This window comes from Glandiceps talaboti, chromosome 18, assembly GCF_964340395.1.
Source record: "Glandiceps talaboti chromosome 18, keGlaTala1.1, whole genome shotgun sequence".
Taxonomy (NCBI): Eukaryota; Metazoa; Hemichordata; class Enteropneusta; family Spengelidae; genus Glandiceps; species Glandiceps talaboti.
This window is the reverse complement of record NC_135566.1, coordinates 21,106,294-21,211,583: the sequence shown is the minus strand read 5'-3', so window position 1 is coordinate 21,211,583 and position 105,290 is coordinate 21,106,294. Positions and strand designations below refer to the sequence as shown.

The 105,290-nt window shown below is 35.8% G+C and overlaps 3 protein-coding genes across 3 annotated transcripts; 2 read left to right on the top strand and 1 right to left on the bottom strand.

Moving 5' to 3' along the window:
• Nucleotides 1-28,991: 28,991 nt before the first annotated feature.
• On the top strand, nucleotides 28,992-95,192 carry LOC144448938 (ABC transporter G family member 20-like). The gene is made up of 19 exons (XM_078139320.1): nucleotides 28,992-29,125; nucleotides 33,880-34,006; nucleotides 35,916-36,075; nucleotides 37,277-37,431; nucleotides 43,098-43,205; nucleotides 45,950-46,118; nucleotides 47,625-47,693; nucleotides 55,041-55,212; nucleotides 57,580-57,679; nucleotides 61,759-61,924; nucleotides 65,260-65,363; nucleotides 67,078-67,151; nucleotides 68,823-68,938; nucleotides 70,533-70,603; nucleotides 74,704-74,792; nucleotides 74,935-75,038; nucleotides 83,879-84,038; nucleotides 91,683-91,787; nucleotides 93,346-95,192. Exons 2-19 carry the CDS (start codon nucleotides 33,882-33,884, stop codon nucleotides 93,450-93,452), a joined length of 2,154 nt encoding a protein of 717 aa, XP_077995446.1. The 5' UTR covers nucleotides 28,992-29,125; nucleotides 33,880-33,881; the 3' UTR covers nucleotides 93,453-95,192.
• A 3,645-nt stretch (nucleotides 95,193-98,837) lies between these two features.
• LOC144449826 (uncharacterized) lies at nucleotides 98,838-100,016 on the bottom strand. The gene has a single exon (XM_078140400.1). The coding sequence runs from the start codon at nucleotides 100,014-100,016 to the stop codon at nucleotides 98,838-98,840; it is 1,179 nt and encodes a 392-aa protein (XP_077996526.1).
• A 3,432-nt stretch (nucleotides 100,017-103,448) lies between these two features.
• On the top strand, nucleotides 103,449-104,390 carry LOC144449825 (sulfotransferase 2A8-like). Its single transcript, XM_078140399.1, has one exon. The coding sequence runs from the start codon at nucleotides 103,449-103,451 to the stop codon at nucleotides 104,388-104,390; it is 942 nt and encodes a 313-aa protein (XP_077996525.1).
• The last annotated feature ends 900 nt before the right edge of the window (nucleotides 104,391-105,290 follow it).

Sequence of the window (105,290 nt, the reverse complement as noted above, 5' to 3'; positions counted from 1 at the left end):
TCTACCACATTCACCCAAAACTGCATTACTGGAGGTATTTGTTCTAACACCAATAAGTTTACGACAATATTTTAACTGCACCCTCTCAATACTCAAGTACTCTTTGTAACCCCAGATTTCTGAAGCATAAATTAAAATTAGTTTCACCATAGAATCAAAAAGTTTAAAGTTTAAAGCTAGGGAAAAGTTTCTAAGTTTCATGCTAAATTTTCGTAGAATTAACATATTTTTATTTGCTTGTTGGGCGAGAGTGGTGACTGCCTTTCCCCAACAACCCCTACATGAAAATAACATTCCAAGGTATTTATAGTAACTTACACATGCAATCTTTTAACAGCATAAAACCATTTTTCTTTTTGGGCTAGGGTACCTCCTCCCTTGAATACAACTATTTTTTGTCTAGATTGACTTTAAGTTTCCATTTCAAACAATAACATTGTAAAGTGTTGATAAGTCTTTGTAAGCCATAGACAGTATTCGAAAACAATACTATGTCATCAGCAAACATTAGTAGAAAAAGATCACACAGTTCATCAATTTGGATTCCTGAGTATTCTAACGTTGTGATGCATTTTTGTAGTTCACTAATAAATAACACAAATAACAGTGGACTGAGCATACATCCTTGTCTTACTCCAACGTTGCAACTAAAAAAGTCTGTCATTTGGTCTTCCACTCTGACACATGATTTAACGTCAGCATAGATACTCTTGATAATAGTGAACATTTTACCCCCTACCTCACTAAAACTTAGTTTATAAAATAATCTTTTATGGTCTACACTGTCAAATGCTTTTTGAAAGTCAACAAATAAACAATAAAATGGTAATCTCTTTCTAGTTAAATGTTTTTGTATTAATGCACTTGAAACAAAAATGTTATCTATAGTACTATATTTCTTACGAAAACCTGCCTGCTCTTCTGGAATATTACTAGTATGCTCAGCCCATCTGTAAAGCCTTTTGTTCAAAATTCCAGTAAAGAACTTGCTGAAAATACTGAGCAGAGTGATTCCCCTATAGTTTCCTGAGTTATCTGGGTCCCCTTTTTTATATATTGGTATAATAATCCCCTTTGCCCACCCTTTTGGGAAAATTCCTGAGTCAAAAATGTTATAGAAAACTTTGTTCATCAGTGGCAACAATACTCCTTCTGTGGTTTTAAAGAACTCCCCCACCAGCTGGTGTGGGCCAGCTGATTTATTATTCTTTAAATGTTTAATACTTTGCATAATTTCATCATTTGTAATTGGCTCATTCAAAATATTAGTTTCATCATCATGTGAATGGTCATCTTGGGAATCACTCTGCTCAGTAGAAAACAATTCAGTTGTTCTTTTTTGTTCATAGGTCACTGGGTGAAAGAGTGTCTAATTGGTAAACAACTTAAGTTCCAACTGCTTTCTTATACTGTCTTTACTGGAGAACACTTTTCATTTCCCTCCGAATTGAAAGGTATGGCCAGGGACAGAGTCGTTGAACAGTGTCCTTTATCTTGTTCATTTCTACCAGCTGCAGTAAGAAGCTCTCGTTTATATTAGTTTATTCATAGACACTCCACAGGGTCTATGGTTTATCAAATCTAGGTTTTGTTAGATGGTATCATTTACACAAAGTTTAAATTTCTGTGAAGGTGTTAATCGTCTTTTGTCACTAATATTCTCCAGTGTCCAGTACTTAAAGTGGCACAAGCACAGTTCATAAAATTTTTATTCAAGTGAAAATACTTACATAAAACCGTTTTAAACTATTCTAGTATAATGTTAATGTCTGGCATTGCTAGAACACTTGATTGCATAGTAGCGATTTCCTCGACATTTTTATATCTATAATAAATGACGTCATCGGATTGATTATAAGCTTTGATTTCAAGTGATGGTTGAGTATGCTTTGAACAGTGAATAGAGGACTGTGACTATATGAGGTACTCGGTCCAAGACTTATAATCACAGCTTGTGCCACCCCTTTAATTACTTTATTCGCATAATAATCTTTATTTGGCATACGTCTGGCGAAACTCCAAGTGGTTTTGAACCCGTTTGTTGGTATTGGCACAGATAACAGTATTCATAAAGTAAGAAAATGCAACCATTATTATATTATTCTATTGTCAAAACTTTGTTTTTAATTCATTCTTTCAAATTTAATCATTTTTGATAAGAATATCATTCCATCAAGTTCAGTTCTTTCACACTATATTATCTAATACACAGTTTAAGGCCCACTAGTTGAACGGGTTAAACTGACTCAGCACTCGATTATATCATCTAAAACTATGGCAACTCATACTTCAAGTGAATACCTGCTTCATCCAATCTGCCAACGATTTCCTCGTAAAAACATTTCGTTCTGAGCCACTAGGAAATGGTTCTTCCAATCACCAACAATACCCTTCCTAACAAATTGCTTGGCATCGCCGTCAAAGATGGCCTTGTCCAGTATGATACACTTGTGGATGGATTCTCTCATACCTTCAACAGAGCATGCCATCTCAATTCGCTGGATATCTTGATCAGACAAACGGCAGGGAGCGTCGGTCAACGTCAACGAATGGTTATCTCTGTGTGGTCGATGTGTGTGTGGCACAGTACAAGGATATTCGAGTACCGGGACGGTTATGTACATTATGAAAGCCAGTAAGGGACATTTTGTAAAATAAAAAATAAAACATAATTTCATGAGCACGACATACTATCTTGTGAGCACGAGATACTATCTTGTGAGCAAAATGTCCCTTACTGGGGTTTATATACTTTCATAGTACATGATATCAGTACATATGAAATAACTCGTTTAGCTTCAATTTTAGTAATGCGAAGCTCCGAGGACTGAGAGAGTCTAAGACACCATGTGTATGGCGTAGAATGCCTGCCAATATTCGAAAATACAATACTGCAATGACTGTATGCAATACTGCAATGACTATATGCAATACTGCAATGACTATATGCAATACTACAATGACTATATGCAATACTGCAATGACTATATGCGATATGACTATATGAGATGACTATATGCGATATGACTACATGGTGACTACATGCGATATGACTACATGCGATATGACTACATGAGATGACTACATGCGATATGACTACATGAGATGACTACATGCGATATGACTACATGCTCATGAGGTGACTACATGCGATGTGACTACATGAGATGACTACATGCGATATGACTACATGCGATATGACTACATGAGATGACTACATGCGACATGACTACATGAGATGACTATATGCAATACTGCGATGATGACATGATATGCGGCGATTTTGTAATGACGTTATGCCATTCGTAGATCATTCAATACGCATAATACGAGTATTAATATGAAACAGGCTAGGGAGTACTCCTCAGCATGTTGCACGTGGTAAGAGGTGGACCATTTGATATTCTGGGGGGGGGGGAGGGCTTGGAAGATTTTTGGGGAAAAAAGATGCCAAATGGATTTGCTTGAAAAAAAAATTCGGATATGAGAGGGTTATGGAAAAAAAAGATGGACCACTGCTGCTAGAAAAAAAATGTCTTGGCAGGGAAATGATGCACAGGTTCGAGTATACTGTTCAAATTGCTCGTACCTCTCCAACCAGGACACTTGTCAAATCATGACAAACAGTTTCAAACACATGTCAGGGACCAGTCAGTTTCGTTAGCCTGTGGTACATATAATATTTGTTCTTGTCTCTGTTTCTTTCATAAATGGTTTAAATATTACTTCATGTAAGGGTTCAAACATAACTATACATAAAAAATATACATATAATACATGTATTACCTAGCTACAACACTAGTTACAGAACATGCCATGTAAGTGTTTGGCTGTTTCACAATCAGTGCTTCACTTATCTTACACTTTGGGGCAAAAGTGAACTTGAAGGTTTTGTAATGGTAACCTTCATACTATTGGATAGTTTATAAAAGAACTTAATCTAAATTGTTCTAGTCTCTTCAATATGAATTTGTCAAAAGGGATGCTATACTTCCTATTTCAGACACTACATGTATCGACACCACAACTCAAATTCAAGTTTATATTGTACACTAGGTATGACCTCCTAAAGTGCTCTAACACATCAGTAACTTTACTATAAATGCAATATCAATGACCCTATACCAATGTTACAGGCCCACTTTTATAACATGGAAAACTTATGTAAAAAGTTATATTTACTTTAGCTTTTCGATGTTTGGCAATATATATCTCAGAGGCTATGAATAACCTAAAAATCGCCTAAATAGAAACAAAAAACTGCAGATCTGGCGGGGGGGGGGCCTTGGACTCCATCACCCCAGAGGCCACTCATTCGTTAAACCAACAATAAGATTCACCAAAATTGGTAAAAAAAAAACTTAAAAAGCTTCTAGGGGAGATCCCCTAGGACCCCCCCCATAAGAGGTAGACATGTCCAAGCCTCAAATCAAAGTTCTTCCCTCCACCTCTTACTGTCAAGATGCTATGAAATTTTATTTCAAAAATGTTTCAACCATGTGTAGTTGCTTTTTACATGTTAGAGCTGTCTTGTAAAGCTTGCAAATTATTGTCTGAAAGTGTCTGTGAATAGCCTAAACATTGCTTGAGAAGTAAAAAACCTCGAGGGCTTCTAGGGGGACTCCCGAGAACCCCCCGTAAGAGGTAGACATGTTCCAGTCTCAAATCAAAGTTCTTTCCTCCAACTCTTACTGTCAAGATGCTATGAAACTTTATTTCAAAAATGTTTCAACCTCACAGAGTTGCTTTTTACATGTTAGAGCTGTCTTGTAAAATTTGTAAATTATTGTCTGAAAGTGTCTGTGAATAGCCTAAACATTGCCTTTAGAAGTAAAAATCATCCAGGCCGTTTTCATGGGGGAGACCGGCTAGAACCCCCCCCCCCCATTCACAGACACTCGCACAAGAGGTGGACATACCCCAGTCTCAAAGCTCTTCCCTCTACAACTTACTGTCAGATGCTATGAAACTTTATTCAAGGGGGGGGGGGGGGGTCAGTGACTTTTTGTCGGCCCAATGGAAAAAAAACACTGACACCCCCCCCCCCCCATCCACCAATCTGGAGAAACTGACCGGTCTATCTGAATGTTTGGGCTCACCAATCAAGTTTCCGATTTGTATTTTCAGTGTGTCACCATACCATGGCATGCTTATTTAATTGAAAATCAAACATGTATGAAATATGTAGTTTTTTAAATATAATATGTGTGTGATAGAACAGCATCTTTTTACTCTCTCTATTACCGTGTGCCAAAACCAAACAGAAAATTGTGGCAACAAATGTAGGTGTTCAACATTGACGTAAAAAAAATCCGGATATCTCAAAGAAGCAAAGAAAAAAAAAGTTGCCAGCATAGGAAAAGGAGAAAAAAATAATTCTCAGGCAAGCAGGTGGGAAAAAAATAATGACTCTCCACCAATCTTCCAAGCCCCCCAGGATATCGAATGGTCTACCCCTTATGCATATTGAATAATCTACGAATGGCATAACGTCATTACAAAATCGCCGCATATCATGTCATCATCTCGCATCGCAGTATTGCATGTAGTCATCTAATGTAGTCATCTCATGTAGTCACATCGCATGTAGTCATCTCATGTAGTCACATCGCATGTAGTCACCTCATGTAGTCATATCGCATGTAGTCACATCGCATGTAGTCATGTGTGTCATTTAGATTTATTGTCATGTGTGCATCATTCGCCTTGTGTGTGCGTCATTTATAGTATCGAGCACAGGACACGTATTATTGCTTAGATTGCCGCCCTGGATCGCCGTTTTCTTTGGAAAATATCGTACGAATCCTGCTGCTACAAATGTGTCAATCTCTAAAGTAGCGGAAATGTTTTTTCCTTACTTTCAGGTAGGAATATATAGTCAAAAGGTTGTTATATCTAGTCTGTAGACCAGGAAAACAACAATCTAAGAAATATTACACGCCCCTGTGGTCATACGTGCATTACTTGCCTTATGTGTGTCATTTATTTCCATACGCTAGTCATTTGCCATAAGATGTGTGTCATTTGCTCTTACGCATACATAATTAATTTTGTGTGTCACTTACGTTCGACTGTAAGATACGTCCTGACGTTCCGCCCTCACCGGCGTGAGAGGGGTTGGCTGAAGTGTGAGGGCGCCCCATCACGGCGTACCTTACAGACTACACTTACGTTCATCATCACACATCATGATCAAATGTAGACGAATAATAAAAAGTAAGTACCCTAGAGAAGACACTTAACACTCTAAGCCGTCAGATGTAGGTGATGTACACTTGATATCTTGTAGATGTAATAGAAATTGCCTTGAATGACAGCCACAAAAGCCAGACGATAGTACTTTCAGTTGGTCATTATATGTATAGACTATTTATAGAACTTATGGTATATTTTATTTCATTTATTTCATTCATCTAGATTAACTGGTATATACCGAGTACCGTTATGATATGGCAAGTCGGGCAAAAAAGTCCCCTGAACGTTAGATCCTTGATATTTTTATTGTCCATTCCTAATCCCAATGATATGATGTACAGGGTTGGTAGAACTTCACTGAGCTCTGTTGAAATGTGGCGCATGAAATATTGAATCTAACGTACATATTATCTAGTCAATGCTAGGGGTATCATTGCTGCCAAGCAATTCTTTGTCGCTTCCTTTGAGTTGCCATACATACCCATTTATATACAATAGGCCACAGTTTTTCCTTTATTTTTATTTATTACTTTTATTTATTTATTTATTTATTTATTTTTTTTTTGGGGGGGGGCAAGTTTAATACACACACTCACAATGCTTGACAGCCAATAGTGAAGAGTTATGAGGGTATGGTGCCATTATACCTCTCAAACATGAAAACCTATAGTTTGTGTTGGTGTTGGTGTAAAAATAACTTAAATATGACACAGGGCGAACATGACGAATGCAGGTGGAGACGCGGGAAGGATGGCGAATGCAGATGAAGACGCAGCGAAGATGATGAATGCAAACGGAGACGTGGTGAAATTGGTGACAGTGGTGGAAGTGCGAAATTTGTGTCTGTGGATGTTAAGTATGAGAGAAAGTCCATAGCCAGGCAAGTGAAAGTAATCCAAACTACCGACCCTCTGACCTAACCTAACCTGAGGACAACCCAAAATGAGAAGAAAAAGAAAAAAGATGAACCGTTTGTGTATATGTAATATGTGGTCATGCGTAGTGATGGCAAAAAAGGACCGAGGCGTGAGGTAGTTGATGGCGATGATGATGAAAATACGGGTAGTATTTGAAATGTGTAGGTTGGAGAGGGGGTTATAAGAACAACAGTCACTCATTCATTCATTCATACTTAGAAAAGTAAAAGCATTTTAATTTCACAAGATTTTGATAATCATTTTCTTTGGCCTTTGTAACCATCTATTGTTTTGTTATAGTTCCATGCTAATGTTATAAAAAAATAGTATAAAAAATAAAATTACTGAAAATGTAACATGTAAAATTAACTATATATGCAGTGTGCGTGAACAAAAAGAGTGTTTCCTGTCAACAGATGGGCAGGACATTGTGTTTTTATATTTGTCAGGGGGGGGGGATTGTTTTGTGGATGAATTGCAGGGGGGGTTCACTATTTTTAAGTACAACATGAACGGTTGCTAGTATTCAATTCCCACATTTCTTGCAATAGTGCTATTTAATACCGGGTGCTAGTATTCAATTCCCACATTTCTTGCAATAGTGCTATTTAATACCGGTTGCTAGTATTCAATTCCCACATTTCTTGCAATAGTGCTATTTAATACCGGGTGCTAGTATTCAATTCCCACATTTCTTGCAATAGTGCTATTTAATACCGGGTGCTAGTATTCAATTCCCACATTTCTTGCAATAGTGCTATTTAATACCGGTTGCTATTATTCAATTCCCACATTTCTTGCAATAGTGCTATTTAATACCGGGTGCTAGTATTCAATTCCCACATTTCTTGCAATAGTGCTATTTAATACCGGGTGCTAGTATTCAATTCCCACATTTCTTGCAATAGTGCTATTTAATACCGGTTGCTAGTATTCAATTCCCACATTTCTTGCAATAGTGCTATTTAATACCGGGTGCTAGTATTCAATTCCCACATTTCTTGCAATAGTGCTATTTAATACCGGGTGCTAGTATTCAATTCCCACATTTCTTGCAATAGTGCTATTTAATACCGGTTGCTATTATTCAATTCCCACATGTCTTGCAATAGTGCTATTTAATAATGGATGCTAGTATTCAATTCCCACATTTCTTGCAATAGTGCTATTTAATACCGAGTGCTATTATTGAAGTGTGTTTGAGTGTTATATTATCCATATCCATATTATTGATAATGGTCTTTCTGAGACCTCGACCTTTGACCTCGACCTGTATCTTCAAGGTCAAATAGCCAAACATTAATCATAGTGCACAGTATACAGCAGAGATGCATAGACCAATTTCAACCAAGCCTGGCACAAATGTCAAACTTCACATTTTGTGCACAAGCTCAGTCTGGTAGCTTAATACATAGAAACCTAAATTAAATGACTTAATACCCATTTTATTTATAATGAGCTTTGAGACCTCGTCATTGCTTTGTTTTGTGACCTTTGCAATGATGACAAAATATTGGCCATATTTGTCATAAAAAATTCTGAATTTGACTTGGCTAGTAAAAGTTGAAATATTGAAGACTGTCTTTGATGAAGACTTGATGAAAATTTATCAGTTTATGAACAACTTTCAGATGAATATTTGAGGCTACATCACTTTTCATCTGTGTTCATGACAGCACAGATCAATTGTAGATGAACAGCAAAGATAAGTAAAGAACTTCTAGATGACGCTTACCATTCATAGCTTTTAGGTGTAAGTGATGTATACTTGATATTCTGTAGACGTACCATATAATAGATATTGCCTTGAAATACACAGCCATGGATACACTAAAGACGACAGTACCTTAAATTCACTCAGTCATTAGTAGCATTTTTATGCCAACAATTATTTAGACTGAGAATGCGAATGTAGTCATACTCGTATGGTAATTCTGGCTATATGGTCCCCTGGATTTGAGAGTTTAATTTGAATGTTTGTAGTGAAATTGACCAACCCACCCCCCTGATAAAAAGAGGATTAAATGTTTGATAGCTCTACTGAGCTCTGTATGCAGTTGAATTTAGGCCGCATTGGAAATTGATTACTCTAAAATCCATATTATCTAGTCAATGCTAGGGGTGTCATCGCTGCCAAGCAATTCTTTGTTGCCAATTTGAATCACCATACAAGGACACATACTTTTTGTTTTGTTTTTTTTTGGGGGGAGAGGGTTGACTGCGAATATGAAGAGTTGTAATGGAATGTGCCATTATAACTCTAAACCATACAAACATACATACAGAAAGTTAAAATGAATGGGGGACTTTATTGTATTGTTGTAATGAATATGACGCACAACGGTGATGGCAAATAAAGATGGCGACACGGCAGTAATAGAGATGGCGGCGACACGGCGGAGGTTTGTGAGGTTTATGTGTGTTGGTATGAGAGATTAAGGCCATAGACAGCAAGTGAAAAATATGTAAAACCTACAAAGGACTAACCAACGAACCATTGCCAACCAACCAACCAACCGACCAACCGACCAACCAACCAACCAACGCCAACCAACCAAACAACAAAGTAATCAACCCTAGAGACCCACCTAGTCAGAGAAAACCAAAATCCACAAGAAACCAGACGTACGGAAAGGGATAACAAAAATCGAGGAGTGCTGTTTGTGTATGTCAATATGTAATATATGATCATGTGCAGCGAAGACTGCGGACCGAAACGCGAGGTAGATGATGGCGCAGATATGACAATTGGTGCCGGAGACGCAAAAATGATAGTGTATTTGATGTACGTATGTTGGAAGGGGTGAGGTGGGATAGTTAAAAGAGCAATCATTCATGCAGCCATACAAACTAAAAAAAACTTACTTGGTTCTGATGTCTGAAACTGTTTTTCTGTTCTTCTAAACTCCTCCAAAAGTTCTACTAATAAAATAACTTAAAAATACATTTCAATACATAAATTACATTTTAATAGATATACATAAATGCAAAATACACATCAGTATCGTAATAATCAAATACATCGATCAGTCTTGGGTCTTCTTATCACCACAGGCTAAAAGAAAGAAATTTAAGAAATAGTATAAGAATTGAAGTATTCACTCACAATGCAATTATATTATTTTCTAAATTTATTTTGTATTGCAGACATGACAATCAAATAGAAATAAAGTTTCTAAATCTAACTTTCAATGTATAAACATATTAAATATTAAAAAGACAGTTTTTTGACTCACATTTTCCATCATTTGTCCATCTTTGTCGAGCCTGGCTTCCTGAAAATAAACTTGCATGGAAATTGTATTAATACAGTTTGGTTAATATATTGTGTTTTATTTAATAAAATAATGAAAAAATACATTCAATATAAATTACATTTACCAAAGTGCTCCCATATGGTTGATATTAAATTTTCAAGGTTATAATTTGTAGACAATATTTTTTTATGAAATGGGGTGAAAGGAAGAAATCAAATCTTGACGAAGGTAAACTTGCCCAGGTTTGGGAAACCACTATAAAGAAAGAACTGTGTGTATAAATTTGCAAATACAGTATAATTAATTGATTTTTTATTGTTCTACTGTTTCTCCCTGAAAAATCGACCCCAATGGTTAGAAAAGCCAATGAGAATAAGTCAAGCAAAAACATTTTTATACTATTAAATTGATTATGAAATAATAACTGACTAAAGTTGCATAAAGTGGGTAGAATTTGTATGTGTTATCAAAATGTGTATTTTTGTCCTATCTCAGAGAATTAAATTTTTTTTGCAGAAGTAATATGGGAGGGGGGGGGGGGTGCACAACTCCCATAGGTGGGAAAGGTCTGCTGGAAAGCAGTGTTTTTTTGTATACTTTTCTGGGCTGGAAAACTTTGGAAAACCCTGCTCAGCTGGACTGATAGATTTTGCTTCAGTTGCAGCTTAGAATAAATCTATAAATTTCAAAACATTATTACAATTCTTAAAAGTGAGATTTCATTTTCCAAAAGACAATTAATTTGGTCAGTTTTTAGCTATTTCATCGTACAAACTGCCGCCTGTATCTATCATAGATCTGTAGAGTATCTATTTTGTGCTATAAAGTTGGTATTAGAAAGTGTCTCCATTTTTGGGTATGTAGTATGACAACAGTAAGGGCTTGGTAATCTTAGCAAAGCCTCCTAGTATCATTTCACACAGAGTTGTCCTGTCATATGAACATGTTTAATGAGAGTAATCCATAATGCCAATACTATTTCAACTTTAAGTGCAATTAATTATGAAAGGAGAATTAGAAATTAACAGTCATTGGTGCCTAATTATGTGCTTATTTACTATATATTAGTATTTATTATATATTAGTATTTATCATACATTAGTATTTATTATATTAGTACTTATTACTTATTAGTGATTATTTATTATATGTTATTATTATTACCCTAAAGTTATTATTATTATTATTAACATTATTGTTATTAAGATAGAATTTAATAGTAGGGCCGGCAAAGAAAATTTATCTAAAGTGTGCTTCTTTGAACTAGTATTGGCAAAATAAACCACTTTCATTAATTTTGTTCACATGACCATATATCCCAGGATGAGGTGGGCAACTCTTTGTGAAATGACATAGGGAGGCTATGTTGAAACCCCCAAAAACCAAACTGTTGTCATACTACACACCCTAAAAATGGTCTGACTCTTTCTTATACCAACTGTATCACTCAAAATACATACTATACAGGTCTATAATACATGCAGACGGTAGTTCATATGATGTAATACCTAAAAACTGATCAAAAATAATTAATTTTTTGAGAAATGAAATCTTACTTTTAGCAATTGTAAGAATTATTTTGAAAAATATATCAATATTTTGAACTACAATTAAAATAAAATCAACCAGTCTAGATGGGCAGGGTTATCCAAAATCTTCTCGCCTAGAAAAGTATATACCCTATATCATACATGTACATGTACCTTATGACATATGCATACAGACTTTACAGCAGACCTTCCCCGTATAGTCCATGGGAGCTCAAGGCCAGGTTTCAAAATAAAGCTTGTTTTATGATTAATTATGCAGAAAATATTGATTTTTGATGACAAATATGGCATATTTTCCGAATGACATGTCACCTTTGTGCCAGTTTTGAAAGAAATCAGATATTGGAAGTCTGAGCCCATTGTAATAGTCACTCACTTTGGGGGACTAAAAGTGCTTTTGCTGGATGAATTCTATTCCCTTTTCTAAACATTGTGATCTCTGATTGAGAGAGAAACACAAGTGTGGTAAACCATAATATTTTTGTTCAAAATTTCAATTGATAAATATTGAATCAAACTTTTATGATTCAGTTTTAATTTAGCAAAACCAATTGCAACCTACAGGAGCATTTTGGTTTACACCAGTTATATTTTTACAGCTTTTATTTTATTTATTTTTTACAGAGGTTAATGAGGGAGACGGTAGTTCTCTTATAAAAACTTTTTTTTAAAACTCCTCCCATGTAACAAAAACTACTCTAATGGTGAAAAACTAATGGACCTTGCTCAGTGCTCGGGGATCATCATGTTATAGACTTTTTGTAATTACAGATGTTTAGTTGTAGTCTTTTTAGCCCTAATTTGCATATCACTGATGAAATTATCATATCAAGAATACATCTTAATCTAATTATAGACAACCAAAAAGACATTTTTAGATCATAATTTACATATCACTGATTGGATCGTGTTATAGACCTTTTGTAAATATAGACTTAGTTTTAGTCTTTATAGCCCTAATTTGCATATCACTGATGAGATAAACACATCAAGAATACATCTTAAACTAATGATAGATTTTTTACCATAAAGACACATTTTTAGGCACTAATTTGCATATTACTGATTGGATCATCTTATTATAGACTTTTTTAAATAAAGACCTTTAGTTTTAGGCTTTTTAGCCCTAATTTGCATATCATCGATGAGATCAGAGTATTAAGAATACATCTTAAACTAATGATAGACTTTTGACCAAAAAGCCACATTATTAGCCCCTAATTTGCATATCACTGAAGAGATCATCTTGTTATAGACGTTTTGTAAATATAGACTTTTAGTTTGAGGCTTTTTAGCCCTAATTTGCATATCACCGATGAGATCATGGTATTAAGAATACATCTAAATCTAATGATAGACTTTTGACCAAAAAGACACGTTATTAGGCACTAATTTGCATATTACTGATTGGATCATCTTGTTATAGACTTTATAAATATAGACTTTTAGTTTTAGTCTTTTTAGCCCTAATTTGCATATCACTAATGAGATAAACACATCAAAATTACATCTTAATCTAATGATAGAATTTTGACCAAAAAGACATATTATTAGGCACTAATTTGCATATTACTGATTGGATCATCTTGTTATAGACTTTCTTTTAGTTTGAGTCTTTTTAGCCCTAATTTGCATATCACTGATGAGATAAACACATCAAGAGTACATCTTAATCTAATGATAGACTTTTGACCAAAAAGACACATTATTAGACACTAATTTGCATATTACTGATTGGATCATCTTGTTATAGACTTTCTTTTAGTTTGAGTCTTTTTAGCCCTAATTTGCATATCAGTGATGAGATAAACACATCAAGAATACATCTTAATCTAATGATAGACTTTTGACCAAAAAGACACGTTATTAGGCACTAATTTGCATATTACTGATTGGATCATCTTGTTATAGACTTTGTAAATATAGACTTAGTTTTAGTCTTTTTAGCCCTAATTTGCATATCACTAATGAGATAAACACATCAAGAATACATCTTAATCTAATGATAGAATTTTGACCAAAAAGACATATTATTAGGCACTAATTTGCATATTACTGATTGGATCATCTTGTTATAGACTTTCTTTTAGTTTGAGTCTTTTTAGCCCTAATTTGCATATCACTGATGAGATAAACACATCAAGAGTACATCTTAATCTAATGATAGACTTTTGACCAAAAAGACACATTATTAGGCACTAATTTGCATATTACTGATTGGATCATCTTGTTATAGACTATTTTATTTTTAGTCTTTTTAGCCCTAATTTGCATATCAGTGATGAGATAAACACATCAAGAATACATCTTAATCTAATGATAGACTTTTGACCAAAAAGACACATTATTAGGCACTAATTTGCATATTACTGATTGGATCATCTTGTTATAGACTATTTTATTTTTAGTCTTTTTAGCCCTAATTTGCATATCACTGATGAGATAAACACATCAAGAATACATCTTAATTTAATGATAGATTTTTGATCAAAAAGACTCATTATTAGGCACTAATTTGCATATTACTGATTGGATCATCTTGTTATAGACTATTTTATTGTTAGTCTTTTTAGCCCTAATTTGCATATCACTGATGAGATAAACACATCAAGAATACATCTTAATCTAATGATAGACTTTTGATCAAAAAGACTCATTATTAGGCACTAATTTGCATATTACTGATTGGATCATCTTGTTATAGACTTTTTGTAAATATAGACTTTTAGTTTTAGTCTTTTTAGCCCTAATTTGCATATAAGTGATGAGATAAACACATCAAGAATACATCTGAATCTAATGATAGAATTTTGACCAAAAAGACATATTATTAGGCACTAATTTGCATATTACTGATTGGATCATCTTGTTATAGACTTTCTTTTATTTTTAGCCTTCTTAGCCCTAATTTGCATATCACTGATGAGATAAACACATCCAGAATACATCTTAATCTAATGATAGATTTTTGATCAAAAAGACACATTATTAGGCACTAATTTGCATATTACTGATTAGATCATCTTGTTATAGACTTTTTGTAAATATAGACTTAGTTTTAGTCTTTGTAGCCCTAATTTGCATATCACTAATGAGATAAACACATCAAAATTACATCTTAATCTAATGATAGATCTTTGACCAAAAAGATGAGATCATAAGCCTTAATTTGGTTTTGAGACACATATATTTGATCACTATACCATGGGTATAACTGAAGCGGTGACATTATTTTGTATTGTAATTTATGAATGTTCTGACCATCACAAAACGAAAAATAAATTTGGTTCACATTGTTGGTTGTTATGTGGTTATTAGCTATATTTGTAATATTGTAAACAAACTTATCTTTTTCATCATCTTCAAAGAAGAATGTCTTTACGGAAATAACTCTTAAATTTGTAACATGAATGAAAAAAATATGCGCTGCAGAGCAAAATACACGGGTTTTAATTTTGTATGATTAGCATTTTAATGAAAGAAATATTTCGATTCAACTTTGTATTTCTTGAAAAAAAACTAACTAACTAGATTTTGCGAAAACTTTAACCCTAATTAGAAGTGGCACAGTCAGTATTTCTAGAAACAATCTATTTTAAGTTTACATTTAGTTAACTAGTTTTTGTGAAAGTTGTTAATTTTAGAATGGGAACCCTAATTAGAAGTGGCACAGTCTGTATTTCTAGGAACAACCTATTTTAAGTTTACATTTGGTTTACTAGTTTTGGGGTAACTTTAGTATGGGACCCTAAATAGAAGTGGTTTTCTGTGGTTATAGGCAATTATGGTTTTCAAGTTTGTGTTTCGTAAATAGTCTAATATAAACATCAATGATTTTTCATTTGAACATGGCAAAATACAATTGTTTCGGTTGTGAAAGAAATGTGTATACCGGAGGTGGCTGAATTTATAGGAATCTGGGTACCCGAGAACAACTTTGTGTACATGACTATGTATGACGTATCTATTCAAATTTGTTTGTCGATAAATTTTGATTTGTATTTTTTATTCGTAGATAAATTTTGATATGTATTTTGCGTTCTTAATGTTTTCGAAAATGGGGAATATTACAGTCTGTGCCACTTGAACAACCAATGACAAACTTTCCTCCTGACAAAACCGTCTAAATCCTAACCTGTCAACCCGGGCCGCCACCTTCCCGCCAAAAAAGGTACCGCGCCGAAATTGCCACCATGGCCCCCATTCCCATACAACGGGCCCAAATGCAGCAGAAAGAACAAACATAGCAAACCGACTTATCTCATATACCATCCTTCGACGTTCTCGCAGGGACCAAACCATGATAAATTGACGAACCAATACGCAAACCATTGACTTCCATTCTCGAACAGTCTCTATTGTACAGCGAACAAACATCTGAAGCAAACACAGCATCCATACGGTGATACACATTGCAATTTTTCCTTCCAACTTCCTCTTTTCGACCAGTGAGCGAAGTAGACAGCATACAGCATCCAGGACCCATACCAAACATCGGAATATTCTTCTATCATCCACTCTCAGCAGTACAAGGCTTCGGACATATACTATGACGACATAGACCAGGGTGAGCAGCACAATACCAGTATCCATCTTTGTTTATCGTTTGCTGGAGTCGCAAAGACAGTTTGAAAATGTATCACGCGTCATTTATATACCCAACCCAAGATGTTAGATTCCTGTCGAGAACCATGAACCAATCAGACCTAGAGGATCAAAATTTTCCTCTACCCCTCCAGGTGCACTTTAAAGGTGGTGGCAGGGAAAACTATTGTGTTTGTAAGACTAGTTAGGTGTTGTTTGTTTCAAATTGGTCAATCACTTGACAGGGAGTACACGTGTTACATTTGACAAACAACCAATCAAAAGTCCGGAGTTGATTTCTCCACATTCTTTTATTTTACAGGAATACAAACTTATGTAACGTGCACAGGGGTGAACACTGTGTAATGAAGGTATAGACTAGCGTTCCTCGCTAAATGCGTGCAATGACGGATAAGCACCGGTATTGTTGATGAATTATGAATGTATGTGTCGACCCCCGTTTGAATGAAAGTGTAATGTATAAAATTATGTGAAAACCAGGACGTGGTGACGGGGGCTATTGTCTTGGAATAATAAGGTGTTGTATTTTGTTACCAATTACTCAACTCGTTGACATACAGTTTATTTATTTATTTCACGGAAGGCCGGCAAGTCCCATTTACAGGCTCCTAAAAATGAAAAATTCAAGAATACAAAACACACAAGCATATCAAACAAACAAAACTAACTTAATGCACATTAAAAACACATCTTTCGATTACTAATTCTCTAAGTATGTCAGTCATTTCATGATGAACGAAGAAGTCATAGTCAAATACAGCTGTAAGTCTTGCACCGTCAACCAGTTCAATTCTGATAGAAATCTTTTAAACAGTTCATGTTCTTTCCTACATTGCAATGTCAGATCCCTTACAAAAAACTTTGATAGCTTTGTTAACTTTCTAAGCATGTTAGATCAAAATTTTCTTTTTATAGCTCTAACGGAAACATGGTTACATCCCGATTCAAATTGCTGTCTTTATGATTTGCCTTCCTATACTTTCGTTACTTGTAATCGTGAAGCCTCACAAGGTGGTGGAGTCGCTCTGTATTTTCACAACTCGTTGTCCTTCTCTCGCATTAACACATGTAAAATTAATCACTGCGAATCCATCTTTGGGGAAACTATGATCAACAACAAAAAGATTGTTATAGGCGTTATCTACAGAAGACCCAACACACCTTTTAATGAATTCATTGACAGTTTAGAAGCATGCCTTGATCAGGTGTCAGTGAACGGGCGTGATTGTATTCTCCTTGGCGATATGAATATTGACACATCTTTAGATAGCCCACCCGTTACTCATTACAATACTCTCCTGAATACATACAATATGACACAATTAATTAACACCCCTACCAGAGTTACTAACACCTCATAAATATTACTAACCACTTTATTGAGTCCGGTACAATTGAAACAGACATTTCAGACCACTATCCAATTTTCGGCATTATTAAAAGTCTGCATCACGTTTTTGAAAACAGTACCAAAACACACACCTACGATTTCTGGAATTACAACAAAGAGGCCTTCTTAGCTGACCTAAGCAATGTATCCTGGCAACCAGTCCACATGTGCGAAGATCCGTCTGAAGCATACAATATTTTTAATGATTTATTTCATACTGTTATCAGAAGACATCTTCGAATAAAAACATTTACAAGAACACAAAAGTCAATTAAAAGACCCTGGATCACAAAGGGCTTATTTACATCCATACATACAAAACATAAACTTTTCTCGAAAATGAAAAATCACCCAAGGAATAACCAAATTAAAAATATGTATACTAGGTACAGGAATACATTGACGAAGCTCCTTAGGTTGGCTAAGAAAAACTACTACACCAATAAAAATTCAAATGCCTCTGGCAACACCAACAAAACTTGGCTTACTATTAAAGAGATGTTGAACACACCAATAAAAATTCAAATGCCTCTGGCAACACCAACAAAACTTGGCTTACTATTAAAGAGATGTTGAACAAAACACATACCAAATGTTCTCCCGATAAATTAACTACAAACAACCCTGGAAACACATGCTTAACAGATACGAGAGATATTACTCAAGAATTCAATAATTATTTCACTGGTATTGGGCCCAATCTTGCTCAAAAGATTACAAGCAACAAAGACTTTAGACAATACCTGGATGGGAACTACCTCAACTCCTTTTTCTTTCACCCCGTGTCTGAAGAAGACGTCCTTGGAGAAATATTCAAGCTTGATCCCCGCAAAGCTACCGGTCAGGACACAATTAATCCCCTCTTAGTTATACACGCTGCTCACATTATTGCATGCCCTCTCACACATATAATTAACTGTTCTCTCAACAATGGTATTTTTCCAAGTCTACTTAAGATTGCCAAGGTAATACCTATTTATAAAAAAGGTTCGCCATGCGATGTTGGCAATTATCGCCCCATTTCAATTTTGCCCGTAATCAGTAAAGTGTTTGAATCTATTGTCAATCATCAACTTGTTATATATTTTGAAAAATACAACATCCTCATCAAAACTCAGTTTGGTTTCAGGAAAAAACACAGTACTAAGCTTGCCCTGGTTGACCTGATCACTGGTATTGCTAATAAGCTGGACAATGGATATCTGACATGTGGTATATTCATTGATTTGCGGAAAGCCTTTGACACAATAGACCATAGTATTCTTCTACAGTGTCAGAGGCTTGCCTTTACTTTGGTTTAAAAGTTATCTCTCCCAGCGTAAGCAGTGTGTCTGTATAAATAATGTTACCTCGCCATATAGCGAGTACCACAAGGCTCAATTTTAGGCCCCCTTCTCTTTCTGATTTACATCAATGATATTGTGAACGCTACTGATGCATTTGAATTTCGATTATTTGCCGACGACACAAACTTGTTTCAATTTATCAACAATCCCTCAAATATAATTCAGCTTGATCAACTCCATTTCGACTTCAGGAAAGTCTGTGACTGGTGCGACGCCAATAGGCTCACTATCAATGTAGAAAAAACGAATTTCATGATTATTAAGACTTCGCAAAGATTGGTGAAAACGGAGGGAAGTCTGGGCATCAATCGCTCACAAATTTCACAAGTAACGTCAACCAATTATCTTGGCGTGTGTTTAGATCAAAATATGCTTTGGACATCACACATTGAAAAAGTTAGGAAAGCAATTTCTCCAATTAATGGCATAATTTCCAAAATTCGCTATTACGTACCTAAATCTACTCTTCTTCTGCTGTATAACTCTATGATCTTGCCCCATATCTCATATTGTATAGAGATATGGGGCAATACATGCAATACATTTCTCAAGCCTATCTTAAACCTTCAAAAGAAAGTTATTCGCTTTATAACTTTTTCAAATATTGGTGCTCCCTCCTCCCCTCTTTTTCAGCAACTAGGAATTCTAAGTGTCCACCAGCAATGCAAATTTAATACTTCTTTATTTATTTTTGATTTGAGGGCCGGTCACTTCCCGCAAACAGTTAACGACTATTTCAACACACCACCAAATACGTATCACACTCGGAATACAACGAGAGATAACTTTTACATTCCAAAAGTAAATCTTACTTTGACGCAACACAATTTTCAGTATGCAGCTGCAAAACATTGGAACTCCTTACCTGAAGAATTGAAAAAAATACAATCCAGGACTACTTTTAAATCTCAGTTAAAACAGTATTTGTTACAAAATTAATTCAGCTTTTTCTACCTTACATTGCATTGAATGCCAGTTGTTATATATATTTTTTTTGATGAGAACGCGTTTTGTTTTGTTTGTTTTTTGTTTGTTTTTGTTTTAATTTCAAATTTGTTTTTGTTTTTGCTTTGATTATTTTATTTGTTTAATCAATTGTAGTATGGGCCACAAACTTGACTAGTTTGTTTCAAACTATTTCTGTGGTCCAGCCATAAACTCTGTATTCATCCATCAGTTTAATTGTAATATTTATTCCACTGTCTTTTGTACTTTCTCTCTTGTTATGTTGATATGATTTTGAGTTTGTGGCAAATAAAATACTATATCTAAAATACATTATGAGGCAAATATATAAAATCAATATTGTCAGGTGGACAATCTGGAAAATTAAATTTGATAAATTAAAGTCAATATTCAAAATACTACAACAAAGACCACTATACGTTGTTATACATGTACATCTGTGAACGGCACAGTGTTTAAAAACATTAAATTTACTGGCATCAGGTTTGTAAACTTTCTAGTTCTCCGATCCGGCATCTGTGGAACTTTAAAATGTAACTTGAAAAGCATATATGGACTATCATAAACATTACTTACACACTTGTAAAAAATACCATGTCTAAAAACATCCTCCGTTGCGCTGAGAGGGGATTGGCAAATCGAAAAACTTGCATAATGTGCATATTGTGTCGGTTAAAAATTATTCCGTTTAATGAATTTTCCAGAACCCTTTCAATGCTAGCCTGTGGTTTATTTTGGCAAGGTTACCAAATGATTGAGCCCTATTCCAGAATACTCCCCATGGGTGATCAAGGGATGCTGTTCCTGCGCCAAACCACAATTGAATGGGGTTGGCTAAGTATCTCCAAATATAGATTACGATCCAACCTCTCCTTGCAAATCCCACACTTATAAAGAAATCTCTTATTATGTATGAACACTGAAGTCGATTACCACTGTTATTTTATACTAGTGTATCATACATTTGCACATCTCCAGAATACGGGAAGTATGCCATATAACTGCACAAATGAAAATCAGCGACAACGTTTTTTTGTGAGCTTGAAGGGAAGAGGGAACTGGGAAACAATTTGTACAAAATATTTTCTCATCAGCCCCACCCCTTCCCTAAGTGCTGTTCGTTCCCTCGGTTTGCATTTGCGCGGAAATGTAATTCAGGCCAGATATACTCTCTGTCTAAAATAGGTGGAACAACATTATCCACATATTAGGGCAAGAAATGGCAAGACAACTAGTTTATTAACTGTGGAAAGCTTCATAAGACAGTTGATTTCTCGGGATTCAATTACGATATGAGCAGTCAAATTTTTGGTCGCTTCTTTCTTTATGTGAGGAGGATTTAATTTAGAAGTGTTTAAGACGATTTTTATGAAGATAGCACACTCGAGTAAACATATAACTATCAATCCAACAATATATACCAATGACAACTGTCAATCAAACGTGTCACGTGAACTGATTGCTTTGGTAAATGAAAATATAATTTCATTGAGACACTGACCCGCCCCTGTGCTACATCCAAGTGGGACACACAGAAGTATCTTTATACGCATATAAAGTCCAGATACGTCCTGATAAAGGAAGTCAAAAGTACAAACCATGTTTGGCAGTGTCATTTTATTTTGGTACATGCAAATGTATAATTGTTTTTTCTTCTGAGCTAACATAAAATGGAATATTAATGCTAGTACCTTTAGAATTCAAACTGTTCTTACTACATTTATCAAGTAAACAAATATACCTCACGTCTGAATAAAGACTTGAATATGTGCTGAACAAGAAAAAATGAATCGATTAACTAGAGATTCTTACATTATTAATACTTTGGTGACTTCTGCACAAATGTTGAAGACATTCATTGACATCACTGTACCAGTCATTCTGTAACGTACACGTACTATAGCGTAGAATGCCTGCCAATATTCGAAAATACAATACTTCAATGACTATATGCAATACTGCAATGACTATATGCGATATGACTACATGAGGTGACTACATGCGATATGACTACATGCGATGTGACTACATGAGATGACTACATGCGATATGACTACATGAGATGACTACATGCGATATCACTACATGAGGTGACTACATGCGATATGACTACATGAGATGACTACATGCGATATGACTACATGAGGTGACTACATGCGATATGACTACATGCGATATGACTACATGAGATGACTACATGCGATATGACTACATGAGATGACTACATGTGTCATGACTACATGAGATGACTATATGCAATACTGCGATGCGAGATGATGACATGATATGCGGCGATTTTGTAATGACGTTATGCCATTCGTAGATTATTCAATACGCATAATACGAGTATTGATATGAAACAGGCTAGGGAGTACTCCTCAGCATGTTGCACCGTTGCACGTGGTAAGAGGTGGACCATTTGATATCCGGGGGGGGGGGGGCTTGGAAGATTTCGGGGAAAAAAAGATGCCAAATGGATTTGCTTGAAAAAAAAAATCCGGATATGAGAGGGTGATGGAAAAAAAAGACGGACCACTACTGCTAGAAAAAAAAATGTCTTGGCAGGGAAATGATGCACAGGTTCGAGTATACTGTTCAACTTGCTCGTACCTCTCCAACCAGGACACTTGTCAAATCATGACAAACAGTTTCAAACACATGTCAGGTACCAGTCAGTTTCGTTAGCATGTGGTACATATATATATATTTGTTCTTTTCTCTGTTTCTTTCGTAAATGGTTTAAATATTACTTCATGTAAGGGTTCATAAATAACTATACATAACATTATACATATAATACATGTATTACCTAGCTACCACACTAGTTACAGAACATGCCATGTAAGTGTTTGGCTGTTTCACAATCAGTGCTTCACTTATCTTACACTTTGGGGCAAAAGTGAACTTGAAGGTTTTGTAATGGTAACCTTCATACTATTGGATAGTTTATAAAAGAACTTAATCTAAATTGTTCTAGTCTCTTCAGTATGAATTTGTCAAAAGGGATGCTATACTTCCTATTTCAGACACTACATGTATCGACACCACAACTCAAATTCAAGTTTCTATTGTACACTAGGTATGACCTCCTAAAGTGCTCTAACACATCAGTAACTTTACTATACATGCAATATCAATGCCCCTATACCAATGTTACAGGCCCACTTTTATAACATGGACAATTTAGGTAAAAAGTTATATTTACTTTAGCTTTTCGATGCTTGGCAATATATATCTCAGAGGCTATGCATAACCTAAAAATTGCCTAAATAGAAACAAAAAACTGCAGATCTGGCGGGGGGACCCCTTGCACTCCATCACCCCAGAGGCCACTCATTCGTTAAACCAACAATAAGATTCACCAAAATCAAATCAAAGTTCTTCCCTCCACCTCTTACTGTCAAGATGCTATGGAACTTTATTTCAAACATGTTTCAACCTTATGTAGTTGCTTTTTACATGTTAGAGCTGCCTTGTAAAGCTTGTAAATTATTGTCTGAAAGTGTCTGTGAATAGCCTAAACATTGCCTTTAGAAGTAAAAATCCTCCAGGCCGTTTTGTAGAACCCTAGAAACCCCCCCCCCCCATTCACACACACAATAACACACAAGAGGTGGACATATCCCAGTCTCAAAGCTCTTCCCTCTACAACTTACTGTCAGATGCTATGAAACTTTATTCAAGAGGGTCAGTGACTTTTTGTCGGCCCAATGGAAAAAAAACACTGACACCCCCATCCCCCAAGCTTGAGAAACTGACTGGTCTATCTGAATGTTTGAGCTCACCAATCAAGTTTCCGATTTGTATTTTCAGTGTGTCACCATACCATGGCATAAAAACTGTCAACGATGTTTATTTAATTGAAAATCAAACATGTATGAAATATGTAGTTTTCTAAATATAATATGTGTGTCATAGAACATCTTTTTACTCTCTCTATTACCGTGTGCCAAAACCAAACAGAAAATTGTGGCAACAAATGTAGGTGTTCAACATTGACGTAAAAAAAATACGGATATCTCAGAAAAGCAAAGAAAAAAAAAGTTGCCAGCATAGGCGAAGGAGAAAAAAATAATTCTCAGGCAAGCAGGTGGGAAAAAAAATAATGACTCTCCACCAATCTTCAAAGCCCCCCCCCCAGGATATCGAATGGTCTACCCCTTATGCATATTGAATAATCTACGAATGGCATAACGTCATTACAAAATCGCCGCATATCATGTCATCATCTCGCATCGCAGTATAGCATGTAGTCATCTCATGTAGTCATATCGCATGTAGTCATCTCATGTAGTCACATCGCATGTAGTCACCTCATGTAGTCATATCGCATGTAGTCATCTCATATAGTCATATCGCATGTAGTCATCTCATGTAGTCATCTAATGTAGTCGCATCGCATGTAGTCACCTCATGTAGTCATATCGCATGTAGTCATCTCATGTAGTCACATCGCATGTAGTCATATCGCATGTAATCATCTCATGTAGTCATATCGCATATAGTCATTGCAGTATTGCATATAGTCATTGCAGTATTGCATATAGTCATTGCAGTATTGAATTTTCGAATATTGGCAGGCATTCAACGCCATACCATGTGTGTAAGAGTGTAAATCCAACGAGCGAGTCAGCTACTTATTTTAGGGACCGTTCAGTTTTTACGACATCTGAACATTATTCAAGGAAAACCATACTATACGAAAGAGTGACTTTTCCCTTAGTTGATAAACGTGAATTATCAATCAAAGCGTTAAATTGTGCACTCAGTCGCGAAATAAATAGTGACATTATCATTATTGTATTATAACGTATAACTCTTTTAAACGGTCATTATCTGCGTTTTTAGATCTTTCCTCAGTATATTACAATGTAAATGGTACTTACAGTAGAATATATACCAAGGAAACTTAACCATCTCTTGGTATTCATAACGCAAACCCAATATTTGATGTATAAACAGCATTACCTGTAATAGAATTTTGAAGAACCCCTGTATGAATTATCTTAAATTATGTAGAACGCCCTCAAATGTGTGCACTGAAACTAACATAATATATACAATAGTTTATTGTATATTTTGTAAATCATTCTGGGATTAAAAGAAAACATAGAATATAGACTATAACTGATTTTAAACTGGAGGAAAATAATGCAATTGCTGAAATACTACTAACATGTTTTCTTGTTTCCCGGATTGTAAAAACTGCGACGTTAACATAGAGATATGGAAAATCACAGTTACGTTTATGTCTGAACTATTTATGGAACACATTTTTACATTACATTCTGGGATTATTAGGGATCGGTCAGTTTTTCCAGCCTGGCGGGGGGGGGGGGGCGGACCGTAGATCGGACCGACAAAAAGTCACTGACCCCCCTATCTATAAAACCAAAAACAGGTTGACCCCCCCTATCACCTAATTCTAAACCATGATGACCCCCATATAATATTCACATGACAGATATTTTTTGATCGTGACTCAGTGTGGACTGCTTGACTGTCTTGCATCTACTTTATAATATCCCAGGTTAGCGCTATTGTAATTATAATTATTGACTTCACAAGGTAAATGTATTCCAAAAGGAGTTTAATAGCATCTTGACAGTGAAAGTTAGGGGAGAGCTTGAGAAGGGAATATGTATATCTCTTATGGGGGAGGGGGGTCTCCCCCTAGAAGCCCTGGAGGTGTTTTACTCTGAAAAGTCAATTTTGAGACTACTCAGACCCCTTTCAGACAATAATTTCCAACATGTAAAAAGCAACTACAAAGGGTTGAAATATTTTTGAAATATACTTTGATAGCATCTTGATAGAAAGAGGGGAAGAGCTTGAGACTGGGATATGTCCACCTCAGATGGACTTCCGAGGGGCCTTCCTCTAGAAGCCCTGGAGGATTTTAACTCTTAAAGCCAATTTTTAGGCTATTCAGACCCTTTCAAGCAATAACTTAATCCATGCTTTTCAAGACAGCACCATCAAGTATCAGAAACTGTGCTTTATAACTTACATAGAGTTGAAATATGTTCTTAAAAAGTTAAATGGCATCATTATTTACATATAGTAAAGGTCAGCACATCTACTGGTAGTATCATTGGTAGGGGAGATTTGGAGTTTAAGGCAAATTTAGACTACCTTCACATCTTTAAAAGACAATATCACCTCAAATTAGAATTGGGTGAAAATATTTAAGAAAAGTTTAATACCATTATGACAGAAAAAAGGTTGTTGGTGCATCTGATTATTGGTTGAATGCATGTGTGACCTCTGGGGGTGAGGGAGTCTTTGGGGTTTCCCCCTGGCAGATCTGCAGTTTTTTGCTTCGACTAAGGCAATGTTTAGGTTATTCATAGCCTTTGAGGTAATATTTCCAAGCTTCGAATAGCTAACGTAAATGTAAGTTTTAAATGAGTTTCCCATGTCGGGCATTAATATTGCATGTATAGTAAAGTCACCTGCATGTTAGAGAACTTTAGGTGGTCATACCTAGTGTATAATAGAAACTGGAATCTGATGAGATGTGGTGATCTGTAGTGTCAATAACACGTAGTGTCCAAAATAGAAAGTGTATTAATCCCTTCTGACAAGTTCATAGTGACCAGTAGAACATTTTAGATTAACTTCTTTTATAAACTATCTATGAAGATTACCATTACGAAACCTTCAAGTTCACTTTTGTCCCAAAGTGCAATATTTAAGTGAAGCATTGATTGTGAAACAGCCAAGCATTTACATGACATGTTCTGTAACTAGTGTGGTAGCAAGGTAATACATGTATATGTATAGTTATGTTTGAACTAATAAGTAATATTAAAGAATTCATGTAAGAAACAAGGAGAAGAACAAATATTTACGTGTACCACATTTCAGACAACTTCAAAAGGCTATATGCCATTGTAGAAAAGGATTTTTTTCTTCCATCACAATCCAAAACACAATGACCCCCTTATCCATTATTGTCAAAACAGCATGACCCCCTACTGCCAATTTCAAAAACAGGGTGACCCCCTTACAAATCCGCCCCCCCCGGCCGAAGAAACTGACCGGTCCTTTACTTGCGTCAGCTTTTTTGAACTGTGTCGCCAATAAATGTACGTTCGATGCTGCAGGTACCGGTGAAATCGTACTGATCTTGTTTACATTTGTTGGGCAATGACATATTATACTAAGGAATGTAATTCAAACGGGGGAAACACATCCTGAGCACTTTCACAAACGTACATTGCCCAATTACAGTATTAGCATTTCGCGATGAACAATTTATCAATGTAGTGTGAACCCCCGTGTATGTTATGCAAGGATGTTTTTGAAATACTTGTAAATTCAAAGAAAAGAAAACAATTTGTGCTGTGCACTCTGATTGGCTGTTTCTCAATACAACATGTGCAATACCTTCGCGTCACTATTAGTGGATATCATAGACAATGGTTTCTCGCCAAAATGTCAATTCAAAGCTGGTGGTTTGGGACGCCCTTTATTGTGATTGGTTCTCATCGACAATTGGAATTAACACCTGGAGTTGTGTATATATAGAGCTTATCCCGTTGTGAAAGCCGTCTTTGACCGCAGCTTACGCGGCCAGTTTGTGTACCACTATTGGCTTTGATTTTAAAGTTAGCAATTTTGAGTTTAAATACCTGATACTAATATTTGTAAAATATGGTGAATCTTTAATGAGCAATTTTCATCTCCGCCACACAAATTGGATGAAATTTATCTAGATATTTAGAAAACAGATATGGAGATTTTGCCTAAATATCTATATTCTATTTGAGATTTTCAATCGGTATATCACTTGGCCACTTAATGTCACGGATTCCCAACCGCCTAATCAATCAATCAGTCAATCAATCAATCAATCAATCAATCAATCAATCAGTCAGTCAATCAATCAATCGATCGATCGATCGATCGATCGATCGATCGATCGATCGACCGACCGACCGACCGACCGACCGACCGACCGACCGACCAACCAACCAACCAACCAACCAACCAACCAACCAACCAACCAACCAACCAACCAACCAACCAACCAACCAACCAACCAATCAATCAATCAATCAATCAATCAATCAATCAATCAATCAATCAATCAATCAATTCAATCACTTACATGCTCGCTGTACCCTGTGTTGCTGGTAGAACCACAGGGTGCTCAGGCTCAGTTAGTTTTGTTTACAAATACATACAAACAAACAAGTAAACAAAAAAAACAAGTAAACAAACAAACAAACAAATAAATAAACAAACACAAACAAACAAACTACCCGACACATGAGTAGATACATACATGAATAAACGACAACAAACCAACGAACAAACACTGCCCCCCCCCCCCCGATTTGGTCACAAATGCAAATAACTCGCAAAAAACAAAACTAACTGAGCCTGAGCACCCCTGTGGAAGAACTAAAGCAAGTACCTTTCCTATTGTTAGGGTACATGTAATAAATGAATGCATAATTACCAGATGGTCAACTATAATTTATATCATGACTAAAGCACGCTATCCTTATAGAAGAGATTGAGAATGGTGACTGTAATTTGAAATAAGTTCGAAAAATTAAGTAAAGTCTAGAAGGGGTTGTACTAGTAGAAACTATCGGGTACGCTAGAAACTAGGTGCTAGTGCCCGGGCAGGTACTAAATCCTAAAATCCTAGATCGTAGTTCTTATTGCCCCCCCCCCCCCCCACTTAAGTAGGGAGGACAGAGGTCACACTTGTTAGAGCGCCCTCAGAGGCTCGTACCATCCAACCATACAGTTTACTAGACTGACAGTGACACTTCGTAGTACTACTACATCGTACATGGTTCATCATTTAACAGGTGTATATGGATAGGACTGTGTGATACTAGTCAGGATCATACGTAGTTGTCATAGGAACAAAACTCAGGTCAGTTCTGCCATGGAGGTATTGGTTATACCATGTCACGGGTTTATAATTGATAAGAATTGATCCATTGGATGTATGGGATTGGATGGGATGCAAGTATTCTAATATTTAATAGTATGGATGTATTAGTATCTCCCCAAATACATCAATGGTTGCATATTCAATTTCTAGTCATGTCAATGGCCATTTGTATCTACTCTTGATATGCGCTCGGGGTCTAGAGAACTCCGACACAACTCTGTTCTGGTGGACGATTGAATTTGAAGATGCTATATCATGTCTCGAAGTTCGCGGAGCAATATATAGTAGACGTAGAGATATTATATATATATAGTATTTATTTTTGTATTAAACGGTCTATAAGATTGTGTAAATAGCGTCCAGTCTCGACTGATTTTGCGTTAGTCCTGCTGGCAGACGGTGCTCGCGTTTCACACAACACAGGAGACGGATCTGGGAAGGGACGACTTACTCCGTATGCAAGCAGGACAAACAGACTAAATAATAGATTTATTGCTAATATTTGACCACTGGGCGATTTTATTCATAGTTACCGGCATTTTTAGTAAGTCCGTATTTCACGGCTGGCTCTTCGCAGGACGGAGGGGGAGGGACAATTGTCAGAATCGAGTCCCGAATAACTCCGTATGCAGGACTAGACTAGATCTAGACCGGGGAGGACTACCACATGTACTTTTGCGTAATGTGTGCCCGGAAAAGTGTATTGACCCGAATGGCAATATATAGCAATTCCATGCCACGGTTGTACGTACGTACGTACATAGTCTGTGTGATTGGACGTACGGACCTGGTCAAAGGTTAGCAGATGCAGTCGATTAGTCTAGTCTTGTGACTGTGATCATGAGTACACTACACGTGTTGATGTGTTGTCGAAGGAGCAAAGCGTTGAGGGATGAGGGTGGGGAGGGGGAACACCCAGTCACTCGCCCCAAAGCCAATTCTTACCAAATCAGTTCGTCTCAGTGCCAACTCATCCCACTTCTAACTCATCTCAAAATATATTTTTTTTAAAACATGCACCATGTGCACCTGAACCTTGAAATGATCGTAGCACACAATTGGCAAACAATATTTCAGTAAAGTTTGTCTATTACATATTAGATTGTAGTATTAAATGATGCCAGGATTCAATTCAAAATGTAATTTATGATGACAGCATTTTAAAGTTACCAAAACAGGAATGAACTGCCCAGTTTATGGTTTCATTGCGTTGTTAATCCAGTTGTCTGGGAATGTTAGCTGCTTTCATTGCTTTTTAGCCCAACTGAACTGAGGTTCAGTAGTGCTATAGGGATCGCCCGGCGTCTGTCTGTCTGTCTGTCTGTCTGTCTGTCTGTCTGTCTGTCTGTCTGTCTGTCTTTGTGTGTGTGTGTGTGTGTAAACAACTTAAAGTCAAACACCGCTGAACTGATTGCCATGATATTTTATGGGTGTATTACCTTTGGTGTCTAGTTGGGAAATTGTTCAAATCAAAATGATCGCATCACAGGTGTGTGATTTGGGTCAAAAATGTGATTTTTGGTCAAAAACTGGGCAGATTGGTGCGAAATTTGGTGGGAACATTCTTAAGGGGGTGTAATGTAAGATTTGTTCATGACATGATGATTCCATCAGTAATATGCAAATTAGGGCTAAAAATGTGTCTTTTTGGTTAAAAATCTACAATTCCAAAACTACTGAGCAGATTGTACTGAAATTTAATGGGAATGCATCTAGGGATATATGGACAGAGAAATATTAAGCATACAATGATTCCATGAGTGATATGCAAATTAGGTGTAAAAATGTTCATTTTTGGTCAAAAACTTATATCTCAAAAAGTGCTGTCACCAATTCTGAAACTTGGTGAAATGTTTCTGAAAGTGTTATTCTGCAGATTTTCTTTAAAACATTTTGACAAAATTGGCCCCAGCAACCATGACCATGCCCTTAGCAACAACCAAATGGCAGTATATTTTGGTCAAATAACAAAATCATCTGGTAGGCAAATGAGTAAATATTCAAAAAATGTATGCAAATACCCTAGCAACCATGACCACGCCCATAGCAACAGCCAAACGATCATGTATTTCGCAAAGATAACAGGGATTAATAGACAATTGAATAAACATTCAAAAAATGTATGTAAATTTGCCTAGCAACAAGACCACGCCCATAGCAACAGCCAAATAATCACGTATATTGCAAAGATAACAGGAATAGAAAGACAAATGAATAAACATTCAAAAAATGCAGCAAATGTGCCTAGCAACAAGACCACGCCTATAGCAACAGCCAAATGATCATGTATATTGCAAAGATAATATCAGGAATTCATACACAAGTGAACAAAAACATTCAAAAATGTATGCAAATATATCTAACAACATGACCACGCCCATAGCAACAGCCAAACGATCGTGTATTTCACAAAGATAACAGGGATTAATAGACAATTGAATAAACATTCAAAAAATGTATGTAAATTTGCCTAATAGATAACAGAGTTGCATTCTAGAGTTGCACGAAATACATTCTACTTCTCGCCGATGGTCCGGGTAGCTTGCATTTAATACATTTAATACATTTAATGCATTTAATACATTTAATGCATTTAATACATTCTAGAGTTGCACGAAATACATTCTATTTGTCGGCGATGGTCCGGGTAGCTTGCATTTAATACATTTAATACATTTAATGCCATCGCCGACAAATAGAATGTATTTCGTGCAACTCTAGAATGTATTAAATGCATTAAATGCATTAAATGTATTAAATGCAAGCTACCCGGACCATCGTCGAGGAATAGAATGTATTTCGTGCAAGTCTAGAATGTATTAAATGCATTAAATGTATTAAATGTATTAAATGCAAGCTACCCGGACCATCGCCAAGAAATAGAATGTATTTCGTGCAACTCTAGAATGTATTATATGTAATGAATGCATTAAATGTATTAAATGTATTGAATATATTAAATGCAAGCTACCCGGACCATCGTCGAGGAATAGAATGCATTTCATGCAACTCTAGAATGTATTAAATGCATTAAATGCATTAAATGCATTAAATGCATTAAATGTATTAAATGTATTAAATGCAAGCTATCCGGACCATCGCCGACAAAAAGCTACGGTCCGGGACCATCGCCGATAGATAGAATGTATTTCGTGCAACTCTAGAATGTATTAAATGTATTAAATGCATTAAATGTATTAAATGTATTAAATGCAAGCTACCCGGACCATCGTCGACAAATAGAATGTATTTCGTGCAACTCTAGAATGTATTAAATGTATTAAATGCATTAAATGTATTAAATACAAGCTACCCAGACCATTGTCGACAAATAGAATGTATTTCGTGCAACTCTAGAATGTATTAAATGTATTAAATGCATTAAATGTATTAAATGTATTAAATGCAAGCTACCCGGACCATCGTCGACAAATAGAATTTATTTCGTGCAACTCTAGAATGTATTAAATGTATTAAATGCATTAAATGTATTAAATGTATTAAATGTATTAACTGCAAGCTACCCGGACCATCACCGATAAATAGAATGTATTTCGTGCAACTCCAGAATGTATTAAATGCATTAAATGTATTAAATGTATTAAATGCAAGCTACATACATTCTAGTATCGGGAGACGGTACGGGACCTTGCATTTAATACATTTAATACATTCTAGAGTTGCACGAAATACATTCTACTTCTCGCCGATGGTCCGGGTAGCTTGCATTTAATACATTTAATACATTTAATGCATTTAATACATTCTAGAGTTGCACGAAATACATTCTATTTTCGGCGATGGTCCGGGTAGCTTGCATTTAATACATTTAATACATTTAATGCCATCGCCGACAAATAGAATGTATTTCGTGCAACTCTAGAATGTATTAAATGCATTAAATGCATTAAATGTATTAAATGCAAGCTACCCGGACCATCGCCGAGAAATAGAATGTATTTCGTGCAAGTCTAGAATGTATTAAATGCATTAAATGTATTAAATGTATTAAATGCAAGCTACCCGGACCATCGCCAAGGAATAGAATGTATTTCGTGCAAGTCTAGAATGTATTAAATGCATTAAATGTATTAAATGTATTAAATGCAAGCTACCCGGACCATCGCCAAGAAATAGAATGTATTTCGTGCAACTCTAGAATGTATTATATGTATTGAATGCATTAAATGTATTAAATGTATTAAATGTATTAAATGCAAGCTATCCGGACCATCGCCGACAAAAAGCTACGGTCCGGGACCATCGCCGATAAATAGAATGTATTTCGTGCAACTCTAGAATGTATTAAATGTATTAAATGTATTAAATGTATTAAATGCAAGCTACCAGGACCATCGCCGAGGAATAGAATGTATTTCGTGCAACTCTAGAATGTATTAAATGTATTAAATGCATTAAATGTATTTAATGTATTAAATGCAAGCTACCCGGACCATCGCCGACAAATATAATGTATTTCGTGCAACTCTAGAATGTATTAAATGTATTAAATGTATTAAATGTATTAAATGTATTAAATGCAAGCTACCCGGACCATCGCCGAGAAATAGAATGTATTTCGTACAACTCTAGAATGTATTAAATGTATTAAATGTATTAAATGCAAGCTACCCGGACCATCGCCGAGAAATAGAATGTATTTCGTGCAACTCTAGAATGTATTAATAATAATGTTTTGATTTGAGATTTTGATATTATCTGTAATCCTGCAGTAATGGCGTCCTTTCATGGTGATAACAATGCAGTGATCTGTCGTGATGTGCATAAAACCTATGGACAGGTTGGTAAAGGTTTGCATGCCTTGCAAGGAGTCAACCTCACTTTACCACAAGGTATAATGTAAGTACATGTTGTAACTATGTGTATGGATATTCTATCACCTGTTTCTCTGCTCTTCATACGATTTGTAAAAAAATTACTGTGTGGTGGTGTCTGTAGAACATACCATTTTGCATATCTAGAATACACATTTGTGGGATATCATTGGAGTATACCATTTTGTATTGGAAGGCTGTCCATGATACCATTATACGATGAGGTTCAGTAGTGCTATGGGGATCGCCCGGTGTGTGTGTGTGTGTGTGTGTGTGTGTGTGTGTGTGTGTGTGTGTGTGTGTGTGTGTGTGTGTGTGTGTGTGTGTGTGTGTGTGTGTGTGTGTGTGTGTGTGTGTGTGTGTGTGTGTGTGTGTGTGTGTGTGTGTGTGTGTGTGTGTGTGTGTGTGTGTAAATGACTTAAAGTCAAAAACTACTGGACCAATTGCCATGATATTTTGTTGGTGTATTACCTTGGGTGTCTAGTTGGGAAACTGTTCAAATCAAATCAGATCTTATCACTGGTGTGTGATTTGGGTCAAACAATTTGATTTTTGGTCAAAAAGCTTGAACTGGGCAGATTGGGCTGAAATTTGGGTGAAACATTCTCCAGGGTGTTTATACTAAGAATTGTTCATGATATGGTGGTGCCATCAGTGATATGCAAATTAGGGCTAAAAATGTGTCTTTTTGGTCAAAAATTTATAATTTCAAAACTACTGAACAGATTGGGCTGAAATGTAATGGGAATGCATCTAGGGATGTATAGATGAATAAATATTAAGGATACAATATCCTGCAAATATCCCTAGCAACCATAGCCATGCCCATGGCAACAGCCAAACCATCGTGTATTTCACAAAGAGAAACAACTGAATAAATATTCAAAAAATATATGTAAATTTGCCTACCAACAAGACCACGCCCATGGCAACAGCCAAATGATCACATATATTATGAAGATAATGGGGATTAATAGACAATTGACCAAACACTCAAAAAATGTATGTAAACTTGCCTAGCAACAAGACCACGCCATAGCAACAGCCAAATAGTCACATGTATTGCAAAGATAACAGGAATTGGAAGACAAATGAATGTACATTCCAAAAATGTATGCAAATGTACCTAGCAACAAGACCACACCATAGCAACAGCCAAATGATCACATATATTGTGAAGATAACAATGGGGATTAATAGACAATTGAATAAACATTCAAAAAATGTATGTAAATTTGCCTAGCAACAAGATCATGCCCATAGCAACATCCAAATAATCACGTATATTGCAAAGATAACAACAGGAATTGAAAGACAAATGAATAAACATTCCAAAAATGTATGCACATGTACCTAGCAACAAGACCATGCCCATAACAACAGCCAAATGATAACACATATTGCAAAGATGATATCAGAAATTCATACACAAGTGAACAAAAACATTCAAAAATGTATGCAAATATATCTAGCAACATGACTACACCCATAGCAACAGCCAAATGATCATGTATATCACTGTATTTAATACTGCATAACTAAATATTAACTTCAATCATAGACTCTATCCATAAACCATCAAAATTAAGCTATTACTTACATATTGCAGACACTTTGTAGCAATTATGTGTGGCTAATGTCTTTTAGGTCATGTCTATAGATAATACAGAACCAGATAAACATACACAATGCATTACTTTTTACTCAATATCAACCATATTGATTTTGATTTTGTTGTTAACAATCATGATTTATATTACAAATTAACTCAAAAACGCTAATACATGGAGACTACATTAAAGTGTCAATAGCAGGGGGGGGGGGGGGTAGGGCTATGTCTACCATTGTTAAAACATGCTCTGAATCCATAACGTCAACAACGTCAAAATGATAGTTGGTTAGTTTGACTCTAATTTTTCTGTATCTATGTATAGTTATGGACTATTAGGACCAAGTGGATGTGGTAAAACAACTCTTCTGAGATGTATGCTGGGAAGGCTAACAAAAGACCAAGGTGAAATCACAGTCAATGGTAAAGCACCTGGTACAGCTGGGCATGGGGTACCAGGGAGGATGGTGGGATATATGCCACAGGTAGGGTATATGGTATGGCACTTTGTACAGCTGGGCATGGAGTACCAGGGAGGATGGTGGGATATATGTCACAGGTAGGGTATATGGTATGGCGCCTTGTACAGCTGGGCATGGGGTACCAGGGAGGATGCTGGGATATATGCCACAGGTAGGGTATATGGTATGGTGCCTTGTACAGCTGGGCATGGGGTACCAGGGAGGATGCTGGGATATATGTCACAGGTAGGGTATATGGTATGGCGCCTTGTACAGCTGGGCATGGAGTACCAGGGAGGATGGTGGGATATATGGTATGGCGTCTTGTACAGCTGGGCATGGGGTACCAGGGAGGATGATGGGATATATGCCACAGGTAAGGTATATGGTATGGCACCTGGTACTGCTCATACGTGTGTACTGATACAGTTATAGATAAAGAAGTAAGTTAAACTCTTTTAAGTCTAGCCGTTTTGATTTATTTTGCCATAATATGGGGAGATCATATTTTAGCATTTATACCCACAGACACTGCCAATTAGTGAGAAAGTGTGAGTAAATATCGGTAAATGTTGGTTAATAAGACATGTAGAGTGTAGTTTTTGTTTACTGATGTCTATTACAACCACCAGCAATGTATTTTTTCACAATGCTGTTGAGTTTTGTTCACCTGTTGACTACGCTCGTCATAGTCTTAGTGCTAACGTGTACCCCTTATGACGTCATAAAATCCCGTGGTCTAGGCGGGACCGGAAATACCCGAAAACTCTCAAAGTAAATCCGAAGGGAACTGACTGAAAAAAGGTCATTTTAAGGTGTTTGCAGACGCTTTTTAAAAGTTTTAAAACCAGAATGCATTTCACAAACATGTCGTCTAGCAAATTAGCGATAGTGAATCTGAGCATTTTGAATCACCTTTAAGTAGTAAATTACTATATTATGTTTTGACAGATGGCTGGAAAGTAGGTAAACAACTTGATTGAATTTGCATATGCTGTGAAGGACACCTGGTGGCAATTAGGATCATCCAATTGTATGTGGCAACACAGTTGTTTTGACACTAGTATGAAAGGGACCATTTAAGATAACACTTATAAGGGTGGGCTAAAATAATTTTTTTTTAAATTTTGATGTTGGAGTTGAAACTTTTGTCAAAATGTGTTAACAGGTTCTTTGACAGTAATAAATATTCCTATTGGTTTATCATGTATTTGTATGATTGCAGGAGACAGCACTGTATAGTGAATTCACTATAGGCGAGACACTGACATTCTTTGGCAGACTTCATAAAATGAAGGAAAACAATATTAAGGATAGAATTCAGTTCCTGTTAGAATTCCTAGATCTACCTCCAAGGACAAGGATTATAGGACAACTCAGGTAAACAATGTCAGGACCAACTATAAATATAATATAATTAGATTTCTAGCTTTCTCTTTACCATATATAGCCTTTGTACCATAAATGGCATTCTCTGTACCATATATGGCCTCTGTACCATATATGGCATTCTCTGTACCATATATGTCATTATCTGTTCCATACATGGCATTCCCTGTACTATATATATTATTGAATTGATGACAAATAACATATAAACTTCTGCATCGAATCTTACTAAGTCTGTTCACAATCAGAAACCATGGTTCAACAGAGATGTTCGTGTAAAACTAAAAGCCAAGTCTGAAGACTAAATAAAACAATAAAATCTGTTAAACAACAGTATTGTGGTAAACTTGAAGACCAGTTCAAAGAAATGACTTGTGACATTTATGATAGGGATTGGAAGCACTTACATCCTACAAAAGTAAATCAAATACAATAGTTGACATCAATGTTAACCTTCCTGATTGTCTAAATGATTTCTATGCTCGTTTTGACAAGAAGAATTTAGACCCCCCTTACGCCTAGATACTGATCACAAAGAATAGCCTTTTACTATCATTGAGTCTGATGTACGTATAAGTGTTTTGTGAGTGTACACTCATATAAAGTGGCAGGTCCAGACAATATTCCGTTTTGAACCCTTCGTCATTGAGCTGATCAACTGTCAAGTGTATTTATGGACATATTCAATACCTCTCGTTCTCAGTGTATTGTGCCCACCGTGTTTCAATTAAGATATCCAAGAATCTCCAGTCAAGTGTCTGAATGACTATAGACCGGTTGCACTTACGTCTGTAATCATGAAATGCTTCAAATGTCTAATCTTGTATTATAATGTCTGTACTGCCAAAAACTATTGATTCATATCAGTTTGTGCACCATTTCAACCGCTCTGTCGAAGACACTGTTACAGTATGTCTTGCACTTCACAGTATAAATTCATCTAGACAAACTCAACTCTTATGTATGAAATCAATGCTCGTTGTCGATTTTATCTCTGCATATACAATTATATCTTCAAAGCTATGAATTAGTTCTTCTATGTGTAAGTGGATTTTCAGTTTTTTGTATGATAGACCACAACAGTTACAGTCTCATCTTCAGTTTTAAATACAGGTCAGTCTGGTGCTATTCAAAGTTATTGTATTCCCTTTTTACCTACCGTTGTACTTTTTTGTATCAACATAATATTGTTAAGTTTGCCAATGATACCACTGCCATAGGCTTAATCACTGACAACAGCGAGTCTGCATATGATATAGAAATTAAATTGTAAATTTAAGTGGTCCTTGACTTCAGTGTTAGAATTGGGGTATTTTCTGTGTTTCCATAGCTGTAACAGTTGAATTATTTTTTATTTTTAGTTGTTAGTTTATTGTACAATGTGCTGAGACGTAGTGTAGCACATTTCTTTAAGAATTAAAATAAACAATTATATTATAAACAAACCCAAAGAAGTTGTTGTCAATTTTCGAAAAGCTGGCATGACTCATACCCCAATCGATATTCATAGTAGAGAAATTGAAATTGTCACTATTTTCAAATTTCTGGGTATTCAACTTTCACATCACCTGTCTTGGCAAACAAATACTGAACATCTTGTAAAGAAAGCACAATAGCATCTTTATTTTCTGAGACGTGCAAAGAAATTTTGAATGAGTCATTGTATTTTAGTCAATATTTACTGCACTGTCATAGAGAGTATTTTAATGTATGGCATCACTATCTAGTTTAACAACATCACCAACAAAGAGTTGAATACACTTGAGACTCAAGAGAGTTGTCCGGCCAGCAAACTCACTAAATTTAATACTACATAACTAAACAACTTCAATCATAGACTCTATTCATAGACCATCAAAATTAAGCTATTACTTAATTGCAGATACTTTGTAGCAATTATGTGTGGCTGATGTCTTTTAGATCATGTATATAGATAATACAGAACCAGATAAACATACAGTCATTATTTTTGGTGCTCATATCACATTTACTCAATGGCAGCCATATTTGTAGTGAACAATCATGATTTACCAATTTATCAATTAACTAAAACATAGTACATGGAAACTACATTCAAGTGTCAACCCCTATATTGCCAGGTTTAACTTTCTTTTAAGACATTGACCTTTGACCTAATCCTGGATCTTCAGGTTAAGTTACTGAAATTGAGCGATAGTACCCTTCATTATCACAACATTTTGTGGTATTTATTTCCTGCCACCAATTTCTTTTAAATCATGTTTCCATTCAGTCACATTTGAGGGTATTGATTGATTGATTGATTGATTTTATTTGGGTAAAAATTTATACAAGTACATATTAAAATACAAGGATAAAAATTCACCGAGGATAACACATAAAAGTATTTTAAAAACACTTATTTCCAATGTGGTCCTCATAGGGGTATTCAAAACGCCATGGCAAAATTGTTACAACAACAACAAACAAACAAACATAATTAAAATAATTTTAAATGTATTACAGATGACAGAGCACCAAAAAAAAATTTAAAAAAATTTATAAAATACACAGACTACACCCACAATTTAAAAAAAGGAAGGACTAAAAAGTTACAAAATATTATGTTCTTTAACCTCTAATTTGTTCCATAGAAAAGATTTGACATGGTTTTTAAAACTATTTTTTGTATGAGATTGTTTCACTGAGAGTGGGAGACTATTCCAAAGACCAATGCCTGTGTAAGCGAATGAACTCTTACCCATACCACTGACTCTTGGAACTACACATGACAGTTCACTCGCTCTTGTTCTATAACTGTGCCGATTACAGACCAATTCTATATTGCAATATAAGTACTCAGGAGCACAATGATTTATGATGTTGAACATATGATTGAGTTTTAATTGCTCAACCCTCAATTCTACTGGGAACATACCTACCGGGTACAAGTTTAAATTGATTATATCCAATGTGTGTTCTAGTAGCAGCACTAAGTATGTATCTCATGATGTTATTTTGCAGAACTTGTAGTCTACCCTTCAACTTCTTTGTGAGACCACTGTACCACGATGAGCAGGCATAGTCGAAATGACACTGAATCAAAGCCGAGACAAGTAATTTCTTTGTTTTCAGATTAAAAGTTTATGAGTATTACAGTATAAAAATGTAAGTTTGTTTGCGCACTTTGATAGCACGCTAGAAGCTATAATCTCACCAGATAAAGACTGATCCAATGAAACCCCCAAGTATGACACACTCGCCTTAGATTCAATCTCATTCCTGTTACAACTCACATTGATTTTATTAGTTGTATGCAAATGTTTCTTGGAGGCAAATAAAATAGACTCAGTTTTACCCAGATGTAAAGATAGCTTATTGTCTGTTAACCATTCACTAACGGATGTCAACTTCATACTCAGGGTCTCCTCTATCTCTAACATATCCTTCCCTGATACCAACAATGCTGAGTCGTCAGCATACAGCATAAGTTTACACTTAACTGCAGCCTTCATATCATTCACATATATCAGAAATAGAAGAGGCCCGAGTATAGAGCCTTGGGGGACCCCACATGCAATTCCTTTAGATCCAGAATGAACACCATGGACATCAACGACTTGTGACCTACCAGTTAGATACGATTTGAACCACTTTACTGATATTTCATTTAGACCTAAATATCTAAGTGTAGTTAATAGTATTATCATAATGTACCGTATCGAAGGCCTTATGGAGATCTAACATAACCATACCGGTGAGGTTCCCTTTATCATTTTCTTGTTTGATATAGTCTGACAGGTGAATTAGACATGTATCAGTAGAATAAGAGGGCCTAAAACCAGACTGGAATTCATACAGTAAACTATTTTGGACAAGATAATCATTAATTTGATTGTACACCACTCTTTCAAACACCTTTGAAACAATATTCAATACAGACACAGGCCTATAATTACCAGCTTCAGTTTTACACTTCTTTTTGTACAGAGGCACAACTCTTGCTTTCTTCAGATCATCAGGAAAAGTACCCGTATGGATAGAAATATTCATAATATGAGCTAGGGGTTTGGCAATAATCGAAGCACCATCTTTTACAAATCTTGCAGGAATATTGTCTAAATCTGTCGCTTTACTGTCACTCACATTACCCAATAGCTTATAAATTTGATCTTCTGAAACAGATGATAAACCAAACATGTTGTCCGAGATATCTTTACAACAATAAAATTGTGTAATATGGGAAACACCATAGCGACCGGTACAAGCTGAAAGTTTATCAACAAGTGGAGAGGCAATAGTTGTAAAAAATGAATTAAAATGATCAGCAACCTTCAATTTATCGAAACACAAACCATTATCAACATTCAGAACAATATTACTGGATTTCGTTTTACATCTAAAAGAAGAGCCAAGGGTATATGTCATCTATGAAGACTTGTTCAATTGTTGTTTTCTTTCCAATCTTTAGTTTTCAATTTTATTCGCCTCTATTTATAAGAACACATGGAAAGCCAATTTCCAATATTTTTAATGCAAATGGCAATAAAATTATATTAATATTCATTGTCTTTCTCCTTGTGATCGAGATATTTTGTGACATGTTTCCTCTTCTCCCTGTACATTTTGTATATGTATATTTTTCTTACTGTTTCGTTTTCAGTCGAAGAAGAAGGGAGTGTGTGGTCATGACATGTCCATACAGAGAATGACATATATACGATAGTACAGAGAATGCCATGTATGCAAGTGTGGTACAGAGAATGCCATGTACGGTAGTACTGAGAATGCCATATATAGTACAGAGAAATTTGCCATGTGGGATATAGAGAATGCCATATATAGTGCAGAGAATGTGATGTATAGTACAGTGGATGCCATGTATGGTACAGAGAATGCCATGTATGGTACAGAGAATGCCATGTATAGTACAGTGGATGCCATGTATGGTACAGAGAATGCCATGTATGGTACAGAGAATGCCATGTATGGTACAGAAAATGCCATGTATAGTACAGAGAATGCCATGTATGGTAGAGAGAATGCAATATATAGTACAGAGAATGCCATGTATGGTAGAAAGAAAGCCATGTATAGTACAGAGAATGCCATGTATGGAACAGAGAATGCCATGTATAGTAAATAGAATGCCATGTACTGTACAGAGAATGCCATATGTATGGTACAGAGAACCATGTATAGTAAAGAGAATGCCATGTGTAGTACAGAGAATGCCATGCATAGTACAGAGAATGCCATGTATGATACAATGAATGCCACATATAGTACATAGAATACAGAGAATGCCATATATGGTAGAGAGAATGCCATCCAGGTATGAAGAGCCATATCTGGTACAGAGAATGTTATGTATGGTACAAAGATTATGCCATATACATATATGGTAACAGAGAATGCCATATTTTGTACAGAGAATGTCATATTTAGTACATGGTACAGAAAATTAGTATAATACAAAGAATGCCTGGATAACTTAATTTGGTTAGCAACTATAGTGAAACACCTGTCAAGATAACTTCTGTTAGCAAACATGGTGAAATACTTGGATAACTTTGGCTAGCAACCATGGTAAAACACTTGGATAACTTTACCACCCTTAACAAAAACACTGACCCAAAATTTGATATGATATGTAAATTGAGTAAGAATGTAAGTACACTTGTGTTTTTATATTTCAGTGGTGGTCAGCAGAGAAGAGTATCATTTGCTGTAGCCTTGCTGCATGAACCTGAACTTTTGATTCTAGATGAACCAACAGTAGGAGTTGACCCATTACTTAGAGAAAAGTAAGAACATTCAAAAAATGTCAAATAAAAGGAAGCATTCCAAATTTGTCCAAACTTCCCCTTTGATGTACCCCCCCCCCCCCCCCGACGATGAGATGGGGTTGATTTCAATTTCTTTCAGTGTATATACTAAGCTTTAAAAAGCTCAGTCATCAACCTTGTCATATTTCCATTATCAAAAGACGAAAGAGCCAGACCGCATAGTTTGGGCACTGAGGGCAGTATTTAGCAGCAATTTTTCCCTAGAAAGCGTCTGTATGAATTGTGTTGGACTGTAATTTCACTTTGACATCATGCTTGAAAAACTATAGAACTCACTACTACCTGACATCATATGCACAGTGAGGACTCCAGTCTTGATTGTTTTAAGCTTGTCTATATATAGTGATACATACATAGTTTTCTATTTAACTTTAATATCTTTGTCTATAGATAGTGATACATACATAGTTTCTATATAACTTTAATATCTTTGTCTATAGATAGTGATACATACATAGTTTCTATATAACTTTAATATCTTTGTCTATAGATAGTGATACATACATAGTTTCTATATAACTTTAATATCTTTGTCTATAAATAGTGATACATACATAGTTTCTATTTAACTTTAATATCTTTGTCTATAGATAGTGATACATACATAGTTTCTATTTAACTTTAATATCTGTCTATAGATAGTGATACATACATAGTTTCTATATAACTTTAATATCTTTGTCTATAGATAGTGATACATACATAGTTTTCTATTTAACTTTAATATCTTTGTCTATAGATAGTGATACATACATAGTTTCTATATAACTTTAATATCTTTGTCTATAGATAGTGATACATACATAGTTTCTATATAACTTTAATATCTTTGTCTATAGATAGTGATACATACATAGTTTCTATTTAACTTTAATATCTTTGTCTATAGATAGTGATACATACATAGTTTCTATTTAACTTTAATATCTTTGTCTATAGATAGTGATACATACATAGTTTCTATTTAACTTTAATATCTTTGTCTATAGATAGTGATACATACATAGTTTCTATTTAACTTTAATATCTGTCTATAGATAGTGATACATACATAGTTTCTATATAACTTTAATATCTTTGTCTATAGATAGTGATACATACATAGTTTTCTATTTAACTTTAATATCTTTGTCTATAGATAGTGATACATACATAGTTTCTATATAACTTTAATATCTTTGTCTATAGATAGTGATACATACATAGTTTCTATATAACTTTAATATCTTTGTCTATAGATAGTGATACATACATAGTTTCTATATAACTTTAATATCTTTGTCTATAAATAGTGATACATACATAGTTTCTATTTAACTTTAATATCTTTGTCTATAGATAGTGATACATACATAGTTTCTATTTAACTTTAATATCTGTCTATAGATAGTGATACATACATAGTTTCTATTTAACTTTAATATCTGTCTGTAGATAGTGATACATACATAGTTTCTATTTAACTTTAATATCTTTGTCTATAGATAGTGATACATACATAGTTTCTATATAACTTTTAATATCTTTGTCTATAGATAGTGATACATACATAGTTTCTATTTAACTTTAATATCTTTGTCTATAGATAGTGATACATACATAGTTTCTATATAACTTTAATATCTTTGTCTATAGATAGTGATACATACATAGTTTCTATTTAACTTTAATATCTTTGTCTATAGATAGTGATACATACATAGTTTCTATATAACTTTAATATCTTTGTCTATAGATAGTGATACATACATAGTTTCTATTTAACTTTAATATCTTTGTCTATAGATAGTGATACATACATAGTTTCTATATAACTTTAATATCTTTGTCTATAGATAGTGATACATACATAGTTTCTATTTAACTTTAATATCTTTGTCTATAGATAGTGATACATACATAGTTTCTATATAACTTTAATATCTTTGTCTATAGATAGTGATACATACATAGTTTCTATTTAACTTTAATATCTTTGTCTCTAGATAGTGATACATACATAGTTTCTATTTAACTTTAATATCTTTGTCTATAGATAGTGATACATACATAGTTTCTATTTAACTTTAATATCTTTGTCTATAGATAGTGATACATACATAGTTTCTATTTAACTTTAATATCTTTGTCTATAGATAGTGATACATACATAGTTTCTATATAACTTTAATATCTTTGTCTATAGATAGTGATACATACATAGTTTCTATATAACTTTAATATCTTTGTCTATAGATAGTGATACATACATAGTTTCTATATAACTTTAATATCTTTGTCTATAGATAGTGATACATACATAGTTTCTATTTAACTTTAATATCTTTGTCTATAGATAGTGATACATACATAGTTTCTATATAACTTTAATATCTTTGTCTATAGATAGTGATACATACATAGTTTCTATATAACTTTAATATCTTTGTCTATAGATAGTGATACATACATAGTTTCTATATAACTTTAATATCTTTGTCTATAGATAGTGATACATACATAGTTTCTATTTAACTTTAATATCTTTGTCTATAGATAGTGATACATACATAGTTTCTATATAACTTTAATATCTGTCTATAGATAGTGATACATACATAGTTTCTATATTATAACTTGTAGCTCTGTCTGTAGATAGTGAATACTTGACTTGTATAGTCTCTCTGTAACATGTGTCTGTTTTTTCACTTTGAAAAATTTAGAATATGGGAGCATCTAATGGAGCTAACTAAGTCTGGTCATGTGACTATTATCATTACCACTCATTACATTGAAGAAGCTAGGCAGGCTGCGATGGTTGGCATGATGAGAAGTGGTGTTCTATTGGCAGAGTCACCGCCACAAAACCTTATAGACCAACACAAGCTAGATGTAAGTGGAAGCGATTAACAACAAATACATCTTTCGTTCATTTAAGGACCAACCTCTCTTAGGAATATTTATTTCATATTTTCATTTCATGATGGAAATGTAGCCTTCCTTATCATACAGAATATTTATTTTTATTTAGCAGAAATATGATGTATGTGAAATTCTTTCAATTTTAAGCTCTCATCAGAATACTTAAAAATGGTTAATTGGTCATCTGATAAAATTAACAAGAAAGAAAAAGAAAGAAAGAAAGAAAGAAAGAAAGTAAAAAGGACAGAAAAATAAGTTAATGATACCAATTGGTGAATCCAATACTTTCAACTTTTAAATGACTTACAATGTAGAAATGACAATTACAGTCAGAAGGAAACTGGAAAATCATTTATTAGACTGTCGACAGTCGTTTGTGCCTTTTTTACTATGTTTTATGTAAAACTAAAGTCTTTGCCTCACTCTGATCCGGAGCAATACTATAACCATGTACTGATCGTAACAGCAAGTTCTGAAAGCGCGAGAGACTGTCATAGCATGATGGATCTCCTTTGCTATTACTTATTCATGATGTGACATCATGGAATTGGGCTTTACTCTACTGTATGATTTGCATACAGTTCAATGTAAGATCACTCAACATTCAACGCTTGTACACGTACACTGCAGTGCAAATTTGACCTCATAAATGTGTGTTTAAAATCGCCACCACTTACGTAAAGATTTGTTGTAAGAGCCACCACTAAAGTTATTGCTTTTGTACATTGTAGTGTTCAGCACCTATGAATTTTTAGAATATATGGTACTTTACAAGTGCTATTATCAGTATATTATTATTAAAGTGTTGTTAAGAAAAAAGGCTATTGTTAAAAAGGGTTGCTTTAAGACATTGTGTGTTTAAAAGCACCACCACTAGAGGACACTGCTAAAAATGGTTACCACTAGAGAGCGCTCTTTCTTTCAATACGGCCACCACTAGAAGGTGGTGCTTATTAGGAGCACTTTATTACATGAAAAGTTACTGTAACAGTATTTAGCAAAAACCTTGTTTTCAGAAATCATGTCAGATTAATTATGGTCATACAAATCACATCAATCTCTGTATCATCACAATGCTGTTGTTTTAGAGTATGTACAAATAAGAAAGGTAAAGTTTCCAAATGTGTATAACAAACGTGAAATTATATTTAAAGGGGCACAAGCTGAGTTTATATGGTTTTTTTAAATGTAATTTGCATATTAAGAGATTCTCACAGTATCCTACTTATTGCTGAAGTATATGTAGCTATCACTTGCATTTAACTGAAGTCAAAGCTGGGATATAGCTTATAAGTAATCCAATGACATAGTTTATTATACCACAATGTAAAGGAACTATGCAATCAACAGTTCAAACAATGCCAGAACATGAATTATAATGTCATGATAGTAAAAGCATGCATAGTTTTTTGGTAGTATTTTCATTAAGTCCTCTTATAATTATATGATGTGAATATTTGACTGTGTCTATTACAGACATTAGAAGCAGTCTTTCTAAAGCTGTGTCAGCTGGAAGGAGAAGAAAGAGCAACTAACTCTAACTCAGTAAGTATTTCAATCACTTCCCCAGCTGTAGTCATAATGCATTGTTTTTGCTAGACACTCTTAGAATATTTGTTAGTTTGCCAAAAAACAAACAAAATAGGACGATAATTTGTAAAGATGAAATTATATGGTTATCAAAACAGTGAATTGTGGCATACAAGTTATTTACAATAGAAATATAATCATTTATATCATGGTCAGTATATTAACAGAGAGTGTGAGTTGTGATGTTGTGGTGAGATTAGAACTGATGATGTACACTGGTGAGATTAGAACTGATGATGTACACTGGTGAGATTAGAACTGATCATGTACACTGGTGAGATTAGAACTGATCGTGTACACTGGTGAGATTAGAACTGATGATGTACACTGGTGAGATTAGAACTGATCATGTACACTGGTGAGATTAGAACTGATGATGTACACTGGTGAGATTAGAACTGATGATGTACACTGGTGAGATTAGAACTGATGATGTACACTGGTGAGATTAGAACTGATGATGTACACTGGTGAGATTAGAACTGATGATGTACACTGGTGAGATTAGAACTGATGATGTACACTGGTGAGATTAGAACTGATCATGTACACTGGTGAGATTAGAACTGATGATGTACACTGGTGAGATTAGAACTGATGATGTACACTGGTGAGATTAGAACTGATGATGTACACTGGTGAGATTAGAACTGATGATGTACACTGGTGAGATTAGAACTGATGATGTACACTGGTGAGATTAGAACTGATCATGTACACTGGTGAGATTAGAACTGATGATGTACACTGGTGAGATTAGAACTGATGATGTACACTGGTGAGATTAGAACTGATGATGTACACTGGTGAGATTAGAACTGATGATGTACACTGGTGAGATTAGAACTGATGATGTACACTGGTGAGATTAGAACTGATCATGTACACTGGTGAGATTAGAACTGATCATGTACACTGGTGAGATTAGAACTGATCATGTACACTGGTGAGATTAGAACTGATGATGTACACTGGTGAGATTAGAACTGATGATGTACACTGGTGAGATTAGAACTGATGATGTACACTGGTGAGATTAGAACTGATGATGTACACTGGTGAGATTAGAACTGATGATGTACACTGGTGAGATTAGAACTGATGATGTACACTGGTGAGATTAGAACTGATGATGTACACTGGTGAGATTAGAACTGATGATGTACACTGGTGAGATTAGAACTGATCATGTACACTGGTGAGATTAGAACTGATCATGTACACTGGTGAGATTAGAACTGATGATGTACACTGGTGAGATTAGAACTGATGATGTACACTGGTGAGATTAGAACTGATCATGTACACTGGTGAGATTAGAACTGATGATGTACACTGGTGAGATTAGAACTGATGATGTACACTGGTGAGATTAGAACTGATCATGTACACTGGTGAGATTAGAACTGATCATGTACACTGGTGAGATTAGAACTGATCATGTACACTGGTGAGATTAGAACTGATCATGTACACTGGTGAGATTAGAACTGATCATGTACACTGGTGAGATTAGAACTGATGATGTACACTGGTGAGATTAGAACTGATGATGTACACTGGTGAGATTAGAACTGATGATGTACACTGGTGAGATTAGAACTGATGATGTACACTGGTGAGATTAGAACTGATGATGTACACTGGTGAGATTAGAACTGATCATGTACACTGGTGAGATTAGAACTGATCATGTACACTGGTGAGATTAGAACTGATGATGTACACTGGTGAGATTAGAACTGATGATGTACACTGGTGAGATTAGAACTGATCATGTACACTGGTGAGATTAGAACTGATGATGTACACTGGTGAGATTAGAACTGATGATGTACACTGGTGAGATTAGAACTGATCATGTACACTGGTGAGATTAGAACTGATCATGTACACTGGTGAGATTAGAACTGATCATGTACACTGGTGAGATTAGAACTGATCATGTACACTGGTGAGATTAGAACTGATCATGTACACTGGTGAGATTAGAACTGATGATGTACACTGGTGAGATTAGAACTGATGATGTACACTGGTGAGATTAGAACTGATCATGTACACTGGTGAGATTAGAACTGATGATGTACACTGGTGAGATTAGAACTGATCATGTACACTGGTGAGATTAGAACTGATCATGTACACTGGTGAGATTAGAACTGATCATGTACACTGGTGAGATTAGAACTAATGATGTACACTGGTGAGATTAGAACTGATGATGTACACTGGTGAGATTAGAACTGATGATGTACACTGGTGAGATTAGAACTGGTGATGTACACTGGTGAGATTAGAACTGATCATGTACACTGGTGAGATTAGAACTGATCATGTACACTGGTGAGATTAGAACTGATCATGTACACTGGTGAGATTAGAACTGATGATGTACACTGGTGAGATTAGAACTGATGATGTACACTGGTGAGATTAGAACTGATCATGTACACTGGTGAGATTAGAACTGATCATGTACACTGGTGAGATTAGAACTGATGATGTACACTGGTGAGATTAGAACTGATGATGTACACTGGTGAGATTAGAACTGATCATGTACACTGGTGAGATTAGAACTGATGATGTACACTGGTGAGATTAGAACTGGTGATGTACACTGGTGAGATTAGAACTGATGATGTACACTGGTGAGATTAGAACTGATGATGTACACTGGTGAGATTAGAACTGATCATGTACACTGGTGAGATTAGAACTGATCATGTACACTGGTGAGATTAGAACTGATCATGTACACTGGTGAGATTAGAACTGATGATGTACACTGGTGAGATTAGAACTGATCATGTACACTGGTGAGATTAGAACTGATCATGTACACTGGTGAGATTAGAACTGATCATGTACACTGGTGAGATTAGAACTGATCATGTACACTGGTGAGATTAGAACTGATCATGTACACTGGTGAGATTAGAACTGATGATGTAGACTGGTGAGATTAGAACTGATGATGTAGACTGGTGAGATTAGAACTGATGATGTACACTGGTGAGATTAGAACTGATGATGTAGACTGGTGAGATTAGAACTGATCATGTACACTGGTGAGATTAGAACTGATGATGTAGACTGGTGAGATTAGAACTGATCATGTACACTGGTGAGATTAGAACTGATCATGTACACTGGTGAGATTAGAACTGATCATGTACACTGGTGAGATTAGAACTGATCATGTACACTGGTGAGATTAGAACTGATGATGTACACTGGTGAGATTAGAACTGATCATGTACACTGGTGAGATTAGAACTGATCATGTACACTGGTGAGATTAGAACTGATCATGTAGACTGGTGAGATTAGAACTGATGATGTACACTGGTGAGATTAGAACTGATGATGTGCACTGGTGAGATTAGAACTGATCATGTACACTGGTGAGATTAGAACTGATGATGTACACTGGAGAGATTAGAACTGATCATGTACACTGGTGAGATTAGAACTGATCATGTACACTGGTGAGATTAGAACTGATGATGTACACTGGTGAGATTAGAACTGATCGTGTACACTGGTGAGATTAGAACTGGTGATGTACACTGGTGAGATTAGAACTGATCATGTACACTGGTGAGATTAGAACTGATCATGTACACTGGTGAGATTAGAACTGATGATGTACACTGGTGAGATTAGAACTGATCATGTACACTGGTGAGATTAGAACTGATCATGTACACTGGTGAGATTAGAACTGATCATGTACACTGGTGAGATTAGAACTGATCATGTACACTGGTGAGATTAGAACTGGTGATGTACACTGGTGAGATTAGAACTGATGATGTACACTGGTGAGATTAGAACTGATCATGTACACTGGTGAGATTAGAACTGATCATGTACACTGGTGAGATTAGAACTGGTGATGTACACTGGTGAGATTAGAACTGATCATGTACACTAGTGAGATTAGAACTGATCATGTACACTGGTGAGATTAGAACTGATGATGTACACTGGTGAGATTAGAACTGATGATGTACACTGGTGAGATTAGAACTGATGATGTACACTGGTGAGATTAGAACTGATGATGTACACTGGTGAGATTAGAACTGATCATGTACACTGGTGAGATTAGAACTGATCATGTACACTGGTGAGATTAGAACTGGTGATGTACACTGGTGAGATTAGAACTGATCATGTACACTGGTGAGATTAGAACTGATGATGTACACTGGTGAGATTAGAACTGATCATGTACACTGGTGAGATTAGAACTGATGATGTACACTGGTGAGATTAGAACTGATCATGTACACTGGTGAGATTAGAACTGTAATGAAATGTTTGTAGATTAGCTGTAGTACAAACTTTATTTAAAAGGCATTGCAGTAATTTCTAGGACAATGTTAATACCAATGTTAATTAGCTAATATTGACAGTTTGATCGATAATTAGAGGCAAGATCAATAGTTCAATGTCGGATAAAAAACTAAATTCATTTACTGGGGGGGGGGGGGGGGGTGTTTGACCCATTTCAGTTCTCTTCTGATAAAATCGATTTTGTTTTCAGTTGAATTTGTTTTGCACCAAGTAGTATGTACTCACACTACTCATTCTACTCTCCCAAATGTGAAAATAAAGGTCAAATGGCAAAAAAATCTAAGTTATTCACCTCAGTGGCGAATCAAAATTCTCACCAACCGAGAGTCAATGGCCATTTCCCCGACTTTACAATGTGTGTAAAATAATTTGACTGGCAGCCACCATGTTTCTTCTGAAACTGCAGTCATCATTAAGCGATGTATGTACAAAGTTTTATACATTGAAACTATAGGTCTGTTAGCAAGATTTAACATAACGTTGTATGGAGTATCAAGGCATCATGGACCATCGTAAGTTAGAAATGGTTACACCATGAATACACCGTGTTGAAAAGCCAGCATACATGTACGGGCCATGTGGGAAGCAGGCCTACCAATCATGCCAATTGCCAAGCATTGGTTGAAGTAATATTACGTGGTTAGGCAATTGAAGTATGGTTTTGACTTTTATATCGCCTATAAAAAGACTTTTGTTTTACATATTCTGAAAGAATATTCAGTTCATTTTGGTCCGCAAGTTCAGGAACATTCATAGCCCAAATTTCATATCAGAAAATGACATTTTTCTTTCATATTTCTACTAAAAATTTTGTTTGAAATAACTTAAAATATAATTCGATCAAATAGTATAAATCTAAGAGGTTTAATTTAGTTTGTAATTTGTTTCACACTAAATATGCTTAAATTCAGATGACAAATCCGCGGCTCAAATTTTACGACTGGTGATTGTATACGTAGCTACAGTTGGATGATATGTCGTGTGGTTTTGGTGTCGTCTCTCTGTTGTCCTTATGGCATGCAAATGCACACCTGTGTCAATTTAGTCTTCTTGTTCTCAGAATTGTTCATGAAACAATCATGCTATTGTAAATATTACATAGTTCACAATAAAGCTACATCAAAATCTTGACGTACTTCTCATGACAATCAAAGATTGTTCTATATTTTGAATTGAAAGGTACTCCTATACTGAGCTTAGGATATTCTTGTCGGTACTTCTACATTGTTAGAAATAGATTTGCTCATCCCTGATCAAATTTAACTGTGAAACAAAATTTATGTATCCCATTGTAATATTGTGTTATTCATTCATATGATAAAGAGTTGCACAATAACTGGATTCTTACCAGGAATAGAAAAAACAAACAAATAAATTTACAAAATAAAGACAGAAGTGTATACAGTGCAAAGATTGGTCAGTGGTATTGCTCAAAGAATTGTTTAGACAGCTTAATCCTCTTTCTATGTAACGTGTTCTTGTGTACAAACAAATACCCTCTTGGGAGAAACGGGATTAAAAGATGTGATGAATCAGTGGTTGATCTAATGTAGGAAGGAACATTAATACAATGTAAATTCCTATTTTAGCATCTACAATAGAAATACACAGTAAACTGGCAAATTTTAGTTCAGCATGATAGAGTCAAGATTTTGATGGAGGCAAAGTTTAGTATAACTGTTAGTGCTCACGATAACAATAATAAGATAATAAGACAAAATATTGGAAATTAAGACAAGACAATGTAAGAACAAACAATGTAACATTTTCGATGTTTACAGTTTGTGGCTAATGATTTTTCCATGTGGCTAATGGAAAATAGACAACATTAGCCAAATGTGGGAAATTTGGTGAATGATTTTTGAAGCCCAGTGCTAGCACAGAAATAGAAATATTTCGGAAAAATGCCCAATCAGGAAATGTAAGAATTTTCACTCCAAGTAAATGCATGACACTGAAGATATGTTGGGAATGAGGTCAAAATCCATGATAATCTCTGTGTGTGTGCATGCACACATCTCACTCTTTGAAATGTCTTTTCTCTGTGTCTGTATTCGGACGACAAACGATTAGGGACAGCTGGTAACTTTGGTAAGTCATTTGACCAGTCCCGCTGTACATGTGTGTTCTCACAATGTACAAAACGCTATCAAATGATTTTGAGAGACTAACAAACAAGATCTGGGAAATCAATATTAAAAAATAACAGAGTAATGCCGTCCATAAATGTATGTAAAAGTTGTGTTACCATAAGTGGAATTGTAGCGATTGCTTCCAGTTAAACTTTGGAACGGGAAAAAGAGCACAAAAACAGAAGAAAAACCCTCAAAATCACAGTAAACGCTACAATTGTTGCAGCTGGTGTAAGACCTGGTTTGAGTGAACCATGTAATTTCATAAATGTTAAATGGAAGGCCGATTCATTGAAGAGTGTGGGCAACTTTGCAGTGTTGGTACAATCAATAATAATAACAATATTTATGATTCGTTGCCGACTTCAATGTTTTTCTTTTATACATTGATGGTCCTGAATAAAGATTAGCAAGCTTGCCAAAGTGTGATAGTAAAGTTGAGTATATAAATACAAATATGTTTATACCAACTTATAACCTGTACATGAAATGGTTTCTTCCGGATAAAGTTTTAGGGTCCTATAACTTCACCCTTGGTGCTACACCACTGTTCTAATAAACAAGAAAGGCCTAAGTATGGCTTAGACATCACTTACAAAATAAACATGTGGCTTGATATGGGGCGATCAAACTGTCAATATTATGGAGTAATTAGCTAGCAACATTGGTATGTTGCTGTTCTAGAAATTACTGTGATGCCTGTAAAAAGTCAAAATGTTCATGTTATTGTCATCTGAAGAGTTTTCTAAATAACTTGAAGTGGATGATGGTCATAATGTGTATTCTTTACCAACAGCTTGAGGAAGTATCCATTAATTACCAAGCAATAGACAAAACATATGGTGTCAATCAAAGTAGTTTCCATGGTGACAAGATGATTGAAAGGAGTGGTGATTATGATGAAGTTGAGCCAGATGAGCACACTTCACTGCTTGACAAGAGAAGTGATTACAGAACAAAGAACAGCAGAGGTTGTTGCTGTGAGTTGAGTCTTGTCTTATAATTACTATGACAATAGTAATACAGATTTGTTTGTATAGTTTACCCACCAAAGGGCTCTGTCTATCAGTGCGTGTGTGTGTGTGTGTGTGTGTGTGTGTGTGTGTGTGCATGCGTGCATGGGGGTGTGTAATATGTCATTTCTCAGACATGCAACATCCGATTTCTTTCAAACCTGATACAAAGGTGACATCATATGGGACATATACATGTCAATTTGATTTTAGCACAACTGAACTGATAAGGTTCAGTAGTGCTATAGGCATCGCGAAATGTCTGTCTATCTGTCTGTGTGTGTGTGTGTGTGTGTGTGTGTGTGTGTGTGTGTGTAAACAACTTAAAGTCAAAAACTGCTGGACCGATTACTTTGATATTTGGTGGTCATGTCACTTTAGGTGTCTAGTAGAGATATTGTTCAAATGAAAATGATCACGTCAGAGATGTGCATTTTGCATCAAAAAATGTGATTTTTGGTAAAAAAAACTTAAACTCCAAAACTACTTGGCAGATTGGCCTGAAATTTGGTGGAAACATTTTTAGGGGGGAGTAAATTAAGATTTGTTCATGACATGATGATTCCATCAGTAATATGCAAATTAGGGCTAAAAATGTGTCTTTTTAGTCAAAAAATCTTTAATTCCAAAACTACTCAGCAGATTGGGCTGAAATTTAATGGGAATGAATATAGAGATGTATGGACGAAGAAATGTTAAGCATACAATGATTCCATGAGTGATATGCAAATTAGGTGTAAAAAATTGGTCAAAAATTTATATCTCAAAAAGTACTTGGTGAATGAGACTGAAATTTGGCGAGATGTTCCTTGAAGTGTTATTCTGTAGATTTTCTTCAAATATTTTGACACAATTGCCCTTAGCAACCATGGCCATGCCCTTAGCAACAACCAAATGGCAGTATATTTTGGTCAAATAACAATATCATCTGGTAGGTAAATGTATGCAAATATCCCTAGCAACCATGACCACGCCCATAACAACAGCCAAATGGTGGTGTATTTCACAAAGATAACAGGGATTAATAGACAAGTGAATAAACATCCGTAAAAATGTATGTAAATTTGCCTAGCAACAAGACCATGATAGCAACAGCCTAATGATCACATATATTGCAAAGATAACAGGGATTAATAGACAAATGAATAAACTTTCAAATAATGTGTGCAGATATACCTAGCAATAAGACCACACCCATAGCAACAGCCAAATGATCATGTATATTGCAAAGATAACATCAGGGATTCATAGACAAGTGAACAAACATTCAAAAAATGTATGCAAATATACTAGTATGTCTAGCAACATGACCACGCCCATAGCAACAGCCAATGATCATGTATATTGCAAAGATAACAACATGGTTGGATACGTTATGCAACTAGATAGCCATTCAGCAAATGAACACCTATACCTAGCATGGATCAACATGTGGATAAACGTTTTTGAAAACTGTACAGTTGTGCTGCAATGCCATTGGCACCATTTTTTGATATATGCAATTTGACTGCATGGTGACCATATTTGTAGTTAAAAATCAATATTTACAATGTACAAATTGTATTGCATAACTCAAAAACTGTAATATGCAGACACTCAATTCAAGTGTCTACCCCCATATATTGTCAGATGCAAGCTATCTTTTGAGACCTTGAACTGTGACCTTTAACCTTCACCTTTAGGGCTAATTGTCAATTCCTGCCCTTCCAGGCAGATCGTAGTATTTACATGTTGCCAATTTCTTTTAAATCATGTTTACAAGTAATATTGAAGAAAAGAAGCACACATAAGCATTTATTTTTGGTGCTCATGTATTTTTTGCTGAATGGGAGACATTTGTATTAAACAATCTGTATATTTAATACTGCTTAACTAAACAACTTTAGTTGGATGAACTCTATTCACAGATCATCATAAATTAAGCTATTACTTGCATATTGTACACACTTTAGCCGTATTTGTAGTGAACAATTGTGATTTACCAATTAACTCATAAATCTTAATACATGTAGACTACATTCAAGTGTTTATTCCTATATTGCCGTATGGAAACTTTCATTTTTACACATTCACATTGACCTTTGACTTAGGTCTGGATCTTCAGGTTCAGTTACATTTATTTCAGCAATCCCCTGCATTATGAGTCACTTTGTAGTATTTATTTGTTGTCACCAATTTCTTTTAAATCATGTCTCCATTCACTGAGTCACATTTAAGTGGGGGGGGGGGGGGAGGGAGAGGGGGGGGAGTATGTCTTGTATGAAGACTTGTATGTCTTCATATCTGTATACTTCATTTAACTTGACTGTTCTCATTTCTGGATGGCAGGTGGTGGGTGTTGTCAGAATTGTGGACAAGTGGTACCAAGTGGTTGGAATCTGTTAGCATTGGTTATCAAAGATCTCAATAGATTCAAGAGAAGACCTGGGTTAGTTTTTTAGCCCCCAACGGACACTGTCCAAAGGGCCGGGGCTTATATGTTTGGTTCCCTCAATCCAGCCATCTGTGTGTGCATGCTTGACCTCCATATTCAAGGTCAAATAGTGGCAATAATTTATTCCGAACAAGATATAGTAATTACACACTACATGTACAAATACATGTGCTAGGCAAGATAAATATGTTTATCAATAGCGAGCGGGAAAGGGGAATGGAAATAGTTGCCTTGCAACTTATCTAGTCCAGCCCCAAGCAATATACAATTGACAGAGGGGGCTATTACATTGGGTTCCATCCATCCTTGCATGCGTGCATGCACCCATATATCTCTGGCATGCACAGATTCATTCAGCATGCAGTGATTTCACTCAAACCTAGTACAAAGGTAATATGCTGTGTGAGACTAAACCTTTCAAATTCTGAAACAAAATGGCAAACTGTCATTAAATCAAATAGCTAAGAATACTGACCTGACTTAGTACCTTCAATTAATACTGTAATGTTTGATAAAATAATTTTAAATGGTATCAACAATATACAATTTCCATTGTGATCAGCACCTATGTTAATATAACACCAGATAGCACTCTTTTAGTCCTTAAATTTCAAAATTTTCTAGGGGGCAGGGAGGGGGAAACCCTCTACTGTACCCGACCCCACACTACTTTCTTGTATGTTACCACCTCAACATGTTAAAATAACATCAGAAAGCATTCTTCTTTTATCCTTGAATTTCAATAATTTCTAGGAGTACCCCCCCCCACACTGCTTCCTTGTATTTTGATTCCAATTTTACCTCATTATAATCAGTTCCACACCACTCCTAATTTTACCTCATTATAATCAGTTCCACACCACTCCTAATTTTACTTCATATTATAATCAGTTCCACAACACTCCTAATTTTACCTCATTATAATCAGTTCCACACCATTCCTAATTTTACCTCATTATAATCAGTTCCACACCACTCCTAATTTTACCTCATTATAATCAGTTCCACAACACTCCTAATTTTACCTCATATTATAATCAGTTCCACACCACTCCTAATTTTACCTCATTATAATCAGTTCCACACCACTCCTAATTTTACCTCATATTATAATCAGTTCCACACCACTCCTAATTTTACCTCATATTATAATCAGTTCCACACCACTCCTAATTTTACCTCATTATAATCAGTTCCACACCACTCCTAATTTTACCTCATATTATAATCAGTTCTACACCACTCCTAATTTTACCTCATATTATAATCAGTTCCACACCACTCCTAATTTTACCTCATTATAATCAGTTCCACACCACTCCTAATTTTACCTCATTATAATCAGTTCCACACCACTCCTAATTTTACCTCATTATAATCAGTTCCACACCACTCCTAATTTTACCTCATATTATAATCAGTTCCACACCACTCCTAATTTTACCTCATATTATAATCAGTTCCACACCACTCCTAATTTTACCTCATATTATAATCAGTTCTACACCACTCCTAATTTTACCTCATTATAATCAGTTCCACACCACTCCTAATTTTACCTCATTATAATCAGTTCCACACCACTCCTAATTTTACCTCATATTATAATCAGTTTTACACCACTCCTAATTTTACCTCATTATAATCAGTTCCACACCATTCCTAATTTTACCTCATTATAATCAGTTCTACACCACTCCTAATTTTACCTCATTATAATCAGTTCCACACCACTCCTAATTTTACCTCATTATAATCAGTTCCACACCACTCCTAATTTTACCTCATTATAATCAGTTCTACACCACTCCTAATTTTACCTCATATTATAATCAGTTCCACACCACTCCTAATTTTACCTCATATTATAATCAGTTCTACACCACTCCTAATTTTACCTCATTATAATCAGTTCTACACCATTCCCAATTTTACCTCATATTATAATCAGTTCCACACCACTCCTAATTTTACCTCATATTATAATCAGTTCCACACCACTCCTAATTTTACCTCATTATAATCAGTTCCACACCACTCCTAATTTTACCTCATTATAATCAGTTCCACACCACTCCTAATTTTACCTCATATTATAATCAGTTCCACACCACTCCTAATTTTACCTCATATTATAATCAGTTCCACACCACTCCTAATTTTACCTCATTATAATCAGTTCCACACCACTCCTAATTTTACCTCATATTATAATCAGTTCCACACCACTCCTAATTTTACCTCATTATAATCAGTTCTACACCATTCCTAATTTTACCTCATTATAATCAGTTCCACACCACTCCTTATTTTACCTCATTATAATCAGTTCCACACCACTCCTAATTAAGAGTATTCAATATCCATAAACAGCACAGTTGCAGTTGAAATGACCCGAATAAACTTGAAATCTGTGCAGGTGTAGACCAAGGAATGACATCACATTCTGGTCCCACTCACCAATTTGTATAGCTTGCAGGCTTGCTTAACTGGCATTAAACCGAACTGTGTGATGAAGTCACCAAAACATGCTCTTATCTTGGCAGTGATCATCCCAAACCACATAATCTAGCAATTGATGGCACAACTACCAATTTCAAAAGTTGTACTATCGAGGTGTTTTGGGAGACCAGCATGTTTTCCTTTTAATTTCACTGGTTTACTAACTACGTAGCAAATACTAAATACACATCAAAACTACCAGAATTACGATATTTACTTAATAAGAACTAAACTAAAGCTGGAAAATGGTAATGATGATACTCGTGCCTACCTTCATGTTCAATCACTGTCGCTAATAAGTTGACCATAGTCGACTAGACTGTACAACCATGGATGTATTAATAAATACATGGTACAACATGTGCAGTCAGGATATACTTGATGGACACTGTCTTGATGTCATACTCATTGTTAGTTGGATATCTAATTGCTCCATATACATTTCATACTTTCATTTAAAAAACTTCCGCATTTCATTGGAAATACCATGTAATGTTATTCATTTTAGATTTCTTTTTTAAAGTTTGATGTTGAAACGACAATCATAATTATGTTTGAATAAAACTGAATGAAAAATGGTAGGTATCAAACCGTCCATGCTTGGTGTTCAAACCGTCCATGCTTGGTGTGCTGTCCTCCACATATACGAAGTATTCCCCATTTTCCCCATTGTACAATCTTCATGTATTATACATCAATGGAAAGCGTACTTTCTGTACTGCAACCTTACAAAAAATATTTATTTGAAGACAAAAACACATCAAGAATAGCACTGTCAAATGATTGCTTGATGATCAAGCGACAAAATAAAACTTTTTAAGGAATTTCAGCACACAGCAAGTTAGTATATTTTGATTGTTCGTATCTGATGAACGCTTGAATCTGAAGCTGAAAATTTATAGAGCTTCTCATAGAGATGTGTACATAATTTATACATCATTTCTTAGACATGCAACATCCGATTTCTTTCAAACCTGACACAAAGGTGACATATCATATGCATGTGATATGGAACATATGCACATCAATTTGTTTTTTGATATATATAAATTTGACTGCATGGTGGCCATATTTGTAATTTAAAATCAATTTACTTCGTATAAACTCAAAAACTGTACAACACAGATACTTCATTCAAATGTATACACCATATTATCATATACAAGCTATCTTTGGAGACCTTGGCCTTTGACCTTGACCTTGGATCAAAATCAAGCCAATTCCTGCCTATCACAGACACACTGCAGTATTTACACATTGCCAATTTCTTTTAAATCATTTTTACAAGTAATATGGAAGAAAAGAACTATACACAGCATCATATTTGGTGGTCATATCACTTGCACTGAATGACAGCCATATTTGTAGTTAAAATCATTATTTTGTTTGCATTCCAATAATTATTGTGTGTAGGAACAAAAATCTGAAGTCAGTTTAAATCAGGTCTTGCCCTTACTTAATAACTTAAGGCATTCAGTTTAAATCTGAAGTCTTGCCCTTACTTAAGGCATTCAGTTTAAATCTGGTCGTAATTTAATAATTTACCGGGGTATATTTGCTCTCTCTACTAGCTTTTTGATTTTTCAGGTTGTTTTACCAGTTATTCAGGTTGTTTTATTCTGTCTTGCAATTGGTGGAACTCCACATGGACTGTCTGTTGCCATAGTGAATGAAGAACATCCCCCTACTTTCAGTCAAGTGTACTTGCAGAGTTTAAACAACCATACAATATCTCAGGTACGATAGTCAAATATCTCAACCCTAGGCCTTGTATAGATTTGTAAGTATTATATAATAAAATTATTATCAATAAATCTTAAGTATTGTGGTTAGAAACTGCGTCTTGCTTTTAATGGTCCTTGATCTCATAAAGTATATGCATGATGGACCAGTAAGACTGTGGGGGGAGGGGTGTTGGTGGTATGGTGGGTCACACCATTTTTTATACCCTCAGTACTGAAATGATATGATATAGTCACCCTGCAGTTAGGAAAGTGTACATAGCAATACTGAAATGATATGATATAGTCACCCTGCAGTTAGGAAAGTGTACATAGCAATACTGAAATGATATGATATAGTCACCCTGCAGCTAGGAAAGTGTACATAGCAATACTGAAATGATGTGATATAGTCACCCTGCAGTTAGGAAAGTGTACATAGCAATACTGAAATGATATGATATAGTCACCCTGCAGCTAGGAAAGTATACATAGCAATACTGAAATGATATGATATAGTCACCCTGCAGTTAGGAAAGTGTACATAGCAATACTGAAATGATATGATATAGTCACCCTGCAGTTAGGAAAGTGTACATAGCAATACTGAAATGATATGATATAGTCACCCTGCAGCTAGGAAAGTGTACATAGCAATACTGAAATGATATGATATAGTCACCCTGCAGTTAGGAAAGTGTACATAGCAATACTGAAATGATATGATATAGTCACCCTGCAGCTAGGAAAGTGTACATAGCAATACTGAAATGATATGATATAGTCACCCTGCAGTTAGGAAAGTGTACATAGCAATACTGAAATGATGTGATATAGTCACCCTGCAGCTAGGAAAGTGTACATAGCAATACTGAAATGATGTGATATAGTCACCCTGCAGTTAGGAAAGTGTACATAGCAATACTGAAATGATGTGATATAGTCACCCTGCAGCTAGGAAAGTGTACATAGCAATACTGAAATGATATGATATTATAGTCACCCTGCAGTTAGGAAAGTGTACATAGCAATACTGAAATGATGTGATATAGTCACCCTGCAGCTAGGAAAGTGTACATAGCAATACTGAAATGATATGATATAGTCACCCTGCAGCTAGGAAAGTGTACATAGCAATACTGAAATGATGTGATATAGTCACCCTGCAGTTAGGAAAGTGTACATAGCAATACTGAAATGATATGATATAGTCACCCTGCAGCTAGGAAAGTGTACATAGCAATACTGAAATGATATGATATAGTCACCCTGCAGTTAGGAAAGTGTACATAGCAATACTGAAATGATGTGATATAGTCACCCTGCAGCTAGGAAAGTGTACATAGCAATACTGAAATGATGTGATATAGTCCCCCTGCAGTTAGGAAAGTGTACATAGCAATACTGAAATGATATGATATAGTCACCCTGCAGCTAGGAAAGTGTACTTAGCAATACTGAAATGATATGATATAGTCACCCTGCAGCTAGGAAAGTGTACATAGCAATACTGAAATGATATGATATAGTCACCCTGCAGTTAGGAAAGTGTACATAGCAATACTGAAATGATATGATATAGTCACCCTGCAGCTAGGAAAGTGTACATAGCAATACTGAAATGATATGATATAGTCACACTGCAGTTAGGAAAGTGTACATAGCAATACTGAAATGATATGATATAGTCACCCTGCAGCTAGGAAAGTGTACTTAGCAATACTGAAATGATATGATATAGTCACCCTGCAGCTAGGAAAGTGTACTTAGCAATACTGAAATGATATGATATAGTCACCCTGCAGTTAGGAAAGTGTACATAGCAATACTGAAATGATGTGTATATTGCATGGGTAACAACAAGCCTTGGGGTGGATAAACATTTTTTTTAAATTTAATTTATCACAAACTTTCAAACTTTACAGTTGTGCTACAATGCTGTTCTAAATCAATTCTACCATGAAGAATGACAACCATAGTTAGTAGTGAAGAATTTTCAGTACTCATAGAATGAAGACATTTTCTTTTGAAGCCATGAGCTAATTATGATGGGAGATGTGTTTTGTAGGGATGATTTTGACCACGTTTATACATGATATATTAATCAAGAATGATGATCTACTGTGGTTATTCTTAAATATAGCATATGTAGTTGAACTGTTTCTAGAAAATGTTACTATTAGGGCAATAGTAACAACAGTTACTATTAAATCGTCAAATACAGTTAGAGTCTTGTTCATTGACTACTCTTCAGCATTCAACACGATACAACCTCATTTAATGCTAAATAAATTGAATGTGCTCAATGTTCCTAATTATCTACAATTATGGATATTAGATTATCTGACCGGAAGATCTCAGTATGTTCGCACCAGCTTCGAAACATCAAGCACTATTACAATTAATACAGGAGCACCTCAGGGTTGTGTGTTGTCACCTGTTCTTTTTGTTTTGTATACAAATGATTTAGCATGGGACACTGAGGGGGCAATGATTGAGAAGTATGCAGACGACTCAGCTGTTGTGGGGTTTATTTCGAGTGATGACGATCGTGAATATTTTGAGTGTATTGATTTTGTTAACACCTGGTGTAATGATAACTATTTAGATCTTAATGTGTCAAAGACGAAAGAGCTTGTATTGGACTTTAGAAGAAGACAAAATGAAAAACAACCAGTTGCGATCAATAATATGAAGGTAGAGAGAGTGTCATCATATCCATATTTAGGTTGTATGATCGACTGCAAATTGTCATTCGCACAACACGTAGAAAATCAATTGAGAAAGGTAAACAAACGAATGTATCATATAAGATCAATGAGAAAGTTAAATGTAAGTTCAAACGTAATAGCTCTGTTTTTCAACTCAACAATATCGTCTGTTATTAACTATGCTAACACCGCCTTCTATGATCTGCTATCAAACCATCTCCAAGAAGACCTCAATCGCCCTAGAAAGATCTGTAAAAGGTTACTTGATGACAGCCATGATGAACCTGTTCAGAACTCTGTGGTGTACAAAGATAAAGTTATTAAGATGGCGGATAAAATAATGAAAGATCCTAATCATCCACTTCATACAGAGTATGAATATCTTCCAAGTGGTCGTCGCCTTAGGGTTCCACGTTCTCGCACAAATAGATTTAAGCACAGTTTTGTACCAAGGTCAATCCATCTATTGAATCAGTAGCAGTCTGACGTGTGTTTATGTATATGTATGTATATGTAAAGTAAGTTGAAATAGTCTCTGTGTGTTCTTCCCTTTCCCCCTGCCAATGTACATCGAATTTCATGTAAATTTAGCATGACAATAAAGTATATATATATATATTACTCTGGTGTCTATGTACAGGTAGCCGTCTCTCACATGGATGATGCCATTGATGGTGTCAAACAAGGACATTATTGGGGAATTATTCACATGGGACAAAACTTTTCACAAGATCTTATAGCACGGTAAGATTAAATTATCCAAACACCTCAATACAATTGATAGTGGTAGAGTTATACAACAAAATGTTGTCCTGAACAACACAATCATCCTATACAATCATTTGGTCCACAACAGCACAATCATCCTATACAATCCTTTGGTCTACAACAACACAATCATCCTATACAATCCTTTGGTCTACAACAACACAATCATCCTATACAATCCTTTGGTCTACAACAACACAATCATCCTATACAATCATTTGGTCTACAACAACACAATCATCCTATACAATCCTTTGGTCTACAACAACACAATCATCCTATACAATCCTTTGGTCCACAACAACACAATCATCCTATACAATCCTTTGGTCTACAACAACACAATCATCCTATACAATCCTTTGGTCTACAACAACACAATCATCCTATACAATCCTTTGGTCTACAACAACACAATCATCCTATACAATCCTTTGGTCTACAACAACACAATCATCCTATACAATCCTTTGGTCTACAACAACACAATCATCCTATACAATCATTTGGTCCACAACAACACAATCATCCTATACAATCCTTTGGTCCACAACAACACAATCATCCTATACAATCCTTTGGTCTACAACAACACAATCATCCTATACAATCCTTTGGTCTACAACAACACAATCATCCTATACAATCATTTGGTCTACAACAACACAATCATCCTATACAATCCTTTGGTCCACAACAACACAATCATCCTATACAATCATTTGGTCCACAACAACACAATCATCCTATACAATCCTTTGGTCTACAACAACACAATCATCCTATACAATCCTTTGGTCTACAACAACACAATCATCCTATACAATCCTTTGGTCTACAACAGCACAATCATCCTATACAATCCTTTGGTCTACAACAACACAATCATCCTATACAATCCTTTGGTCTACAACAACACAATCATCCTATACAATCCTTAGGTCCACAACAACACAATCATCCTATACAATCCTTTGGTCTACAACAGCACAATCATCCTATACAATCATTTGGTCTACAACAACACAATCATCCTATACAATCCTTTGGTCTACAACAACACAATCATCCTATACAGTCATTTGGTCTACAACAACACAATCATCCTATACAATCATTTGGTCTACAACAACACAATCATCCTATACAATCCTTTGGTCTACAACAACACAATCATCCTATACAATCCTTAGGTCCACAACAACACAATCATCCTATACAATCATTTGGTCCACAACAACACAATCATCCTATACAATCATTTGGTCTACAACAACACAATCATCCTATACAATCCTTTGGTCTACAACAACACAATCATCCTATACAATCCTTTGGTCTACAACAACACAATCATCCTATACAATCCTTTGGTCTACAACAGCACAATCATCCTATACAATCCTTTGGTCTACAACAACACAATCATCCTATACAATCCTTTGGTCTACAACAACACAATCATCCTATACAATCCTTTGGTCCACAACAACACAATCATCCTATACAATCATTTGGTCTACAACAACACAATCATCCACAATCATCTGAAGAAGACATTCATAGAATTCACCCTTCTTTAATCAAATATTAATATTAAATGTACAATTATAGTTTATTTTCTGGTATGAATGTTTTGCTGTACTGGTTCAGAAACTAATCATAATATTGTTTTTGTATTTTTACACAGATATGAGCAAGGACTGCATGTTGATAATGCCACCATTAATGGCAGTTCTATTAAAGTGACATTAGATATGACAAGTAAGTAAGTGAACTGGATTATGGGCTGAAATTAAGACATTAGCTCTGTCCACACTGATATACATAAGTCTCAAATTAAGACATTAGCTGTGTTCACACTGATATATGTAAGTCTCAAATTAAGACAGTAGCTATGTTCACACAAGGGCTTGAGGCAACAATTCTGATGTCTATAATTACAATATTGAATAACGCCATATAGACAACATCAACAAGTTCTGTCAAGTTCTTGTTTATCATTATATTCAGTATCTTGAATCGCTAATTAATATATAATTATAATACACAGAGAAATACATATACTTAACTTGATCGAATCGTGCTGGAATACAAATAGAATATACGGGACACTGCTGTGGAGTGTACTGATTGAATAGCGCCCCCAACGGTCGTAGAATTTACTTCTCTGTCTTGTCGCGCGATTGCGAGATCGAATGATTCAAATCTTGGATTTGAAAATTCAACCTCCACGAGCTCAGCATTTGCTAAAAAAGAAGGGGTAGGACACTTTGGTGTTCTTTTTTGTCGTAAGCTTGAAACCACATCGCCCTCGATCACGGACGCTTTCTGTTTCGGGCAAACTTACGAGTATACGGTCAAATGATGTTGTTATGTTTTCTCTTTCATTCAAAGGTATATTTTGAAGAGACACAGATATGACGACTAATGTTTAATGATTATTTTTACGTAATTTTATGAAAATAATATAGACCGCAATTGACTGTGTGTTCGAGCCTACCGCAACTCTACGGCACTAAATATTGATTAAACCAAGATATTATCAATTGTGTTTTTGTTTATATCCCTCGCAAAATACGCACCGTTTCGGAGCTTCAGTTCATATAATATGCTGTTTTGGCAATCTGTTTTACTGTCCCGCCAACGCCACAATGTACTGCAACATGCGAAATATATACCTCACCACAAGAGGGCAGCAGGTAGTATCAAGCTTTGAGAGAAAATTCATGGGTCACCTGTTCGATTTGAAGCATCCTGATAGGTTTATTCAATGCTGTGTCCTACCCCTCTGTATTACAAGTTTAAGCAAGGAATACGTTTGAGCTCGAGCACGCCAAGCAGCGGAGCGCGTCAGCTGTCGCGAGCGCATTAAGCGTCGATTTTGCACCACGTCTATCCGTATACTTTCTTTTTTCTTTATTCTTTTTTGGAGTCTTCCATATTTATATAAACTTTTTTTCTGCGATTATTATAAAAAAATTGTTTCATTTTTTAAAAGACCAGAAAGTGTACAAGTACATACATATAATATTTTTAATCATTCCATTTCTGGCCTTATACCCAAAATAACAATGAGTTTATTAAAATACACTATAAATAAAGAAGTAAGTATGTAAATGTGACTCATAGCTAACTTGAGCCTTTATTACCTGTATGACATCATTATCATTTTCGACTTTCACCAGTATTATTGCCTCATGCCCCTGGTTCACACTGACGTACATAAGTCTCAAATTAAGACATTAGCTGTGTTCACACTGATATTCATAAGTCTCAAATTAAGACATTAGCTCTGTTCACACTGACGTACATAAGTCTCAAATTAGCTGTGTTCAAACAAACATGGATACTTTCAGGACAAGGACAGAATATACATGTTAGAATATGTGACATCATTTCACACACACCAATGTTTTGTGGCTTACTTTACAGATGAGCAAATAGCAGTCACATTAACACAGGAAACACTTCAAGCATATCAAAAGTTTGCTGATGTCATCCTGCAAGCAATTGGTGCCAATCCACTACTAGCACAATTACCAGTTGTAGTAAGTATACTTTATGTTCCACCATTAAATGACTTAGTTTGGTATGCACATTACCAGTTGTAGTAAGTATATATTTCACCATTAAATGACTTAGTTTGGTATGCACATTACCAGTTGTAGTAAGTATATATTTCACCATTAAATGACTTAGTTTGGTATGCACATTACCAGTTGTAGTAAGTATATATTTCACCATTAAATGACTTAGTTTGGTATGCACATTACCAGTTGTAGTAAGTATATATTTCACCATTAAATGACTTAGTTTGGTATGTACAATTACCAGTTGTAGTAAGTATATGTTCCACCATTAAATGACTTAGTTTGGTATGCACATTACCAGTTGTAGTAAGTATATATTTCACCATTAAATGACTTAGTTTGGTATGCACATTACCAGTTGTAGTAAGTATATATTCCACCATTAAATGACTTAGTTTGGTATGTACAATTACAACTAGGAACATAACCCAATCACAGGCCATATGGATGACACGTAGGTATTTATTTTAGGTTTTTGATTGTTAAAGAAAAACATTCCTATAATTTCCTACTTGGAAAAATAATGTAAAAACAACCTTGACTAACTTGATGAAAATGGGATGAACTTGTTAGACAAGGTCTCAAAATGCTTGTCCCTGTAACCTTATAGAGTTGAAAAGAGGCTTCCAAGGTAGCTGAATATAAAAGTGAAGAAGAGACTCCCTAGGTAGCTGAAACTTAAAATGGAAAAGGGGCTCTCTAGGTAGATAAAGCTAAAAGTGAAGAAGAGACTCCCTAGGTAGCAAGAGCTAAAAATGGAAAAGAGACTCCCTAGGTAGATAAAGCAAAAAGTGAAGAAGAGACTCCCTAGGTAGCTGAAACTTAAAATGGAAAAGAGACTCCCTAGGTAGATAAAGCTAAAAGTGAAGAAGAGACTACCTTGGTAGCAAGAGCTAAAAATGGAAAAGAGACTCCCTAGGTAGATAAAGCAAAAAGTGAAGAAGAGACTCCCTAGGTAGCTGAAACTTAAAATGGAAAAGGGCTCCCTAGGTAGATAAAGCTAAAAGTGAAGAAGAGACTACCTTGGTAGCAAGAGCTAAAATGGAAAAGAGACTCCCTAGGTAGATAAAGCTAAAAGTGAAGAAGAGACTCCCTAGGTAGCAAGAGCTAAAAATGGAAAAGAGACTCCCTAGGTAGATAAAGCAAAAAGTGAAGAAGAGACTCCCTAGGTAGCTGAAACTTAAAATGGAAAAGGGGCTCCCTAGGTAGATAAAGCAAAAAGTGAAGAAGAGACTACCTTGGTAGCAAGAGCTAAATATGGTAGCCGAAACTAAAAGTGGGGAAGAGGCTCCCCAGATACTACAGCTAAAAGACTAGTGATGAAAACAGAAATGTTTGACTTGGAGTTCAAATGAATTCCATATGTTTGTATTTATACTGAGTTTTGAGCTGGTCAATTAATTTCTCTACTCATATAATCATGTCACATGACCTCTATGGCATTTGTAAGTATTTATCTTAAGAAAAATTAACAAAAATTGGAACATGAGATTCAAGTCAAGATGTGCAATTCTAAAATGATTTTATATTAAATTTCCTATTTTTTCTCTAGTTTATGGACCCTATCTATGGAAGTCTTGATTCAACGTTTACTGACTTTATGGCACCAGGTGTCATTCTAAGGTAAGATTTATCGACCATTTCTGCCATAGTGCAACTTTATCTTTTTTCATGTATTCCTCATGCCTTGACCAACTCCAGTTTTCACTCTGACAGAAAAATACTACTATAACAGAAAATGGCAAAATGTTAAACAGAATATGTCTGGAGTATATACTTATAACATTTACAAGGTTATATTGAGAGCCATGAGTAAGAAGTATGAGGGTGTTTCAGTATGTGTGGTCATTGAGTTAGATATATCACATTGTTGGTATGATATTGACTTTGTTATCACATTGTAGGTTTGATATAGACTTTGTTATTCATAGGTTTGATATAGACTTTGTTATCACATTGTAGGTTTGATATTGACGTTGTTATCACATTGTAGGTTTGATATAGACTTTGTTATCACATTGTAGGTTTGATATAGACTTTGTTATCACATTGTAGGTTTGATATAGACTTTGTTATCACATTCTAGGTTTGATATAGACTTTGTTATCACATTGTAGGTTTGATATAGACTTTGTTATTCATAGGTTTGATATACGGTAGACTGTGTTGTCATGCAGTCTAAGAATGCCCTATACAATGTGACTAATATAGTTTCTTAGTCTAAAGGCCCAGTTACATGATGAAACTCATGAAGCAATTCGTCGAATGTGACAAGGCTAGCAACTGCGATGGAGCGCGTACACGAAGCAACTAGTTGCATGGTGAGTCGCAAGAGCTAACTGTTGCACATGCGTAGATCTATAAAAGTTACAGGTCATATATAGAGGGCAAGTCTTCTGGCGGCAGGAACTTGGCAGAAATGCTATAAAATTGCTCATATTTACGAATAAAATGACTGAAACTTGTTGACGAATTGCGTGGTGCGTTGCTTGTCGAATTGCATCATGTAACTGGGCCTTTAGAATACCCTATACAATGACTAATGATAGTTTCTTACTCTAAGTCTAAGAATACCCTGTAATACAGTGTGACTAATGATAGTTTCTTAGTCTAAGAATACCCTATACAATGACTAATGATAATTTCTTAGTCTAAGAGTGTGACTAATGATAGTTTCTTAGTCTAAGAATACCCTGTAATACAGTGTGACTAATGGTAGTTTCTTAGTCTAAGAATACCCTATACAATGTGACTAATGATAGTTTCTTAGTCTAAGAATACCCTGTAATACAGTGTGACTAATGGTAGTTTCTTGGTCTAAGAATACCCTGTAATACAGTGTGACTAATGGTAGTTTCTTAGTCTAAGAATACCCTATACAATGTGACTAATGATAGTTTCTTAGTCTAAGAATACCCTGTAATACAGTGTGACTAATGGTAGTTTCTTAGTCTAAGAATACCCTGTAATACAGTGTGACTAATGGTAGTTTCTTAGTCTAAGAATACCCTATACAATGTGACTAATGATAGTTTCTTAGTCTAAGAATACCCTGTAATACAGTGTGACTAATGGTAGTTTCTTAGTCTAAGAATACCCTATATATCAGGGCTCGAAATTCGTTTTTTTTCTTGGTAGCCCACGTGGGCTACCATCATTTAAATTTGGTAGCCCGAGAGCAGTGACTGGTAGCCCATATGCATGCATTCCTAAATTAATGGTGTTTGTGTATACATGTAACTATACGATGTATTGAATTCGATGATTGATTGAATAACTTGAGAGGTCACGTTAACACGTTATGTGTGTGTATTTCACGCCATATTTGACATTGGGGATGCAATTTTTTGCATGTATGTGTCTCTGGGGACGTGTCATAAAGAGGGGACATATGAGGCTTATTGTTAGCAAACAACGTTCGGTTATCCAGGGCGGTTATCATTGGAAATGAAAAATAAGACATCTAGTCGCAGTTGTTGTTGTAACTATTAGCTAAATCTCTTGGTGCAGTGTGACCTGTAAAATTTGAATATGATTCAACGTATGGAAAACGTATAAACAGTTTCATAAGCCCCATGGCCATTTCCTGATGTGGAGACTACGTCTTGGGTAGTTTAGAAACTATGTGCTATTATCATTATCTATCCACGTGATTGGTTACTTATTAACAGACGGGTTAGACAGGTTTTGTATCAATACCTGACGGCCATTACGGCAAAGCCCCTTCCATTCATGGGCGAAGAGATAATCAGAGTCTAAGACTACATCAGTAGACGGTCCTTGCTGAAAACTTCACTCAGATAAATTCAAACCATCACGTCACCATTTCATTCTCACTAAAACTTCAACTTTCTTTTGAGCTTTGCTACTACTACTAGATCGAATGCATTACGTGAATTTTACCATTCACCACTGCATGCTCTATGGGGTTGCGTGAGCGTGGTTTACACACGGAATGTTTTAGGCATCGTTCAAGAATAAACAAATCTGTAGGACAGGTGTATACCAAGTTAACAGTTCTCATCAGCAGCATAAGATTCTATCAAACACCATTAAAACTGTGTCTCTGTCAAGTTGAAAGTTAAAGCTGTCATAATAATGGAATTTAGTTCCTGTAGTGCTGTACCGACTGTACTCTGACTCCGAGAAGAGCCCGAAGGGTTCGGGCCGGAGAGCATATTTCCAGAGAGTGATTACCATGGAAAATTGAAAGTACAGAAAGATAACATTAAATCGCTATACAGAATATTGTTGCATATAAATGTTTTGTTGTGACATTTTGGAAGTACAAGCTGTGTATACGATGTATGGAAGAATGACGTGTACAGCAGCCTGAGCAGGTGTACAGTGTACGTGTATTTCATCATGTGCATTTGATATACCATGTAGTGTGGATGCAAATTTGGAAAAGACGCACTGATTTTGACGCTAATTTTGGCGAGAACACGTCCCACAGGACTGCGACCTCAGAGGCCTCCGGCCCGGGAAGGCGTCGGAATCAGGCTGTCACAGTTTCATTCAAAACTTAGTAGCCCAACGGGGCTACCACTCACATAATTTGGTAGCCCAGAGACAAACATTGGTAGTCTGTGGACGCGGGACTACCGCGAATTTCGAGCCCTGCTATACAATGTGACTAATGATAGTTTCTTAGTCTAAGAATACCCTATACAATGTGACTAATGGTAGTTTCTTAGTCTAAGAATACCCTATACAATGTGACTAATGATAGTTTCTTAGTCTAAGAATACCCTGTAATAGTGTGACTAATGATAGTTTCTTAGTCTAAGAATACCCTGTAATACAGTGTGACTAATGGTAGTTTCTTAGTCTAAGAATACCCTGTAATACAGTGTGACTAATGGTAGTTTCTTAGTCTAAGAATACCCTGTAATACAGTGTGACTAATGGTAGTTTCTTAGTCTAAGAATACCCTATACAATGTGACTAATGATAGTTTCTTAGTCTAAGAATACCCTATACAATGTGACTAATGATAGTTTCTTAGTCTAAGAATACCCTGTAATACAGTGTGACTAATGATAGTTTCTTAGTCTAAGAATACCCTGTAATACAGTGTGACTAGTGATAGTTTCTTAGTCTAAGAATACCCTGTAATACAGTGTGACTAATAATAGTTTCTTAGTCTAAGAATATCCTGTAATACAATGTGACTAATAATAGTTTCTTAGTCTAAGAATACCCTGTAATACAGTGTGACTACTGATAGTTTCTTAGTCTAAGAATACCCTGTAATACAATGTGACTAATGGTAGTTTCTTAGTCTAAGAATACCCTGTAATACAGTGTGACTAATGATAGTTTCTTAGTCTAAGAATACCCTGTAATACAGTGTGACTAATGATAGTTTCTTAGTCTAAGAATACCCTGTAATACAATGTGACTAATGATAGTTTCTTAGTCTAAGAATACCCTGTAATACAGTGTGACTAGTGATAGTTTCCCTTTAGTACAAAATACCCTATAAAATATGACTAATGAATTCAAACAAATAATGTTGATACTGAAAATAGCCAAAGACATTTATTATCAGGGGTATATTTTTAAACATACTAATACAGAATGATACAGATTTTTAGTTATTGACAATTTTACAGTAATATTTTCACACTTTTTTTTTCAAAAAGACCTCCTGATCATGTTGTTCTGAGTGTTGTTTACACAATGACTCATAATGATTATATTTACTCATTGCATTTCAGTATAACCTATTTCTTAGCTGTTGGTTTGACTGCATTGTCACTAATTATTGAAAGAAAGGAAGGGTTATTGGACCGTATTTGGGTGGCAGGTTAGTCTTTATATTTATATTGATATCAAAGTCATCCATAGTGGCTGTGTTTTATATTAATTTTCTTTCAGAGTCTGTTTGTTGGCTGAAGTCTGTGATTGTGTAATATGATCACTGTCATTTATGTGTTCTTATTTAACAGGTGTAAGTTCAGTAGAACTAATGATTGGTCATATTATGACTCAGTTTATTACTATGTTTCTCCAAATCACCTTGGAGTTAGTGTTTATCCTGGCAGTGTTCAAGGTTAGTCCACTTTAATCTCTATACAAATCTTTGATATGCAAATTAGGTCTAAAAATGTGACGTTTTGGTCAAAAGTCTATAATTCCAAAACTGCTGTGTGTTTACATGAAGATAAAGAATTGTTCATGACATGATGATTCCATCAGTGATATGGAAATTAGGTTTAAAAATGTCTTTTACGTCAAAAGATAATATAATTCCAAAACTACTGCGTAGATAGTGTTGAGATTTGTTGGGCACAATCTCAGTGGTGTTTAGATTAAAAATTATTCATGACATGATGATCTAATCAGTGATATGCAAATTAGGGCTAAAAATGTGTCTTTTTGGTCAAAAATATTAATTACAAAACTACTGAGCAGATTGGGCTGAAATTTGGTAGGAATATCCTTAGGGATGTTGAGCTTAGGAAATGTTCATGACATGATGGTCCTATCAATGATATGCAAATTAGATCTAAAAATGTGTCTTTTTGGTCAAAAGTAGCAGATGGAGCTGAGATTTTGTAGGAATGTTCTTAGGGATGTTTAATTTAGATTAAGAAATATTTATGACATGATATTCCCATCAGTGATATGGAAATAAAGGCTGAAAATGTGTCTTGTTGGTCAAAAAATCTATAATTCCAAAACTACTGAGCAGATTTGGATGAAATTTAATGGAGATTTGTAGATGAAGCTGTATTCACAACATGATCATCCCATCAGCAATATGCAAATTTAGTCTAAAAAATCCCAATTTTGGTCAATACCATATGTCTTGAAAACTACATCATAAATTGGGCTGAAACTTGGTGGGGATGTTGGTGGGTAGCCAAGTGACTGAAGATTCCAAAAATGTATGCAAATATGCCTAGCAACAAGACCATGCCCATAGCAACAGCCAAATACAGTTGTGCTACAATGCTATTGCCGTGTTTTTTTTATTTGGCCTAACTGTTACATATTTATATCATGCTGAAGTTTTGTTGCTATGTCCAGGTATTTATTGTCAGGAAAGCATTATTATAATCTTCTATTTTATAAAAGATCTCATTAAATTTGCAGGTCACATTTACAAAACAGTTGTTTCCAGTATAAAATAATGAATGCATCAATATGAGTAACTGTGACACCCCTTGTGTGTGCACCCCTTGCATAAAGTCTCTGTCAGTGATCAAGAATTAATTTACCTCATTGACTCTATACCTCATATACACCATAGTATCAACTTCATTCTTACAATTCACCACGTGTTGGTTAATTCTTACAATTCACCATGTGTTGGTTAATTCTTACAATTCACCATGTGTTGGTTAATTCTTACAGTTCACCATGTGTTGGTTAATTCTTACAATTCACCATGTGTTGGTTAATTCTTACAGTTCACCATGTGTTGGTTAATTCTTACAATTCACCATGTGTTGGTTAATTCTTACAATTCACCATGTGTTGGTTAATTCTTACAATTCACCATGTGTTGGTTAATTCTTACAATTCACCATGTGTTGGTTAATTCTTACAGTTCACCATGTGTTGGTTAATTCTTACAATTCACCACGTGTTGGTTAATTCTTACAGTTCACCATGTGTTGGTTAATTCTTACAGTTCACCATGTGTTGGTTAATTCTTACAGTTCACCACGTGTTGGTTAATTCTTACAATTCACCATGTGTTGGTTAATTCTTACAATTCACCATGTGTTGGTTAATTCTTACAGTTCACCATGTGTTGGTTAATTCTTACAATTCACCATGTGTTGGTTAATTCTTACAGTTCACCATGTGTTGGTTAATTCTTACAATTCACCATGTGTTGGTTAATTCTTACAATTCACCATGTGTTGGTTAATTCTTACAGTTCACCATGTGTTGGTTAATTCTTACAATTCACCATGTGTTGGTTAATTCTTACAGTTCACCATGTGTTGGTTAATTCTTACAATTCACCATGTGTTGGTTAATTCTTACAATTCACCATGTGTTGGTTAATTCTTACAGTTCACCATGTGTTGGTTAATTCTTACAGTTCACCATGTGTTGGTTAATTCTTACAGTTCACCATATGTTGGTTAATTCTTACAATTCACCATGTGTTGGTTAATTCTTACAATTCACCATGTGTTGGTTAATTCTTACAATTCACCATGTGTTGGTTAATTCTTACAATTCACCATGTGTTGGTTAATTCCTACAATTCACCATGTGTTGGTTAATTCTTACAATTCACCATGTGTTGGTTAATTCTTACAATTCACCATGTGTTGGTTAATTCTTACAATTCACCACGTGTTGGTTAATTCTTACAATTCATCATGTGTTGGTTAATTCTTACAATTCATCATGTGTTGGTTAATTCTTACAATTCACCATGTGTTGGTTAATTCTTACAATTCACCATGTGTTGGTTAATTCTTACAATTCACCATGTGTTGGTTAATTCTTACAGTTCACCATGTGTTGGTTAATTCTTACAATTCACCATGTGTTGGTTAATTCTTACAGTTCACCATGTGTTGGTTAATTCTTACAATTCACCATGTGTTGGTTAATTCTTACAGTTCACCATGTGTTGGTTAATTCTTACAGTTCACCATGTGTTGGTTAATTCTTACAATTCACCATATGTTGGTTAATTCTTACAGTTCACCATGTGTTGGTTAATTCTTACAGTTCACCATGTGTTGGTTAATTCTTACAGTTCACCATGTGTTGGTTAATTCTTACAGTTCACCATGTGTTGGTTAATTCTTACAGTTCACCATGTGTTGGTTAATTCTTACAATTCACCATATGTTGGTTAATTCTTACAGTTCACCATGTGTTGGTTAATTCTTACAGTTCACCATGTGTTGGTTAATTCTTACAATTCACCATGTGTTGGTTAATTCTTACAGTTCACCATGTGTTGGTTAATTCTTACAGTTCACCATATGTTGGTTAATTCTTACAATTCACCATGTGTTGGTTAATTCTTACAGTTCACCATGTGTTGGTTAATTCTTACAATTCACCATGTGTTGGTTAATTCTTACAGTTCACCATGTGTTGGTTAATTCTTACAATTCACCATGTGTTGGTTAATTCTTACAATTCACCATGTGTTGGTTAATTCTTACAGTTCACCATGTGTTGGTTAATTCTTACAGTTCACCATGTGTTGGTTAATTCTTACAATTCACCATGTGTTGGTTAATTCTTACAGTTCACCATGTGTTGGTTAATTCTTACAATTCACCATGTGTTGGTTAATTCTTACAATTCACCATGTGTTGGTTAATTCTTACAGTTCACCATGTGTTGGTTAATTCTTACAGTTCACCATATGTTGGTTAATTCTTACAATTCACCATGTGTTGGTTAATTCTTACAGTTCACCATGTGTTGGTTAATTCTTACAATTCACCATGTGTTGGTTAATTCTTACAGTTCACCATGTGTTGGTTAATTCTTACAATTCACCATGTGTTGGTTAATTCTTACAATTCACCATGTGTTGGTTAATTCTTACAATTCACCATGTGTTGGTTAATTCTTACAGTTCACCATGTGTTGGTTAATTCTTACAATTCACCATGTGTTGGTTAATTCTTACAGTTCACCATGTGTTGGTTAATTCTTACAATTCACCATGTGTTGGTTAATTCTTACAGTTCACCATGTGTTGGTTAATTCTTACAATTTACCATGTGTTGGTTAATTCTTACAATTCATCATGTGTTGGTTAATTCTTACAATTCATCATGTGTTGGTTAATTCTTACAATTCACCATGTGTTGGTTAATTCTTACAGTTCACCATGTGTTGGTTAATTCTTACAATTCACCATGTGTTGGTTAATTCTTACAGTTCACCATGTGTTGGTTAATTCTTACAATTCACCATGTGTTGGTTAATTCTTACAGTTCACCATGTGTTGGTTAATTCTTACAGTTCACCATATGTTGGTTAATTCTTACAATTCACCATGTGTTGGTTAATTCTTACAGTTCACCATGTGTTGGTTAATTCTTACAATTCACCATGTGTTGGTTAATTCTTACAGTTCACCATGTGTTGGTTAATTCTTACAATTCACCATGTGTTGGTTAATTCTTACAATTCACCATGTGTTGGTTAATTCTTACAATTCACCATGTGTTGGTTAATTCTTACAGTTCACCATGTGTTGGTTAATTCTTACAATTCACCATGTGTTGGTTAATTCTTACAGTTCACCATGTGTTGGTTAATTCTTACAATTCACCATGTGTTGGTTAATTCTTACAGTTCACCATGTGTTGGTTAATTCTTACAATTCACCATGTGTTGGTTAATTCTTACAATTCACCATGTGTTGGTTAATTCTTACAATTCACCATGTGTTGGTTAATTCTTACAATTCACCATGTGTTGGTTAATTCTTACAATTCACCATGTGTTGGTTAATTCTTACAATTCACCATGTGTTGGTTAATTCTTACAGTTCACCATGTGTTGGTTAATTCTTACAATTCACCATGTGTTGGTTAATTCTTACAATTCACCATGTGTTGGTTAATTCTTACAGTTCACCATGTGTTGGTTAATTCTTACAATTCACCATGTGTTGGTTAATTCTTACAATTCATCATGTGTTGGTTAATTCTTACAATTCACCATGTGTTGGTTAATTCTTACAATTCACCATGTGTTGGTTAATTCTTACAATTCACCATGTGTTGGTTAATTCTTACAATTCACCATGTGTTGGTTAATTCTTACAATTCACCATGTGTTGGTTAATTCTTACAGTTCACCATGTGTTGGTTAATTCTTACAGTTCACCATGTGTTGGTTAATTCTTACAATTCACCATGTGTTGGTTAATTCTTACAATTCACCATGTGTTGGTTAATTCTTACAGTTCACCATGTGTTGGTTAATTCTTACAGTTCACCATGTGTTGGTTAATTCTTACAATTCACCATGTGTTGGTTAATTCTTACAGTTCACCATGTGTTGGTTAATTCTTACAATTCACCATGTGTTGGTTAATTCTTACAATTCACCATGTGTTGGTTAATTCTTACAATTCACCATGTGTTGGTTAATTCTTACAATTCACCATGTGTTGGTTAATTCTTACAATTCACCATGTGTTGGTTAATTCTTACAATTCACCATGTGTTGGTTAATTCTTACAGTTCACCATGTGTTGGTTAATTCTTACAATTCACCATGTGTTGGTTAATTCTTACAATTCACCATGTGTTGGTTAATTCTTACAATTCACCATGTGTTGGTTAATTCTTACAATTCACCATGTGTTGGTTAATTCTTACAATTCACCATGTGTTGGTTAATTCTTACAGTTCACCATGTGTTGGTTAATTCTTACAATTCACCATGTGTTGGTTAATTCTTACAATTCACCATGTGTTGGTTAATTCTTACAATTCATCATGTGTTGGTTAATTCTTACAATTCACCATGTGTTGGTTAATTCTTACAGTTCACCATGTGTTGGTTAATTCTTACAGTTCACCATGTGTTGGTTAATTCTTACAATTCACCATGTGTTGGTTAATTCTTACAATTCACCATGTGTTGGTTAATTCTTACAATTCACCATGTGTTGGTTAATTCTTACAGTTCACCATGTGTTGGTTAATTCTTACAGTTCACCATGTGTTGGTTAATTCTTACAATTCACCATGTGTTGGTTAATTCTTACAATTCACCATGTGTTGGTTAATTCTTACAATTCACCATGTGTTGGTTAATTCTTACAATTCACCATGTGTTGGTTAATTCTTACAATTCACCATGTGTTGGTTAATTCTTACAATTTACCATGTGTTGGTTAATTCTTACAGTTCACCATGTGTTGGTTAATTCTTACAGTTCACCATATGTTGGTTAATTCTTACAATTCACCATGTGTTGGTTAATTCTTACAATTCACCATGTGTTGGTTAATTTTTACAATTCACCATGTGTTGGTTAATTCTTACAGTTCACCATGTGTTGGTTAATTGTTACAGTTCACCATGTGTTGGTTAATTCTTACAATTCACCATGTGTTGGTTAATTCTTACAGTTCATCATGTGTTGGTTAATTCTTACAATTCACCATGTGTTGGTTAATTCTTACAGTTCACCATGTGTTGGTTAATTCTTACAGTTCACCATGTGTTGGTTAATTCTTACAATTCACCATGTGTTGGTTAATTCTTACAATTCACCATGTGTTGGTTAATTCTTACAGTTCACCATGTGTTGGTTAATTCTTACAATTCACCATGTGTTGGTTAATTCTTACAGTTCACCATGTGTTGGTTAATTCTTACAATTTACCATGTGTTGGTTAATTCTTACAATTCATCATGTGTTGGTTAATTCTTACAATTCATCATGTGTTGGTTAATTCTTACAATTCACCATGTGTTGGTTAATTCTTACAGTTCACCATGTGTTGGTTAATTCTTACAATTCACCATGTGTTGGTTAATTCTTACAATTCACCATGTGTTGGTTAGTTCTTACAGTTCACCATGTGTTGGTTAATTCTTACAATTCACCATGTGTTGGTTAATTCGTACAATTCACCATGTGTTGGTTAATTCTTACAATTCACCATGTGTTGGTTAATTCTTACAATTCACCATGTGTTGGTTAATTCTTACAATTCACCATGTGTTGGTTAATTCTTACAATTCACCATGTGTTGGTTAATTCTTACAATTCACCATGTGTTGGTTAATTCTTACAATTCACCATGTGTTGGTTAATTCTTACAATTCATCATGTGTTGGTTAATTCTTACAATTCACCACGTGTTGGTTAATTCTTACAATTCACCACGTGTTGGTTAATTCTTACAATTCACCATGTGTTGGTTAATTCTTACAATTCACCATGTGTTGGTTAATTCTTACAGTTCACCATGTGTTGGTTAATTCTTACAATTCACCATGTGTTGGTTAATTCTTACAATTCACCATGTGTTGGTTAATTCTTACAGTTCACCATGTGTTGGTTAATTCTTACAATTCATCATGTGTTGGTTAATTCTTACAATTCACCATGTGTTGGTTAGTTCTTACAGTTCACCATGTGTTGGTTAATTCTTACAATTCACCATGTGTTGATTAATTCTTACAATTCACCATGTGTTGGTTAATTCTTACAATTCACCATGTGTTGGTTAATTCTTACAATTCACCATGTGTTGGTTAATTCTTACAATTCACCATGTGTTGGTTAATTCTTACAATTCACCATGTGTTGGTTAATTCTTACAATTCATCATGTGTTGGTTAATTCTTACAATTCACCATGTGTTGGTTAATTCTTACAATTCACCATGTGTTGGTTAATTCTTACAGTTCACCATGTGTTGGTTAATTCTTACAATTCATCATGTGTTGGTTAATTCTTACAATTCATCATGTGTTGGTTAATTCTTACAATTCACCATGTGTTGGTTAATTCTTACAGTTCACCATGTGTTGGTTAATTCTTACAATTCACCATGTGTTGGTTAATTCTTACAATTCACCATGTGTTGGTTAATTCTTACAGTTCACCATGTGTTGGTTAATTCTTACAATTCACCATGTGTTGGTTAATTCTTACAATTCACCATGTGTTGGTTAATTCTTACAGTTCACCATGTGTTGGTTAATTCTTACAATTCACCATGTGTTGGTTAATTCTTACAATTCATCGTGTGTTGGTTAATTCTTACAATTCACCATGTGTTGGTTAATTCTTACAATTCACCATGTGTTGGTTAATTCTTGCAATTCATCATGTGTTGGTTAATTCTTACAATTCACCATGTGTTGGTTAATTCTTACAATTCATCATGTGTTGGTTAATTCTTACAGTTCACCATGTGTTGGTTAATTCTTACAGTTCACCATGTGTTGGTTAATTCTTACAGTTCATCATGTGTTGGTTAATTCTTACAATTCATCATGTGTTGGTTAATTCTTACAATTCACCATGTGTTGGTTAATTCTTACAATTCACCATGTGTTGGTTAATTCTTACAATTCACCATGTGTTGGTTAATTCTTACAGTTCACCATGTGTTGGTTAATTCTTACAATTCACCATGTGTTGGTTAATTCTTACAATTCACCATATGTTGGTTAATTCTTACAATTCACCATGTGTTGGTTAATTCTTACAATTCACCATGTGTTGGTTAATTCTTACAGTTCACCATGTGTTGGTTAATTCTTACAATTCACCATGTGTTGGTTAATTCTTACAATTCACCATGTGTTGGTTAATTCTTACAATTCACCATGTGTTGGTTAATTCTTACAATTCACCATGTGTTGGTTAATTCTTACAATTCACCATGTGTTGGTTAATTCTTAGAATTCATCATGTGTTGGTTTATTATTCGGACTTATGGATTGGGTTCCGTCCGTCCGTGAGTGCGTCCGTGTGTCCGTCTGTCTGTCCGTCCAGAGCCGTTTCTTGTAGATGCCTGGACCGATTTTTTTCAAACTTGGTACAAGGGCAACATACACCAGGTCCCCCCCCCCCCTTGTACCTGACTCATCCTTTATTGTTGAATGGTTTATTCCATGACGTCATCTTGAAGAGTAGGCGTGTTCCATGTCCAACGAGCAGACACAACATATCTAAGTCTGTTTGATTTAGGTTCACAAGTGTTGTTGCGTGATCAGAATAGTGATATCAAGAAATTGCAACATAAACTGCAAGTTCTTTAAAACCCAATCATAGCAGGGATTATGTCATTCTCAATGACTTGTTCACCATATGTTGGTTAATTCTTACAATTCACCATGTGTTGGTTAATTCACCATGTGTTGGTTTATAATTATCACAATAACCATGTGTTGGTTATAATTCTTACAGGTTCCATGTGTTGGTTCATTGGGTGCTCTGTTTTTCCTGACAATCTTGCAAGGTCTGTGTGGTATGGCTTTTGGATTATTGATATCAGCTGTCTGTGATGATGAAAATAGTGCTGTACAAGCTTCCTTGGGATCCTTCTATCCAAATATGCTACTCAGTGGTAAGTTGCCTCAATATATACATAATGCTATCTTGTCATCATTAGCTCCAACGGGTGCCAAAGCCTGAGGGGAGGAGGGCTAACTGTGTTGGTTCTGTCCATGAGTCTGTGCTTGTGTGAACCTTTATCTCTGAAATACATGAACCAATTTCAGCCAAACCTTGCACAAATGTGTGCACAAAAATCACAATCAGCACACGTTTGATGTGTGTGTTGACTCAACAGATGTTTGCTCACTGACAGGCTAAGCATGGAAAAAAGCTGAGTCCCTGATGAGCACCAGGCCATGGCTGCCAATGGTTTAGTTGTAGTATTTATTACCCAGTCATCTTTGTGGGTCTCTAGGTATGAGAATAAGGCAAGTGGTCACAATGGAACATGGGTAATAAAAGTACTGCCTTCAACGTTATTTGGTAAAACCTTCAGGGCAGATAACATTCCAAATATGGCCTAACCACCTTGCTTTGTTTACATTTACTACTTGGAAGTCTATGGAGTTGGAGACTGATGTTCATCGCAACGTGAAACTGCCAATATCGTACGGCAACTATGTATACGCTTTGAATTTTTACAACAGTCTAGTGAAGTTACTGCAACAAATGAGGCAATTGAAGAACCTGCAATTTAGGAACCCGTATCTGAATGACGTGTCGGACAAGGAAACAAATCAGAGTTGTAATATTGCCCCGGTACGTATGTAATGTTATGAGCATGTGAGACTAGACTAAGTTCATATACGACACATTATGATTACTGTGATCATCTCCACTCACACTGCAGTGGAGATGATTGTAGTAATCATAATCGTATCCGAACTAGACTAGAGTTGAACACCAAAACTGAGCTACGAAAACATGAACATTAAGCAAGCTTGTGCAATCAATTTGAACTTACAAGTTCACATTGTGTCAATTATTTGAAAAATCAACTCCAAGAAAATTAAATCTCTGATAACTTGCATGTAATCGTCACTTGTGTGTTTTCATGTAGCATTATTTTGTCAGTTTCCCTTTCGTCATTGATTTCCCAATCGGGCCCCATGTAATGTTTATTGTGATCATCCCCCGTCCTGCTTCTAGCGGTGTATGGGACTCAATTCTGACCATAACACTAAACAAGGGAGAGTGGAAGAGACATTGTCAGAATCGAGTCCTGACTTATTCCATCTGCAAGCAGGACAAGATCATTCCCAATCCATTTTGCGAAAGTTGTAATCTACTTTTACCATTGGCAATTCTAAGAACTTAAGCATCATAAATAAAGTGATTGCAATTGACGGTCAACTTTGCTTGTACTATGCTCTCATCCTTCAGTATATTTTATTTGGAAAAAAAACACCATGATATTTTCTTTGTATCAGCAGCCAACTTTTAATTCTGCCAAATATTAAAGTGACTGTTTAATATTGTGATTGAGATAGACCATAACACACCTGCTGAAGTTACATCCAGTCTAGATCTGTATAAACCTATCTCTTCAAACAGTTTTTTAGTACAACTGAACTGATAAGGTTCAGTAGTGCTATCGGCATGGCATAGTGTCTGTCTATCTATCTGTGTGTGTGTGTGTGTGTGTGTGTGTGTGTGTGTGTGTGTGTGTGTGTGTGTGTGTGTGTGTGTGTGTGTGTGTGTGTGTGTGTGTGTGTGTGTGTGTGTGTGTGTGTGTGTAAACAACTTCAAGTCACAATAACCAATTGCCCTGATATTTGGTGGGTGTATTATCATTGGTTTCTAGGTGGGAAATTGTTGAAATCAAAATGATCTTCCCAATGATGTGTGATTTTGTTCAAAAAATGTGATTTTTGGTCAAAAAACTTAAACTCAAAAACTACTGGGCAGATCGGTTTGAAATTTGGTGGGAACATTCTTAAGCGTATTTAGATTAAGAAATGTTCACGATATGATGATCCCATCAGTGATATACAAATTAGGGCTATAAATGTGTCTTTTTGGTCAAAAATCTACTTAGCAGATTGGGCTGAAATTTAATGGGGATGCACCTTGGAGTATATAGATGAAAAAATATTGAGCATATAATGATTTCATCAGTAATATGCAAATTAGGTGTAAAAATCTCTGAATTTTGGTCAAAAATTCGTATCTCAAAAGGTACTTGGTCTTTGAGACTGAAATTGGTGAGGTGTTTCTAGACTGAAGTATTATTCTGCAGATTTTCTTCAAAACATTAGGGATAACATCAGGATAACATCAGGATAACATCAGGATAACATCAGGGATTTTAGACAGAGGAATGAACATTAAAAAAAAATTTACACAGATATGTCTAGCAACATGACCACACCCATAGCAACAGCCAAATGATCACATATATTACATAGATAACAACAGGGTTGTACAGGCAACTGGATAATCATTCAGCAAATGAACACCTATACCTAGCATGGATCAGCATGTGGTTAAACATTTTTAAAAAGTGTACAGTTGTGCTACAACACCATTGGCGGTATTTTTTCCATGAAATCTTTAGTTTTCAAATTTTATTTGTCAATACAGTGATTTATTTTTTAATGACAGACTCAGTATTGGAATTTTTAATTAGTTGAAAGCTGACCTTAACCATAAGTATTACATAACATCATGTTTGATTTAGGCAAAATATATTGACAAACAAAATTTCAAATCAGTCAAACTTCTCTCTTTTTAGGAAATGGCTGACTATGTGGCATTGGCTGCATTTTGAAGAATATGGCATATTGGTTTACTGTACCTGTAACTAAAAAATAAATTACTGTACTACTGTGAAAGAGCAAAACTGAAGAACTGTAAACAAGCTTCATTAAAGGAGAGGAAAATTTGATCCTGGCAAACTTGGCACTTTTTGTGTGATAATTAGACTGTCGACAGTCGCTCGCGCCCTTTTTTCCTACGTTTTATCTAAACTCCGGTCTGGCGCAACACTAGTATAATCGCAAACTGATTTCGAGGGCCGAATTGCGAAGGCCCAAGCTCGGCCTTCGGCCCTTGATCACTCGGGCCTTCGGCCCTCGATATCAGTTTGCGATTAGACTAGTGTTGCGCCGGAGCGGAGTTTAGATAAAACGTAGGGGGAAAAAAGGTGCGAGCGACTGTCGACAGTCTATGTGATAATTTGATCCTGGCAAACTTGGCACACTTTTTGTGTGATAATTTGATCCTGGCAAACTTGGCACAGTTTTTGTGTGATAATTTGTATTTTTATACCAATGTAATTACTTGTTGCAATAAAGAATTCTAAAAATACCTAGTACCTGTTTTTTGTTTGTTCTCATGGTAACTTCTAACAACTAATACTGTTAGCACACCTTTACATTTTGGTATTCCAGTATTCACACTATTCAGGTACATATGATATGTAGCTTTCCAAATGATGTGTCGTTATCAACAATTTAACATGTGATTATCTTATCGCTATCAGACACCTAAATATAGGTTAAAGTTTGGTCCATTTTTCATGCCCCTCATTTTTTTGAAATAGCCCCTTTTTTTCAAACACTATATATCATGAATTATAACAACCCTAATTTGGCTTTTTATAGCTTCTGATTGGATGGTATCTGCCCATCCTTAGGTGCATATGCAATATTTGGAATGTTATCTGCCCCTATTCACCCATCCTCAGGTGTGTAATGCCCATATTTAGAATGTTATCTGCCCCCTATCCACCCATCTTCAGTGCATATGCCATATTTAGAATGTTATCTGCCCCCTATCCACCCATCCTCAGTGCATATGCCATATTTGGAATGTTATCTGCCCCTTTTTCACCCATCCTCAGGTGTGTAATGCCCATATTTAGAATGTTATCTGCCCCCTATCCACCCATCCTCAGTGCATATGCCATATTTGGAATGGTATCTGCCCCTTTTTCACCCATCCTCAGGTGTGTAATGCCCATATTTAGAATGCTATCTGCCCCCTATCCACCCATCCTAAAATTGAACATTTTATGAAAGGCTTTGATCTGTTTCAAAAGTTGCTTTTGCTAATGGATAAAAAGCCATTTTCAGATTGGTTTACATGTTAGGTATAATTATAACAACTCACCAACTAACTAATCGACAGAAATCATGTTTGTTTGTAGCAAACTGTGGAAGGAAAATCATGATCAAAGAATGTAGCAATCCATAACACGCATGGTTGCATCATTGAATAAACTGAAGAACATTGAAACATTGAAACATTTTGTTCATATTGTACCGGACAATTGTGTTTAATTGACACAAATATTTTACTTTCCCAAAGGGGTGAGTGAGAATGATAGTCTACTTTCCCAAAGAGGCGAATGAGAATGACAGTCTACTTACCCAAAGAGGCGAGTGAGAATGACAGTCTACTTACCCAAACGGGCGAGTGAGAATGACAGTCTACTTACCCAAACGGGTGAGTGAGAATGATAGTCTACTTGCCCAAACGGGTGAGTGAGAATGACAGTCTACTTGCCCAAACGGGTGAGTGAGAATGACAGTCTACTTGCCCAAACGGGCGAGTGAGAATGACAGTCAACTTGCCCAAACGGGTGAGTGAGAATGATAGTCTACTTGCCCAAACGGGTGAGTGAGAATGACAGTCTACTTACCCAAATGGATGAGTGAGAATGACAGTCTACTTGCCCAAACGGGTGAGTGAGAATGATAGTCTACTTGCCCAAACGGGCGAGTGAGAATGACAGTCTACTTGCCCAAACGGGCCAGTGAGAATGACAGTCAACTTGCCCAAACGGGTGAGTGAGAATGATAGTCTACTTGCCCAAACGGGCGAGTGTGAATGACAGTCTACTTTCCCAAAGGGGCGAGTGAGAATGACAGTCTACTTGCCCAAACGGGCGAGTGAGAATGACAGTCTACTTTCCCAAACGGGCGAGTGAGAATGACAGTCTACTTACCCAAAGAGGCGAGTGAGAATGACAGTCTACTTACCCAAAGAGGCGAGTGAGAATGACAGTCTACTTACCCAAACGGGCGAGTGAGAATGACAGTCTACTTACCCAAAGAGGCGAGTGAGAATGACAGTCTACTTGCCCAAACGGGCGAGTGAGAATGATAGTCTACTTACCCAAACGGGCGAGTGAGAATGACAGTCTACTTGCCCAAATGGGCGAGTGAGAATGACAGTCTACTTACCCAAAGAGGCGAGTGAGAATGACAGTCTACTTACCCAAAGAGGCGAGTGAGAATGACAGTCTACTTACCCAAAGAGGCGAGTGAGAATGACAGTCTACTTACCCAAAGAGGCGAGTGAGAATGACAGTCTACTTACCCAAAGAGGCGAGTGAGAATGACAGTCTACTTGCCCAAACGGGCGAGTGAGAATGATAGTCTACTTACCCAATGGGCGAGTGAGAATGACAGTCTACTTGCCCAAACGGGCGAGTGAGAATGACAGTCTACTTACCCAAAGAGGCGAGTGAGAATGACAGTCTACTTACCCAAAGAGGCGAGTGAGAATGACAGTCTACTTACCCAAACGGGCGAGTGAGAACGACAGTCTACTTACCCAAACGGGCGAGTGAGAATGACAGTCTACTTACCCAAAGAGGCGAGTGAGAATGACAGTCTACTTGCCCAAACGGGCGAGTGAGAATGATAGTCTACTTACCCAAACGGGCGAGTGAGAATGACAGTCTACTTGCCCAAACGGGCGAGTGAGAATGACAGTCTACTTGCCCAAACGGGCGAGTGAGAATGACAGTCTACTTGCCCAAACGGGCGAGTGAGAATGATAGTCTACTTGCCCAAACGGGCGAGTGAGAATGAGTCTACTTGCCCAAACGGGCGAGTGAGAATGACAGTCTACTTACCCAAACGGGCGAGTGAGAATGATAGCCTACTTGCCCAAACGGGCGAGTGAGAATGACAGTCTACTTGCCCAAACGGGCGAGTGAGAATGACAGTCTACTTGCCCAAACGGGCAAGTGAGAATGACAGTCTACTTACCCAAAGGGGCGAGTGAGAATGACAGTCTACTTACCCAAAGGGGCGAGTGAGAATGACAGTCTACTTTCCCAAACGGGCGAGTGAGAATGACAGTCTACTTTCCCAAACGGGCGAGTGAGAATGACAGTCTACTTGCCCAAACGGGCGAGTGAAAATGACAGTCTACTTGCCCAAACGGGCGAGTGAGAATGACAGTCTACTTACCCAAAGGGGCGAGTGAGAATGACAGTCTACTTGCCCAAACGGGCAAGTGAGAATGACAGTCTACTTGCCCAAACAGGCGAGTGAGAATGACAGTCTAATTTCCCAAAGGGGTGAGTGAAAATGATAGTCTAATTTCCCAAACGGACGAGTGAGAATGACAGTCTACTTGCCCAAACGGGCGAGTGAGAATGACAGTCTACTTACCCAAAGGGGCGAGTGAGAATGACAGTCTACTTACCCAAAGGGGCGAGTGAGAATGATAGTCTACTTACCCAAAGGGGCGAGTGAGAATGACAGTCTACTTTCCCAAAGGGGCGAGTGAGAATGACAGTCTACTTACCCAAAGGGGCGAGTGAGAATGATAGTCTACTTACCCAAAGAGGCGAGTGAGAATGACAGTCTACTTACCCAAAGAGGCGAGTGAGAATGACAGTCTACTTACCCAAACGGGCGAGTGAGAATGACAGTCTACTTACCCAAAGAGGCGAGTGAGAATGACAGTCTACTTACCCAAAGAGGCGAGTGAGAATGACAGTCTACTTACCCAAACGGGCGAGTGAGAATGACAGTCTACTTACCCAAAGAGGCGAGTGAGAATGACAGTCTACTTGCCCAAACGGGCGAGTGAGAATGACAGTCTACTTACCCAAAGGGGCGAGTGAGAATGACAGTCTACTTACCCAAAGGGGCGAGTGAGAATGATAGTCTACTTACCCAAACGGGCGAGTGAGAATGACAGTCTACTTTCCCAAAGGGGCGAGTGAGAATGACAGTCTACTTGCCCAAACGGGCAAGTGAGAATGACAGTCTACTTGCCCAAACGGGCGAGTGAGAATGACAGTCTAATTTCCCAAAGGGGCGAGTGAAAATGATAGTCTAATTTCCCAAAGGGGCGAGTGAGAATGATAGTCTACTTGCCCGGAACTTCATTGGACTTGTCAAGCCCTGGGTGCATATGTCCATGTTTAGAAAGTTACCTGTCCCTATCCACCAATTCTACAGGTGCATATGCCCATATTTAGAATTTTATCTACCCTCCCTATCAACCCAGTTTTTAAGTCATATACCCATATTTGGAATATTGTCTTCTCCCATCCACCAATTCCTCACATGCATACATGTGTATGCCCATATTTGGAATATTGTCTTCTCCCATCGACCAATTCCTCACATGCATACATGTGTATGCCCATATTTGGAATATTGTCTTCTCCCATCCACCAATTCCTCACATGCATACATGTGTATGCCCATATTTGGAATATTATCTGCCCCCCCTTATCCACCCAGTCTTCAGGTGCATGTATGCCCATATTTGGAATGTTATTTGCCCTTCTTATCTACCTAATTCTTGAGGTGCATATGCCCAATCTAGGATGTTATCTGCCATCCGTATGCTCGATAATGTGCCTTTCAATTTTAGTGTACATATGATGGATATTGAACAAAACATTTGTAGTCAATGGTACACTTGACTTCTTTGTTATGATGTCATAATTTCCTTTCAGGTTTAATCTGGCCACTAGAAGCAATTCCATATCCACTGCGTTATCTCAGTTATTGTCTACCACAAACATTTGCCACTGAGGCGTTGAGGTGTATTATGTTCCGTGGTAAGTTTCAGTTTTAGACAGACATAACTTACACCCAATCTTTCTTTATTGAGGGAGCTAATATGCAATACATATAACATTTGTAGCATATATCACTACTCAAACCATGTACTGGGGCTGAATACTAACATTATTTCAATGATGTAGGTAAAATACTAAGAAACCCCTATTTTATGCCATCAACTATGCTGAATAGGTTATTGATGATGAAATTACTTAGGGCATCTAGATGGAAAATTGTTCAGATGAAAAGTAAACGCATCAGAGATGTGCATTTTGGGTCAAAAAACTTAAACTCCAGAAGTACCTTGCAGATTGGTGTGAAATTTGGTGGGAATGTTCTAGGAGGTGTTTAGTTAAGAATTGTTCATGACATGAAGATTCCATTAGTGATATGCAAATTAGGGCTAAAAATGTGTCTTTTTGGTCAAAAGTCTATCATTCCAAAATTAATGAGCAGGTGGGGCTGGGATTAAGTGGGAATGTTCTGAGGGGTATTTAGATTAATAAGTTTTCTTGACATGATGATCCCATCAATGATATGCAAATTAGGACTAAATGACTTAAACTAAAAGTCTATAATTACAAAAGGTCTATAACACGATCCCATCAATGGTATGCAAATTAGATGTAAAAGTGTCTTTTTTGTCAAAAATAATCTGTAATTCCAAAACTACTGCTTGAGCAGTATTGGCTGAAATTTAGTAAGGATGCATTTGGGGATGTGTAGATGAACCTGGAGTATTTACAACATGATGATATGCAGATTAGGTATACAATCTTAGTATTGGTCTAAAACTAAGCTCTTAAAAACTACATGGTGAATGGGGCTGAAACACGGTGGGAATGTTTCTGTAAAACTATTCTGCAATTATAAACATTTTGACAAACTGGCCCTAGCAACCATGACCACTCCCTTAGCAATAGTGAAATGGTGGTTTAAATTGCAAGATGAAAACTGGGACGGGTAGGCAAGTGAATAAAGATTCCAAAAATATATGCAAATATGCCTAGCAACAAGACCGCAACCATAGCAACAGCCAAATGGTGGTTTATATTGGTAATATAATAACAAGAGTTTATAGGCAAGTGAATGAACATTCAAAAAATGTATGCAAATCTGCCAAGCAACAAGATCATACCCATGGCAACAGCCAAATACAGTTGTGCTACAATACCATTGGTGCTATTTTATATGAATACCATAAATAACCTTGGGTCATTTTGGACCCAGCTATCTAAAATTTAATGTTGGAATCCTCTTATAGGGTAATAGTACATTTGCCAATTGCCACCAATTAGATCAAGTACATACAGGGACTGTTCTGCATAGTGGGATTGGACCACTTTATTCAGAGTTAATGGAGTGAAATGGAATTGAAAACCTGTATGAATTATTAAAATAGGGATTTAACAAAAGATTAGTTGAAATCACATATGGCTCAAAGTTGTGACAAATACTTTAATACTTTAAAAATGACCTTGATGATGTCAAAATTAGAAAGTACAATGTAGATAGTGTAGATTAAATAATGCAATATGTATTGTTTTCATCCAGGTTGGGGCTTAGCATACCTTCAGGTATGGAGAGGATACCTAGTCACTGTAGCATGGGGATGTTTATTTCTGATTGCTGCTAGCACTGTCATCAGACTACGTAAATGAAGAAAGTAATATCAAGATGAACACTTTATTGGATTTTAAAGTAATCCAAAGACAATCTCAGTGCTGGGAAAGTAGGTAATGCTTCAAATATAAATTTCAAATTGGATATTTTGTGGGCATGTGCAAATATGCAATGTTGAATCAATGCAATGTTATAGCTAGATACTTGTAAACTTGAAAGATGTTAGTGAAATGATTTGTACACAGTCAATTTCAAAAATTGTTGAAGAGCTAAGATTGTTAGCATTTATCAATGCAATGTAAAGAATTCAATGATACAACCTTGTGCCCTAAGTGATGTCACTGACTTACAGATGCTCAAGAATATTTTTGAAGTACAAACAATTTTGCTTTTATCCTAACATTTTGAAAGTAAAAATGTATTTAGTGTATGTGATAAGGGTAGAGTGGTACATAGAGTACAACTTAGAGGTCATGATTTATCCTTTACTATAATATTACAAGTAACTAAAAATGTATTTGAGATATAGTGTCCAGAACATTGTGTCTGAAAGGTTAAATTAATGATATTTTGGTTGTGTTTTCACCAGTACCCAAAATGTGGTTGTGTGTGTACACACTTTAAGGTAATCTTTTATGATATTTTGGTTGTGTTTTCACCATCACCCAAAATGTAGTTGTGTGTGTACACACTTTAAGGTAATGTTTTATGATATTTTGGTTGTGTTTTCACCAGTACCCAAAATGTAGTTGTGTGTGTACACACTTTAAGGTAATGTTTTATGATATTTTGGTTGTGTTTTCACCAGCACCCAAAATGTAGTTGTGTGTGTACACACTTTAAGGTAATGTTTTATGATATTGAAGTCTGACATGGTAAATCAAATGTAATAGAAGCATTTTTAGGTCTAATTATTTCAAACCAATTGTAACATTTTGTGTATTTCTTTCAAATGAAAGAATCACTTTCTTGTATATTAAACACCCAAGTGACCCATAGGTAATAGTTTTTACAGACTCCATCATGTGTGACCCTGTGAACAGCTACTGTATTAAAGTGAACTGTGATGCTTGAATTATTGTGAATTATGAGTACTAGTACCTTTGCCACTACAATGCAAAAAGTCCATTTACAATGATTATTGGTCAGATTCTATTGGATATACATACTCTATATTTAAAACTGCATTAGCTGCAACTGGAACCTTTTTAAAAACTATTTTGGTCGGTACAATAACTTACTTGTAACATCGTACACTGTCAACTATTTTGGTAGGTAAAATAACTTACTTGTAACATTGTACACTGTCAACTATTTTGGTAGGTACAATAACTTACTTGTAATACCGTACACTGTCAACTATTTTGGTAGGTACAATAACTTACTTGTAACATCGTACACTGTCAACTATTTTGGTAGGTACAATAACTTACTTGTAACATCGTACACTGTCAACTATTTTGGTAGGTACAATAACTTACTTGTAACATCATACACTGTCAACTATTTTGGTGGGTACAATAACTTACTTGTAATACCGTACACTGTCAACTATTTTGGTAGGTACAATAACTTACTTGTAACATCGTACACTGTCAACTATTTTGGTAGGTACAATAACTTACTTGTAACATCGTACACTGTCAACTATTTTGGTAGGTACAATAACTTACTTGTAACATCATACACTGTCAACTATTTAGGTAGGTACAATAACTTACTTGTAACATCGTACACTGTCAACTATTTTGGTAGGTACAATAACTTACTTGTAACATCGTACACTGTCAACTATTTTGGTAGGTACAATAACTTACTTGTAATATCGTACACTGTCAACTATTTTGGTAGGTACAATAACTTACTTGTAACATTGTACACTGTCAAATATTTTGGTAGGTACAATAACTTACTTGTAATATCGTACACTGTCAACTATTTTGGTAGGTACAATAACTTACTTGTAACATCATACACTGTCAACTATTTTGGTAGGTACAATAACTTACTTGTAACGTCGTACACTGTCAACAGGATAGCATTACCTGTGTTAGGTACAATAACTTACTTGTAACATCGTACACTGTCAACTATTTTGGTAGGTACAATAACTTACTTGTAACATCGTACACTGTCAACTTGTAACACCGTACACTGTCAACTATTTTGGTAGGTACAATAACTTACTTGTAACATCGTACACTGTCAACTATTTTGGTAGGTACAATAACTTACTTGTAACATCGTACACTGTCAACTATTTTGGTAGGTACAATAACTTACTTGTAATATCGTACACTGTCAACTATTTTGGTAGGTACAATAATTTACTTGTAATACCGTACACTGTCAACTATTTTGGTAGGTACAATAACTTACTTGTAACATCGTACACTGTCAACTATTTTGGTAGGTACAATAACTTACTTGTAATACCGTACACAGTCAACTATTTTGGTAGGTACAATAACTTACATGTACTTGTAATACCGTACACTGTCAACTATTTTGGTAGGTACAATAACTTACTTGTAACATTGTACACTGTCAACTATTTTGTTAGGTAAAATAACTTACTTGTAACATCGTACACTGTCAACTATTTTGGTAGGTACAATAACTTACTTGTAACATCGTACACTATCAACTATTTTGGTAGGTACAATAACTTACTTGTAACATCGTACACTATCAGCTATTTTGGTAGGTACAATAACTTACTTGTAACATCGTACACTATCAACTATTTTGGTAGGTACAATAACTTAATTGTAACATCGTACACTGTCAACAGGATAGCATTACCTGTGTTAGGTACAATAACCTACTTGTAACATCGTACACTGTCAACTATTATGGTAGGTACAATAACTTACTTGTAACATCATACACTGTCAACTATTTTGGTAGGTACAATAACTTACTTGTAATACCGTACACAGTCAACTATTTTGGTAGGTACAATAACTTACTTGTAATACCATACAGTTTTAACATTGTGATAGATTCAAAACCAATCTGTCACTCACTAAGATTTAAACTTGTCACTACACTACCTACAGATAATATTGACTGATACAATGTCTTTTTCATAAGTAACTGACCATAGTTTTAGTGGAATATCTCTTTGGTGGTTTGATAAAAGAATGTCCCAGTTGCTGCTAATACAGGTTTAAAATCTATAATTTGATTAATAACTGTATGGCCATATGTTGCCAAGTGATTACACTTTGAAATAAAAATGTATATGTTATGAAATGAAATGAAATGGTCTGTTCTTGTGTATGTCGTTTGCAAGGTTGTAATGTAGTAAATACTGATACCAAAGGATATTCAGCAAATGTCTTTCTCCAACAACAGGGGGGGGGGGGGGGATATAGATGTATACTTTATATTATGCATGAATGTGAATCAGTAAAATTTCAACAAGTGAATGGTAAACACACCTTTTTGAAGGCTTGAAACGTGAATTGGTGAATATTGCATGACTGGTGAATTGTGGTTCTATACACTTTGTCTTCCAGCCATTTGTCCCAGATGCATCCCCCCCCCCCTCCTTTTATATCAACATAGTCCAAATCATCCAGTGGGATTGATCATGAATGTACATTAAGGATTGACTTACAGTCCATGGATTGATCTCGTAAGCAAACTGTCACATTGGTTCTTTCAAAAAATCATTTAAGACAAGTCGGTAAGGGACCGGTCAGTTTCTCCAGCCTGGGGGGGGGGGGGGGGGGGCGCGGTGGATTCTTAAATCGGGCCGACAAAAAGTCACTGACCCCCCCTATCTGTAAAACCAAAAACAGGCTGACCCCCCCCCCATCACTTAATTCATAAACATGATGACCCCCCCCCCCCCCCCCCTATGTAATATTTGCATGACAGGTATTTTTTTTATCGTGACTCAGTGTGGACTGCTTGACTGTCTTGCATCTACTTTATAAGATCCCAGGTTAGCACTATCATATTTATAATTATTGACTACACAGGGTAAATATATTCGCAAAGGAGTTTAATAGCATCTTGGCTGTGAAAGGTAGGAAAGCTTGAGAAGGGAATATGTACATCTGTTATGGGGGTCCTAGGGGGTCTCCCCCTAGAAGCCCAGGAGGTTTTTAACTCTGAAAAGTCAATTTTTAGACTATTCAGATTTCTGAGCTTTACAAGACAGCACCAACATGTAAAAAGCAACTACATAAGGTTGAAATATTTTTGAAATATAGTTTGATAGGATCTTGACAGTAAGAGGTAGGGGGAAGATCTTGAGACTAGGATGTGTACACCTCATGTGTGGGGGGGGGGTCCTAGGGTAATATTTGAGGTAATATTTCCAAGCTTCAAAAAGCTAACGTAAAACGTTTTTAAATGAGTTTCTCATATCACATAAAATGGACACATTACATTAGTATATAGGGGCATTAATATTGCATGTATAATAAAGTCACCGGTATGTTAGAGAACTTTAGGTGGTCATACCCAGTGTATAATAGTAACTGGAATCTGATGAGATGTGGTGATTTGTAGTGTCAATAGCATGACGAGTAGAACAATTTAGATTAACTTCATTTATAAACTATCTATGAAAATTACCATTACGAAACCTTCAAGTTCACTTTTGCCCCAAACTGCAATATAAGCGAAGCATTGATTGTGAAACAGCCAAGCATTTACATGACATGTTCTGTAACTAGTGTGGTAGGTAGGTAATACCGGTACATGTATATGAATATGTATAGTTAGGTTTGAACTAATAAGTAATGTTAAAGAATTCATGTAAGAAACAGGGACAAGAACAAATATTGACATGTACCACATTTCAGACAAGGCTATATGCCATTGTAGAAAGGATTTTTTTCTTCACAATCACAATCTAAAACACAATGACCCCCCCCCCCCTATCCACAATTTTCAAAACAGCATGACCCCCCCAGGCCGAAGAAACTGACCGGTCCCTAACAATATATCAATAAACTGCACGGAAAGCCGGTCAAACAATAATTTACCAAATATCTATCTATCTATCTGTCTGTCTGTCTGTCTGTCTGTCTGTCTGTCTGTCTGTCTGTCTGTCTGTCTGTCTGTCTGTCTGTCTGTCTGTCTGTCTGTCTGTCCGTCCGTCCGTCCGTCCGTCCGTCCGTCCGTCCGTCCGTCCGTCCGTCCGTCCGTCCGTCCGTCTGTCCGTCCGTCTGTCTGTCCGTCCATCCGTATCGATATATCCATCCATCCATCCATCCATCCATCCATCCATTTATAAATTTACTGGCTAAATTTCATTTTCAGTCTCCTCAATGTTTGGCACTCACTAGCAAAATATTCAGTATGCTGAAGGTGGGTAATAGGTCATGTGAGAAGTGGATGAAGAAACTCTTTAAGTCAATTAATATATAATTGTATTGTTTATGGAATTACTGAAATGCTTGTTAGCTTTCCTTCCATGGCCCAGTCTCGTTATAATAAACATATCGACAGATTTCTCCAAACGTAGAGTCCAGTGTTTTGATATTTTGTGGAGTGTACACTTCTTCCCTTCTGATGAGAGACCAGTAACGTCGTCGTATAACCCGTATCCAAGTATGTATAGTGTAATGACCTGTCCACCATTTCAAATGTCCATTGAAAATCAACTCTGGTCCTGGGTACTCGTGACTTGGTTGAACTAGAGAACTTTCCTCAATATGAATTAAATGTGGGTTAATCTTAGCTAATTCATTTGGAAATAAGATGGAATCACAGTTCCAACACTTCCCTTGATAAATGTGATATCCCTCGTAGAAAAGTTTAAGAAAGAGCGACTTTTTACTAGCTACAATGATTCCATTGTTTAGACCGCGGTACGTTTCTCTACCTAACACAAAGTCATAGTATCGCAAAGAATCAAGTGACTGAACTACAATGACGTCCAAATCCATATAGATGCCACCATGTTCCATTAAAATCTCCAATCTTGCAACGTCTGATTTGTGTGCATTGTTAGTAAGGCTATTACCCAATATTAGTTTGGGTGCTTCCCTAAACACCACTTCTAAAATAGGAATAGTTGTCTTTGCTTCGTTCCAATACCGTCCATGTGGCTCGTAATCTGTATGAAACATGATTTTATCTGCCTTCATTATTCTGTATGCACTTAAAACACTTATGAAGTGGTCAAAACGAAACTCACGGTCTCCAAACCATGTATAATGGGCAATATTTGGTACAACTGTTTTGGTGTAGGGTTTGAGTTTATCTTTCTGCCATGTTTGTGGATGCAACGATTGTACACAGTCATAGCCACCTGTTTGCTTTTGATCATCTGAACTGAGGATACCGTGGAGAACGCCCTCACTGGCATAGATGGGATATTTGATGCACTTAACATCTTTGAGTTTGAGATGGCCACTACTGTGTGAAATATCTACGGGTTCTACAGAGCAATTACAATATCTTTTCGTCCTAAACAGAATCGCCTCTGTCTTGTAAGTACCAGTGATGTTGTATGTATTTCGTCTTATGCACAAATTTAGAGTAATACAAATGACAAATACCAATATTGAAGCCAATTTGAAAAGTCGTAGACATTTTTTAAGAGATGTTGTCGTTGTAAGTCTGACGTCCTCCATACTCCAACACTTCCATCTACATTAGTCAGTCAACTGCAAAAAGTAAAAGTTTAAGATTACCTAAAGTTGCAAAAATTACATTAATGCATAAACCCAATTGCAAGTACATCAACGAGCCTTTCTAGGCACGGTTCAATCAGTTTGGGTGGCTGAAATATCTGTCTACTATAGTTGCTAACGGTATGTATACATTGGTTTGATGTCCGTGTGTCAACAGTATGAATAAACAGTCTAAACAATTTGATAATTTATCAACTGATCGTCACATTGTTGGATTATTATAGGCATTTATAAGCAAGTACAACAGAAGAACACAAAAAACGGGGGGGGGGGGAGGTGTGAGATACAGTTCTGAGGCTGTAATATGCTTTGAAATTGCTACACATACTGCTCCATATAGCGGACATGAAAAATAATATAATTTTGTTATATGCTATTTGTAGACAGTGACACCAAACACCTACGAATACACCGAATCATGTATTATGACTTACTCTATAACATACATGTGTATGGATAATTTTATGTACAGTTATGTTTGTACCCTTACATGAAGTAATATTTAAAAAAAATTATGAAAGAAACAGACAAGAACAAATATATATATGTACCACAGGTTAACGAAACTGACTGGTCCCTGTCATGCGCGTTTGAAAATGTTAGTGTCATGATTTGACAAGTGTCCTGGTTGGAGAGGTACGAGCAGACTACAGCCTGCGCAGATACGTCATTTTCACTGTTGTTTATATTATCATATCAAATCTTTGGTCAATAAACAATATACTGGAGACACCACTGATGTATTCCATGAATTTGCTGACTTTATGTCAGTCCTGTATTCAATTTGTAACAATACATTGTAACTTAATCACATATAAACCTGTGGTGAAATAATTATATTAAATTTAGATATAATAATAACCAGATGTTCGGGTTTGAAATACTAGTATAATAATATAATAACAAATATAATAACCTAGCTCCATTCAATAGAACCTAGCTATCATGTTGTCACACAAGGTTCTATTGAATGGAGCTTCAAAATGATGGTAAAAGACGGCAACCAACATGGTCGACGAGGTATATGACTATGTTCAGTACACTTACCTGTTTTCCAAGGGGCATTGTTAATAATCTTTATTAGCGTGTTGGCATTGATTGCACTGGGTTGGACGCACATGTATGAAACTACGTTCGTCGCCGTTGTTGTATATCGCTAAATGCCGTTGTGTGGTGTTTGGTGTAGAAGTAAAGACTACGGTGATTGTCCAGTATTCATTTGTCTGCCAACTACTTGTCATGGTATCACCAACATATACTGATCAGATGACCTTTGGATAAAGATTGACGGCTTATGAATCATTGATTGGTCAACTAGTGTTTGTATGTACCAAGCAGAGTGATACGACTGTGTAATACTTCTATGTTTGCATAAGTACTTTACTTGCTCATGTGCAAGGTATAGTTTGGACTCCGGGTTGAGGCGCCCTCTCACACAGTCTGGATGCCAATTTTGTTATTTTGAGATGGGGGGGGGGGGGTGGTCACATTTTAGAAAAAGGAGTAGGGGAGGGTCACATTTTACAGCTCAGACATACCCTAAATCCCTCCGCGCCCCCCCCCCCCCGTAATTACTGGAGCCTCCTACCGACCCCCCCCCCCCCCCGGTTGCAACCACGTCTCTTTTCAGGTTTGTGTTCAGGCCTCCTCTTGACCCACGCTTCTTCTTCAATGTCTTTGTGTATTTTCACGTAATGGGACGGTGGTATTAAGGTCAGAGTTCAATGTGGTATGCTGAGAGAAGAAGTGAGAGAAGAATCACGACTTGACAAGTCCGGGTTTGTTTGCAGAAACGACAGCTGGTATACAGTCGCTCAGAAGATAAAACACATCAAAGAATGACATCCACTTTCGGTAGAGTTGACTTCTCAGACAGAGGTAATATTGCAAAGCTTCGAAAAGCTAAAGTAAATATAACTTCTTAAAATACGTTTTCCATGTTATAAAAGTGGGCCTGTAACATTGGTATAGGGGCATTGATATTGCATGAATAGTAAAGTCACTGGTATGTTAGAGCACTTTAGGGCTTCATACCTAGTGTACAATAGAAACTTGAATTTGAGTTGTAGTGTTGATACATGTAGTGTCCGAAATAGGAAGTATATTCATCCCTTCTGACAAATTCATACTTAAGAGACTAGAACAATTTAGATTAAGTTCTTCTATAAACTATCTAATACTTAGTAGTATGAAGATTACCATTACCAAACCTTGAAGTCCACTTTTGCCCCAAAGTGCAAGATAAGTGAAGCACTAATTGTGAAACAGCCAAACAATGTTCTGTAACTAGTGTGGTAGCTAGGTAATACATGTGTATGTATAATTTTATGTACAGTTATGTTTGTACCCTTACATGAAGTAATATTTTAAAAAAAATATGAAAGAAATAGACAAGAACAAATATATATATGTACCACAGGTTAACGAAACTGACTGGTCCCTGTCATGCGTTTGAAAATGTTAGTGTCATGATTTGACAAGTGTCCTGGTTGGAGAGGTACGAGCAGGTTGAACAGTATACTCGAACCTGTGCATCATTTCCCTGCCAAGACATTTTTTTTCTAGCAGCAGTGGTCCATCTTTTTTTCCATTACCCACTCATATCCTGATTTTTTTTCGAGCAACTCCATTTGGCTTCCCCCCCCCCCGAAATCTTCCAAGCCCTCCCCAGGATATCAAATGGTTCACCCCTAATAGGGACGCTCGCACAACTTCGAAGTTTGTTAATATTTGATTGATCTTGAGTAACATTGTATTGTGCGGTCGTTCCTTAAGTAAACAATGTTATCTTGTATGATTGCTTGGATCATATAGGGTCTATGTCCCCTGTATAATTTACTCAGGCATGACCTCTTTAGTGAAGCTGCTAAACATATTAATAATTACAGAAACTTGACAGAAGAACAAAAATTTAAAGAAATAATGAGCAACAAAACTCTAATTATCGCACTTGGAAAATATATCAAACTGAGTAATATAAAAAGGGAGCACCACCTACAAAATACTTATAATATATAATTTGAAATGTCTAATTACCCTTCATTATTATTTTTTCATTAATATTATGTTTCAACTCGTTGAATAGTTATTGTTGTTGTTTGTTTTGTTTTGTAGTCTTTATTATGATGTGTAATGCTACTTTTAAAAAGCCTTTAATTTAAGTGTTATTATTATGATTCTTTTTTTCCCAATTTTATTTTATTTGTACCTTTAACAAATCCCCAGGGTTTTGTTACGTGTAATCAATAAACTAAGCTTGGATAGGAGCCAACGGATTGTCGTACTTTTTCAGTGTGCACTGTCGTCATATATCTATTCTTTATCAAATGCACTATAAGATCCAATCTATAACTTATACACACTGTACTAAACATGGCCTCTGAACAGACCCAACAAGAAACTGTGGACGAAACGATATCATCTGCACAGTTCCGGCATAAAGGTGCCTACTTTCCATTCTACTTTGACGAACGACGATTGAAAGCCGATGTCGTCAGCCAATTCTCGTGGCGTGAGACTGACGTAGTGGTTGTTGGATATCCTAAGTCGGGCACGACGTGGTTGTTGTATTTACTACAAAATATTCAGGACTTTGGCTTGTTACATATAGGTGAGAGCCATGAATCCCTTTACTTCGATTGGTTAGTAACCGATTCAGCTTTAGTGCCAGGTTTACGTGGAAAACTAGCAGCTAAATTTCAAGCCGGTGACTTTCACCTTAAATCACCTCGCTTGACCCGATCCCATTTACCCATTGAATTGTTTCCGTGGAAACAAGCTCGAGACAAAAACGTTAAGATGATTTACATTATGAGAAATCCAAAAGATGTTTGCGTCTCATTGTATCACTATTATACGAAGATTGAACATGGAAAGATGGCACTGGAATGGAATAAGTTTGTAGAAGAATTTATAAAGGGACGAACCCTTTATGGTCCATGGTTGCAACATGTCATTCAATGGAAGACAGTCGGTATAGAAGACAACGTCTTGCAAGTAACATACGAAGATGTGAAAGAAGATATGAGCAACGCTATCCGAAAACTTGGAAATTTCCTACAAGTTGATTTGTCTGATCAAGATATTCAGCGAATAAAGATGGCATGCTCTGTTGAAGGTATGAGAGAATCCATCCACAAGTGTATCATACTGGACAAGGCCATCTTTGACGGCGATGCCAAGCAATTTGTTAGGAAGGGAATTGTTGGTGATTGGAAGAACCATTTCCTAGTGGCTCAGAACGAAATGTTCGACAACGAAATCGTTGGTAGATTGGACGAAGCAGGTATTCACTTGAAGTATGAGTTGACATAATTTTAGAAGTCTTAAATGCGCGAGTGCCGAGTCAGTGTAACCCACTGAACTAGTAGACTTTGAACGTTGAAGAAGGTAGGCGGACATGTGTACACCGGACCTGGTATTCTTGTTAAATATCAGTCATCAATCAGAGTATATAAACCCTTTACTATAGAGCCTTCAGTAATTACAAATGGGATGGCGGGACTAAATCACCGGCACCAGTGCAGTGATCCCCGAGGACTAAATCACGCCTGTGATCCTCGGGGACTAAATCACGCCTGTGATCCTCCTCCGATTCCATTTTCAAAATAACCAATTAAAATAGTTTGCATCAACTAGATTAATGATAAGATAGTATCGAAAATTGTAAAACAATTCCCACTCTTACAGAAAGAACAGTAACTGTTAACTAACTAGTAAAAATACAGCCTGAAATAAGAATCGGAATAAAAGTCAAATCAAAGTCGAAATGAGTAAATGTTGCTCTGGTATTATAATATATATATATTTAAGGCGTCGAATAAATGAATAAAATATCAACGTATTACATATGGTGATGTTAAAACATTACTCGGGACCACTTTAAAGCATACATTTATATAATTATAGGTCCATGTGTAAAGCATATGATTTCAAAGGAAATGTGAACGTGTTCAGTTAAAATTCCGTTGTTACACATTGCCTACTTTTGAAGAATTTACCGATATCTGTGTGCTCTGTAAACATGATCTCATAACTTTTGATCACAGGGAAAAGGACGAATGATCAATTTTGTTCTCATGGATTTCTGTTTCTAAAAAAGATTTAAATATTGTTTCCTCTCACTTCGTTTTCCTTTATTTTCTTCTGTTAACTCTGTCTCACTGTCTTATATAAACATATGAATGTGTGATAGGCACATCGATACGTTGCTGA

What these genes read in the sequence shown, in the direction of transcription:
- LOC144449826 (XM_078140400.1), bottom strand. Translation starts at nt 100,016, where the DNA reads ATGGAGGACGTCAGACTTACAACGACAACATCTCTTAAAAAATGTCTA.
- LOC144449825 (XM_078140399.1), top strand. Translation starts at nt 103,449, where the DNA reads ATGGCCTCTGAACAGACCCAACAAGAAACTGTGGACGAAACGATATCA.
- LOC144448938 (XM_078139320.1), top strand. Translation starts at nt 33,882, where the DNA reads ATGGCGTCCTTTCATGGTGATAACAATGCAGTGATCTGTCGTGATGTG. An exon ending in TGGTGGGATATATGCCACAG is followed by an intron (nt 36,076 to 37,276) that starts GTAGGGTATATG and finishes GTATGATTGCAG; the next exon opens with GAGACAGCACTGTATAGTGA. An exon ending in AGTGACATTAGATATGACAA is followed by an intron (nt 67,152 to 68,822) that starts GTAAGTAAGTGA and finishes CTTACTTTACAG; the next exon opens with ATGAGCAAATAGCAGTCACA.